This window comes from Pistacia vera, unplaced genomic scaffold (genome assembly GCF_008641045.1).
Source record: "Pistacia vera cultivar Batoury unplaced genomic scaffold, PisVer_v2 Contig104, whole genome shotgun sequence".
Lineage (NCBI taxonomy): Eukaryota > Viridiplantae > Streptophyta > Magnoliopsida > Sapindales > Anacardiaceae > Pistacia > Pistacia vera.
The window spans coordinates 487,554-609,757 of record NW_022195071.1 but is presented as its reverse complement, the minus strand read 5'-3'; the positions used below and the strand labels follow the sequence as shown (position 1 = coordinate 609,757).

The 122,204-nt window shown below is 36.1% G+C and overlaps 10 protein-coding genes, 1 non-coding gene and 1 pseudogene across 15 annotated transcripts; 8 read left to right on the top strand and 4 right to left on the bottom strand.

Annotated features, from left to right (window-relative positions):
- The first annotated feature begins 14,029 nt into the window (after nt 1–14,029).
- Nucleotides 14,030–14,731, top strand: LOC116126363. The gene has a single exon (XM_031412065.1). The coding sequence runs from the start codon at nt 14,154–14,156 to the stop codon at nt 14,358–14,360; it is 207 nt and encodes a 68-aa protein (XP_031267925.1). The 5' UTR covers nt 14,030–14,153; the 3' UTR covers nt 14,361–14,731.
- A 2,174-nt stretch (nt 14,732–16,905) lies between these two features.
- Nucleotides 16,906–20,681, top strand: LOC116126228 (H/ACA ribonucleoprotein complex non-core subunit NAF1-like). Its single transcript, XM_031411938.1, has 3 exons — nt 16,906–17,906; nt 18,925–19,002; nt 19,227–20,681. Exons 1-3 carry the CDS (start codon nt 17,013–17,015, stop codon nt 20,334–20,336), a joined length of 2,082 nt encoding a protein of 693 aa, XP_031267798.1. The 5' UTR covers nt 16,906–17,012; the 3' UTR covers nt 20,337–20,681.
- A 36,710-nt stretch (nt 20,682–57,391) lies between these two features.
- LOC116124938 lies at nt 57,392–62,643 on the top strand (annotated as a pseudogene).
- Nucleotides 62,644–65,351: 2,708 nt separating this feature from the next.
- On the top strand, nt 65,352–68,182 carry LOC116126117 (protein SPIRAL1-like 1). Its single transcript, XM_031411825.1, has 3 exons — nt 65,352–65,508; nt 66,494–66,763; nt 67,895–68,182. Exons 2-3 carry the CDS (start codon nt 66,527–66,529, stop codon nt 67,985–67,987), a joined length of 330 nt encoding a protein of 109 aa, XP_031267685.1. The 5' UTR covers nt 65,352–65,508; nt 66,494–66,526; the 3' UTR covers nt 67,988–68,182.
- A 1,281-nt stretch (nt 68,183–69,463) lies between these two features.
- On the bottom strand, nt 69,464–71,730 carry LOC116125853 (ubiquinone biosynthesis protein COQ4 homolog, mitochondrial). Of its 2 annotated transcripts, none has more exons than XM_031411577.1 (3): nt 71,513–71,730; nt 71,221–71,440; nt 69,464–70,282 (listed from the first exon to the last, which is right to left on the bottom strand). In XM_031411577.1, the coding sequence occupies exons 2-3, from the start codon at nt 71,401–71,403 to the stop codon at nt 69,776–69,778; spliced, it is 690 nt and encodes a 229-aa protein (XP_031267437.1). In that variant the 5' UTR covers nt 71,404–71,440; nt 71,513–71,730; the 3' UTR covers nt 69,464–69,775. The 2 variants fall into 2 exon arrangements, with proteins under 2 accessions (XP_031267437.1, XP_031267430.1); XM_031411570.1 differs by having other exon boundaries at nt 69,467–70,282; nt 71,221–71,431.
- Nucleotides 71,731–79,323: 7,593 nt separating this feature from the next.
- LOC116125646 (cytochrome P450 78A5-like) lies at nt 79,324–81,425 on the top strand. Its single transcript, XM_031411368.1, has 2 exons — nt 79,324–80,303; nt 80,389–81,425. Exons 1-2 carry the CDS (start codon nt 79,353–79,355, stop codon nt 80,986–80,988), a joined length of 1,551 nt encoding a protein of 516 aa, XP_031267228.1. The 5' UTR covers nt 79,324–79,352; the 3' UTR covers nt 80,989–81,425.
- Nucleotides 81,426–87,703: 6,278 nt separating this feature from the next.
- On the top strand, nt 87,704–97,245 carry LOC116125612 (serine/threonine-protein kinase 3). Of its 3 annotated transcripts, XM_031411307.1 has the most exons (19): nt 87,704–88,342; nt 88,699–88,787; nt 88,884–88,991; nt 89,144–89,251; nt 89,424–89,514; nt 89,770–89,822; nt 90,693–90,755; nt 91,270–91,314; nt 91,677–91,712; nt 92,272–92,327; nt 93,314–93,395; nt 94,060–94,188; nt 94,338–94,476; nt 95,347–95,500; nt 95,740–95,965; nt 96,065–96,115; nt 96,467–96,667; nt 96,751–96,836; nt 96,946–97,245. In XM_031411307.1, exons 1-19 carry the CDS (start codon nt 87,766–87,768, stop codon nt 97,043–97,045), a joined length of 2,394 nt encoding a protein of 797 aa, XP_031267167.1. In that variant the 5' UTR covers nt 87,704–87,765; the 3' UTR covers nt 97,046–97,245. The 3 variants fall into 3 exon arrangements, with proteins under 3 accessions (XP_031267167.1, XP_031267169.1, XP_031267176.1); XM_031411309.1 differs by lacking the exon at nt 96,065–96,115 and having other exon boundaries at nt 87,705–88,342; XM_031411316.1 differs by lacking the exons at nt 87,704–88,342; nt 88,699–88,787 and having other exon boundaries at nt 89,148–89,251.
- A 5,797-nt stretch (nt 97,246–103,042) lies between these two features.
- TRNAA-UGC lies at nt 103,043–103,115 on the top strand. Its single transcript has one exon. It is a non-coding gene; the product is annotated as a tRNA-Ala (tRNA).
- A 115-nt stretch (nt 103,116–103,230) lies between these two features.
- LOC116126081 lies at nt 103,231–105,721 on the top strand. Its single transcript, XM_031411792.1, has 5 exons — nt 103,231–103,494; nt 104,053–104,120; nt 104,209–104,384; nt 104,894–105,002; nt 105,131–105,721. The coding sequence occupies exons 1-5, from the start codon at nt 103,248–103,250 to the stop codon at nt 105,428–105,430; spliced, it is 900 nt and encodes a 299-aa protein (XP_031267652.1). The 5' UTR covers nt 103,231–103,247; the 3' UTR covers nt 105,431–105,721.
- A 1,290-nt stretch (nt 105,722–107,011) lies between these two features.
- Nucleotides 107,012–112,632, bottom strand: LOC116125572 (probable methyltransferase PMT5). The gene is made up of 9 exons (XM_031411279.1): nt 112,328–112,632; nt 111,103–112,075; nt 110,773–110,908; nt 110,313–110,553; nt 109,479–109,704; nt 109,118–109,275; nt 108,727–109,030; nt 108,036–108,180; nt 107,012–107,677 (listed from the first exon to the last, which is right to left on the bottom strand). Exons 2-9 carry the CDS (start codon nt 111,612–111,614, stop codon nt 107,528–107,530), a joined length of 1,872 nt encoding a protein of 623 aa, XP_031267139.1. The 5' UTR covers nt 111,615–112,075; nt 112,328–112,632; the 3' UTR covers nt 107,012–107,527.
- A 978-nt stretch (nt 112,633–113,610) lies between these two features.
- LOC116126323 (protein KTI12 homolog) lies at nt 113,611–116,198 on the bottom strand. Of its 2 annotated transcripts, XM_031412021.1 has the most exons (3): nt 116,017–116,198; nt 115,726–115,760; nt 113,611–114,993 (listed from the first exon to the last, which is right to left on the bottom strand). In XM_031412021.1, exon 3 carries the CDS (start codon nt 114,974–114,976, stop codon nt 114,065–114,067), a length of 912 nt encoding a protein of 303 aa, XP_031267881.1. In that variant the 5' UTR covers nt 114,977–114,993; nt 115,726–115,760; nt 116,017–116,198; the 3' UTR covers nt 113,611–114,064. The 2 variants fall into 2 exon arrangements, with proteins under 2 accessions (XP_031267881.1, XP_031267877.1); XM_031412017.1 differs by lacking the exon at nt 116,017–116,198 and having other exon boundaries at nt 115,726–115,987.
- Nucleotides 116,199–116,804: 606 nt separating this feature from the next.
- On the bottom strand, nt 116,805–120,774 carry LOC116126006 (COBW domain-containing protein 1-like). Its single transcript, XM_031411706.1, has 9 exons — nt 120,610–120,774; nt 119,880–120,097; nt 119,644–119,758; nt 119,064–119,153; nt 118,735–118,908; nt 118,509–118,628; nt 118,023–118,133; nt 117,043–117,124; nt 116,805–116,927 (listed from the first exon to the last, which is right to left on the bottom strand). Exons 1-9 carry the CDS (start codon nt 120,754–120,756, stop codon nt 116,863–116,865), a joined length of 1,122 nt encoding a protein of 373 aa, XP_031267566.1. The 5' UTR covers nt 120,757–120,774; the 3' UTR covers nt 116,805–116,862.
- Nucleotides 120,775–122,204: the final 1,430 nt, after the last annotated feature.

The window sequence follows — 122,204 nt, the reverse complement described above, 5'->3', positions numbered from 1 at the left end:
AAATTGGATGAGGTCGACCTGAAGCCCGCCTCGATCCCCTTATATGATTTTACAAGGGATCATTTGATCCCTAAAGGAACGATCTCGCTTTCAGTCATGCTGGGTGACTTTGACGAGGTGACCAAAATAACTGAATTCTTAGTAGTGGATTGCCCATCCGCTTTCAATGGCATTCTAGGGTGACCTTTACTGAGGAACTTCAAAGCAGTCACTTCGATCTACCATCTCAAGATGAAGTTCTCCTACCGGACGGGGATAAGGGAAGTAAGCAAATCTCAGCACGCATCTCGCGACTGCTATGTGAAGGCAGTGCAGATGGTGTGCAAGGGGAAAAACATCTCGTGTGGCATTCCCAAACAGGCAATGGCAATCAGTCGAATCGAACTACAACCTGGCCCAACCGAGGATAATATGGATCCTTGTATCCAGGAATGCCCTTCCAGTGGGCCAGTTGAGGATCTAATGGAAGTGTCAGTTGACCAGAGCGAGCCGAGCAGAGTGTTGAGGATTGGAAGCTATCTCAACCCCTAGCCCGCTAATGACCTGATCAGCTTCCTCAGAGAAAGTATTGATGTGTTTGCATGGACGCATGCCGATATGGTCGGGATCAACTCGCACGTCATACACCATGCCTTGAACATCGATAGTGAAGCCAAATTGGTTTACCAAAAAAGAAGGACGATGGATCCGGAGCGGTATGCTGCCTTGAAAATCGAGGTAGATAACCTCCTTCAGAATGGGTCCATCCGAGAAGTGTTCTACCCGAGCTGGGTTGCCAACCTAGTTTTAGTAAAGAAATCCAATGGCAAGTAGCGGACCTGTGTGGACTTCACCGACCTCAACAAAGTCTGTCCCAAGGACAGTTCTCCCCTACCAAGGATCGACCAGCTCGTGGATGCCACCTCCGGGCACAAGCTACTAAGTTTTATGGACGCATACTCGGGATACAATCAAATTCTGATGTACGCATCGGACGAAGAGCATACCTCATTTGTAATAGATCGGGGGCTGTATTGCTACAGAGTTATGCCCTTCGGCCTAAAGAATGTTGGTGCAACTTACCAACGGTTGGTTAACAGAATGTTTTCCGAGCAAATCGAGAAGTCGATGGAAGTCTATGTCGATAACATGCTAGTTAAGTCGCATGTGGCTTCATATCACATAGCACATCTCGCTGAGATGTTTGACATCCTCCAGAAATACAGAATGAAGCTCAATCCTTTTAAATGTTCATTCGGGGTATCCTCAGGAAAATTCCTAGGATACATGGTTAACCAGCGGGGAATAGAGATCAACCCCGAGAAAATCCTAGCTTTCCTCGATATGAAGAGCCCAACTAACCGAAAATAGGTTCAAAGCCTCAATGGGCGAATAGCGGCGCTCAGTCGCTTCATATCGAGGGTAAAAGATCGATGCCATTCTTCAACATTCTCAAGGCCGATAAGAAGTTTGAGTGGACTCCCGAGTGCGAACAGACATTTCAGAGTATTAAAGAGCACCTCGAAAAACCACCTCTTCTATCCAAGCCTCTCCCGCAAGAGATTCTGCCTGTATTTGTCCGTCTCTCAGTACATGGTCAGTGCAGCATTAGTTTGGGAGGAGAGCAAGGTTCAATGGCCTGTGTATTACGCGAGCAAGCGTCTGTTGGATACCAAGATGCAGTATCCGAAAATGGAGCGATTAGCTTATGCCCCGCTTATCACTTCCCGAAAATTGTGACCTTACTTCCACTCCCATACAATCCATGTAATGACAAGTTACCCACTCAGGTAGGTCCTCTAGAAACCAGAGGCATCGGGTAAATTGCTCAAATGGGCCATGGAACTAAGTCAGTTCGATCTGCAATATAGACCGAAAGCAACCATCAAAGGGTAGGCCGTTGCTGATTTCATTTCGAAATTCTCATATCATCTGACCAAGGAACTCGAGCAACAGGCCGGCGAAGTCAGCCAGGAAACTATTCAAAATCTGTCAACCTAGAGCCTGTACGTCCATGATCATCGAATAGGAAGGAACCCGAGCAACAGGCCGGCGAAGTCAACCAGGAAACTATTCAGAATCTGTCGACCAGGAGCCTGTACGTCAACGGATCATCGAACAGGAAGAGGGCGAGGGCAAGTCTTCTCCTCTTAAGTCCTGAAGGGACTCGTATTCATGGCATCCTCTGGTTTGGGTTCAAAGCGACTAATAATGAGGCTGAGTATGAAGCTCTGCTCATTGGGTTGCGGTTGGCCAAAGAAATGGGATCAACCGCGATCAGCATCCACATCGACTCCATGCTGATTGTCAACCAGATTTCGGGGGAATACCAGGCCAAGGAAGAAAATATGATCAACTATCTGAAGAAAACTAAGGCCGCACTTGGGCCATTCAAGCACTTCACGATCACACAGATTCCTAGAGATAGCAATTCTGTGGCAGATGTCTTGGCAAAGATAGCCTCATCGCTAGACTCAGACGCACTGAAAAGTATTCTTGTTTGGTTTATAGAGGCTCCTAGTATCAGTTCGACTGAACAGGCCATGAATACGGTAGAGTCAGTTTCCTGGATGACCCCTATCATTCAGTATCTTCGAGATGAGATCTTGCCCAACGATAAGGTCGAAGCATGGACCTTGTGAACAAGAGCTGCTCGTTACACGCTAATAGGAGACCAGTTGTACAGGCGAGGGTTTAGCGCCCCCCTTTTCCGAGGTGTAACCAGCGAAAAAGCAGACTACATCATGCGAGAGCCTAGTTAGTAAAAACGCGTATTATATGCGAATTATATGGACAGCCGTATAAAACGCGCGTATACAACGCGCGTATACGTATTTTATAAAATATGCCGTATAATTCGCGTATAATTCGTAAATTTTTGAAAAAAAAAAAAAAAAATCTCACACCCCCAAAACGACGTCGTTTTGGTGGGTTTATACAAAAAATAAAAATATATCTGGTTCAGTCCTCCTTCTTCAGTTCTTCGACAGTCAACAATACGCCCCAAACAACCATCAAATTCACTTTGAAAATGAACAAATCCATGAAAACATTAAACTAATAGTGAGAGAGGGAAAACAAGAATGAAGAGAAAGAAGAAAAGAAATTAGAGGAGGTGGCCCTGCTAGAGTTCGTAGTGGTTTCGAAAGATGATGAAGGTGGGGCGCAAGGGTTGTTAGATTTTGGGGATGAGGGAAGGTGCGTAACCCCTTTAGTTTAGACTAAAATCTTTGTCTTTTTGAGCGGCAAAGTGAAGAGCAAGCAAGGGAACAAATAGTACTGGTAAGTTTGAAAGCCTAAAAGAATATTGGGGGTGGAGGATTTTGTGGCGGTGGGGTGTGGGAGAAGGATAAAAGGGGCTGGGGCAAATATTGGGGGTGGAGGATTTTGACTTTGTGGCGGTAGGGTGTGGGAGAAGGATAAAAAGGCTGGGGCAATTTTATTTTATTTTTATATTTTTTTTAAATTTGATTTTTTTTCTTAATTATTAAAAATGGTTATTTATTAATTTATACATTTTATTTTATTTTATTTTTATAAAACTTAACTTTTCTTTTATTTAATAACCTGATTTTTAATAAAAATATAATTTTTAATAGAAATTGAAGATAGGAGTTTAAGTGACTAATTTCCAAGTTAATGAAGGTAATTACCATCTATTTGTATTTTAGGGCGGTAAGTAATATTAACTTTATAATAAAATTTGTGCAGACTAGACTGACAAGAATGTCTTTTAACCATTAAAACTAACTTTAGAATTTTAATAATGGGTGGAAAAATGTAGATTCGCCAAACTTTGGGTTGAGAAAATGTCATTCAGCCTATTAAAATATGTGACTCTCTATTAAAATATGTGACTCTCTATTATTTAATTGTAAAATAAAAATTATTTCTTATATTCAAATAAATAAATATACTATATAATCCAATTATAACCAATAAATAAATATACTTCAAAATAGTTTAATTATAGTACTAGATTAATTTTAACCCTCTTATCCCAAGGCCTGAAAAACAGAAGAGGGCTCATCACTCATCAGTAGCGTTAAAATTATCACATCTCATAACCCAATTCTGTTATGACTTATGTGTTTAATTTGATACTATAGTTGAATCTTGGCTAAATATTGTGTTTGAGTCTGGAGACTATAATTTGAATATCAGTTATATATTGTGTATTTGTGTTATTGGTTAATTGAATACTTTGCATTTGAAATGTTATGTTGATTTTAACCAGGTAATCCATAAAAGTGTTAAAACTAAGATTGATATTGCCGTATTTTTCAAAACGTATTATTGACAATACACCGTATTAAACCCGTATATACCCGTACCATATTTTTTCCGTATCCGAATTTTATGACCGAATTTTTATAAACGTATTTTTTATCGTTTACCGTTTATACCCGTACCGTTTTTTTGCCGTACCCGTATTTACTAACTAGGTGCGAGAGATACATGAAGGGATCTGCGGTAATCACACGATCTCTCACCAAGAAAGTTGTTCGTCAAGGGTATTACTGGCCCCTGATCCAGGAAGACACCTACAACTTTGTTAAAAAGTGTGACAAGTGCCAACGGTTTGCGAACATACCGTGAGCTCCTTCCCACCAGCTGATAACCATGACCAATCCCTGGTCATTCTCCATGTAGGGAATCGACCTCATTGGTCCCATGCCAGTTGGTAAAGGGGGAGTCGAGTATGCGATGGTCGTAGTAGACTACTTTACCAAGTAGGTCGAAGCAGAGCCATTAGTCGCAATCACCACCAAAAGGCTCAAGGATTTTGTCTTCAAAAATATTGTGTGCCGCTATGGGATTCCTCATACCCTCATATCTGACAATGGGAAGCAATTCGATAACGAGGAATTCAAGCAGTTTTGCGACGAGCTGGGTATCCACAAAAAATTTACCTCAGTCACAAGACCGTAAGCAAATGGTCAAGTTGAAGCTATCAACAAAACCATCAAGCATACTCTGAAGGCCAAACTTGGCGCAGCCAAGGGAAATTGGGTCGACGACTTTCCTAAAGTCTTGTGGGCATACAGGACAACTCCTAGAACCTCTACCTCCTAAACCCTTTTTTTGCTAGCATATGGATGCGAAGCGATGATCCCTGTGGAGGTAGGGATCCATTCACTTCGGAGGGACCTGTTCGACGAAACCGACAATGAAGCGCTCATGCGCGCAAGTCTAGATCTAGTTGAAGAGCATTGCAGACGGGCTCAGCTAAGAATAGCAGCCTATCAGCAACGCGCGAAAACGTTTTTCGACTCTAAGGTCAGAAGAAGAGACTTCCAGGTTGGCGACCTCGTTTTAATGGAAGTCTTTCTCGGTACTAGAGAGCCAAGCGCGGGAGTTTTGGGACCGAACTGGGAGGGCCTATACCACATCGCCAATGTAATAAGACTGGAGATTTATCATCTTAAAAGGCTGAATGGTTCTGAAGTGCCGCGAGCTTGGAATGTTGAACATCTTCTACCATATTATCAGTAATTCCGAACTCAATTGTTTCCTTGTAAAGATTTTGCTTTTCTTAATCTTTGTAAATAGCAAGTGTATAATTCTGCTCTTTTGTAATCGTTTTTACATATGTAAAATTCTGTTCGCATAAACTTGTGCCAATGTTATTGTAAACAGTTAGAATGCGATCTCATATGTAAGAATGCGAAAATTGTAAGTACTCATGAAAGATTGTAAAAAGTGATGTCTTTATTTATAAAAAGGGAAAGTACATAGGCAAAAAGAGAGAAAACAAGAGAAACGGATCACTGATCCTTGTCGGCTGCCTGTTCGAGTGCGGGCTCCTTTCAAACGAACTCAGGATGTTCCACTTCCAAGTCAAGTCCCCGAGTCGCTTCCTCAGCTTCAGCCTGCGCCATGGAAGCAAGTTTGCTCCGGTACTCGTCAGGGAGGTCGGACAGATCCATCTCAGGGTTCTTCGACTGAAGGGCAAAGATGGACTGAATCGTCCATTCTGCAGCCCTACTTTCGATCTTCACCTCTTGCTGCTGCATCTCTGCAGTTAACGAAGTGACGCGACCTCAAGTAAAGTGGAGCTCGGCCTCGAGCGTTGATCGCTGTTTCTCAGTATTCTCCCACAACTCGCCTCTTTCCCTTTCTGCTCGCAAGGCCCGCTCAAAGGTTGTTTGCAACGCTTGGTCTTTCTCGCCAGCCTCCCTGGTAAGTCTGGCCACGGTCCTCTAGAGCTCCTTCACCTCTTCGCTGCGTTTCTCCAGCTCGGACTTCTGAAAGTCCACCGCGTGAAGTGCGACATCCCTTTCAGACAAATGCTGCTCCGCTTGAACGATGGACGAGTCTCTGTCTACTTGCGCAGCCTCTAGTTCAAGCTTGAGCTACGCATTCTCTGCCCTTATCTCGACTAGTCCCTCAGCAGCCCCTAGCCGGACCTTCTACAGGGACAAGTGCATAGAAAGTAGGGCATACATAACGAAGAGAATAAAGTTAAGTCCTTTATATTACAAAAGCAAATGTCCTCGCCGAGGGCAGCTTGTTTACCTGGCTCAGGTGCTGGAAGGACGTGGTCATCAGGTCCATGGTACCGGAGGCCACGAACTGCTCAAAGGCCTCCGCAAGCCTGCATTCAAGCAAAGCAAAGATTACCGGTTGTAGATGGTCCAGTAGCTGACCTATTGACTCCAGCACGGGGGTGTCTGTGCCCGTAGCAGGTAGAGTTCCCTCTACCAACTCTTTTCCCAACCTCCTCCCGGGGACTACGGTTGCCTATTGTCTTGCTTGCTGACCCTCAGGAGCGATGGAGATGCCGGTCATGCCCCTAGCTAGCCCTCCTGAGCAGAATGCTTGGTAAGGCTGCGACCTCTCGGGCTGGACGCCCAAGCCCTCTGGTTCAGACTTCGACTCCTCAGTTCGAATTTGCCACCTCTTTTTAGGCCTCTGGGCCATGGGTTTTCTGCTTCGGGCGAGCAGTTGAAGGCTGAGAAGCACCCACAGGTCAGGTGGGTCAGCTACCAATGTCCCTCCGACAGGGGGACCGCTGGGAGCCGCTCCAGCTGGTCTGGTGGCACCCCTTCGAGGGAAGGCGAATTGCCATGGTCGTGGTGACTTGCGCACCTTGGGAGGCATGGTCACTGCACGTGAACATCGTTAGTAAAACAGTTCACTGCATGTGAAGTCAAAAAGGCTAAGGTCAAGAGGCTTACTCGGTGTGGTCTCTAGGGTCGCTTTTGGGTTGAAGAAATTGTACTTTCGCAAATTTGCGATTGTCATGAGCAATCTTGCGTCGCGACTCTCTTCTGGCAGAAAGCCGAAGGTAACGATCCTGTCCAGATCCTCAAGGAGCCTTAACCTGGTCGTTTTGTTAACTGCGAAAAAACAAAGAGTTTGTTAGCAAAGAACGAAAGAAAATTCGCAAACTCAAAAGAAAATGGGGACCTACTTGGCTCCTGAAAATGGAAAATGCCATTATGACGAAAGAAAAAGAATTTTGTCTCGTATTTTCCTACGTTGCTCAGGTAACTGTGTATTCCCGCTTCAATGGTAGGTCGCTTGAAAAGATAGTAAGAATCTTTGTCCTTACTCTTTTTTAGAAGGTATGAGCAACCGAGCTCTAGCGCTGTTAGCTCGCCCAATTCATTTTTGCAGCACGCAATGTACATAGCCACGGCTATCATGTACGCATTCGACGAGAGCTGCAAATTTGCGATCCCGAAATGATCGAGGACTGACTTGACAAAAGGGTAGAAGGGGATCAGCCCCCCAGTCTTGAAGATATTCTCAGAGATCACAACCATCCCTCGTGGCGGACTTTGAGCTGTGTGTACCCTATCTCGGAAGACCTCTACGTCAAGAGCGTATTGGTTGTAACACCCCACTTGAGGTACGTAGTAAATTATGTTGTCTGATTGAATGTTTATTGCTTTGTTCTTATTTGAGCTTGTATGTCATTATTTTCAGTTGGTTGGCCCTTAGTTGGTTTGATTGAGTGTTTGCCCTGATTTTAGTTGGGTTTTGGCGAAGTGTGGAATTTCGTTCTTCGCCGTGGCAACGTAAGCTCTGTGTTGCGATGTCGGTTATGTAATTTTTCACCAGGACGACTGAACTTTCTTCACCACGGCGACGGGACGGCAGAAAAGTGTATTGAGGTTTCTAGAGAATTCTCCATATGGGTAAAATGACCATTCTACCCCTAATTAGCAGGAAAAATGGGGAGTAAATTGTAAGAAAATTTTACGGAGAATATGTTATAATGGGGGTGTGTTTGTAATGAATTAAAGGACAAGGATGGAATTTCCAAGGAAAAGCAAGGGCAATATGGGAATGAATGAAGAAAGTTGAGCTAAAAAGGGGATAAGCTTCATAAACCCTTCATTCATTCTTCTTCCACCGCCTCTTTCATTCTCCATTTCCTCTCAACTTTTCCTTCAAGCTTTCAAGGATTTTTTAGGGTTTTTAGTTGGATCTTGGTAGAGAATTAATCTAAGGCATCCTAAGGTAAGGATTCTTGCTTTAGATGTGAAGTTTTTCATATATTTGTGTATGAAAATCTTATGGTGCTATGGTTTTATTGTGTAAAGTTGTAGAGAAGGGACAAGCATTTTAAAGGAAAGCAAAGTGCTTTACAAGGTAAGTAAATCAAACCCAAGTTGAAATTTGAGAAATCTTTTGAGTAGGGACTAAGTAGAGATTTATATATGTATGTTATGCTATTGAGAAATTGGGTTGAGATGAGTATTTGTTTTATGGTTGTTGATTACACTTCATTGATGAGAAGTGTTAATATGTGATGAATATGTAGTGATGAGAGGATGTAGTTTGAAATGAAGTTGGAGGAGATTGAGTATTTTCTTTGGGAGTGTTCTTTTATGACTAGATGTGAGAGAGTTTCCTCCCATTTTGGATGGTTCAAGAGAGGGATGGAACCATAGATAAAGTAGAGTTTATGTATGCACACTAGTTGTTTGATGAAATGCCTAAGAGAATCATGAGTAGTAACTTTAATTCTTTCAACATTGCATGTTGGCATTTCATGAGTGCATTAATGGAGAAGATTAATTGTGCATTGACAATTGGCTTGAGAAAGAGTAGAGAACTATGTGTATGAACTACTCTAAGAGTATAGAGAATGAGAAAAATACTAAAAACGGGTTGGTGTTTTGTGATCTCCACCCGATAGATAGTCAAAACGGGTAGGTGCTTTGTGATCTCCACCCGAAAGTTACGAAAAGCGGGTTGGTGCTTTGTGATTTCCACCCGAAAGTCACGAAGAGTGGGTTGGTGCTGTGTGAACTTCACTCGGCCGTGTCTCCGGTAAGATGAGGCCGTGACAATTGGCGAAGTTAAGTAGGAGAGCTGTGTGAAAGAGAAAATAAATGAGATGAGAAAAAGTGTAAGGAAAGAATTAAGAGAAAGAATTACGGGGACAGTCGAGTAGAGGATTTACTTACTGAGCATTGTTTGTGCTCACCCCGTTATTTTCTTTGTGGTTGCAGGATCTAGGTGAGAACGTGGTCGGATGGGCGTCGGCACGCGAGGAGAAATGGTTACACTGTCCATCATGTTTTTGATAACTTCTGTACATAATCCAAACTTTGTATAATGAATGTATATGTTTCATAAAAGAAAATTTGGGCCCAACTCTTTTACTATCTTATATGTAATTTCATTATGTATGTTTTATTGGTACTTGATTAGGAAGCAGATATTACATTGGTCTACCACCTTCTGGAGCTCATCGGCAGTAATTATCGACAGGATCTCTTGAGGGGGATCCTCCTCAGTCCTAGTCGTTGGGGAGTCCATTCTTCTACGGTCTGAAAAGAAAAGCGACATGCAGGGAATCACTCAGTCTTCGTACACTGTTTCGTACGATGACATGGAGGAAAAAGAAAATACTTCCTCCCTTTAACCCTAGAAAAACCCTAACATGATATCTTTAGCACCACCATCAATGGCTCAATCCCAAAGAGAATATTTCATCTCCGATCAACTTCTGACAGACTGTCATCGCTTGGCAAATATTAAAAACAAGAAAAAATAGTAAAAGTGGCAGAAGGATCATCCTTACCTCTTGAAATGAGAAGATTAGTCCTCCTGCTCTGGATATCAAGCGTGCACCAATCTAATAGACAAAGAACCAAGGCTCAAGAAAATCTCTTGCTCTTTCTGAGAAGATGAATATTGTGACATTGCCTGAAGTGAACTTAGGGTTTTATAGTGAAGGAAATGGTGTTTCGGTTTCTCGAAGTCAAACGACATTTGGGCGAAAAATACATTTGACCATTGATCGTGACCATGTGTCATGAATCAACGGGGAAGAGTGACCATCATGCTTCGAGAAACCAGATCGTCGTCCTCTTCCGTTGAAACACTCAAGCGACGGCACGTTTTCCCTCCTTCACATTAAATGCACTCACATCAGCATTTAATGCGCTGATAGGGAACCTAGTTTCAGCATGACTCGCACTTATTGCACACATGACATGTTTGTCAGAGCAAAAGGTATTTCATTAAATGTATCTGCTGCAAATGTGCAACGGATAACACCTGAAGAGGTCGTTATGTACAACACTCTTCGGCTCATGTCTCATTGCGAAGCGACGTGACTCTTCGACTTGGGTATATATTGGTCACAAAGCAACACGGTCTCTTGCCTTAAAGCAAAAAATACCAAGTACAATCAGGTCGTGAACCTCGGATGAAGATCAAGGTCGTTGTTGTGGCACAGGGTGTGGTCTAAATACAAGTCGCTGACTCTTAAAGTGAAGACCACTCCAGGTCGCCTGCATGAAAATGTTTCTTCAAACTCTTTGCATCCGGGTCGGATCAACCAATATTGTCGAACGTATCAAATCGAGGCATAATATGTAGTTTCCAAGGTTCGATTCTCAAATCTTAAAAACTAGGGGACTTCTGTTATGCCTGAAAAAGTAGGGCTGTCGCAGACCCCTGTCAGCGCAAGTGGTCAGAGCTTAGGTAAGTCCAGGTGCCATTTAGGTGCAGCCACGTCACGTGCTGACGCAAGAGGCGTGCTCCTGCCAGTGCAGTAGGTGCTCGTTAGGCTGGTGAAAGGCTGGAGATGATCCACGTGTCCAAATATCTGCGCGAGTCGAGTAAATCACTCGAGTAGGTGAATAACGGGGCACAAGGAAGGATTTGCATAGCAATCTGACCCATTCATAGATTTAGTAATCATTACGTGATTTCATCCCACTATAAATAGAGAGCTCCTCTCCCGTTTGTGGGATTAGCTAATATCTCTCTGTAATAGCACACTTATTCTCTCTTTGTAATCGCTTGTAAGTCAGCTCGCTGAATGCGACCTAACCTCACTACATTAATATAATATCAGTGGACGTAGGAGTCGCTTATTGAAGCATCCGAACCACTTTAAACATCGTTCCCTATCTTTTATCCATTATCGTACACCCATTCGCGTGTGTCTTCCGAGTTAGCTCAGCATTTCACACGTGTGTTTAATTGGTGTCAAAATCACGCATCAACATTAGGAATGTTATATTAATGGAAAGTCAGATTACCTTGAAGATTACTAAGAATCTTTAAAAAAATGTGCTTGGTTAGTTGGAATAAATTGGTGGGTATGTTATATTAATATGTTTGGTTAGAAGGAATAAATTGGTGGGTATGTTATATTAATGTGTTTGGTTAGTTGGAATAAATTGGTGGGTATGTTATATTAATATGTTTGGTTAGAAGGAATAAATTGATGGGTATGTTATATAAATTACTAAATTGCCCTCTCTTTAAATATTAATACAATATTATTTTTATTATTAATTTTTGGATAATTTTTTTAACCCCCAACATTTCAGATTTAGCTAAAGCACCCCAGCTTATATAAAACTTTAATTTATAACGAAATCAACCCCACCCCCACCCCCACCACCCCAAGCCACTGCCGACCACCGCCATCTGTTAACAAAAGTCGTTGGAAATCGTCGGGAGTCGCCAAGAGTTGTCGGAAGGCTTCGATATGGTCGTTTCTGGAAAACGACCAAAATGGAGTGGAGCTGGCCGAAAATGGCTAGATCTATTCTCGCCATTTCCAGTTAGATCGATGGATCTGTCCGGATCTATTCTAGCCATTTCCAGCTAGATCGATGGATCTGGCAGTTAGTTTGGCCCTTTTAGTCATCGATATGGCCAGAAACGGCCATATAAGAGCCTCCCAATGACTCTTGACGACTTCAGGCAACTTCCGGCGACGACCGACGGTGGTTGGCCAACTGCCAACGGTGGTCGCTAGGTGGCGGTACTGGTCTGCAATTTGCTTTAAATATAATGGCATTATTGTCTAAAAACTTAATTAAACAAGGGTAAAATTGCAATGGTGGATTAATGTAAATTTATTTTTAAACAAGGGCATTATTGTCCAAAAAAATTATTAATAAGGAATAAAGTTGTAACAAAAATGAAATAACCAAGTAATCTTATAATACCTAAGAAAATTGAGGTTATGAGATTACCTCCAATATTACTAATAGTAACTACTATTGGTATTGGAAGATTACCGAAATCTTATATTACTTGACAACCAAACGTGATAATCAAGTAATATAAGATGATATAACCTTGTAATCTTATATAACCTCCAACCAAACGCCCCTATATAGTATTTGATGTTCCTTGGTGATCGGTTTCTTTAAGAACCTAGGCAAATGCGATCGATGCTGTTGCGTACGTGTACACCATCTTTGCTGTGCCGAATTTAACTGCTCTCCCTTGTAAGTTGTAATTTTAAAGATGAATTAAAATAAGTTTAAAATAGGGTTGTCAAATCGTGTATGAAAAACTTAATTTTTTGAATCGTGTATCACGTATTGTATCGTATTGTAAAATACACATTTTTCAAAAAAAAAATAAAAAAAATAAAAATAAAAATTTTCTAAAAATTAATATCATCCCATGATTAATTAACAAATTATGTGGTATTATTGGCTTTAATTATGATATTACATAATTAAAATTAATCACAAAATTAAGAATTTATATCATTTCCTCTTAACCGTTCATATAATTTCCAAGATCAATATCAATATCTATAACTTCACTTGTGTTATTATTATCATGCAAAATGGGCAACACATCTTCATTTTCACTTTCTCCACGCAAAATGGGTAAATTTGGGCAGGTTTTAGTGAATCGGGTTGGGTAACCTGGATTCAACCTAAAATTTTTTTTTGGACCTTTGGCCTAAATTAATAAAGTCGTATCAATTTGTATTGATATTTTTAATGATACAAACAGATACTTATTATATTATAAGATACATATCAACGTATCGAAATGTTTAGGATACACTCTCTGATACGTATTATTGGCGTCTCGTATCGAATCATATCATAGAATATGTATCACGTATCGTAGGATACTAACAAGTATGGTTTAAAATGTTAAACTATTCCTTTTAAGAAATCTGATGAATTTATTGTTCTCATTATGGCCTTTGGAAATAATCAATTCTGGTCGTTGATTGATCAAGTGGTGGAACGAGTACATGGTTTGGTTAAATGAATTTCATAGCTTCAATAAATGAAGTGGGTAATAAGATGAACAAATACAAGTTACACACTAGCTGCCACCAAAATTAGACTTTTCCGCCAAAGTTAGACATCCCTCCTTTTCTTTCATTAAATATTTCAACAACCCAACGATATTACATTTCAACTTCTTTTTTTATTTATAAGGTAACAAGTTTTTTTCATAATTCCAATTATTAATTAAACCTAGCAGTTTACTTAATGTCAAACCAACTTAAATTCAACACGTACGCTACTGTCACCCAACAACTGCCATCCACATTCCCTACTTCACACAAAAATCAGCTCTGTTTTTAATGGACCACATTATCACCACATACAAACTCATTTCCACGTGTACAGCCCACATTCAACCTCATTTACCATCACTCTCTAGTCTCTTCTATACTTGCACATCCAACTGCTACCCATATGGTGACTATATGTCATCAATCCAACGGTCAAACTCAAAATACTTAACCAAAGCTGCTCGATCTTTACCTCACTCAGCCATACATAAAGGACGCTGCTCCTTCTCTTCAACTAACCAACACTCTCCTTCTTAACTGAAAAACTACAACTACAAAATAGCTTAAACAACCGAAATTTCGGAGAAGAGAAGAAAACCGAAACATTCAAATTACAAGCCGAGCCAATATGGTGTGCTTTTGTTTTCTGGTGGATCAGACACGTAAAGTGCGTAGAAGCAAGCCGGCAGCTGGGATTTGCTCGAGGTGTGGCGGTGGAGCGAGCGTAGCTGACATGAAAACAGCCACCAGGTTCTGCCACGTTCCATTTTATTGGAAATCTTGGAGAGCGATTATCTGTACTTTCTGCGGCGCCATTCTTCGATCTTATCGATAGTTTTGGACGGTGCATATGTGAGCTTGAAAGACCAGAGATCATATATGTTGAAGGGCTTCAAAATTAAAATCTTAAACCCCCGAGTCGCAGCCGAGACTTTCCATCTTTACGGGGGTTTCTGAATCCGGCCGCTAGAGTTATTATGACATATAAATGCTGATTATAACTCGAATTTATTATGAAAAGTTCGAACTTCTTCTAGTTATAATACTAATTTTCCTCAGAGGATTAAGATTTCTTGGTTTTACATGTATGTAAAGTTTTGTTTGCATGTTGCTTCTTGTTTTTGAAAGGTAAAGATTACAACTATGAACATGGAGAATTGGAATCCCATTGTATTATTTCTCTCCCTCTCTCTGTTTCTCTTTTATTAATTTGTACAACTATATTTATGTTGTTTGTGGGCGGTTTATTCGATCTAATTCAGGAGAGATTAAACACCCGCCGATTAAGTTAACTGACATTTCAATTTTCAAATATCATTTTATATAAACGATCAAAACAATCGATCAATCGAGATTAGTTTTGCCCATTCCACGAAGCAAAATTAAGAGATAAAAACGTAGAGAAGCATGTCTTGTGCATGTAATGGATATCAGAACTTTCAGAAATGGAATGAATGACAATGCGGTCTAGCTGCATTTGGAAGGATTAGTGACTATTATGGGTGGACATTCAGGGGCGGATTTAATGAATGACGAGTGGGGACCACGGCCCCCACTCAATTTTTTTAAAATTTCAGATTTTCTATTTCTGTTTCTATTTATTTAAATTTTATCCTTATAAACCTTAGAGATTTTGAGAACGGAATAGCTGGCTCCCACGGTAAGTTTGGATTTTATTTTTGTAAAACTCCCGTTTTTAATTCTAATATATTTATTACATATTCTTTGTAATTTTTATTTTTATGTAAGGGGATCTATTAGTTTTTAAAAATTTTATTGGGAGTGAAAATGAAAAGAATAAGAGCTGTTGGGTTTGCACGTAATGGTTTAAATCCTGAACAAATGAGTGAAGCATATAATCTATTTAGGGGTGAAAATCATGTCGAGCCACTCAAACTATACTTGATGTTGGCTTGAACTTGACTTCGCATTAGTCAAGTCGAGTTCGAGTAGTTAATCGAGTAAAACTCGACTCAATATATTCGCCAGTATTTTCAAACTCGATGGTTAAGTTGACAGTTTTTAAAGTAATAGGGGTCATATGTAATTTAAAAGTTATAAAATTTACAAATCCACCCCTGTTAGATGAGCTTGAAATCGAGTTCGAACTTGAACTCGATTAAAACTCGAAAAAAGCTCGATATTATACGAACTTGAATTCGAACTCGATTTGTAATTTCAAGTACCAAGTTCGAGTTTGAACTTGATTTCTTAGGTTTGATCAAGCTTGAACTCGAACTCGAACTTGAACTCGGCACTATAGAGATCGAGTTGAGTTTGATTTACCAAATACTCGACTTGATTTGATTTCACCCCTAAATCTATTATATGTAATCTATTCCTTTGATTTTGCATTTAGCTTCCATATGATGAAAAGTATATTGGCAATTACTAATGAGTTGTCACAAGCATTGCAGAGAAAATATCAAGACATTGTAAATGCTATGACCCTAGTCAAAGTCTCCAAAACAACGGTTACAATTGTTGAGAGATGAAGGATGGAAATCCTTGTTGAGTGAAATTTCTTCATTTTGCTAAAAACATGATATTGCCATTTTGAATATGGATGATATGTTTGCAATTCGAAGGCAGCCACGACGAAGAGTTGAGCACATGAAAAATTTGCATCATTATCGAGTTGAATTGTTTTATACAGTGATAGATATGCAACTTTAAGAACTTAACACTCGTTTCACTAAAGTTAGTATTGAGCTGCTTCTTTGTATGACATGTTTAGATCCAAGTATTTCATTCTCTGCTTTTGACAAGTATAAGTTGATCCGTTTTGCCCAGTTTTATCCAACTGATTTTTCTGCACTTGAGTTGATGGTACTTGAGAACCATACTAGGACTTATGTTATTGACAGGCGTTTTTGTGATGAATTTTGTTGAGTTAGAAGGAATTGGTGATTTGGCTAAGATTTTAGTTGAGTTTAAAAAAGACATTTTGTATCTGTTGGTGTATAAGATTGTGAANAAAAAAAAAAAAAAAAAAATACATTAAAAAATAAGGGATAGTGACCAATTTGATGGAGCTAAAAATCGCCCCCACTCAATTAATCAGGATGATTATTAACTTCAAATACTAAGAAAATGTTGTGTTTACTTTTGTCATATGTAACCTGTTAGCAGGCTTTCTGTTGAAACATCAGTTTAAAACCATTTAGGCCCGGCCCGGCCCATCAGCTGAACTTCGTCGCAAATAATGCTCTAAAATGGCGTCGTTTCCTTCTTTAGTTAACCAAAGTGATGTACTTGTTTCTACATTAATTCCAGTATTCCACCGAAAACCCTAGACGGTACTCAATTCTCCAACACTAGGGTTTAAGAGCCATAGCATCCCCAAACAGAACCCTATTTAACCTATAATTGTTTAAAACCCGCAAAGCTGCCTCCTTTTTTTTCGCAACTATGAAACTTCAATCCACTCTTTACTACGAACCGTATTTAAACGTTAATCAAAACCCTACTCTTTTTGTTTTAAGCGATGGAAGGGTTTATCACTAAGCCTAACATTGAAGAAAAAAATATCAGTCCAGCTTCAAAGCTCAAAAATTTCAAGGACCCACTTGACAGTTTTGACCCCAAAATCAGCGACTTGTCTTTTGCCGACTCATTTCTCGATTTTGATTCCATAAAGGAGTTTTTTGAAGATAACCAACAAAATCCAGGTAGGATTGCCTTAGAGAATATGGAATTTGAGGATCTTGAGAAGAGTGTAAAGATGGGTGAAGAAGAAAAAACCAATTTTGAGGACCGGATTGTCCACGGGTCTGACCCAATTTTGGATGGGTCTGATTGTGTGCCGAAGGTTGAGGCATTGGAAGATGAGAAGGAGAAGGATTTGAGTTGTTGTATAGAGGAAGTGATGAATAAAGTTAGTTTGGTTGGTGAGAAAAGTGTAACTGTGCGTGATGTAGATATAAGTGGGAAAGTTGGATTGGCCGTTGGGTCGGATTCAGATGCTGTTGATGGGAGTGGTGCGAAGACTGAAATAGCAAGTGATGAGAATGGTAGTGAAAGTGATTCAGAGTCTGAGGATGAAAGCTCAACTTCATCATCATCGTCTTCTAGTAGTAGTAGTAGTAGTAGTAGTGATGATGAAGAGGAAGAGGAAGAGGAAGAAGATGAAGATGAAGAGGAGAAAGAGGAAATGAAGATTCCGATAAAAAGAGATATGGTTGTGGCGGGTGATCTTGAAGAAGGCGAGATAGAAGTTGTTAATGGAGAGGAGATGGTTGCTAGAAATGATGATGATAGTGATGAGGAGGAAAATGAAAAGGATGTGATTGGTGGGGGTGACATTGAATTTGATGATGTTGATGTAGATGAAATTGGAGGTACTATGGGAGGACCTATTAAGTCGAAGAATGAGCTGCAGGTAGGTAATTCTGTCTTTGATGGTATTCTGTGTCAAAATTACCTTTTCTCTTCTGTTGCCCATTGTTTGAGATGTGAGGACTGTTAAGTTGGTAATGTTTGCATCTTAGAACCTACTAGCAATCTTGTGCATATTTTACAGATTCTAGGGTGGATGGTTTTGAAACTAGATATCAGTTTTTCAAGGATTACTTAATATCAAGTGGATATCCTTTTCTATCTCTAACATCTGAAACCTGAACTATGGCCTTGGAGAAGAATGTTATTGTTCTGAACTGGATTTTTGGCATGCTAAACTGATAAACCCAAAGTAAAATAAATTTCTGGATTACTTACCTTAGCAGACTCTCATTAGTTGTGGAAAATTTATCAATGAAGAATTAAAATTGATAATGTGTGAGAAATTTGAAGTGGAAAGGTTATGAGTTGTAATCTTTGACATTGAACATTGCTAGGCGTCAAGTCTGATTTTAATACTTCTGAAGGCTATATTTAAGTGTTAGAAAATTCTTCTCCATTACAATCTCTGAAGGTTGATGCCATTTTCTATTTTTTGTGTCATTGAGCTTTATGACAAAAAATTAAAGCATTGATGAGATAGTCCAAGAAACTAGGGTGATTTGCTATTCTGAATATTTTGTGTTGTAATGTGCAACTGTTAAGATCATATTATGTCAAAACTATTAGCAAGCTGCTACATATATAACTTGTCAATCAAAATTCAAATCATCTCTACCCTGTCTGTCTACTCCAAAGAAATTTTTTTTGTATGCACAATCTGACTGGAAGCATGGGTCCATTGAAATAGGTTCAGCATCGATTGATATGTGGAAACTAATTAACATGTCATGTGTCGGATTTCCTCATTCTGAAGCTATGATTTTCTCTTATCTTCTCTGGGACCTCTAGGTATAACCCTCATATACATGTTTGCTTTATTCATTTTATCCACGTGGTTAATCTTTTGAGGCTCTCATTAGTTTATGAGGCTGGTGAATAATGTTTACGAAATATTGTAGGTTCTCCCTCCAGTTCCTCAAGTGAATGTTACCTTGCAACCACATCATCAGATGCAGCCTGTTGGAGTTGTTCTGTCGGTAAGCTCATAAAGACACAAGACAGAGCCTTAATTATCTTTGGAGTTAGTTAGCTGATTCATAGGCCTGTTCCATTATATATATATATGTATGTATGTATATAACTATATGTATGTATATCTAACATATGTATATATATGTATAATTAATATATATATTGTTAGACTTTGATTTAATTTTTTAGCAATATAAATAGTTTTATGATTTTTCATGCAATATTACAGGTTATAGGTGTCCAAGTCATTGTAGAAGGGGTGGAGAAGCATAACCCTCTAAATGAGGGTTCTATCCTCTGGATAACTGAAAGCAGATCCCCTTTGGGGCTGATTGATGAAATCTTTGGACCTGTAAAAAACCCTTACTATGTGATACGATACAATTCAGAAAGTGTAATTCCTGCTGGTGTCTGTGTAGGTTCTCTAATCTCTTTCGTTCAAGAGTTTGCCAATCATGTGCTTAATGACAAGAATCTATATCAGAAAGGGTATGATGCATCTGGTGACAATGATGAAGAGTTATCAGATGAAGCGGAGTTTTCAGATGATGAGAAAGAAGCCGAGTACAAGAGAAAGCTAAAGATGGAAAAGAGGGGCATGAATGACCAGAAACCTGGTAACGGGAAAAACAATCGAAAGAAGGGTAAAAATACATGGAAAAATGATAGGCATTCAGTACCACAGGCTGGAGTTGGCCAGCCAATACCTAATCAAAACCAGCATCAGATTTCTGTTCCAGCATCCCTGGGTCATGGTATTCCTTCTTCCACGATTTTACAAGGCTTTGGAATCAGTTCAGTTCCACAATTTCCGACTGCTGGTTTCACATCTTCAAATGGAGTTTGGACCAATGAGATGCAATCTCAGCAATCGCAGAATGCTTTTTTCCCTAGTGGATTTCCAACCAATAGCATGCCATGGCCTTCCCAGAATTATCAGCAGCATCCATTTCAACCTATGATGAACTATACTGCCCTTCTGCAGCAGTATAATCCTAGTCAGCCATTACCTGGTGGGCAGCCTAATGTGTTTGCAGGGCCGGGCTACGGACCTTGGCCTGGGTTTATGGGGCAAAATGTTATAAACCAAATGGCTGGGATGGGTTTACCGGGCCAGCCAGCTCCCCCATCTGCAAGTGCCGGAGGAGTGGTGATTCCTCCCAATGGACCACATGGAGAACAGAACAATTTCCAAGCAGGTGGTTGTCCTACAGTCGGCATTGAAGCTCCCAAACAGTTTAATACGGGTGCAGGTGCATCTTTGAATAGTGGAAGGAAACCGTATCATAGAGGTGGTGGACGTTTTGCTGGTGGGAGAGGTCGCCGGCAAGCCAGATGAAATCATGTATTGTGTTCGTTTTTGAACTCTAGCAAAATGAATTAGCTTATGCTAGGTTGTGTCCCTTAGACTTAGATTGAGAGTTGTAGGAGCCATATGGGGGCTTCGATTTACTTTAGTGATTGTGGTGGGCACTCATCCCGCATTTGCTTTCTCCAACATTAATGCAGAAGAGGTTTCTTTCTTTTTTTTTTTTTTTTTTCACTTTGTTTTTGTGTGTCTTTTTCTCGTAGATTTCAGAAACAGTTGTGCTGTGGATAGAGAATTTATTTATAGTTGTAGATGGTCTTACCTCAGTACAAGTATTTTGACTGCAACATATAATAGACAAAGTTGATAATTGTAGTTGGCTATCTTTCCGGCGCCAGTAATATATTCAATTACTAATGATTTTTATCATTACAAATATAGGAATCGAAATTTTTATTTTAAGTGGTTGAGATAAACTGTGTAATTGACTGAATTGGTTGTGATGTTGAAATGTTGTACCAAATAAATTTAAGAAAAATAAAATGCTTCTGTTTGAGCCGAGTCACTGATTATCTCGGTTTACACAAAAAATTTCCTTCAATGTGCTTTTTGAATTTATTTTCATTTAATTATTGCTCTGATTTCTATAATTATGCATTGGAGTAAACGACATTTTCCCACTCAAGGTTTGGTGAACCTGCAGTTTCCACACTTGAATTAACCACGTTACTTTTCTCTCAAAATAACTCCTACATCTCAAATTTCTCTCAAATAACTTTTAGAGGATTCCAACCAATCTAAGAATCTGGCCTGATTCTGACACCGTTGGACCTCCTCGACCCCCATCAGCATCCTCTTATCCTCCTCACCAAAACCCCTAACTTTTCCATCCAATTACACCTCAGCGAGGTGCCGGAATTTGGTTGGAAAGGGACGAAAAACGCGAAAACCTAAGGGAGAGGCGGCGATGATCAACAGGCAATTGCAGTCGACAATGTTAAGGGTTTTGGTGGGGGGAAGCCAGTGATGCTATTGGTGGTCTTGGAGGTGGTTTTCGATGTCGGGACTTGCCAGAATTTGGATAAAACATCGATTGACACTAAAAGCGATGACCGATGATTAAGAGGTTCAATCAGGCGGAGAGGTTAGAGGTTTTGATGTGAGAATTGAGGGGATTGTAATGGTAGTGTTAAGAGGGATCGATTGTGCCGAAAACAGGTCAGAATGACCTAAAATCGCCGATAGGATGAATTTGAGAAGTGAAAGATTATTTTGAAATTTTTATTTTTAAAATAACTATTTTACCTTTTTAACTGTTCAATTAAACAATTATTTATTAATGTAAAGATAAGAATCTGTAATTTATGAAACCAGGGGTGAGAACATAGATTCGCCAAACCTTGGGTGGAAAAATGTCGTTTACTCTTATGCGATCTCATTCCCCTCCAATCAACACGAACACTCCATATTCATTGCAAATTTACAAGTCATATTTTCTACAGCCAAGCAGAAACGAAACGAAGACGCGGTGGGTTTGTTTTATATGTATTTCCTTGCATTGTTTTGACACCATCTTCTAAGGAATAATTAAAAGATGGTATCCGTAAATTTACGTTTTCATCAACAATCTTGCTTGCAGGTCAATTTAGCTTTCCCTTTAACCTCTAAACACAGTTTATCAACCAAGGCTAAGACATAACACAAACAAATAAAAAAGGAACAATAGGAACACATGCAAAACATAAATGAAGATAATAAATTACTTGATGAAAGTTCTTGAACCAGTCAGTGAGAACAATGAATACTGAACCCAGAGACTGGAAAATTAAAGTCAAACATAAGGAAGGGAACAACCGAAGGCTTCTTTTAAATGTGGGGATGGGGCTTTCATGAAACAATAATTGGTCATAAATAACCCACCCAAAAAAGGAGGAATACCAGCCCTAAAAGGGGATTTGCTCAAGTTTTAGCATTCCTTGTAAAGTCGATGCAAGTCTGGCAGCTGCAGTCAGAGAAACGACATATGTCACAACCAAAGCAAACACAGGAAGTGCAACCCTTGCACGTTGGCGAACGAGTACATCCCCTGTACACTCTGCGACTTGCTCGTTCTTCTTCATCTTCACAAGTTATCCTGTAGAAACCAATCATCCAAAATTTTCATTTCTTAAAGTTTCAAACAAAAGCACCAAGTCAAAAACCACTCTATATTAGTATCAGGTAACCACGATTGTATCTGCACATATACAGACTCTGCATGCAAAATCACACATTCCCACTTACATTCCAATATGCGCTAACAAAATCAAACTTTGTAGATCAATCAAGAGATCAAGTCATGATGATTTAAAACTAACAAGAAATTTTCATTGTTCAGAGATGCCTCATTAAAACATCATTTCAAGGCAAAAAATAAAAATCAAATAAATTAACTTTTACAGGTAACTCCTTAAAGTAATGGGTGCACTTGCTTCTTAGGACTATAGCAAATAATTTCGGCAGCCAGAATAAATCATTTTAAAATCCTAGCTTAAAGTATGCAAATTTTACGATTTCACAAAACCTACAATGATCAAACTTTAAGCATGGAATTCCTGGTCAACTAGTTACCACGAGAAAAATATATTTGGAACCATTACTATGCGGTTTCGGTTCAGGTTCCTATAGTTAAGAACCGGAACCAGAACCAGGAACTAGGAACCGAGACTAATATAAAATAAAATTAAAGATTATGGGGGTTAATAAAAACTTTTGTAGAAAAAGTAATGTGAATACATTTATATTTATATTTCATAACATTTAAAGTAAGTTGATTTGACCTTTGAGAATCTACTTTTACAAAGAAATGAAGTTTGTAATTTTGAATTTATAATTCGTAATTTTATTTTTGTTAACAAGTGCCAGGTGGGGGGGTATTTGTAAGTTTTTAAGATTTTTTGCCATTTTAAAAACTTTTTGAGGGTCATGAATTTTACAGGGTACTCAGAATCGAAACCGGAACCATTGTTACAGGTTCTAGTTCTGGGTACCTAAGAACCGGTTCCAAATTTTAAAGAATCGTCGGTTTCGATTCTTTAAAAAAATGCAGGGTACCCGGAACCGATCACCCCTATCGACAAGTGTCGTTTGAAGATTCCGTTGCTTAGTAAGGATTTAAATATGATTCCAATTTTTTTGAATTAGATTTATAATCTAAGCACTGTTTTAAAAGCCGGACCGGCCAGTCCAACCGGTTGGACTGTGAACCGGTCACGTGTCCGGTTCGAGTCAGTATAAAACCCGCTATTGTGTAATAAACCGCTTTAACCTGTCATTGGACCGTGTAAACAGTGCTGGACCGCCGGTCCAACCGGACCGTAAGAAAAACCGGCCCAATCTAAAAAATGAAAAAACCCTAAATTTCTCACTTTCTCCCTTTGCGCTGCGCATTTCTTCTTCCTTAGTTCCTCTACGCGCAAAATCTCTGAATTTTTTTGAATGAAATCGCGAAAATCTGAAAAATATCACAAATCAAAACTCAATCTTGCTGAAATCGCAACCATCCCTTGTTGAAATCACAACCATTCGTTGCTGAAATCGATCCCAACTCCTGTCTCTGAAATCGCGTCAACGCGTTCCTCCCTCGCCGGAAATCGCGATGATGCATTCCTCCCACTGTTTTAAAAATCGGACTGGACCGGCCGGTCCAACTGTTTGGACCGTGAACCGGTCACGTGTCCGGTTCGGTTCACTCTCAAAACCATTATAAGCATTAAACCGGTTAAAAACCGGATAATATCACTAAACCGCCGGTCCAATCGGACCGGCAGAAAAACCGGTCCATATTAACAACCTAAATCCTAAACGCGATGCAGTCATTCTCACGCCCCTTTCTCATCTTCTTCAATCTTCAATCTTCAGTTCTTCTCTTTCTCCGTTTTTCTCACGAAAATTTCTAAGCAAACTCTCTGTTCTTTGCGAAAATTGTCACGGTTTCGGCTTTGTCTTCTGTTCTCTCTGAAATCCCACCCAAATCGCATTTGAACTCTCTGAAATCGACGACGTCTTCCTCCCTTGCCGGAAATCGACGACAACAGCTCTGTTCCTCGTTGGAAATCGACGGCGATAGCTTCATTCGTTGACGATAGCTCCATTCCTCGATCCAAGTACACCATTCCTCGCTCCCTTACATTTAAGTTAACACCCTTTAACTTTTTCAATCTAAAGGCAAACCATAGCTAGAAGGTGTACAGCTATCGGGTTTTTTAGTCTGAAATTGTTAGGGTTCTTTTGTGTTGAATGAGCAATTGATTTGGGGCTTTTTGCTGGGGTCTTTCTCNTTTTCATAGCAGCCAACTTGTATCTTACCTTGTAAAACATTAGCTCAAAGCAAGACATAAGGATGTGAGTAGTTTAATTTCAGCTTTGTGAACTACAAGTATTTTTGTCATTTTGATGTCTTTTAAGTAAAGTTTTCCTGACTGATAAAAAAAAATTCAGTGAAATTATGTTGTGGTGGAGAAGTGGAGAAGTTAGCCGGATAAAGTTTTATTAAAGACATTGGCAGTTGATACTTAAATGCTCATTCTAATGACTAGAACCTGGCTAGCCGGCGAGTATTTATTGACCGGTATTGGTATACATCAAATTAGAATAAAACCATGGTTTTAAAACCGGACCGGACCGGTTGGTCCAATCGGTTGGATTGGGACCTGGTCACATGTCCGGTTCGAGTCAATATAAAACCCAGTATTACTCAATATCCCGCTATGAACCGCCAATGAATTGCACGAACAGTGTGAACCGTCGGTCCAACCGAACTGCTTGATAAACCGTCCCTAATTTCTCACTTTCTCTAATTTCTCAGTTTCTCCTTTCTCTATGCAAAATCCTTTGAAAATTTTTTAAAACCATGCTGAAAATCTGAAATCCCACACAAATTGCCACTCAATCTCAATGAACTCCACTCTCTGAAGTCTGAAATCGCAACCATTCCTTGCTAAAATGGATCGCAACTCAACTCTCTGAAATCGACGACGACGTCTTCCTCCCTCGCTGGAAATTGACAACAACAGCTCCATTCCTTGCTGGAAATCGACGACAGCTCCATTCCTGGATGACGATGACAGCTCCATTCCTCCTCTCGTCAACGATCCAGGTAAAAAACATACCATTCACGGGTTCAATAATAATTTCGTTTTTCATATGCAGGTTTCAACTTGTTTTATTAATGCATTTATCATAATATATTGAAGTAGACTTGTGCGTTGAATCTTTTCAGTCTTTGTTGGTTCATCCTCACAAACAAGAAGAGCAAACTCTCTGGGTCTTTGAACAGCTAGCTTTGTGAGATATACTGATCAAGGTGTACTTGATCATTTTTCGTTGTTAAATTCAACATTGCAGTTTCATTCTTATTTATTTTTCTTGCCTCTTTTACTGTTTTCAACATTGTTGTTTCATTCTAAAACTTCCAGCGTTAGTATCAACTTTTAAAAATATTTTTTGATATTGTTTTTCATATTTCTAGCAATGATTTGATGAATTGTTAAGTTTTTCAGAACATACTGTCTAGTTTGTCATCTGTGTTTTTATTTTTACTTATCCTCTTAACCATCGTTTGTCAGTTGGCTCTACTTTGTTAAAAAAAACAAAAAATGAATATCTAAAAAGAAATATGCAATGGTTGTAGAAATAGTAGGAGGCGGTGTTGTATCTGGCATTGCATCAAAAGTTACAGAGTTCGTGTATGATTTCATTAGACGGCATATATCTTATGTGTTCAAGTACCAGAGCCACATCTGCGACTCCATTTTCCACAAGATGTCTTGAAACTTGGTTGTACGAAGCGCCTTCTGATTGCACATTCATCTTGTTACTTTACTGTTTGGATGTGTTTTATGCATTTTTATTTCTCAATATATTTGGATTAGTCAGTGACAATTCAGTTCTTACATTCCTTAAATCACAAAACAAATTGTATAAAAAGTAAAAACTGAACTTCAGCTATAAACAAACTCAGCCACACTTTTCAGAACTGTCTTCGGTAAATTGTTCTGTTTTCTCTGTTTTTCTCATTGTATCATAGCTTTTGAAATCAGCCATGTCATTGTCATCATCCAGCAAATGTTCAAGTTCATCTCTCACCTACAAGTTACCAAGTGTAATAATATTAGATATATATTAATAGGCTTAAGAAAGGCATACTAAATTGTAGTTATTTCTTTTGTGACAGGTAGATAAAGATTAAAAATAGACAATGTCAACATCTGGCTCGGGTCTTCTTCACAATCTAGTAGAGGTAGGACTGATATAGCATTGACACATGTTATTGAGGGTGTAGATCCAAATGGAAGGAAGACATTAAAATGTCTTCACTGTGGGAAAGTAACTAGAGGAGGAAGTATTTTTAGAATGAAACAACATCTAGCTGGAACAAAGGGGGATGTTGGTGTTTGTTTAAAAGTTCCTTTTGATGTTCAATACTTGATGAGAGAATCACTAAAAGACATTGGTATAAAGAATAAAGAGAAGGCTGATTCTAGTAAGTATAATACCCCCTACGGTGCTCCAGTACATGGATTTGAGGGAGATATGTTAAATGAAGATAGTGAAGAGTTTCGTCCATCAGAAATTCACATAAATGAAGGTAGGTTTGGCAGTAAAAAACACTTGCACCAAATGTTTTGTTATTAATTATTATGTATTTTGTCATTTAATATATAATGGATGAACACAACATCATGTTTGGATTTGGACTTTGGATTGTTGTTAAATACTTAAATTATGTTGGGATTGTTATTGAATTTGAATTTTGAATCATGTTGGACAGTAATTAAGTTGTTATTGTCTTATTAAAAAATATAAATCTTAAAATAAAAAAAATAAAAATAAAAACAGGTTTTTTTTTATGTGCTGACATCATCATGCTGATGTGATGACATCATCGATCCAACCGGTTGGATTGGTTGACCTGTGAGCCGGGCAGCAGAGCGAGTTACCCTCCGGTCCGAGTTTTAAAATAGTGAATAAAACTGTTTCATATATAATAAAATCTTTTTTAATTTGTCTTTATAGATTTTTTGTTTCGTCCTTATCTTTTGTTCTGAAGTTGTAATTCAGAAAATAAATTGTATGTTTAAAAGGCAAGTATCAAATATCATTATTTTAAAATGCGGTTCGGCCCGGGTGATTGAATTGGTTCAACTGGGACTCGAGGCCTTCATCGGCCCGATTACCAATTTTGACTATTCATGGCAAACCCTGGAGATTAGGAAAACGATCGATGAACAATTAGTGGTTGGGATGTTAGGGGTTCTAAAAAGGAAGGCCCAGTGAGTCGAAAGGTGGCGATAGAGGTGATTTCTGGCGAGTGAAACGATCAAAAATCGCAAAAATCAATTGGTGGTAACAGCGGGCTATTGTCGACGTTTGGCCAGGCGAACAAGGGTGGGGTGAGATGAGTTTTGGTTAGCGGGCTTAGGGGAGAGTTTTTGTGGTGATGAGGTGTGTTGTTGACACCAAAAACAAACCCTATTTGGCTTGGGTTGTCGACACTAACGATGGAATTTACTAATTTGGGATGTTTTGTAGTATTTCAAACCTGTAGGAACTTAAGCATAATTTTTCAGGGTATTTTTGCTGGATATCAAACTTTTGGACATGCTGACATCACCGGTTTGACTTGCTGGTCAAATCGGTTCAATCGGTCAACCCGGCCACTTTGCTGGGTTTCACCCCAGACCGGGTTTTAAAACCTTAGGTGATGCCTATTAATGAGTTCTTGTCTCTCTTTATGCCTTGAATTTCAAATCCTGTTTCGTTTAATATTCTTGTGCATTCTTTGTATTCTATATTCTTGTGCATTCAGGTTTGGAACTTACATACTAACCTAGTAATTGTCAATAAAAATTCCTCTCAATTATGTCCATCTCTCTTGTGTCATTTTCATGTTTCAACATTATTGTTGTCCCTCTGTCTTGTTTATTTGTGCTTATCCAATTTGCCAACCCTTCTTAATTGAAGACTACCACCACTTCGATCTCTATTCTCTTCTTTATCTTATTTTATTTAATTTCTTTGGTTTTGAATGATCTTGAGCTTGTACCACATTAATTACACAATTGAATGATCTTTTTTTTTTTTTTTAAGAATTAATTTTCTCTCTAAATTCCAGTGAAAAATTAGAGAAAATGAAGCACAATGTTACGAATCTCTTTTCTCCTATTTCATTTCGCTTATTTTTACACTCAAAACACATCGACACTATCTATTGATTGAGTTAGACAGCAGGACAGGATAAGAAAATTTTAGAAAATTAAGAAAACATAAGATGATAACACTTTTCAAGTTACAAATGAGATGGCTTGTATTATTATTTTGTCATTTTTTTTCTTCCAAAAAAGGAATAATATTGCCATGGAGGGCTAAGTGTACATGAATAATCCATGCAGAATCCGGCAGTTTAATTGTCCCATTTTTGGGTTGTCTTGTAGTCTTCGCCCTTCCCTCCATGCAACAACACAAGCGTTTCAACATTAAACTTCATCAACATACTTTCACTTGTACGTTTGTCTCTTTTATACTACAACCACCTGCATACAGCATATATACGTTAATGTCATTTGATTGATTCTCTTTATAATACTTCAACTTGTGTGAACTTTCTCATGCAAATCAAATGGGAAACGCAATAGGCTATGTAACTCCTGATGAAGAAGATAATGGGGTTCCTAAGAAAGCCTCCAAGAAGTATGCATTTTGTCCTTAGCATTCTTAACTTCTTTCAATACAAAACCTTCTTTGCCATCTTCTGTTCCTTCTTAGATAAAGAAGAACAACAACAACAACAAGAGAAGAGGGAAGCCTGAAGTTGTCGATCAAGATTGTTCGATAGCTAAACAAGCTCTAGCCACAGCTCTTTTGTTTGGCAGTCACCAGATAAATGGTCGTCCTATCTCCATAACCAAATCACATTCCAATATATATGCACATTTGGGTTCAAAGAAGCAACGTTTTAAAAGGAGTTCCAGTTCTAGTCAACTGTCCATAAAAGATCTTTTTCTAACACCTCAACAGCTTGTTAGCCAGGTTTGATTTCACTAGGACATTAATTTTTCTTGTTGTAAGACAATTAATATACCAGAAAACTTGAATCACAATTGGCATGCCTTTGTATTTTCCAAAAAAGGTAAGGGGAATGATAAGTAGAAGAAAGAGTCCCTTTCTACAGTTCCAGTGATATATATATATATTTGCCTCTTTAAGACTTACCAATTACTTATTTTCCTTAGGAACTGAAGATGGAGTCATTGGAAACCCACCATTTCGTCCTTGTTCATGGAGGTGGTTTTGGTGTCTGGTGTTGGTACAAGACAATGACACTTTTAGAAGAAACTGGATTTAAAGTGGATGTGATTGACTTAGCAGGTTCTAGAGCAAACTCATGTGATATAAACACCATTACAAATCTAGAACAAAACGTCAAACCTCTTATTGAGTTCTGCAACAAGCTGGGAAATGAAGAAAAGGTTTGATCCCATCTTTCTATGTTGTAAAGACAAAAACTTAAACTTATGTTCAATAGAAACAGACATAATCTATAATATTAATCAATGTTCTAAAAACCGGATCGGGAGTCGACCTGGTAAAATGGCCGGTTCCCGATTCGAACGGTTGGACCGGTGACGTCAGCATGCTGATGTCAGCAAAAACGAAAAAAAAAAAAAAATCCAGATTCTGCATCTAACTAAAGTTTAGAAACCATCAAACCAACCCTATAATGATAATAAAACCATCAAAGTTTGGTAGTTAAAGTTTACAAATTCAATCCTCAAGTCTAAACTCTAAAGTCTAAAGTAAACTCTAAAGTTTCAAACAACATTAAAGGCATTACAAAGTAATATCAATTATTAAATATGAATCTACCAACGGCCAACTATCAAAATTACAAAATATCAAAATACCAATCCACCAACCAACATATAAAATTACACAATATCAATCAATTCCACCAACCCAACCACAAACAAATTCAGTAGCAGTTCACGATAAGTGAAGGGAAAAAGGAGAAACCAAATAGATTCTTCAACGGTTCAGCCCATCCTAAATTGATTATCCATATCATCATCCGATTCATCATCATTATCATCACCATCAACTACAAATTTAGCAAAAATTAAAAACATAAGTTAAAATTTATAATGTACATTGTTTTTTGATATTATAAATTAAAATAGTTACCAAGTTGGTTAAAAGTTGGAAAACAACCTTGTGAACCACATGCAGAATCATAATGCTTTCATAAACGATAGGATCACAACTGTTTTTTTTGTAACACATCCTGAAAGACATGCCAAATAAAAATATCAATAAAAATACGAGATAATAAAAATATTAAAATTGCCAATGCTTTATACCTATTTTTCAAACGCAAGTTATAATGGATAAAAACCAAATCATTCAACCGTTGATGCTCCAATCTATTCCTTCTTTTTGTATGGATGCGTTCGAAAACACTCCAATTTCGCTCACATCCCGAAGAGGTTGAAGTTTGGCTCAGAATCTTAATTGCAAACTCTTGTAACTGTAGAGTACTATACCCATATGTCCTCCACCATTCATCTAATTGAAAGTTAGAGTGTTAACCATATGAAATATGAAATAATTAAATAAACAAATTCATAACTTAGAAATTGGACTTAAAATTGAGAAATTTAATAAGTATCACATACCAGGTCGTGTGGTTTTGCAAGTTTGAAGGGCAAGCTCACGAGAAAAGCTTTCCTCGCGATCTCGATATATTCTACTTTCGTCCACTAACTTTGTCTTATTCAACTTGAATGCACTTGCTTTATTGTCGACAACATCAAGCAAACCACACATAACCTCTGGTTTCCTGCAGAAAGTTGCACGGTCATATTGAAAAGCTAGATTCAAATAATAAGCAGCAGCATGAATGTCGCGGCGCAAAAGCATATCCCATCGCTACTTAATAATTTCGGTATAAGGCTTGTACAGTGCCTTTTTCTTTTTAAAGATCTTCTTGATCACTTTTTTTGGCTCTATACATGCCATCATACACATATTCTATTGCAGGTCTCTCATCTGAGTCTACAATTCGCAACAAACGCATCAAAGGAGCCACAATTTTGGAAACGTAACCCATGTCATCCCAAAATTCATTATCTAGAATTATGGGAATAACATTCTTGCCTTTACTACTTCTGGCATATCGAGAGTCCACAAAAAACCTATCTGTCACCATAGCTTGCAAGTTATGTTTGTGCTCATGTAGACTTCTTAATGCAATGAAAGTAGTAGCAAATCAAGTTGCACCCGGTCGTATGATTTCTTTCCAACCCTGTTCAAGTGATACATACAATACATAATAGATGTTAGTAAATTATTACAAAATGTTTATTATGTAATAAATTGACAAAAACATGAGTTAAAAGTTTATAAGCTATTACCTCTCTTTTCCTCAACCAAGCTATCAAAATTGTGTGATTATACACAAACTTGGTTACTTCAGAAGCACGTTTTGCAAGATGCACTATGTGGTCCAACTCAGATATATCTTTCAAAATTAAATTTAAGCAATGTGCTGCATAGGGTGACCAAGTAATATTCTCATACTTCTCAGACAACATTCTTCCAGCAACTTTAAAATTTGCTCCATTATCCGTGACAACATGGACAATATTGTTTGGTCCAACCCATAAAGCCATTTCCTCAAACAACTTGAACAATGTAAATGCATCCTTTACAACATCTGAAGCATCCACTGATTTTATAAAGCAAACACCTTTAGGACAATATACAAGAAAATTAATCAATGATCTATGGCAAGTATCAGTCCAACCATCAGCCATTAATGTACATCCAACCTCTTGCCACATCCTCTTATAATTGTCAACAATTAACTGGACTTCCTTCTTAGAATCTCTCAACAAATTCACACGCATAGCATCGTAAGTAGGTTGTTTATACCCAGGACCAATTGCAGCTACAACATCCAACATAGGCTGAAAATAAATTGAATTTAAAGCATTCATCGGGATGCAAGCATCATAAAAGAATATGCAACAGACATGTCTGCTCTCCACTTTGCATCTTTTCCAGCCAAAACATTCCTAATTGAAGGCTGAGACCCAGAAGTAGTTCGTGGAGCAAAATAATTACTAACCCCCGTAGTTTTCTTTCTCTTACTGCTAGTAAATTGTTTTTTACCGCCACTACTACCACCTTCATTCATGGTCATTTGTGATGGGAAAACCTCTTCATTTTCTTCATCTAACTTATCACCCTCAAATTCATGTACTGTAGCACCAAAAGGAGTTGCATGCTTCCGGAAATCTTCTTTTTCCTTATTCTTTACTCCTATTTCTTTTAGTGATTCATTCATATTGAATTTAACATCAAATGGAACCTTCGGACACTTTCCAATATCCCTTTTTACTCCTGCTAGGTGTTGCTTCATTATGAAAATACCACCACATCTAGTAACCTTGCCACAATGAAGACAAGATAATATTTTCTTTCCATCTTTGTCAACACTCTCAAGAACATGTCCCCATGCTATATCGGCCTTTCCTCGAAAAGATTACAAGGAAATGGACGTGGCTGATGAGTTATGTGCAGACAAAGATGATAACATTCTCTCCCCTGACAAGTGGCTACCAACAATCAATTTGTTATAATTTATAAGATATAACTTTAAATCAATTTGTTTTTCAGTCAAAAGAATTTCATGCTACTAAATGGAAGAACCAAGCAAATTGATAAGTCAAAACCAAAAACCTGTGTTATTATCACAATTCACAACATGAATAAACTCCCCCGTTCAATCACTCTTTACTGTAATAAACTAATAATAAAGCTTCATGGTGCAAGCAATTTTCATAGTTTCACCATCAATTTCTAATTTTCCAAGAGAAATTGACAGATTCACTGATTCACATTTCACAATTTCACATCACATCACAATAAGTCAACAATACAATATCATGAATCAATTCAAAACCAAAAACAGGGGGCGAATTTACACAATCTACAAGTGTAAATTGTAAAACACGTAGGTTGGCCACATGAACAAACAAAAAAACAGAACCAACTCTCTAAAAAGTCTAAGAAAAATTACTAGGCACCAGTATTATAAAACAAGCAGGCCACCTGTACAGAAAACAAGAAGATAATAAAATCTACAGATTCTACACATCATAAATCCAAAAGCTTACCACTAACATGGTTCATAAATATGTACATAAAGCCATCAATACAATATTATGAATCATGATATGAAATAGAAGACAGAGAAAGATAGGAATCTGTAGATTGTTACTTGGTCGATGCCAAACGGCAGCTCGCAGACGGCGGCAGACGGCGATAGATGTGAAGGCTGAAATCTGAACTGAAGTGACTAATCCGGCAGACCAGCAACGGCAAGCAAGAAGCAGGCTTTTAGATGGTGATGGTGATGATTGAAGAGTTCACGTTGAAGACTTGAAGTTGAAGAATTAAGACTTGCAAGCAGCAGACCAGCCACGACAAGGAAGAAGCACTGAAGCAGAGTAGCAGACCGAAGACTTGAAGACTAAAGAGTGAAGACTTGAAGGCTGAATCGCTGAAGCTGAAGCTTGAAGGAGATCTGACTTCTGAGATTGCGAATGGAGGATATGAGGAGGAGGACTGGACTGGAGAGTGGAGATCGCGAAGACTTGCAGATAGCAGACCAGCCACGGTAAGGAAGAAGCACTAAAGCAGAGTAGCAGACCGAAGACTTGAAGACTGAAGACTGAAGAGTGAAGAGTGAAGAGTGAAGACTTGAAGCTTAAAGGAGATCTGACTTCTAAGATTGCGAATGGAGGACAAGAGGAGGAGGACTGGAGTCAGTAGCTCACAGCTCAAAAGCAAATTGAAAATGAATTAAAAAATTTGACACTTTGACTTTGTGTTTCAGTGTTTGTGCGACTGTGGTTTTTAATTTTTAATTTTATTTCATATGATTAAACCGGATTGGGTGTGGATCGGAATTCTTTTTAATACCGATTGGACCGTCAATTTGCTACAGTGCGACGGTCCAACTGCGGTTTGAAACGGTTTGACTTAAAATCCTAGTTTTTTGCTCTTTTCAAACCGGAAATATAAACAAAACCAGGTCGGACCGGTTCGACTGCCCAGTCCGGTCCGGGTTTCAGAACATTGATACTAATTAATGACTGAAATGAGGTGATTCTGGTGGGACATGATTTTGGAGGTGCTTTTATCTCATTTGTGATGGAGTTGTTCCCAACTAAAATTGCAAATGTTTTTATTTCTACAGCCATGTTGAGTAATGGCCAGAGTGCTCTTGATATGTTCTCCCAACAGGTTACATATCTAATCTATTACTCTTCAAATCAATGGAATAAGAGGACTCGACATTTTACTTGTTAAAGTAGCATATTTTAGTCCACTTGTAATTGAAAGAAATGGATTGAATTTCTAGATTGTTAGACAGGTTCAAATATTCTGATGCAACAAGCTAAACTATTTGTGTATGCCAATGGGAAAGATAACCCTCCAACTTCTATTGATCTTGACAAAACATTGTCGAGAGACTACTTATTCAATCAAAGTTCAGCTAAGGTATGTTTCCAGTAGTTCAAAGTAGGCCAACAGATTTTATTTCTACTTCAAAATATATACTTATTTGCTTGGTATATTAATTTCTAGGATGTTGCATTAGCATCAGTTGAAAGACTAAATTTACAGATCATCATCATCATTATTCTGTAAAATGCAGAATAATTATTTACATACCTCCGTTGAGGCCTGGTGTAATTCCTGTCATTCTTGTTCACTTCCACAAAGGACTCAATTCACTTTAGGATTTCTGGGTGTTTTTCTCAAACTCACAATTAGGGAAACTAATCCCTACTTATATAATCATCACCCAAGACACCAAGTGGTTACTAAGGTGATTATCTCAAGTTACATCCACTTCCTAATGGAAGTGGATTGTAACTGCCCATTATTAAGTGACAGTTAATGGGCCACGTACATTCTCCCACTTGACCCATTATTTGCCACGTGATATAAAAGGGTGAATTGACTTTGATGTATGGCCATACATAGAACTTTAGTTCACTCTTAATGGGCTCATCACATCCATGATAAAAGTACGAGTCATGAATCATGGCGGTATATGCCTTATTACCTGAACACTCCCTTCCATGCATTACATGAATTGTTCGTTTTATGATGAGGGACAACCAAACTTTATAGAATAAAATTCAATAATTTATTCTTGGGTCAACTTTATTGCCTTAAATACAATAAACATCTGTCATTATCAAAAATATATGTATACACAAAATTAATAACATAAAACTTCAATTAAAATTGTCAAGTTTACATTTAAAAAGTCTTAGAAAGAATTATTAACACAATGATTTATATAAACCCATATGGCTTACATGAGACACAGACACCTTAGGTGGAAGACCTTTGGTGAAGGGATCAGCGATCATATCATTTGTGCCAATATGTTCAATCGATACATGACGATCTCGAACATCTTCTTTAACAACAAAATACTTTATTTCGATGTGACGACACCAACTTACTGAACATGTGTTGTTAGAGAAGCACACAGCTGCTGTATTATCACAAAATATTTTTATTGTTCTTTCTATTGATGAGACCACCTTTAAATATGTGATAAACTGTATCAACCACGACACCTAAGAAACTACTTCATAACATGCTACTACTTCAACTTCCATTGTGGAAGAGGCTGTCTTCGGCTGTTTTACACTACGCCAAGAAACTCCTCCTCTAGCAAGGAGAAATATGAAGCCTAAGGTAGACTTTCTTGTCTCTTGACATCCAGCATAATCTGAATCTGAATATCCAATTAACTCCAAGTCATCAACATGCTTATAGACAAGCATATGATCTTTTGTCCCTTAAAGATATCTCAATACCTTTTTGACTGCTGTCTAGTGGGCTGGACCAGGATTTTGTTGGAACCTACCCAAAACTCCCACTACATATGAAATGTCGGGTCTTATGCAGACTTGAGCATAATTTAGACTTCTTATTGCAGAAGCATAGGGAATATTTTTCATGGATTGACGCTCTAAATCAGTCTTAGAACATTGTTCAAGACTAAGTTTGTCTCCTTTAACAATAGGTGCTACACTTGATGAACAATGTTCCATATTGAAAAGGTTTGAAACGCTCCAAAACCTTTTCAATATAGCCCCTTTGAGACAATCCTAAGGTCTTTAATGACCTGTCTCGGTGAATCTCTATGCCTAAGACATAGAAAGCTTCACCCATATCCTTCATATTGAAGTTTTGAGCTAGAAATTGTTTTGCTTCATGTAGCAATCCAATATCATTGCTAGCTAAGAGAATGTCATCCACATATAGTAAAAGTATGATAAAACTATCTCATTTTATCTTGATGTAAATACACTAATCAACTCGATTTTCTATAAAGCCAAATGTCGAAATAGTTTTATCAAACTTTAAATACCATTGCCTAGAAGCTTGCTTCAGGCCATATATAGATCTCTTGAGTTTACAAACTAAATGATCTCTTTTGTCCGAAGTGAATCCTTCAGGTTGATCCAAGTATACCTCCTCTTTTAAATCGCCATTTAGAAATGCAGTTTTGATATCCATTTGATGTAACTCAAGATCATAATGAGCTACTAATGCCAAAATTATTCGCAAAGAGTCTTTTCTAGATACCGGAAAGAAGGTTTTGTGATGATTGATTCCAGCTCTCTGGTTATAACCTTCCACTATAAGTTGGGCCTTGTATCTATCAATTCTACCTTGCGAGTCCCGTTTTGATTTATAGACCCACTTACACCCCACAATGGAAGCATTTTTAAGTAGATCAACAAGATCCCAAACCTAATTTTTTGCCATAGATTCCATTTCATCTTTCATGGCATTATACCATGAAATTGAATCTTTACATTCCATTACTTTTGAAAAAGATGCCGGATCTTCATTAATACCCACATCTATTTTTTATTCTTGGAGATATACTTGGTAATCTAAAAAGATTACTGACTTTCTAGTTCTTGAGGATCTCTTTAGACCTTGTTCCAAATTTTCATTTCTTGAATTTGAACGACTGGTTCGACAACAACTTGTTCTTGATGTGGTACTATATCGTAATTTGTTTTCCACAAGTCACAGTTAAAAGAATTGATCCTTCACCTCTAGTTGTAGGAGAAATTTCAATTGCCTCTAAACCATTGAGATCAATGTTTCGAGATTGAACACTCCCATTGTTATTGTTATTTTCTAGAAACTTAGCAACTTTTGATTCCATAATTGTTAGGGAATTTCAGGGACAATAGAACTTGTAACCCTTCGACTTTTTAGAATAACCAATGAAGTATCCACTGACTGTCTTTGAGTCTAATTTTCGAAGATGTGGATTATATATTCTTATTTCAGTTGGACAACCCCACACTCGAGTGTGTCTCAAACTATGTTTCCATTATTTCCATAACTCAAAAGGATTTTTAGGAACTGCTTTAGACGGTACCCTATTCAAAATGTATACAACCGTTTTAAGAGTTTCACTCTATAGGTTTGAAGATAAATTAGAGTTACATATCATAATTCTGACCATGTTCGTTAGAGTATGATTCTTTCTTTCAGCAACGCCATTTTGATCTGGCAATCCAGGCATAATATATTATGCTTGAATATCTTGCTCTTGAAGATACCGTGCAAACGAACCAGGTGATTGACCGTATTCTATGGTTCTACCCTAATATTCTCCACCTCTATCTAATCTTACTATTTTGATCATTTTTCTCGTTTGTTTCTCTACTTCTATCTTGTATATCTTAAAAGCATTTAATGCTTCGTCTTTATGATGTAAAAGGTAGAGATACATATATCTTGAATAGTCATCAATGAAAGAGATAAAATATCTTTGACCATTTAGACAAGGTGTGAATGGTCCACAAATATCAGTATGTATGATTTCTAAGATTTCATTTGATCTTCTGGCACCCCTTTTTGTTTGTTTGGTCATTTTTCCCTTTATACAGTTGATACAAGGATTAAAATCAGTGTAATCAAGAGTCTCAAGTACCCCATCATTTTTCAACTGTTTAATTCTTTCAAGTGATAGATGTGCCAAACGTCAGTGTCATAAATTTCCAGATTTCTCATTCAAATATAATCTTTTAGTGCCAATATGACTTTCAAATGTTCAATCTAAATTTAAGACAAACAAATAATTTAATAAAGAACCATGACCTATAATTAGATCATTTTTGCAAATACGAAAATTAGAGTAACTAAAAATAACTTCATAACATTCATAAGTTAATTTAGATACATAAATTAAGTTCTTTGCAAAAGTAGGAACATAAAAAGTGTTCTTTAAATCCAACACATGTCAAGAATCAAGCACTAATCTATAAACTCCTACAGCTTCAACTTGAGAAATAGTCTTGTTTCCAACATAAATGTATTTCTCATTTTGCCTGTGAGTTCTTGTCTATATGAAACCCTGCAAAATGGTGGCAACATGAATAGCAAAACTAGAATCAATCCACCAGTTATTAGAATGAGTATCTAATAAATTAGATTCATAACATACCATAGACAGAAGATTACCTGTATCTTTCTTGTCAATCCCTTTCTTCACCAGCCACTGATTTAACTTTGAGCAATCCTTTTTCATTTGTCTTTTCTTCTTGCAAAAAAAACATTTAGGAGAAACTTTAATGCCTGATGACTTCATTGGCATCTTCCCCTTATAATTTTTAAAAGACTTGACCTTAGAGTTGCTGGTTGTGAGGTGCGAACTTTCTATACCCTCACCTTTCAGCCTTTCCTTGTCATGCCCCCTCTCGAGTATTCCCTATCCCGTCGGATGTGGGTGCTCCGAGGGACTCAGGATCCCGAGAGGATGGTAAATTTTTTGAAAACAGTTTATAAAAATCCATTCATAAAACTTTAATGACTGTAATGCAACTTAAAATATAATTATGAAAGTGCAAACATCAAAAATCAATTTACATAATAACAGTGTATCAGAGTGTTCTAATATGTATAAACATCATGTTGATGAACATGCGTCTGTGGCCAACCAAAAGAGTATAGGATGCGCCTCACGTACTCTGCACCAAAACCAATTCCTTAGGGACATTGTTCACCAATATAGGGTATTACATTATTGAACTGCAGATAAGGGAAGACAAGCGAGGCACTGTCGGAGGATTTCGATCCCTTTAGTGGGTCGAAGGTCCGAGCGAGGCAGATATCGCTACACAAGATTTGATATTGTCAGCCCAAGTGGGTCGAAGGCCTGAGCGAGGCAGATATCGCTAGACAAGATATGATTATGCCGGGTCGAGTGATGCTTGATCTCGTTAGGTCAAAGGCTTGAGCGGTGACCGATTCCGCCTAGCAGGATGGATTTAGTGGTTCAACTCGCGCGATATTAGATCTTGCCGGGTTGGACGGATTTACCCTTTAGGTACTAGTTGGGTGAGAGTTTTCACGTGTGATTGAGAGATGGTTTGGATATATATATGTATATCATTTATTTGAAATGGGAATTTATAAATGCAAATGTTATCTGTATATGAAATGTTTTTAAAAATGATATTTTTAGAGAAGCATGAGTATATTTTTGTTTACCATAAAAGTTTTCAGAAAAAAGTTTTGCAATGACAGATTCAGCATTGGTTATCAAAGATGGTTTATATTATAAAATGTGTTTATGGAAAAAAGATTCTACAAGGATGAATGTTTTATTGTATATTGAAATGTTTTATTGCATACTAACTCATTCTCCACTCATTGAGAATTTCTAGCTCACCCATCGTTTTCAAATGTTTTTCTTTCTGCCGCCCACCCACCCCCAGGTCAAAGAGGAGATCGTGTAGAGGAGTGAATCCCACTCAAGGTTGGGCCACACGACTTTATTTCATCATATGTTCTATAGTTGTGTTTCATTTCTGTTGCAAAGTTTATGTTTCATCATCATGTATTTATTTCATGTTCTGGATTGTTAAAGATATGGAAAAAAAAATCTAATACCATACATTTTATTTTGTAAAAATTTCAATTACATTTGTTTATTTGCAAATAATGTTATATTTATTTGTGAGAAACCAAAATTTTTTAAAAAAAAAGAGAGAAAAAGAAAAAGTGCTTATATATGTTTTACTTGGAAGAGTTTTATGACGTTTTAAGTTATAAACAGGTTTCCTAGTTTTCCCACATGGCACGTCTCGGTCGCCCAGGTCTCATGGGTGCGCCCGGAGCCTATGAGATAGGGAGGGTCAGGACGGGTCATGTCATTCCTCCTTTTGAACACACATGGTCAACAATTCATTTGCTGACCATTTAAACTGTTGTGTATTGTAAGTTACCTTAAAGGTATTATACTCATTAGGGAGAAAGTTAAGAATGAAAGTCACAAGAAATGATTCAGATATGTCAATTTCTAACTCCTTTAATTGTGCTGTTAAATCCTTCATACCCATGATATGAACACGCACTCCCTTTAATCCATGATGTTTCATGGAACTTAGCTTTTCCATAAGGGTGCTCGCCATTTGCTTTCTAGATTTTATGAATTGGGCATCCACTGCTGTCAAATAATCAGTGGTCTTAGTGCATCCAGGGATAGAACCTCTAATACTCTTACAAATGTTTACTTTAATGAGCATTAGACTCAAACGGTTCGAGCGTTCCCAATTCTCAAAATGGACTTTTTTAGTTGGCGTACTTAATTCTGTAATGGCATCTGGTTCGCAAACGCGAAACGCCAAATCCAAATCCAAATCCATACACCTCAAAGTCAGAAAGATTTTTTTTCTTTCCATTCAGTATAGTTATCCTCATTCAGTAAAGGGAGACGAAATTGGTTATCTAACATAACTACAAAATTGAATAATAAATATCAAGATACATTAACGTAAAGTTACTTTATACTGATATAAACTCATGCTAATAATCAGTTACAAACTAAAATAAATTACAATTTACCTGTAGGCAAAAATCATAACCATTCTAGTCTGCTAAACAGAACACTAAACATTTGACTAGGTATACTTTATAGTCCAAGTTTAGTGAATCTTGATTAATTATACTTTATAGATTACTTGTAGGTAAAATCTATAATGCATAATAATCATCATACTTAACTATAAGACTAAAATATTACACAATAAAATAATGAAAAACAAAATTTCTTGCCTGTGGGCTGAAGAAAAAATCCAACATCATACATAAAAAAATAAACAATCCATGTAGGGACATTATTTATATAAATGCACTAGTTGCAAATTATAATAATGTCATACATATATCATTGTATCAATTTATAATTTACAAATAATAAATTTAATTAATTCATGTGGCTGAAATTCAGTAAAATAATTTTGGGCCTTAAAACTGAAAAAAACCCAATTTAATTTTTCTATAGGAGAAGAAAACTTGGCTTGAAATCTGAAAAACCCATTTTCAGTGGGCTGGGCAGAAATGGAAAACTAAGCCCAAAACTGCTTCCTAAAGCTCATTTTAGTGGGCTGGCAGAAATATAAGCTAGACCCCATTTCTACTTCTTAAGCCCATTTTAGTGGGCTGGGCAGAAATGTAAAATGGGCCCAAAACATAATCCATGAACTCCTATTGTAGCAGTGGCATAACTGTAAATTTTTTAAATATATATTATGCATTTCTCAATTCAGAAAATAACATAATATATTATAATGCACCACATAAAGTATATTAATGTCAGCCAAATGACATGTATAACATTACAATAAATTCCAGAATACCAAAATAACATGTTCAATCATTTTCATAATTATTTAGACATTTTTTAAACACCCAAAAATAATTATAAAAACCCACACATTCTGGAAAATTACAAATCATATACCAATAATTGGATCCATCAACCAGCATTCCAGAAATGTAAATAACATCATTAAATCATGTTTACAAATCAAGTACTCTTGAGAGTATGAAATTCCAGAATATTTCAAAAATATATAATAAATACTTAACATGTTCATAAAATTCCAGAAAAAATACGGCAACACATAACATGCAATCTTAAGTATTATAGTGAAAACGGCGTCAAATTCCGACATTTCTATGTTAGGGGATGAAATGTACTCTCCTGGAGTGAGAGTGGGAATGAACAGTAACAAATGTTCATCCCTAGCCTTTAAAACAAGCATTTTCAGGATATTTTAATCTGTCCCAAAACTTTAAAACGTCATAACTTTGCAATCCAAACTCCGATTTTGACAAATGAATATCATTAGAAACCTCTTGAAACAAGGATTCAATGATATCAAAATCGAAAATTAATTTGCTTTATACTGAAGGTTATGCAGAATTTAAAGTTACGGGTTTTATAAATATTATTTTGATTTTCATGCAATATCCTCTAAACTATCCTTTCAAAATCTCCAGGATGTATCATAGGTCAACAACAAGCCATAGCATACTAAGAAATCATGGCAATCGATATTTAAAACATAAACTACCATTAACAACAACAAAAAAAGTTATTTTCATTCAATTCCCAAACAAAACATCTTAACAATCAATTATCACATTATTGAACATGAAACATGTGATAATTAGGCATGTAAATACTCAAAACCTGCTCTGATACCAAATGAAAGACTAAATTTACAGATCATCATCATCACTATTCTGTAAAATGCGGAATAATTATTTACATACCTCCGTTGGGGCCTGGTGTAATTATTGTCATTCTTGTTTACTTCCACAAAGGACTTAATTGACTCAATTAACTTTAGGATTTCTAGGTGTTTTTCTTAGACTCGCAATTAGAGAAACTAATCTCTAATTATATAATCATCACCCAGGACCCCAAGTGGTTACTGAGGTGGTTACCTCAAGTTACATATATTTCCTAATGGAAGTGGATTGTAACTATCCATAACTAAGTGGCAGTCAATGGGCCACTTACATTAGTATCAGTGAGAGCAATCCCATTTGCACTAGTTGTAGAGAAACTATCTCTTACTGATAACAACTATGGCTCCATCCAGCGGTTTTATGTAAAAACACTAGAGGATTTTGCGATTCTAGTGTGTTTACAGGATACAATGATAAACTCAAATTCTCCATAAAAGGTTTTCCAGCTTAAAGGCTCTGATCATGCACCATTTTTCTCAAGGCCATAGGCACTTCACAGGATATTACTAGAGATATCAAATACTCCACTCCCCTAAAGCCAGGGTTTAGAGGTCCAAGCTACGTATACCTAATTGTTGATCCAAGATTTTTGTGTCGAGTAGAGGACTTCTTCCTACCCAAATAATGACTTAATGACACTTTTCTATCAACAAACTTTTAAAGTACCACTTTATTATCCAAATTTATATTATGTTTCAGATTCGAGCATCGTTGCAACCCCATACCATCACCATTCTCTTCCTCGATCAATACTCACCAAAACCTCTTAACCCATACTCTCACCAATTCCACCAATCACCGGCAATTGAGCGATTAGGGTTTGCGCAACCACTCCTCCTAAGTCAAATTTTGATTTGTTTCAACCACCAAAATCCAATCTTTCACAAACAAGAGAGTCATCGGCTTCCCTTCTTCAAAAGCCTCAACAGTCTAGATCGGTTTGTTCTCTGTTTGTTGTCAAAATATAAATTTGGATAATAAAATAGTATTTTAAATGTCTGTGAATTAAAAGTTCGTAGGTGAAAAAGTATCATTAAACTATTATTTAGGTGGCCAAAAGTGGATAACTCTTTTTGTGTCCCGTGTCAAAGTAAATATAATACGTATTTTATTTTTTTAAATATGAAAATATATCATTAAAAGAGTTAATACTATCATCTTAAACATATAATTGAGGGAGAATAACAAAACGTGATAAATGATACTCCCTCCGTTTTCAAATAAATGACGTTTTAGCCTATTACACACTTTTTAGTTTTTAATATACTAATTTTTTTAATGTAAACAAATTTTCTCTCCCCTACTTCATGTCTTATTAGTTCCTCCCTCTCAAAGCGTGGCGGGAAAATTTAAGCAATAGAGATGAGACCCACTACCCGAGAAAGAGAGAGAGGGTTGCTTGATCAAACGATATTTAATTTGGAAAAAAGTAGTAAGTTTAAAACGTCGTTTATTTGGAACGGAGGGAGTATTTGTTTATAAATTTATGTAGCTAAAATTGATACTCTATCCGTATATAAATGTATACATTCAAACTAGAAAAAGCTTCAAAAAGACTTTGCCATGGTTTTTTATTGCCAAAAATTATTTAATTAAAATGTATACATATATGTCAATTCTAGATTTTCTTTTTACTCATTTGAAACCCTGACATGCTACCTATTTAATTAAAAACATTTTATTATTTATTAGAATGTACACAAAATACAAACACTTTTTTATACACTATATGATAGAGTCTGTCAACCTAACGGCTAAATAATTCTTCCAATGTGAGGCGAACATAATTTTTCATACTTTGAGATGTGAGTGACTTAAACTGGAGCCTCATCCCAATATGTCATTAATGTCATGGGTGTTTTTAATACTTTCAAAATAAAATAGATGAATTAAATATTAATTGATCTCAAAGGGTGGCAAAAAATACATTATATGATAGAATATGTCAAAATGGGAGGTATTGGATAATTATTCAAATGTTGGGGTGTGAGTGACTTAGGGCATCTCCAACTCAAGTCATTTTGGTGTAAAAAAACACCACAATGGCGTGAAATGCTACTCCAATGCAACGCCATTTGCTGCACCAATTTGGTGTAGATGAACAGAGCCACGCCAAGTTCATCCACACCAAATTGGCGTGGCACTGTTCATCTACACCAAATTGGCGTGGTACTGTTCATTCAGCCAAATTTTTTTTTTTTTTTTGTTATAATAATAAATTCATAATAATGATATAATTCAAAAAATGATGAAAAATTAAAAACAAAACTTTATTCAATACAAATATTAAACTACAATAACTCAAAATAAAAATTAACACTAATTTAAAAACACTAAATCGAAAAAGCTTGAATGCATAAAAATGTATTACATGATATAATGACTGCGTGTATTATTATGTACAACATGATAATCGAGGATGATTGTAATATTGATGTATCGATTGAGAATCAGATAGAAGCGCCAACACTTGAGTTGAAATTGTCGTAAATGAAAATGTCCGATTTCAAAATTTTCTTGCTTGACATAGACAAATCAAGGATAAAGAGGCTCACCAAGCTCTTCGAAATGCATTAATTGATCATTTGTGAGAAGAACATACTAATTCGGAAAATTAAATTACTATCAATATGGAATTTTACTTTTGTGTTGTTTTTTTTTTTTTTTTTTATTGGTATCATTTTATATTAGATGTGATGTTTTTCTATATTAAATGTAATATTTATTTGATTAAATAAATGTTTAATTTGATTAAATTAGTATAATTTTCAAAGTAATTATTATTTAATAAAAATATCATTCATAATATTTAATTAATATATACAAAAATAATGAGTGAAATAGATTAATTATTGATTATTACAATAAAAGAAAAAGAAAGAGAATATTCTAAGAAATATTCTTTTTGGTGTAATATTTGGTACAGTGGGTTAGAGATGCAATAGTGTTTTACACCAAAAATCACACCAATTTGGTGCAAAACTTGCACTAATTTGGTGCAATAGGTTGGAGATGGTCTTAAAGTGGAACCTCGACCTGAGGGGTAATATTGCAATATAATAAAAATTGTGGAACATAATCTAGAATAATAAAAAGACCTTATGAGACAATATAATTAGTGGTGTTCAAAAGAATCGATCGAAATCGGAACTGGCAGATACCCGGGGTTTGGTTCTGAATCCTATCCGAAATTAGCCGTTAACAGGTAGGTTTCAATTCCAAATACCAATCCTACCCCTCAATTATCTCCAATTTATTTTATTGACATAGACACCTCAAATTATATATATTATTTGTAATGATTTTGTTTGTCTTATACCATCCAAAGATTCCCGATCTATATTTCTATTCCTTGTTATTTAATTAGGTTATATGCAACATATGCTTAGGGGTGAGTACAGGTAGTGGATAGAACCAGAACCGACACTGTACGGGTAGGTTATGGTTCTATTTTATTGGAATCAACACTATGCAGTTCCGGTTCCGGTTCTTACAGGTTCTGGAATTGAAACCGGAACCTGAGAAAAGAACCTGAAGCAGATACCTAGCTTGGAACTTGCTTGGAACCTGTTTGTGTTTTGGTTTTGATTAAGAAATTTTGTGTGAATTGTGGTGAATTGATTGAATTCAAGTGTTGCCTAGAGATTAGAGGATTTATGAGTCACATTGGATACAAATGAATGAGTAATTAAAAATTGAAAACTACTAAATGTAGGTTTTCTTAATTTCTCAGGGGTGTATTTGTAAACTTTTAAGGTATTTTTGTAATTTTTAAACTAATAGGGGGTAATTGATTTTTTATAGGATACTCGGGTAAAGAATGGAATTTGCATTTCAGGTTCCGATTCTTTGAATTTAAAAACCAAAACCGATAGGTTCCAGTTCCGGTTCTTTTTTTTAAGAACCTGTACTATGCGGTTCTGATTCCAGTTCCCTTAAAAAATGAAAAGTATCTGAAACCACTCACCCCTACATATGCTCATTATCAATCATTTTTTATTTTATGTTTCAAACATTATTATGTAATTTGAATTTTGTTGAGATGTATTTTTATGTGATCATGGGGTTGTATTTGATTTAAAATATATTTAGCTGAAAATATTTTGATTTTATTGTTTTTAAAATAATATTAATATAATTGAGAGATATTTTAGTCAAATCCTAATCCCCAAGTAATTATTAAAGTCTAATAATTTTGAAAAAGGTAAGAAGATGGACGGTCAAATCGAGTCATCTAATCATATCTACAACCATCAAAACACTATCCACAAACCGCAACCACACAGAATTAGCAACTTTGGAATAAAGATTTTGTTTTAATTTTCCTAATTAAAATTGGAAAAATAATAACAATAACTAGTTAAGAAGGGAAAAAAAAAAAAAAAAGGAATGTAATATAACAACTAATAGCATTGATACACGTGAAAGGCCAGCTGAGCAGATCCATCCACCGCTACTTCCTGCTTAAAACGGAAGCTACATTTTCCACTCCACTTTTTATTCCTTCCACTAAAATTCACCTCCCCCACCAAATACCAACGTCGTATTTTCGTTAACGACTTTGTTCGGGGTTGTCTTCTTTCGAAGACCTTTGTTTGAAGTTGGAAAATTAATTAAGATAAGCTTAAATTAGCATTGTTTTAAAACCCGGACCGGAGGGCAAACCGTTTTGCTGTCCGGGTCACGGTTCAATCGGTCCAACCGGTTGGACCGTTCGGTTGGACCGGTGACATCAGCAATATTTTATTTTTAAAAAATTACATATTAACCCTTTAAATCTTAATATATTACAAAAATTCCCCTAAAAAAGTTTAAATTGGTCCCTAAAATTTTTATTTATTCCAAAAATACCCCAATAAAATTACCAATTAATCCCTAAACTTTTGATATATCTTCAAAATACCCCTATAAAATTACAAAGTAACCCTCATAATTTTAAAATATTTTAAAAACCCCCCTGAGACCTAAACCGGACCGGAGAAGCTACAGGTTCCCGGTCAACCGGTCGAACGGCCGGTCCGGTCGGTTTTTAAAACAGAGTAAATTAGTTTAAAAACTCTAGTAACAAAAAATATATTATATATATATATATTATATTATATATATAAATATATATATATATTATATATATATATAATATATATATTATATATATATATATATATAAAATATTTAAACTTTATTATCAATTATTCTCTCTGTTTTTTAATAAATGACGTTTTGAGAGTTTGAATTTTCTTCAAATTGTCGTGTTTGTCTACAAGATTATGACATCTCCTCTCTCTCTCTCTCTCTCTTCAAACACTATTTAACACACACTTTTCTATCATTATTTTTCTTCGTTGTATTTCTCACCGCACTTTCAGGGAAGGAGCGAATAAGAGATAGAATAGGAGAGAGAAAAAAATTACAGTTAAAAAATTAGTCTGAAAACTCTTGTAACAAATATATATAAACTTCGCTATCAATTATCACTAATTAATCACATAATCCAAAAACGGAAACTATTTGGTGAATGTCTAATAATAATTTATGATTTTCCTCAAATGAAAATATAATTTTATGGGTCGGGTATGTCATTGCAGCCGATAACTTTTAATAAATGTATTGAGGCTATTATCCCTAGAGGCCCCCAAAAGTATAAAAAGATTCCTCACACTTCAAAACCTGTACCAAACCTTCCCTCCAGGGCATTTGTGAACAGAAATTATTAATAGACTAGACAACTGCCCTTGAATATACACACTACTTAATTCATAGCAACAAAGTGATTGCAATCGTCACAAGAGGGAAATGACAAGATATTAAAGAAGAAAAAGGGTAAGAGGACAAAGAAACCAGCATAAAACAGAGAAGAGGGAAATATTCAGTTGTTTGAAATGGATAGTGGTAATGAATAAAAGTGTGAAAATACTATCTAAGTGCTTTACAGAGATATACAAATAATAGTTTTTTATGCGACAACAAGCTAATAGCATAATATTCTCACGCATTTAATCTATATCCACCTTTTCTTGCTCATCACAAAATTTGGAACACAATAGACCAAGGGCAAACACCACAGAGCAAAGAGAAATTTTGACAGGACTATTACCATGTTTAAGATAAAACGTGTAACTGATTACCCCTGAAATCGACTGAAGGGCGGCACAAGCGAACCCAAAAATATCCTTGAATGTACCAAAACACTTGTGACTTGGGGGTGGATGATAAAACCAATATATTTTGCCCCTTATTCTCCAAGTAACCTTTTGTTGTCGACACTTATAAACAATCTCAATCACACAAATAATTGTTGCAGCCAAAGACATCGTCATACCGATTAGCGCATAATGAGATTGGTATGGGGAGGAAAGCTGCTCAAACAGGGCTGTTAAAATCTCGCAGACGAAGTTGCTGATAACAAAGATCCATTTCAAAGTAACCTACAAAAAAAATGCTTAGTTAATTACAACTTAAACATAAATAGTTTGAAGGAATAACGACGAATTTCTTAGTTCCATTATTGCTTTCACCCTTTTATAATAGTCATTTGTTCTTTGATGCGCCTCATTAACTCCATTGTTGTTATTGTCTAGTTCAGCTATGCAGCTGTAGTACTCAGTTCCAGTGGTAGAACCAATTGATGACTCCGCGTCTTCCTCCCCCGTATTACTATTCTGCATTCCATAAGCATAGTAATGAAAATATTGCAAGGTAAGTATTTTTATTAAATATAGTTCAGAACATTACTTATAATGTCTAGAACAATTACCATGCATCAACCTGAATTAAGAAACTAGGCCCTATTTGTTTCACACTTTCAAATCATTTTTTTGTTATTCAATTTGGATTGAATAACATAATATGTGTTTGTTTAGTTATTAAGTCAATTCATTTAGAAAATTAATACAACTCAAATAGGATTCAAACACGATTTTTTGTCTAAAGATGAAAAGTGGGTAGGACTTGTTTTCTATTATCTAATTTTATTCAACTCAAAACAATTACCTTTCACTCTTTCCAATCTGAAAATTAATCCGCTCAAGACCACCACCACCTGCCAGCAACCATTGTCAGCCACCGATTGTCGGCACCAGAACAACACACGACTAGTCAGACTTGGCCGATTGTGTGCTGATCTGGCCGTTGATGATAACCAAATTCTGGTTGTAGATCTGACTATTTTCGACCAGATCCATCGTTGATCTAGTTGAAAAATGCCAGATCGGCACACGACCAGCCAGATCCAACCAGTCGTGTGTCATTCTAGAAACTACAGGTTGTTGTCCGGTGGTGGTGGCCGACAGTGGCTTAAGTGAGTGGGGGTGTTTTTGTTAATTTGTAAACTTTTATTATATGGGGTGTTTAGCTAAATTAACAAATGTAGGAGCTTAAAAATAATCTAAATATTTTCAAAAAATGTACCAAAAACTATTCAGCATTTTATCAAACTCTGATATAATTTTTAGATATTATACCAAACACATTCTCAGAATCCTATCTTATTTGATTTAATCCAACTCAACTCAACTTAAAATAGTTTTTCCGTTTTTTCAATTAAACTACCAAACAAGCCATAGGATATAATACATCATTAGGCTTGTATGCTAATCTTTTGAATTTAATTTTGAGCTTTTGCTTCGTGTCATCTCTGATGTGATTGCATTCAGTTGGAGGCAGAAGAGACATAGCGGTAGCATCAAAAGTATCCTGAAATAGGTAAACAAATTTAAAATAATGCATCATTAGGCTTGTATGCTAAAGGAATTTATATGGTAAAAGCCACTGCCAGATAATTAAGGTTTAAACAGACACAAGAAAAATAAACAGAGTTAAATCATTATCCAGGTAAATTGAAAATTACGGTAAATTAAAGTTTTCAGAAGAAAATAGGATACTAACTTCATCTTCTACAATATCGAACAGGTTGGAACGTTTTTCTTTCCTAGTCTCTCTAGTGAAATATGATCCTCGACCATAACCGGCTAATTCAATAGGCATATTTCTTGACAAAGGAAACTTCTTCAAGATTGCACGGCGATCGCCTGCAACAAAAGGGCATACAGCGTTCAAAATTGTGAAGAGAATAGTGGACCAGAACTGTCCAGAAACATCTACACATTTGACTAAAAAAAAACTATTTCATTTCCATTAAAGAGGCTTTAAGCATAGCGTTTGTAGACTCTTTAATCTCTTACTCTATTTTATAAATATTGTTAAGCACACATCGGGTATAGCTCACCGTCAAAAACCAGCTTGTAAAAGCGGAGGACGCTCAAATGCTTATCAACCCAATTACAAGGCTAAGCGATGCCTCACTCAATTGGATCGTTACGAACATAAACAAAACTCTCAAACCTTTGGGGTGGAATTTTGATCATAAAACCTCTGATAAACCAGTGAAAACAGTTAATATCCATATGCAGGCACGTAGCCACACTCACATATGTGGGTTCAATTGAACCCACTCAAATTTTGAAAAAAATAAAAAAAAAGCCTTTATATTTTATAGAATTTATTTGACCCCTCAAAATTTTGTATTAATTAACACTTTTTATCATTGCTCTCTTCTTAATTCCCTCTCATTTTCTCTCATATTTTTTTTTTTCCTTTGGTTGGATTACTTAAAAAATGCTACACCTTTGAATTACAAAGTAAGATGATGTTCATTTTTTTTTTTTTTTTTACTTAAAATTCTTTTATTTTAGTTTTGTTATTTGATAAAAGACCATGAGTTATGAATATTTGTTGAGTTTAATAAATGGGTTTGGAATTAGAAGATTAAATTCTTAGATTTTGATGTGAGTTTTGATTTAATCTTGTTTATGTTGAGGTAGAGCTGGGCAAGGGACCGGTCCCTTGCGGGCCCAGGCCTGGGCCCTTTTGGGACTGGTCCCTTAGGACTGGTCCCAAATGGGACCAGTCACTCATGGGCCTAGGACCGGTCCTAGGCCCATGAGAAAAATCAGGACCCGGACCAGGCCTTAGGCCTGGTCGGGACCGGTCCCATGGGCCCAGGACCGGTGCTAGGACCAGTCCCATGGGCCTTGGATAATTTCATTTCCCCCCCTCAATTTTTTTATATTTTGGGGGTAAAATGAAATTTTATAGGGGGTTTTTAGTATTTTTTAGGGGTAAAATATATAAATTTTATAAATTTTTTAGACCTGGAAGATTTTTTTTTTAATAAATTTTGTAAAATTTCATTTTAACCCTCGTAATTTATATCTATTTAATTAACAGGGGGTTTTATGTAATTTGACAAGGGACTACATTAAAAATATACAAAAAATTTTGGGCCCAGGCCTGGGACCGGTCCTAGGCCCGGGCCTTGGAGGAGGGCCCAGTGGAGGGCCCGGGCCCTCCTCCTAAGGCCTGGTCCCGTTTTGGGACCAGGCCTCCTAGGACCGGTCCTCCCAAGGACCGGTCCTAGGACCGGTTTTTGGAGCTGGGCTTTTGGGCCCGGTCCCAAATGCCCAGCTCTATGTTGAGGTATGGGTTAATGAATTGTTGTTTTAAGTTGGGTTTGATAAATTTTGATTAATTATTGAGTTAATTTTGATTTGTTTAAAGAATTGATAAAACCTTAAGTGGTAAGGATTTGGTTTAATTTTGATATATTAATTAATTGTTTGATATTTATAGTTGAATTTGATGAATTTTCATGAGTTTATGAGTTAAATTTTATTGGGCTAGTAGAAATTGTTAGAAAAATCTAAGTTATAAGATTTTGGACTCTGGTTTATAGTTGATAATTTTGACTTCAGTGATTAAAAATCTTGATTGCGTCCTTGACTCCTTGTCCATATGCAGTTCTTTCTTACTCTATCATTTACAAATTACATGTAAAGAACAGAACATTGACCTTATTTGTTTATAATCTAAATATTTCAATTTATTTTAATTTTGGACATGGTTATTGGATTGGGTAATTTATGAAACATATAACTACTAAGAGTGAAACTGTTAATTTACAAAACTTATGGCCTTTTTTAAAATTTCGGGGACCCATCCTGGGCCAATGCTCGCTCCGCTACTTCTAGCGCCCCTCTAATCTCAAATAGTACAAAATATGGTGTGACATGGAATTTACAAGGATAATGCCCACATTCCCGTTCTTAAGGAAGTGGGTTGCAACTTGCCCTTTTTATGGGTGTTGGGCTATCAGGCCTGCTCATTGAGTTGGGTTGAGGCCTTATACTTTTGGGCTTTGCCATTATTCCTAGTTGGTTGGATCTGGGCCCTTTTTATTTTCAGTCCAACAATGGTAATTATCAAACGAATACTACAAAAGTATAATCGTTTTATAGGGCAATCAAAAAACATCCCTACTTATCATCATAATTTCTATAATTGTTTTAGAAAATAAAATTTTCATATTTTTTTTTTACAAATTCTTAAACAGTTAAAAATAATAACTTGTAAACACACACAAATTTTTGTTTCTAAGCGTTTTCCTTTTCAATCAAGTAAATTAATTTAATTTTTTTTTTTTGAGGGGGGGGGGGCGGGGGGGGGGGGGGGGGGGGGGTTCAGGCCAGCTAATATCCGAGACTCTAAAGTTACGAGATATATCCTCTAATGACCATCAGTGAATACTTTTATTAGTAATCGAGGTGACTCAAACTTCAGAATTTTTGAATAATACACTCAAGAATCATTGTCCCACCACTCAGACATCCAAAGGTAGTCAACTAATTTAAATTCACTTCTCACACATAAAGTATCTTATTGTTAAAATTCATGAATTCTTTAATAATAGGAGAGATGAGATATTTTGAAATACAAAGCCTATTAATTTTATGGCAAACTTGGGACATAAAAGAAGTTTACAAAGAACAAGATATTATTCTTTCTTCATTGACCCACAAGGACAAGCTAAGTTAATTTATTTAATATTTCATAAGTTAATTAAACTAAACAATACAAATAAATAATATTTTTAAAGAGTTTTTAACATTAAAATACTCTTTTAATTACCTTAAAAATAACTTCAACTAAACATACACATTACATTAAAAACAAAATAAACTTACGAACCTTCTCTCGGTCGGCGGCCACATTCAAGATCTTCGGAGAGATACCCGTCTCCATAATCCGACTTCTCGGGCGATAAACGTAGATTGTGGTGGCTGAGATGACCCGTGCTGAGACTCCTCCGGAGCAAACCAACCCGAATCCCTGAGAGCTTAAAGTCGTTGTTAGGGCAAGTCTGCGAACTGTGACCATCCTGGCCGCAATTCCAGCACCCTCGGGACATAGGGTGGGACTGGATTTTGGTTTGGATTTCGAAATAAAAAGAACCAAGCATGTTTTAAGCTAGCGTCTGCATATATATATGATCCGTGTTTTTCTTGCCAAAGTTTCCTGGAAGTATGTATTTATATTTTATATAGAATTAGATCATCTCCTATGTAAGTTTCTTGGAAGAATGTACTTATATTTCTTTTTCTTTTCTTGATACAGTAGTTTCCTGCAATTTCTTGGACGGGACTTGGCTTAAGATATACGCTGATGAACCCCCCTTGTTACGCACACCCTGTTTATATTTTAAAATCTATTTTTAAACCCCAGTTAATACCAAAATTACCCTTTAGACTTAAATATGTTTTTCTTTACCTCTATTTTCTTAATTTTTTGAAATTTAGAATTAGATCATCTCCTATTTTATTTCATCTATGTTTGTGAAGAATCATTGACAATTATAAAATGGTAAATATTTAAGATGCATTTGGTTTATTATTTTGTAAATAATATTGGATAGTTGAATAGGGTTATAATTACGAAAATAAGATTTGAAGAATATATTTTTGGTAGAATATTTTGACATTGATATTTGTGTTGAATATTTGATTGATATATTAATATAATATTTTGGTGCATTTTTTTTAAAATAATGTATTATTATATATATAACTTATCAATTTACATTTTAATAATATTAAACATTTTATTGGTAATATTGTCACCAATAAATATTTAAAAACAAAAACTCATATTAATTTCAAGTACTAATCAAACTGTTTAAAAACATCACATTAATACATATATGACAAAAATACTAATTATTAACCCTTACAATCATTCTTACACGTATACTTCATTAACAACTATGACATGGTCCACTGTGCTGTCCACAGTGCATTCGTTACGTTATCTCGTACAGTCGTTATGCTGTCTATAATACGATGTTGCGGTTGACTCGGTCCTTCTCCATTTCGGCCATATTCTGCCCCGTTTTGACGATCACAATATACTTGCTCATTACCCGTATTATTATTCATTTGTTCGAAGATACGGTCGTCCATATTGTACATTCTGATAAAATTATGAAGTACACAACATGTTATAACAATCTTCCCTTGTTTGTCCAACGGGTAATTGTTCATTCCATTCAGAATATGGAACCGTCTTTTCAAAACACCAAAGGTTCTCTCGACAACATTGTGGAGTGAAGCATGTCTGTAGTTAAACAACTCTTATGACCCCCTTTGGTTACGACAGTGATCAGAAATATGGTAAGCCACTCGCCTATGAGGGGCGAGGAACCCATCTCTATTTGGATAACCCGCATCAACCAAATAGTATTTTCCTGCAATAATATCAAAAATTTCATTTGAATTACAGGGCCTCAACAGTGGAGCAAATACGTTATAATATGTCAAGAAAATACTTATACCTGGTGGAGGATGTGGGAATCCAGAATTAGGATCATCAAGAATTAAATTTAAAACTCTTGAATCGTGCGCAGATCCTTCCTGTCCAGTAACAACATAAGTGAACATCATCTTAAAGTCGCATACAGCCATTACATTTTGTGACAACGTTCCTTTGCGATTCCAGTACCTATCGGCAAATTCATGTGGAACCAAAGCGTATACATGTGTGCCATCCATGGCTCTAATACAGTCCTATCATGAAAATTGAATTTTACTCATATTAACCGACTATCAAAATTTATAACACAATGAACTTAACTATCCACTAATAAAAAACATAATGAACCAGTACCTTAAAAAAATGGTAATATTTTCTGTTGGCTGATATTTCTCATGGAACATCATTGAAGTCAGGTGGTCTGATAAACTCTGTCTTCAACTCACATATACGTCGCAAACTGTGCCAACATGTCTAAAGATCGTCTCACCCGAATGTTAGAAATCCTCCATCATCGTTCTGATTGTCTTGTTTTTTCCAACGATTGTTAAAAATATCATAACTTGTCGCAAACTGGGCCCTTTTTATTTTCAGTCCAACAATGGTAATTATCAAACGAATACTACAAAAGTATAATCGTGTCATAGGGCAATCAAAAAACATCCCTACTTATCATCATAATTTCTATAATTGTTTTAGAAAATAAAATTTTCTATAATCGTGTCACGGAAGTATGATTTATAATTCTTTTTCTTTTCTTGATACAGTAGTTTCCTGGAATTTCTTGGACGAGACTTGGCCGTAAGATATACGGTGATGAACCCCCATTGTTAAGCACACCCTATTTATATTTTAAAATCTCTTCTTAAACCCCAATTAATACCAAAATTACCCTTTAGACTTAAATATGTTTTTTCTTTACCTCTATTTTCTTAATTTTTTGAAATTTAGAATTAGATCATCTCCTATTTTATTTCATCTATGATTGTGAAGAATCATTGACAATTATAAAATGGTAAATATTTATATATTCAATTTTTTTTTTTCTTTTATGTTTCGTAAACTCAAGATTTTAATTACTGAATATATATTTTATATTTTTTATACTCTTCCATCAACCAACAATTACTGTTAAGTACAAAATTGGTATGAAAAATCATATTTGGATTTAACGAAAAGTTTAAATTCAATGGAGGGGTGAAAAGTAACCGTTGATTTTTTTTAAGCAATTTAAAGGGATGAACTATGAGTTTTAAATGTTATAAAAAAAAAATAAAAAAATGAAAGGTATTTGTTTGAACCTCACGTGCTCTTCAATTTTTGACCCTTTGGATCTATAATTATGAATTTATTAAATCCAATAAATTCATGTTCACGGTGCTAATGGATCATTGTAGATGGTAAAATTTGCAGTTAATTCGAAAAGGATAGATTTTGTAAGAAGTGAGTCACTAACAATCTGATAAACCTACACAAAGAGGGAAATGGAACATGAAGGCTTGGGTGACACCAATGTGGTGTCTGTCGTAGGCACTCCGACGCTCAAATTAGCAAGATTAAAGGTATTTAGTGAAGGCTGAGAGCGGGAAGGGTTTACCATAACAATGCGGCTAAGGCTAGACTAACATAAAGTGGCTGAAGCACAGCTTTGCGGTGGCTAAAGGTGGTAAAGTTAGTCGGAACTAAACTTTACGAAGGGGAAAACCGTTATTCTTGGGAGCAAGAATTTAGGAACTAAAGCTATGGGTGATTTCAGAATGAATAATGAGAGGCTTTTGCCCATGTTTATATAGTGAACCAAGGAGGTTAGAGTCCTAGTAGGACCCTAAGTCTTATTTGGTAGTTAGAAAGGAAGCCTTGAGAATTTCCTTTATTAGATTAGGGTTACCACTTCAAATAAGATTTTGGATCTTGATTGACGTGAAAGTAAATGAGATTCTAATTCCTATTTTGGGAGAGCTAGTGGGCTGGAACCCGATTTAGCTTAACTTGTAGGATAGTCCAACTCATAGAGTAATCAATTCACAAGGTGGATTTAAGCGTAAACCCAATCGAAATTCGGCTAAGGCGCTAGGTCATAATATGTTTATACTACAACCACCCACATACGGCATATATACATTAATGTCATTTGATTGATTTCTCTTTGTAATACTTCAACTTGTGTGAACTTTCTCATGCAGATTAAATGGGAAACGCAACAAGCTATGTAACTCTGATGAAGAAGATGATGAGGTTCCTACGAAAGCCTCCAAGAAGTATGCATTCTGCCCTTTGCATTTCTTAACTTCTTTCAATACAAGACCTACTTTGCCATCTTCTGTTCCAACGACAACAAGAGAAGAGGGAAGCCTAAAGTTGTCGATCAAGATTGTTCGATAGCTGAACAAGCTCTTGCCGCAGCTCTTTTGTTTGGTGGTCACCACATAAATGGTCGTTCTATCTCAATCAGCAAATTACATTCCAATATATATGTGCATTCTGGTTCAAATAAGCAATGTTTTAAAAGGAGTTCCAGTTCCAGTCAACTGTCCAATAACGATCCTTTTCTAACTCCTAAACAGCTTTTTAGCCAGGTTTGATTTCACTGGGACATAATTTTTTCTTGAAGTTGTTACTAGTTTCTCATTGTAAGACATAATTAATATAGCAGAAAACTTGAATCACAATTGACATGCCTTTGTATTTTCCAAAAAGGTAAGGGGAATGATAAGTCAAAGAAAGAGTCCCCTTCCACAGTTGCTCTGATATATATATTTGCCTCTTTGAGACTTGACCAGTTACTTATTTTCATTAGGAACTGAAGATGGAGTCATTGGAAACCAACCATTTCATCCTTGTTCATGAAGGTGGCTTTGGTGCCTAGTGTTGGTACAAGACAATGACACTTTTAGAAGAAACTGGATTTAAAGTGGATGTGATTGACTTAGCAGGTTCTGGAGCAAACTCATGTGATATAAACACCATTACAAGTATAGAACAATACGTCAAACCTCTTATTGAGTTCTGCAACAAGCTAGGAAACAAAGAAAAGGTTCGTTCTATCTTTCTATGTTGTAAAGATAAAAACTTTAACTTATGTTTAACAACAACATACACCATCTAGCTATTCCTAGAGTCTGTTTTTAGCCACATAATCTATAATACTAATTAATGACTGAAATGCGGGTGATTTTGGTGGGACATGATTTTAGAGGTGCTTGTATCTCATTTGTGATGGAGTTGTTTCCAGCTAAAATTGCAAAAGCTATTTTCATTTCTGCAGCCATGTTGAGTAATGGTCAGAGTGCTCTTGATATGTTCTCCTAAAAGGTTACCCATCTAATCTATTACTCTTCAAATCAACGGAATAAGAGGACTCCAAATTTTACTTGTTAAATTAGCATCTTTTATTCCACTTCCAATTTAAAGAAATGGATCTTATTTCTGGACTGTCAGACAGTGTAATATACTGTATAGCTAGTAATTCTTTGAGAAAATATATGATAAAATCCAGTAAATAACTTTTATAAACATCTATACATAATGTAAGACCCAAAAATTCTGATTTTAATTCATATAAATATATACACAAAATACTGATATACTTTAGTAAGCACAAAGTAATCTTGAACAGTACTGCCAAACTCCTCCACTTCCTGACGTCCCACCCAGTCGTAAATCATCTAGTATCTGCAAAATAGTAAAATAATGAAGTGAGCACTAATTGCTCAGTAAGTAAACCAAACTGCACTACTGTTCTTCCTCCATTACTCATGTTTTGATTTTTCTTTTCTCACTTTATTCTTTGATAATATTCTGCATTCTTTTCTGATACTCTGATTTGCTACTTATGAACGTGCAAAGAAAATGAATAAAATTGTACATCGTCGAGCACATAAGAAATACTGAATCACGTAAGTAACATAATACATATGCAGAATAATAAACTTTCCAAAGAAAAGAACTTTCTTTTCTTTTATGTTTTCTGTCTCTTATGCTGTATCTCTTTCTTTTCTTTCTTCTATTCTGGTTTGCCGATCGGACTAAGTTGATGCATGGATTTGAAACCCTGGCCATGTGAGTGGGTACAATCCTCATCTACATGCACTGCTGACGGACTGTACAAGTATTGTATCTCTCTGTTGTGGCCGCTCGGTCATGGCAGCATGCATGTAGGTATGCTTTACTGGGTACAATCCTCATCCATATACACTACTGACGGACTATACAAATACTGTATCTCTCTGCTAATGTCGCTCGCTCATGGCGGCGTGTATGTGGGCATCTCTGTCACTCACGAGTTCCTCATCGCAAAAACCTTATAACATAGCATGCTATAGAAAGAGAATAGAAAGAGATACTATGCATATTTCAACATGAATTTCCAAGCTATGGAAATTCTACACTTGCATTCTTTAGTAAATGAGAAAATATACATACTTGCATGTTAGCTTAAAAGAAAATTATTAGTCATTTTCTTTTCTTTCTTTCTCATTCTTTGCTAACATATTCTTTCATATTCTCATTTACTAAATCAAGGTTGTACATATATATCATGTGCACAATTTATGCATGATCAAGCCCATTCTTTAATATGCTTTCCAAATTCACATATACAAACTTGCAAATTCATTATGGCATAATGTTATGTCATGACTTATTCTACCATTCTTTACTATCATAATTGCCATATCAAAATAACACTTTAACTTGCAACTTCTTCTCTAATACTTTCATGTGCTATTCAAAAAGTAGTAAAGGTTCAAGTAGCTAGAACCAAGCACTAAGGGTCATTTCTCTCATGGAACAACATGACCAAGTGATATATTAAATTTTGGCATAACAACATGCACTCTTGAATATTAACATTTACACTTGGTTAAGCCCAAACATAATCTTCCTACTTCAATTCTTGCCTTTCTCTAACCCTTTCTTCATTAGTGTTTAGCCAACTCATGCATGCATTTTCTCTTTGGACTTTCATCAAACACTTCATATGCACATGCAACTACCATGTTGGCTACACTTCCACAACTCTCTAATCCCACCAAATTGTGAGCGAAAAACTCACTAACTTTAGTATCAAACCTGGCCAAGTTCAACAATCTCTACACTTCCAAAATTTCATCACTAATTCTTCCATAATTCCACCAATTCAACACATAACCATACACTACTTCTCATGGCTGGAAATTATGCATCATTAAACATAAAAAAACAGCCAATAATTCTCTCATACCATCATATACAAACATGCAAAAATTCATTCAATACAAGTCTTGCTCAAATCAATGCTAAAATTAGGGTTTACTTACCTTGAATAAGTGAGATCACTTCCTTTTGCTAAAAACTCTCTTCCTCTTGGACCTAGATCATGTAAAAACCATAAGAATTTAAAACTTTAAAGTTTAATCACACTCAGTTTGCTAGAATCTTATCTTAGGATGCTTTAGGATTGAAAATCTCCAAAAATCCAAGCCAAATCCTATGATTTCCCTTTGAAATTTAATGAAGAAAATTGAGAGAAAATGGGGTAAAGGTGGCGTGAACAAGGGCTGAAGGTATGTTAGGGTTTCTTCAAGTTATATCAAATAATATAATCATGTATTCTCATTTTGCCCTTGCACTTTCTATGAAATTTCATCTATATCCTCAAGTCAATTATCAAAATACCCTCACCTTTATTATCTTCTTCACATTATTTTGCTTCCTTTCACTTCCCACTTTTTCATCTAATTATGAGTGAAAAGACCATTTTACCCCTAATGAAGTTTTAAGGAATTTCCTTCACATTTGTCTAAGGTAACTTCAAAGAAATCCAACTAAGGGTATTAGGGCATAAATAAAATTACGTACCTTGATGTGGGTGTTACAGACAGGTTCAAATATTTTGATGCAACAAGCTAAACTATTTGTGTGTGCCAATGGGAAGGATAAACCTCCAACTTCTATTGATCTTGACAAAACATTGTTGAGAGACTACTTGTTCAATCAAAGTTCAGCTAAGGTATGTTTCTAGTAGTTCAAAGTAGGCCAACGTTTGGTTCAGTATTCTATTAATTGTTTTGGTCATATTTTTAAAATACGCGTTTGACACATTATTCAGGGAATCAAATTTTAAAAATTTGATTCCTGACTAATCTGATTTAGGCGGCGTTGCAGTTTACTTTTTTTTTTCCTTCTTTCTTATTTTCTCTCCTTCAATTTATCTACGGCTTCCATCTTCTTCTTCAAAGATCAGAACCAGCGACCGCCACCTTCTTCTACATTTCTTCTTCAAAAATTACAACAGAAACCGCCACCTCTTCCACGTTACAACCACCATAACACCCTCTTCCACTTGCATTCAAAAACACCACCCAAAAACACGTTATTCTGTCGCTTAAGACTCAAGAAACACCACCATCTTTCGGTTTTCTCCGACAAACCAAGGCTAGCAGGTATGGCCACGATCACCCTCTCTCCCCCCACAAAAATTGTATCAATAAATCCTTTATAAAAAAAATATACTAAATAATTTTTCTACAATTTATTCAACTCTAATATACTATCCTAAATACTTTACCAAACATCAAATCATATTCTCGTAATAATAACCCAACTAAATACTCTACAAAACACATTTTTTTCAAATCTTATTCTCGAAATAATAACCCAACTCAACTTTACAATAATATTTCAAAAATACTACTCAAAATAACTAAACAAACGCACTTGGTATGTTAATTTCCAGGATGTTGCATTAGCATCAATATCAGTGAGAGTAATCCCATTTGCACTAGTTGTAGAGAACCTGTCTCTTACTGATAACAACTATGGCTTCATCTAGCGGTTTTATGTAAAAACACTGGAGGATTTTGCGATTCCAGTGTGTTTGTAGGATACAATGATAAACTCAAATCCTCCAGAAAATGTTTTCCAGCTTAAAGGCTCTGATCGTGCACCATTTTTCTCAAGGCCATAGGCACTTCACAGGATATTACTAGAGATATCAAATATTCCACTCCCCTGAAGCCAGGGTTTAGAGGTCCAAGCTACATATACCTAATTGTTGATCCAGGATTGCTAACTACAATCGCGGGCAGTCTTAATGTGTCACGTATATATACAGACACACACACACACACACACACACACACACACACACACACACACACACATATATATATATATATATATACATATCCTGAAAAGAGTTAATGACTGTCATTAACAATCCTCTTAAACATATAATTAAGGAGAATTACAAAACTTGATAAATGACATTTGTTTATAAAGTTAAGTAGCTGATAATGATATTCTATCTCTCTACAAATGTATACATTCTAACTAGAAAAAGTAGTAAAACGACTTTGCCATGGTTTTTAATTACCAAAAAATATTTAATTAAAAGAATAAACGACTTTTACCACCCAAATAATCGCTTAATGAAATTTTCCCACTATCAAACTTTTAAAATACCATTTTATTATCTAAATTTATATTTCATTTCTGATTCTAGCATCGTTGCAACCCATACCACCACCATTCTCTTCTCCGATCATCACTCACCAAAACCCCTCAAACCCTACTGTCATCGACCCTGTCAATCTCTAACAATCGAGTGATTAGGGTTTGCGCAGCCACCCCTCCCAAGTCAAATTCTGATTAATCATAACCACTAAAATCCAACCTTCCACCACCAAAAGACTCATCGATCTCCACTCTTCAAAAGCCCTAACAGCCTGAACCGAATTTGTTGTCTGTTCGCCACCGAAATATAAATTTGGGTAGTAACATGATATTTTAAAAGTCTGTGAGTAAGAAAGTGTCATTATTTGGATGGGAAAAAGTCATTAACTCTAATTAAAATGTATACATATATGTCAACTCTAGTTTTTTTTTTTCATTTTAACCCATTTGAAACCTTGACACGCTACCTATTTAATTGAAAACATTTAATTATTTATTAGAATGTACACAAAATACGAACACTTTTATATACACTATATGTTAGAATATGTCAACTAATGGCTAAAATGGAAGGTATTGGATAATTCTTCAAAATGTGAGGCGAGGATAATTTTTCAAACATTTGAGATGTGAGTGACTTAAACATTAATGTCATGGGTGTTTTTAATACTTTCAAAATAATATAGATGAATTAAATATTAATTGATCTCAGAGGGTGGTAAAAAATACATTATATGATAGTATCTGTCAACTAACGGCTAAAATGGGAGGTATTGGATAATTATTCAAATGTTGGGGTTTGAATAATACGTAATGTGGAACATAATCAAGAATAAAAAACAGACCTTTCGAGACAATATAAATAAGAAGTGAAGGTGGAGGAAGATTGAGAAAGACTTGGTACCTAAATTGGCCGACTAATTTTAGTACAGTAATAATCATATTGTACCAAATACCAATCCTATCCCTCAATTATCTCCAATTTATTTTATTAATATAGACACCTCAAATTATATATTATCTGTAATGATTTTGTTTGTCTTATACCATCCAAAGATTCTCAATCTAGATACCTATTCCTTGTTATTTAATGAGCTTATATGTAACATATGCTCATTATTAATCATATTTTGTTTTACGTTTCAAACATTATTATTTAATTTTAATTTTGTTGAGATGTATTTTAATGTGATTTATAGGGTTCTATTTTATTTAAAATATATTTAGCTGAAAATATTTTGATATTATTGTTTTTAAATATAATATTAACATAATTGAGAGGTATTTTAGTCAAATCCTAATCCCCAAGTAATTATTAAAATCTAATAATTTCGAAAAAGATGAGATGATGGACAGTCAAATCGATATCTTCAACCATCAAAAGTTCAAAACCCTATCCAGAATTAGCAACTCTGGAATTGTTCTAATTTTCTTAATTAAAATTAGAAAAATAATAATTAGTTAAGAAGGAAAAATAAGTGATGGCATTGATACACCATACACGTGAAATGCCATCTGAGCAGATCCATCCACCGCTACTTCCTGCTTAAAACGTAAGCTACATTTTCCACTCCACTTTTTATTCCTTCCACTACCCTTCACCTCTCCCACCAAATACCTACGTCGTTGTATTTTCATTAACGGCTTTTTTCCACTTAAATAATAGTTTAATGACATTTTTTCACTCATAAATTTTTAAAATATCACTTCATCATATGAATTTATATTTTGATTACGATCAAAGAGTAAACTCGGTCTAAACTATTACGGTTTTTAAAGAGTGAAGGTCGATGAGTCTTTGGTGGTGAAAGGTTGGATTTTAGTGGTTTGAATTTATCAAATTTTGACTTGGGAGGGATAACTATACAAACCTTAATCGCTCGATTGACAGGGTCAACAAGAGTATGGTTTGAGGGGTTTTAGTGAGTGATGATAAAAAATGGTGGTAGTAACAATGCTGAATTCGGAAATAAAATATAAATTTGAATAATAAAATAATATTTTAGAAGTCTATGGATAAGAAAGGTGACGAAGACATTATTTGAGTTAAGAAAAAGTTTTTTACTGTTTTAATATACCCTAAGCTTTCATAAGATATTTATAACACCCCTAACTATTAATAAATCAATTCAATGGTATATAATAAGATGACAACCGCATTTGAACGGAAATCCAAATTTGGTACATAAGGTAAGATTGTTTAAAATTAGTTTTAACCTAAAAATAGGAACTTTGGGAAAAAGCAAAATCAGTTGTGGATATATCACTATCCTTTAAAATAAAAAATCTTTACACTGTACGCTGTCACCATCTTGTGCTTTCTCCATCTATAAAATGCACCGAGCAGACATCGCTTTCGCTCACTGGCTCTGTGGCACTCTTTCTCTTCAGATCTGATCCAATCAGCCAGCAAGCAGCAACCACGGTGATCTCTTCTTCTTCTTCTTTAATTTCTCGTTTTAACGACTTCATTTCTCTTCTTTTACTCTACTATTTAATATTCTGTAAAGAAGTGATTTCCCTTCTTTTTTTTCTTTTTTTATTTATTTAAGATCTGTTTGTGACTTCCTTCACTGTGAATGAAGGTTTGCTTTGGTTTTAATGTTGTGTATCTCTTGTTTTATTCATTTTTTCCTTTTATAAATTTGTATCTTAAAGTTGGAGTAACCATGAGACTTGTTCGTGTTCTTAGTTTCTTTATGCTGATTAATTGATGTACTTATGTTAATTCTTATCCCATTAGATCTCGTTTATATTTGGTAGATATATAATTTGGTGAGTGTGCAGGCAGTGATTGAAGTTTATGTACACGTTTTACTGCTTGTTTGCTTAATCCTCTGAAGCTTCAATAATCAGTTAGTTACAAGTGTAATAGTGCTCATGAAGAAAAGAATAAGCTTCTTCTTATCGAAATAATAGTAAGCTTCAATTTCTAGGTTCGAATTTTAGTTTAGAAAGAACTAAGAGCATGAAAGGTGTAAAGAAAAACTAGTTTTTCTTATATATCCAAGAATCCAATAGTTGGAAACATCATTCGTACTTATATAAAGTGTGTGCCTCATGGATGCTTTTTGAGGCAATTTATTTGGAATGAAATTGAGGCAGACATTGAAACACTTTAGATACAGCTGATTTTGGTCAGAATGTGTTTCTATGATATCTTAAATTGTAGACTTGGATTGGCTTGTGGAGTCTTAGGGATAAAGTTGTTTGTGCACAGCCTTCAAGGCTTTTTTCATTTAGTCATCATTTAATGTTGAATGGTACAATAACAGGAAAGGGACTGATTTCTGCAACGAAGTGTAGTTGCTCTCTTAGTGGCTAGAGATTTTGTGATCTTTTACGTTCTTGCTTTTTCTATGAAGATTTAATTGGATTCTTTTGTTTTTATGTAATATGCCTGGAAGCAGGGTTGGGAGTATTTGCCTTTGAATTAAGAGAGCATGGGTCGTGGAGTTAGCGCTGGTGGGGGGCAGAGTTCATTGGGATATCTGTTTGGTACGGGAGAGGCTCCAAAACCTGCTGCAAATGAAGGGCAGTCTGTAGATAATGGGCCTTCCAAGCCTGCTGCTGCTCCTCAACCTGTAGATATTACCAAACAGGTTCCAGCTGGTATCAATAGTTACTCAACAAACAACTATATGCGGGCTGATGGTCAGAACACTGGCAACTTCATCACGGTAAAGATATTTGTCAATTTTGACTTCATGTCTTCCCTTTGCAAATTGAGTGATGTTTGCACCATTCGTCTGCAGTGTTTCAGGGTGGAATAGTTTGCATAGATTTATCAAATCTTGTTCTTATTTTTTATGAAGAGTAGACTGCTGTGCCAATGAGTGAGAGTTGAAGTTAATTGGACTTGTTTGTTGTCTCGGTCATAATAAAAGTAGGGTTTTGAACCTTGGCAAGTGGATACTAATTGTTGTTAGGAATCATTTATACCTTCAGAGAGAATAGAATCCTTCATTCAAGGAATGATGAATATCATTTGTCTGGTGGACTATGATGCTCGGATCATTTTTAGCTGAAACAGACTTTGTTGTTACAAAGCTCTGAATTTTGTGCAGTTTGAGCTTGTGATCTTTTGAATAGGCTACAAACATGTTTTAGATTCATTAATTGCTGAAGTTAAGACCTTTTCTTTAAACATATTGGTTATATATAAGTGAGACTAAATAAGAACTGTTATTCTCTTTTGCAAATTGCATGTTTACCTATAATGGTCTAGGAAGTTTAATTGGCCCAATTTGAGCTGCAATGTCTATCTAGGCTGAAAAAGAATGGAACATTGCATGTACTTTTATAACCTGAGCTAGTGAGTTAGGAGAGAAAATTGATTAAGACAAGAACTAGACGTCTTTGGGTACCAGCTGAGGGAGCAAATGTGTCCTTAAATTGGGAATGAGTTGAAACTCATTCTAAATGATGTACATAGATATATCATTTGCTCAGTAATGCCTAATAAAAAAAAATGTCTTGCCCTTGGCATTGTGAAAGTGGAAGAAGTTTCTCAAAAGAATGTTGTTGAATAGTTTGTTAATCAATTTTATTTAGTTTACTTGTTTATTGTGGGACTTCAGTGTTAAGTGAATCGTAGCTTGAGAGCTTTACTTCTGTGATTAATAAAAGTAGCTACTTTTATTATGACCCGAGACAACAAACAAGTTGAGGAATGTAGCCACTTGTCTTCATCACTTGAAGTTAATTGCAAGTGATGAAGACAAGAATGTAGCTACTTGTCTTCATCACTTGCACCTGCAGCTTGGCTGAATATGTTTATTATGATAAATGAACTTTTTGTCTGTTTGCAGGACCGACCATCAACCAAGGTCCATGCTGCCCCTGGTGGTGGGTCTTCTCTGGGTTACCTCTTCGGTGGTGGGCCTGCAGGTGGCAGTAAATGATACATGTCTTGACGTCTCCATAAGAAGTATTGTTTGTTGATTCTTGTTGAACTTAGTTTGAATGAGGCATGCTCTCATATTTACGTAAAACAGTTTGAAGTATTGGATATTGTGATGTAATATATAGGTGTTGTGGTTGTTTGCATATTCAATCGAAGTGTACTCTCAATTTTCTGATGTGTCATTTACCCTGTATCACTGGTGTAGTCTTTGGACATTTTGTCTGTTCCTTACAAGCTTTTAGTTACAAAATTCGGTTGTAAATAGTCATCCCAGACATAGTTTCTAAAGAACATTCAAATTATGCTCTGTATCTCAAGAACTTGAGCAAAATCTAGCCTACTTTTAAGGAGGAAAAAGATTACCTCTATGGACGCCTGACCATTTAGATACCATTACAATTAAAACCTTCAAATTCAAATTGTAATTTCTTTACTCAAAACGAACACCTTAACTCACGACTATGAACTTCAATCTACCATTGGCAATTTACTTGTTATGTGATAGGAACCCACTCCAACCACTCAAAACAAACGAGAAGATAACAACAAAACGCAACCAAGTAGTAAACCCAGAAAACAGCAACGAACAAAGCAAATACACAGAAAGACATTAAATTTATATTGATATTGAGCAAACACTACATCAAAGTATGAACAGCCTAGGCCAAACCAACACAACCAAATGAAAAATAAAAGATAACAGAAACAAAAATCACGTATGCCTGCTGGACTTCGAGGGCCAGCACCTCCCCTAATCTCCCTTTTCACTTTTCTGAATATCCCCTCAATTTCCCTGTCTCTCTCCAAAACAGAATCCCTCGTTTATCCATTCCCCTATTGCCATCTGTCCCTCTTCCAAAACAAACCTTAACACCTCACACTCAAAAGAACTTTCCTGCCAGCCACCCCACAATCCTCTACTTCACTCCCTTCTGTCTCCTACTATACACTAGCATATTTGAGGTCTCATCACTATGAAATCGACATGATGGTTATAAACTTGACCATTGAAGACTCAAAAAGTAAGAAAAAGATGCCAGATGCTACATGGTGTAGTCATAACAATTTAGAAATGAATAGCAGTGTTAATAGACAGCTTGTATTATCCTTGGGAAGATGATAAAAAGGGAACGGAAAAACCTCAATCAAAGCATCTTGGTAAAGGATTTTGACCATATTTCCACCTTATGAATTACAAATATTCCATCATCTTTGCTCTCTTCTCCCCAGTTCATTCCTTGGCACTGCTACACAGCTTTAAAAACCTCAGTGTTGACTTCCTTCTAGTTATATGCTGTTTCACTGCAAATGCCAAATGGGTGGCTGGGCAGGAACTGTTTAAAGTAATTTCTTTTCTTTATCAGATATTCGTTTGGCCACATGAATTCTCACTGTTTTCCAGATGGTTGGCCTGCTCATCCTTAATGGAAACATTATATTACTGTCCTAGGGTCTAATTGGAATGAATTTTAAGCACCAAACTGCAGGGATTTACATATGTTCCAGGGACTGGAATCAATTCTGGCTTGGGACTACAAGGCTACAGCTCTAGTGTGCGACTGTTTTGAAGAGAGTTTTATGACGGTGGACGGTGGTAGTGAACTGAGATAATATCAATTGTCAAAACGAACTATTAATAGATATTCAGAGCTTTATTTGTTCAAAAGTATACAATTTATTCTACTAGTTTATAGACTCAAAATTGCATTTTCCTGGAGAAACAAAAGTATTTTGACAATCAAACAGCAAGGCTAAGATGTTACAAGGTATCCATTTACCTAACTAGTCATGCACCATTCTTTCTCGGAGCAGCTGGAGCAGGGGTTATCCCCCACGTCCTTCGAACATCCTCCAAATCCTCGTGAAAATGCTGCTCATAATATATACACATGAGATCCGTGCACTGCATACCAGCTCGGATGGCCCATGGGAAGTAGTGTTGGAAGAATAGTGTCCTTTGCTTCTCGTTAAATCTTGCAGTGCCTCCGATAACTGAAAGCATACACATGGGAAGGTACATTTGCTCGAACTCTATCACTTTGAGGGCAGACTCACCAATCAAGTTAGTTGGAAGGTCAAAAAGGGTGTGCCAGAAATCATGCACCTCACGAGCACGCATAGCCACATAAGCTAGTTCATCTGTGTCCATGAACCGCACAGGTGGTCGATCATCTGGAGAAAAGTTCCTGGATCCCATGAATCTAGCATATGCAGCACCAAATGTGTTTGGTGGTAGATCCCATGCATGCCCAACTTTTGTAGATATAACTCGTGGCCGCTCCAAGAGTATCGCCTACCAAAAAGAAGAAACGCATTGGTCACTTACAAGAAAAGCAATCTAGTCAATTTCAATTGTTATTCATAAGACACTTGCACCTAAGAAGAGGGATAAAAATTGGCCAACAAGATAGTATCAGAAATAACCCCAGTTATAGTATTTTCAATGGATGATATTCAGTATTATTCACACACACATGTTACTGTGAGTAGATATGCTTTTGGCTCCAATTTCACCCGAATTTTACAGTAATGAAAAATTAGATTCTCACAGTCACTCTTCTGTGGGGTGATTAAAGTACATGTAACGTGAGGATCATAAGAACAATGCCAGCAAGCAACATGTTTGAGATACATCTTTGGGTTAAAATGAAGCCATATATTGTCCCAATGACATATCATGGATAAATACATAAATACCAACTCCAGACAGACTGTTAAAGAATTTGTTTTCATTTGATGAGATCAACTAAGCATCCTCTCATAACTGATCAAAGATGATAGCTTAGCCATGAATGGATCAAAAGAGTCCATTTATATATGGTTGCACCATCTCATTTATTTCACAGCAGGCATTAGATGTCCTCTACACATTCCAATTTCTTCAAATTGCCCACTGCTCAACCAGGCCCTTTAACTCAAACAATCCAGAAGATTCAATGTTATTTCAGATAAAAGAGAAAGAGAAACAAATTATTTCTCTGGCAAGACTAATTATTCAATTATCTCCCAATTCTCGAGGGGAATAAGCGGTTATTGAAAAGAAGCAACGAAGCACAAAAACAAACTTTAAAATAATCTACAAAAAATTCGCATTTTTAGATTAATTACTCCAACAACATCAAAACAAGTAATTTAACATACAAAACTCATATGTATGAAAATTCTTACATCGCCATTTGTTTAGAAAGCTAATGCTGGATAATCTGAAATGCATAAATGAGATGAACTTACCCTTCCTTCTGGGCTAGTCTTCATTCTTTGAAGAACCCTCTCAAAAGCGGGTTTCCCAGTGGTCTCACCAAGGGCTGCTATTAGATCCGCCCTTCGTGGGTCTAACAACGCACCAACCGCTGAACCAACCGCAACTGCCGCCTGTTGCCACCGGTTCAGCCGAACTCGCCCACCTTCTATCATACTATTGTTGACTACCTTCAACTCAAATCTAACCAAACTAAATTAAACAAAGAAGAAAAAAGGTTTAAATTTTTTGAAAGAATGTAACGAGATTATTCAATTTACCAACCTTTGTCAAAGGGTGGAACGAACTCAAGCCTTGTGAAGCATTTTTACAAACACCTTAAGACCTTCTACGCAAGAAATAAATATGTTGATGCCGGAGTGACTGGCCGTGAGAGTCGTGAGACAGTTGCCGTTAGAAAATATTAGACGGTGTAATGGCATAATTGTCTTTTAATTTTTTACTTTTGTGTTTTCATAAAATATAAATTATCAAATAAAATAGAAAACTAAAATAAAAGTTGAAAAACAAAATAAAAAAACCCACCCCACCCCACGCCCTTGGCACATCACTTCAATAATACACACATCAAGAACTGCCACATTCGGAGATGGAGTGTGATGGTACATGGGTGACTCCTCTTGAGGCGGCTGATTCCAAACAATCGAAGCGGGTGCTGTGGGTTGGGTTGGGAAGGGGGAAAGTGGCGAACTGCAACTGAGTACCGGAGGAGGATTAGGGAAGGGGGAAGCCGCAGGTTTAAGAAGATGGGTAATTTTAGGTAGGGAAGGGATTAGAAGAATAACATTTATTAAAGTTTAAGTCATTTTTTAAATTTCTTTTAAAACTATAATTGTGGTGATATGACCATTCAACCCTCTAACTGTTAATATTCAAGTAACGTCTGTCAAATTTTGGTCACTTCCATAGAGTGTTTTGGTTCATTCAACACTAGCATGGCAATGGGGCGGGGCGGGGCGGGGATCTCATTCACCGTACCCGTCCCTACCCTCAAAATCATTCCCCATCCCCATTACGAGGATGACAGGAATTCCCCTTCCCCGCCCCAAAGGGGAATGTTGAAGGCTCGTCCCTGCCCCATTAATTTTACATAAACATAAATTAATTTGAGTATTACCAAACACAATAGTTAATTCTCGTCCATATGACAAACACTTAAATTAATCGTTTAAACATAATTAATTATACATAAATATGGGTCAGGGTTTGTTCTTGTTCAATTGTTTAGGGTGAGAGAAATTAGGATAATATGGGTTTATATCGGTAGGATAATTATGTAATTAGATAAAATATAGGGATATTAGTGAAAAGTAAATATATATATATATACATTTTTTTAATTGTATACATTATATATGGGGCGGGCCGGGGGAAAGGCATCACCCAACCCCGCCCCATCCCCGAGGACGGGGATTAAAACACCCCCCACCCCCGCCCCTATCCCCGAAAAAACCGAGGCTTCCCCTCCCCATATGGGGCGGGACGGGTCCCCGAAATCTTGGAGAACATTGCCATGCCTATTCAACACCACGTTAATTAATTTCTGTGTGATATTTTTACTTCATTGCTATAACTGTAAGTCTGTAACTAACCGAATTATCCAAGACCAATTAGAGCAACTCCTACATCTACAAAAAAAACTGCTAATCTTCACGGGAGAGGCAGTGGTTTTACTATTTCTCTATGAAATTAAATAATATTCTATATAAATAATGGTATTAAGGTTGGGCTTGTTTACTCTCTGGGCACAAACATGTTGTGTCTTTTTATGAAAGTCCACCACCCCCTATTCATGTCCCAAGTTCGTGCATGGTGGTTTTATTTATACAAGGCCAAGAAAGATTAGGGTCATGTTTTATTGATCATCTTAGCCTTAGCCTGTGTGATTACTCTACCATCTTAATTAATTTCCCTCTGTTCCTGCATGTAACAGTCAACTGTACTGGTAGATGCTTTAACTGAATACTTACAATTAAATTAATACAAATCATATATGTAACAATCTAAATGAATTTCAATCAGTTAAGAGAAGTTTTCACAAATCAAACCATGGCCCTTAGTCCCCATTCTCATTTGAGAGTGTTGATACAAAAATATGCACAAACTAGAGAATTCTGATTGACCCTATCAGAATCAGAATGGATGTACACGTGATTACGAATAACCAGCAGTGGATGAATAATAAATGCAATAAAGTAAATGGCAAAGAGATTTTTAAAGTGGTTCGGCAAGTTAGAACTTGAGCCTACGTCCACTGTTATCTTATTGTTTTTGAGAGCTTACAAAGAACAATATAATTCATAGGAAAATTTGCTTTGAACAATTACCCAGTTCCCTTGAAAACAAGTTTTGATGGTGGAATCAATAATAATGCAAATGAATAGTAGATAAAATTAATTTTCAATGTCATTTGGATGTAAAACATAAATCCTACATCTATTGTTATCTTATTGGTTTTTTTGTGTGTGTTTTGTGAATGTGCAAAGGCTACTTGCTCTCAATTGAGGCAATTGCTTTTAGCTATTAGAGAAATGAAATTTCGAATCTCTTCTTTGGGTGAGAGACCCCTTTATATAGTGTTGTATAGGCGAACTTACTCATGAAACAACCCTTTCATATCATGACATGTGACTTAATAAACTGCCCTTCTGGAGACTTAAATGGTGAAGTCTTATTCACGAAGCAACATATGATAACTTTACAAATAGGGAGTGATTTTGTTAGAAATAAAACTTTTACGTGATTTGGGTGTTTTAACAAAAATCTCTGGGTGTTTTAAGAAAAATCTCAAATGTCAGGGGTTAAATAAATGATTTAAAAAATAATAATGAAAATAATATTATATTAATATTTAAAAAATGAGGATAATTTAGTAATCTATATAACATACTCACTAATTTATTCATCTCAACCAAACATAATATAACATACCTACCAATTTATTTAAACTAACAAAACATATTTTTTTAAACATTTCTAATAATCTTCAAAATAATTTATTTTTCGATTAATATAACATTTTCTAAACTAAACTCACTCATAAAGTAATTATTTTATAATATAACACGTAAGCTAAACAGTTGCAAAGTCATGAAACACGTGACGAGAATCCACGTTCTAGTTGTATAGTTATGAGACACAGGGCGTGAATTAATACTTCATCAATTCACCGCATAACAAATAATCTAAAATTGGTATTTAGAACACAATTCATGATCAAGAAGCAGACGTCCAACGGTCCGAGAATGAATTTTTCACATAGATCAGAAGTAGAGAATGGTGCTCCAAACTAAACATTAAACGGGGTTGCTCTAAAGCCGGAGCTGAGTCGATATTTAGAATATAAATGTGTTAGTGCGATGTGTTTATGATGTAGACTGGAGAATATCTTCTCTTAGCTTGAGCACACAGGTTCTTAAAATACAGGCCACTTAAAACATAATTAGTATATCACATCAGAATTAAACCAAAAAAGAGAGACCACTTCCATTTGTAGTTTCTTTAGAAAACATAAAACTATTTCCAAATATTGGCATCTCTCACCATCATATCCTGTTATCCACACAAGTGGTCACATCCCCAGCTGGAAACATTATTTCTTATCTATACTTGAGTCCCTCATAAGTTTGTTTCACAATTTTAATTTAAAGAAATATGACGGCTATAGGGCGCCCAATTACAGTTCCGATTGAGACTTCGTAAAATTCCCGATCTTCTCAACTTTGCATATTAAATTGAGAACGACATATTCTTCCCCTCGATGAAGAACAAAACCCAGTAGTCTATCACTTGGGCAACATATTATATGTCAGAATCAAATGATAAATAAGAGAGAGGTATTATTTTGCTGTGATATATTTACAAATAAAACACTATGATTAAAAACAATATAATGATATTCCAACTGAGAACATTACTAATTAATTCCATCGAGATTATTAATCTAATAAAAAGTAATATTTAATTAAAAAATTTAGAAGATGTTAAAGTATATGATAAGCTTTTGGATCTTGATCCGATGGTTACCGGTCCTTGGGAGAGATAAATTCAGCCCCCTCGTTTCATTTAGTAGTTTGCAATGCATTGGTATTGGGTATGGAAAGCGAAAGTGTGACTGTGAGCACGCATACCATACCATACCATACCAGAATCCAAAAAAAGTCAACTTTATTAATGAATTGTTGGTTCTGTCTTTTCTTTCCCCTTGATGAAGATGGAGGAGGAGTACCAAAAGCAATTAATGTACGGAAGCGGTTTCAAGTTAGAGAGTGGTTTCGAATACCCAGCTCCCCACGTGGCGATAAATGAGGCCGAGACAAGATTGGGCGGCAATGAATCTCCCAGCTGGAAAGAGGAAGCAGCGGGGTCCATCGTCAACAGCTGTTTTCTGTACAGGGCAGATGGAAAGACAAGAAGCATGCAATTCCAGGGTACGAAAATGAAACCCAAAGCTGTAATTAATAGAGCAATAAATAAGGCATAATAAATTACAAAGATAAAAAGAGATTATAGGGGTTGTGTAGAGTAGTTAATGAATTTTCCTGACATGTAGGGCGGCGATGTAATGATTGCGATACAAAGTTGATGCCAACATCGAAAAAACACACCTCACCAAAGGCTGACGTTCGTATGGTAATTGCCTTGGGGCTGGGTTCGGGTTGGGTGGCTAATAGTAATACCACGTCGTTGTCAGTCTGCAGCAACACACCGGGTATAGCTTCCAGCCATTGGGTATTTGGGTTAATGCTGCTGGCCCGTATACTCGTATCTTGCATGCAGCCTTTGCACGCGGATTTGATGATGAAATATCACCACATTTTACGCAACGAATATTTTCACTTTTACCGCTTTGCCATCACCTTTTTTATTTATCTTCACTTATGCCCTCTCATGTTTCTTATACATGCTCAATTGCTCAAACCATCTATTACCAACTAAATCTTCGACTTATAAAACTATTCTAATATCACGTCATTTTCCTGTCATCCATAAATTAAAAATTTATTATGAAGGCGAAAACAAAGAAGTTATTGCCTACGACAAAAAATTTTGTTTTACGCCAGGCTAATTTTAGATATGGGTTCAAGACCATTACCATGAAAAATACAAAAATATAAAATAAACGTACGGACCAATTGTAAATATTATTTATGTATATATCTCAATTACAGTTGGGTAACCTTATTTGGCAAGTCAAATTATTATATTCTTCTTCCTTTTTTTTAATAACCATAAACTAAAGCGTGTGTTTGGATAAGAGACATATAAGATAATGAGGGATAATCTTCGTTTATTTTACAAGATTCAAGTGTTTGGTTTACAAGTAATAAAATATTATAAGAATCTTTTATTACAAATAATGTTTACTGTTGGTAATATTGGGGGTAATGCGATATACTTTCCCAACCCTAAGATTAAAAGATTACCAAATAATATGATATTTATACCTATAATTCCCTAAATAAATACTATTTCAAAAGCAATTGCCTTCAAATGTCTACCAAATAACAATTAACTCAATCTTTCTACATTTGAGAGATTAGCTAAAACACCTCAGCTACAAAAAGTTTAAAAGTTAACAAAAAACCTTCAGTCACCCAGGACCACCATCGATCGTTACTCACCACCGCTGGCTGTCGACATCAATCGCCATAATGATGCACGACCGGCATGATCTGGTCGGTCGTGTGCCATTAAAGCCTTTCCTAGCCATGCAAAAAACGACCACATCTTATGCTGTGAAAATGGCCATAGATCTGGCTGTGAAACGGCCATGGATTTGTAATCCATGGGCGAAAATGGTTTTGCCGGCGCACGGTCGGCCATATACAGCCAATTGTGTGTCATTCCGTCAACTGCCGACGGTCGTGGCTAGCTATTGGTAATGGCTTGGGGTGGATGGGGCTGATTTTGCTACAAATTAAAGTTTATATGGCTGGGATGTTTTAGTAAAATTTCAAATGTAGCGGGTTAAAAGAATGATTCAAAAAATAATATTATATTCATATTTAAAAATGAGGGCAATTTAGTAATCTATATAATATACCCACATATTTATCCTCCCAACCAAACATATTATTTACCAATTTATTCAAATCAATCAAACACATTTTCTAAATTCTCAGTAATCTTCAAGGTAATCTATTTTTCCATTAATATAACATCCTTTTATAATAAAACATTATATGATCCAACGCCCCTAAAAGATTTTGTTTTGTTATCAAGAGTTAAATTTCATATTACTATACAGACTACGTATACTAAACCATATTTGTCTAATGATAAATTATAATACAATATTGATATACAGCTTAATGAAACTTTCTTTGACCATAACTAGGCGTGGCAATGGGCCCCGAAATTCGAGGGCCCTATCCTAACCCTCCCCGTATGGGGTGGGGATTCCTTTTTTTTGCGAGGATAGGGGCGGGGACATGGAGTGCCCTTCCTCCTCCCCGCCCGATATATAAAGAGTTTGTATTTTGGACAAGTGCAATACCTTAACTTAAGTGTTTCTCATGTGGACGATTCTCCACATTAAAAGAGAATTAATTATTGTGTTTGGTAATTGTCAAATAGTTTTTGTCATGTATTTATTCTCGTAATTAATTCCAATGTAAAAATTAATAAGACGGGGATGGGCTTTGAAAATTCCATGGGGTGGGGATGGGGAATCCCCACCATCCTTGTAAAGGGCACGGGCCGGGGGCAGGGATTGACTACCAACAGCTGGCCACGGCCGTCAACCGCCAGAATGGCGCATGACTAGTTGGATCTGGCCTGTTGTGCGTTAATTCGACGATGGTGGTGACTACTGGCAGGTGATAGTGGGTGAATGTGTTTTTGTTAATTTATAAACTTTAATTGTTAAAGGTAATTTACTAAATATTATGAGTTAATATAATAGTCAATATTAAAACAAACACGTTTTTTATTGGTTTCGTATAATAGGATAGAGTACGAAAAGTGTACTAAACGCAGCCTAATTTATTTATAAAAAATTATCAAGTTAATTGGATTGGAGCAGGTCATATAGTTGAAGTATATCCCAAACCATTTAAAAACTAATTATTAATAAAGCAAAACAAAAATATATAATTCTTTTGTTATCTTGAAGAATCCTGGGTCCAAAGGTTTCCATCCAATAATCTTTGGAATCAAATCCTTAGAGTATCACAACAAAGTATTCACGTGAACTTATCTAATCCATTCATCCCGCCATCATCATACATTATGCATAACATCACACGGCTAACATTAATTTAAATCAAATCCTTAATCTAATTGAGTGGGTTCCCTAGTAATATCAACGAAGTTCCCATTTGCCCACCACGTAGACGTAGTACCAAAAACTGTCTCACGAACTCTGCGTTTTTCCAACACACTGTGCCCGAATCAAAACCAGAAAGCAAAGGACTGCTACGATACCGAAAACGATTCTCCCATTCATAAAGCTAGTCTTGTTCTTTTCACCTCCAGTACGAAAAAAACTATTTTTTTGATCAAATTTAAAATTAAAATTTATATATGTACTTTATAAATTTAAACCAAGGTTAATTTTTTACTGTGGTTAAGCTTTTCTTAAACGGGATTTACACTTTAGTCTTTAAGGTTTAAAGAATATTTTACTTACCTCAGATACTATAGCATATGAACATTTTAGTCCAGTAACAAAAAGTCTATAATACCCTTATTATCTTATTTACAAATTATTAGAAATAAATAAAAATGTGAATAATATAATTATTTATCAAAGTAAAAACAATATAAATAATTAAAAATCCAAATTTTTAAATTTTTAATTATATTTTCATCATTTTTTTAAAATATGTGAGTAAGACAGCAATTTTTTTTTTCATGGAAATAAATTGTTTATATCTTATATTATAGTTCACTAGTACTGGTGCTAAGTTAGTATATTCCAAACCTTAAGGACGAAAATGTAAATAACCCTTCTTCAAACCGCCTTCCACCTTCTATATAACTACTCCTCTCACTCTCTTTGGTTCTTGCGATATCCCAGCCACTCCATCCTTTCCTTGTTCTTTTCCATCAAAAATAGCAACATACTGCTTTCGCATAACTTGAAAGCGGCGTCTGCAGGATGAAAATGTTGCCGGAATACTTGTTTTTCCATTTTCCTCTTGTCAACTTTGAAACTTTTCTTTCGGTTTTATTTTTCATGGCTGTTTTTACTGTTTGGTTGGCTCCAGGTGGTCTCGCATGGGCTCGTTCAAGGACCAGGACGCCGAAATCTCTTCCTGGTCCATCGGGGTACCCACTCATTGGTTTACTCACCGTCTTCACTGGGTCCACACCTCACCGCGTCCTTGCAAAGCTTGCTACAGCTTTCAAAGCTGTGCCACTGATGGCTTTTTCAGTGGGGTTGACTCGGTTTGTTATTTCAAGTGAACCAGAGACTGCTAAAGAGATTCTCAATAGTTCTGCTTTTGCTGATAGACCGGTTAAGGAGTCGGCATATGAACTGTTGTTTCACAGAGCAATGGGTTTTGCTCCTTACGGTGTGTACTGGAGAAATCTTCGGAGAATCTCAGCCACCCACCTGTTTAGTCCCAAAAGAATCGCTGGCTTTGAAAGTTTTAGACTTGAAATTGGTCTTGAAATGGTGGAGCAAGTCAAAACTTTTATGTTTGAGAATGGTGAAGTAAAGATTAAAAATTTGCTTCATTTTGGGTCTCTTAACAATGTGATGATGACTGTATTTGGTAAAAGGTATGATTTTGAGCGTTCTGATGAAGGGTTTATGCTTGAGGAGTTGGTGAGTGAAGGGTATGAGTTGCTTGGAATATTCAACTGGAGTGACCATCTCCCTCTTTTGAGGTGGCTGGACTTGCAAGGTGTGAGGGGGAGGTGCAGAAGTTTGGTCTTGAAAGTGAATGCATTTGTTGGAAAGATAATAGAGGAGCATAGATTCAGAAGGCTTCATGGTGTTTCGCATGACAAAAGTTCTAGTGTTCGTGATTTTGTTGATGTCTTGCTTGATTTGGAGAAAGATGACAAGCTAAGTGATTCTGATATGATTGCTGTTCTTTGGGTACGTTTATAATCTGTACTTTATGCTTATCTTCTTTATATTTGTGTCTGCCTGTTCGGTATTTAATTTTTTTGGAACTTTGCAGGAAATGATATTTAGAGGAACTGATACTGTGGCCATTATGCTTGAGTGGGTTCTTGCAAGAATGGTGTTGCATCCTGAAATTCAATCTAGAGCTCAGGCTGAGATTGACGCTGTTGTTGGGAAATCAAGGCCTGTGTTTGATTCCGATATTCCAAATTTGCCGTACCTTCAAGCCATTGTGAAGGAGACTCTGAGGGTGCATCCTCCAGGCCCTTTACTCTCATGGGCTCGCCTTGCCATTCATGATGTTCATGTGGGGGATAGCTTTGTCCCAGCAGGAACAACGGCTATGGTCAACATGTGGGCCATCACTCATGATGAGAAGGTTTGGTCACAGGCAGAAAAGTTCAAGCCAGAGAGGTTTATTAACGAGGATGTAAGCATCATGGGGTCTGATTTGAGGCTGGCTCCTTTCGGGTCTGGCAGGAGGGTTTGCCCTGGAAAAGCAATGGGTTTGACTACTGTTCACCTCTGGTTGGCTCAGTTTCTCCAGAGTTTCAAATGGGTTGCTGCCTCTGAAGTAGACTTGACCGAGTGTTTGAAACTTTCCATGGAGATGAAGAAGCCTTTGGTTTGCAAAGCCATTTCTAGGTTGGCCTGAAGAATGAAGATATGCATAACAGGATATATAGTTAGGGTTTGCTGTTCGGGGTGTGTTAAGAGGTTAGAATACGTTTTATTTTGAAAAAATGGTGATAGGATTTTGGGGTCTTAATATGCAGAAAAATGTCCTAAGCTTAATTTGTAGTAGTTTTTAACTTTCTCTGGTAAGATTAAAATAGGGTCTAATCTTAAATTTCTGTTAACTTCTTGTGCATTGTACACAGCTTTTGTGTTATTAATCTTGGAAAGTTAGAATGAAAGTAAGTTTTATGTAGTTATCATGTTTTAATTTTGTTAAATTTAACGAGGAAAATAAAATAGAAAAAGTGACAATTGACAAAGCATCAGGACAGTTGGAGTTTTGAGGAAAGAGAGTTGTGGTGGATATGAATATTGAATAGTGGATGAGAATCGAAAGACATATCCATCTATATGGAAAAGACTGGTGGTTACCCTGACTTCCTCCCTTTGTGCCGTCGGATTAGCTTATTTTACAAGCCATGCAGGCAAATAATAACTCTTTTCAAATGCTTCTTTAATGGCTATATTAAATTAATTAATTTAATGCGTATAAGCTGAGTTGGTTGTTTTGTTCATTTGATGTTGAAAGGACTGTTAGCCACGTCGCTCTCACTTGGATTTCTCATTTGAGATATTTTACTCCATACCATTACCAACCTTTCTTTTGTTTTTTTAGTTGGTTAGGATAATTACATCTAAATATTATGTTTAATTAAATTAGTTACATTCAACTTATTACCGAAATTCCTACTTCTTTTTTATTTTTTTTAAATCACTAGGAAGTTTTCGTGTATATTTCAAATAATTTTTTTTATTTTTTCTAAAAACTGTCAATCAATTAAGAGTTTAATAGGTAATCTTATTAATGGTTGAGGGGATTTTGAAAAATATAAGAAATTACAAGTTTTAATGGTTATCTTTATTAATGATATTAAGAGTTTTAATAGCTATCTTTATTAATAGAGGAGAGCCTCAGAGTTGGAAGACTGGAATTGAGAAGCTCGTAAACTTGCTCTTAAGGCTACCTATAGTGATTTACTTCTACTTCTTTTCCCCTCTTCCCTTGGATTTAGCTACCTATAAAATGTGGAGCTTAATTACTATATTTATTACGTAATTTAGACAAACATATGCATAATGGAATCCATTGATCAAACTTGTAAACTTATGACGTGAAACTTGTAAACTAAAATATAAATATGTAATACACACATTTACGTAGCTATAATATTATAGATATAGACAAAGTCTATTTTGTCTTTTTCTTTTTTGGATATTATTCTGTAAAATATAAATATGTAATGTACACATTTACGTGACTATAATATTATAGATATAGACGAAGTCTATTTTGTCTTTCTTCTTTTTTGGGTATTATTCTCTTGTACATACTTTTATAAATCATTTTCATAATACACACCAAAAAAAAAAAAAAACAATTTAGACTTCTACTAATTCATAAATATCCTCCTTTGTCAACCCTAATGGGATAGTGTGACAGTAAAAAGGATTTACTCATTTCCTTGAGTTCTTAGGTTTAAATCTTAAGATCACATATTACAATAACATTGTGCCTTATTTGGTCTTTTGGACTTTCCAGTGTTCTAATTATATTGTAAAATTAATTTACTAGGATTCCTTGTTTAATTTGAGGGAAAGCAAAAGAAAAGGAAACAAATTTTACATGATTCCATGCATGGTAGTGGATGTAACTTCAATATTATCTTAGTACTGGCCTTATGTAGAACTTTATTATTCTAAATTTGCATATCTTTTTTTAGTACAAAACTTTCAAATGATTGAAGAATCAGAACTTCATGCAAAGCCTAAAAATTGATAGATATGGTCTCAAATCTCACTTCCCTTTGAAGGATTCATATTCTTTATAGAAAAGGAATATAATAATATATGTTTGCTACTTGCTAGATTGTTCTTGTAAACAAGCTTTCTACCTTTTTTTTTTTTCCTCTGGTAGTAAAGGAGATGCATTTGGGATTTGGATATCCATAACAAACCCTTCATTCTCATGCCAAAGAAGTGCCAGTTAACTTCAAGAGATTGGTTTGACGGTCAAGAAGGTTTATTCTCTTTCTTGAGTTCCTATATTCAAACCTTAGGACTACCTACCACCAGTAGCGGATCCATGAATATTTTTTTAGGGTGGGCCAAAATAAAAACTAATTACATATGAATATTTTTGTTAGGGTGGGCCAAAATCAAAAAATTATATATAGTAGTATTTAAAAAAAAAAATTGAGGGTGGGCGGGCTGGATCCGCCCTTATCTACCACAATAACATTGTGACTTACTTGATCCTTTGGGCTGGTAGGGTGTTTAATGGATATCAGAGATTAGTTGAGATACGTACAAGCCAGCTCACACCCCACCTACCAAGAAAAAAAAAAGAAAAAAAAAGAAGAAGTGCCAGTTGCTTTCTCCAATATTTTCTTTTGTTGATTCTCAATCTCTAGTATATATTCCATTCCCTCAACAGTTATATATGAAAGTGATTAATGGGAATAAGATGAATTAATGAAGCAATTAATTGAGTCGATAGCAGTATCTGCAATTTACTTTTGGTTTTGGCCATGGCATGGACCGCTTTTGTGCTGAAAGTTCACTTACAAGTTACAAAGATAGTCATTACTAGGACATGCCAAGAAGGCATAACTTAAGTAATTAAATACCTATATAATTGTAAAGATATGTTACTTTTTCAGATTATAGAGATCTTGCAATTAGGCTTTTCCGTAGTTAGGCAATAGTAATACAAGATTTGGGGCATATTTAGTATTCTTTGAGGATGCTTTTAGAATAAATTAAGCTGTGGGCTGTAGCTAACTAGGGAATGTGGGCTAGATTTTATTCAGGTGCCTAATTCCAAAGACATTAATTTAAAATATATGTTTTGTTATATTATTATAATAAGAGTAAACGACATATTCCCACCCAAGGTTTGATGAAATNTTTTTTTTTTTCCCTCTGGTAGTAAAGGAGATGCATTTGGGATTTGGATATCCATAACAAACCCTTCATTCTCATGCCAAAGAAGCGTCAGTTAACTCTAAGGGATTGATTTGACGGTCAAGGAGTTCTTGAGTTCTTATATTCAAACCTTAGGACCACTTACCACAATAATATTGTAACTTACTTGGTCCTTTGGGCTGGTAGGATGCTTAATGGATCTCAGGGATTAGTTAAGATACGTATAAACTGACTCACACCGGAGTTACCAAAAAAAAAGTGCCAGTTGCTTTCTCCAATATTTTCTTTTGTTGATTCTCAATCTCTTAGTATATATTCCATTCCCTCAACAGTTATATATGAAAGTAATTAATCGGAATAAGATGAATTAATGAATCAATTAATTGAGTAGATAGCAGTGTAATTTACTTTTGAGTAGTACTACATGTACAAAGATTTTGTGTTCACTCTTCCATTAATTTCTTGTCACATTGCTTTGTACAAAACTTTTTGTAAGATTTCTTTGTACATCTAGCATTATTGTTTTCTTTTGGTTTTGGTCATGGCATGGATCGCTTTTGTGTTGAAAGTTCACTTACAAGTTACAAAGATAGTCATTACTAGGACATGCCAAGAAGGCATAATTTAATCCCAATTTAGTAATTAAATACCTATATAATTGTAAAGATATGTTACTTTTTCAGATTATAGAGATCTTGTAATTAGGCTTTTCCGTAGTTAGGCAATAGTAATACAAGATTTGGGGCATATTTAGTATTCTTTGTCTTTGAGGATGCTTTTAGAATAAATCAAGCTGTAGGCTGTAGCTAACTAGGGAATGTGGGCTGGATTTTATTCAGGTGCCTAATTCCAAAGACATTAATTTAAAATATATGTTTTGTTATACATTATTACTATTATAATAATTATGTCTATTATATATCCAACATGCATATCATTATATGCTTTAAGTCAATGGATGCGTATCATTTCCTAATCTTAACAAACCGATCAACCTTGACATCATTTTTATATAAAAGGCCGTCTGGATCAAGCTAAAATAAGGTAACAGGTAATGTTAGCTTATATGGTAAGATTCATGTGTTTGATTTATAAGTAATAAAATATTATGATAATCTTTTATTATAAATAGTATTTACTGTTGGTAATGTGGGGGGGTAATCTTATTATCTTGCTAGGGGGTGTTATTAAAACATTATTAAGATAATCTGATTTTTCTACCCATTTTATCCTTAATTAAAAACCATTTCGGATATAATTACCCTCAAATATCTACCAAATAACAATTATTCCAGCCCCCTTACATTTGAGAAATTAGCTAAGACACCTCAGCCACAAAAAGTTTAAAAGTTAACAAAATATCCCTAGCCACTCAAGACTATCGTTGACTGTGACTTACCACCGTCGGCCATCGGTGTCAGTCGTTGTAATAGTGCACGACCAGCGGGATCTGACCGGTCGTGCAACTGTAAGGCCTTTTTTGGCCATAGACCACAGATCCATGGTCGGAAACTGCTAGATCTGGTGTTTCTATGGCCGTTTTATGGCTAAAGATGTAGCCGTGAAATAACCATAGATTTGATCATTTTTTGGCCATGGGTTTGTGATCCATGACCATTTTCAGCTTTGTCGGCTAGTCGTACACTATTCCATCGATTGCTCGTGGCGGCCAGTCGTGGTGGTTTGTTGCCGGTGGTGGCTTGGGGGTGGATGGGGGTGATTTTGCTATAAATTAAAGTTTTATATGGTTTGGGTGTTTTAGCAAAATTTCAAATATAGGGGGTTAAAAGAATGATTAAAAAAATAATAATAAAAAATACTATTATATTAATATTTAAAAAGAATGACAATTTATTAATCTATATAACATACTCACCTATTTATTCTCTCAACAAAACATATTATTCACTAATTTATTCGAATCAACGAAACATATTCTATAAACATTCTCAATAATTTTCAAGATGATATTTCTTTCCATTAATATAATATACCTCTATAATAAAATATTATATGATTTAAATACCCAAAAAAAGTTAATTATTTTCCACCTTTGAGGTTTGGTGTCAAATGTTCTGCCCGCGCCCGCCCGGCTGCCACGCCGCAGGAAAGGAAAGCTGAAGACAGCACAGAATAGAGATTTTCAGGAACAAAAGATGGTTTTTCACCGGAACTTCTCCACTCAATTATCGTTATCGCCCACTTTTGAGAAACTAACGTTGACACCCTCAAATATATTTTATGTACTTATGTTAAATGAAACGGTACAAATAATAGAAAAAAAACCATTTTAAATAAATGATTGGAGGTTTTGATTAAACTGACTAACCAGTTTTTTATTCAATTCAAGAATTGTAATAATAACAACCTGACCGCTCGTGGTTGCTTGTTTACATAATTGTAACTAATAAAGAAATTGGTGTGCGGGGAATCTTAAGAGGATAAAATCCCCTTTAGCATACAGATATCTCGCAATATGAATCCTACAGTTAAGGCCAATGATCACGCAACTTCTCATTTATCTGAATTTGAGTTTATCTCTCATTCAATCGTGTAACTAACAATAGGTAAACCTAATTGTAACCTGTTTTTAGGGAAGAAAAACTGGCAGCAAAAAAGCATATTTTTTGTAACTTGAATTATTGTTTCCATGTATTCAATAACATAAAAGTGGATGTATTCCTTGCATTAGGTGCAATAAAACTACTTAAAAAGATTCACTTTTTGTTCTTTGTGTTTTAGATTAGTCCCAACATATAATATTGTTTCTTTTTGTTCTAGATTAATCCTAGCATATCCATCGTAATATTATTTCATTGTTGATCCATTGGGATCACTCACACATCCTACGTGATTCTAACATTGTCAATCACATATTTCTGGTTGGTGTAAATCTCTGCATCATCAGAAATGGTCATGATCTTTAGCTCCTACCTATTTTATTAGTTGATCTCATCATCAATTTAAACGAGGATAAAAGTTTAACTTTATATTTATTTCTTTCTAATTCAATAAAACTTTTACTTTTTTAAAATAAAAATTTGTGAATTTTTATCCATTTAATTTTTTAGAATAAGCATATTTCTTCCAATAAATAATCAAGATTTCTTTTCATTCTGTTCTTGTTTCATTCATCCAGGGCCATAATGTAGATGATCAGACTATGACATTTGGTAGTAAAAGCTAAGTAACAAACTAATAAACCTCGAGGGATTGGTCTACCGATCAAGGAGGTTTGTTCCATTTATTGAGTTATTGAATTCAAACCTTTTGGCTTGTAGGGTGTTCAATGGACCTTGAAGATTAGTTGAGACACGCGCAAACTGCCTCGAACACTAATCTTAAGAACAAAGAGCTCTATCCACCCCTAACGCACCCCAAACCACAACCGCTTGTAAAAGAATTTGTTCAAGTTTGAATATCAAGATTTGTGAATCAATCATGAGACAGAAATTTTAGTAAAATTATTATTGTTTGTGTAATTGAAAGTTTGCTTAATTGTTGTTTTAAAATAAAAACGCTCTCATTTTTATTACTATTTTGTCCTTTATTAAAATAACAGACCGGTGCTACTAGTAAAAATGGTGGGCTTAAAGGAACATTTTATCACCGCTCTAAAAGGAAAATCACTTACCATTATGGTGAAGGCTGGCCCAAGATTAGGAATGCTTGAGCCCATTAACAACTAACCCGTAGTTTCGGCATTACACTTCCCACCACGACAAACAAAACTGAAGCGCTTTCTGCCTGTTCTCTGTGGGTCAAAAAAATGGATCATCCACTCACGTCTCGCCGGCCCCGCAAAGCTCCGACAAAACCGGATCTCTACTCCACCGTCGTAATCCATGACGACGATGACGACGACGAATACAACTCAACAAATTTTCCTCAAAACGACGCGGCTATGGAAGACGACGAATCACTCCCTCCTCTTCTCAAACGCCTCCCTAAAGACTTCGGCGCCACTCCACTTGATGACGAAGACGACGACGAAGGAGATTTCGGTACAATGATCGTCAAGACCAAGACGAAAACCAAAACCAAAACCAGTCGCACCATAGTAAATAAACCGTTTCGGGATTTCAAAAAACCGGATGGCGACGATGAGTACGGTACGTTTGTAGTTAGATCGAGCGATAAAAATTCATCGGATACCGTGAGGAGGAGTGGAAGATATGATGATTCGACGATGGGGAGAGCCGTTGCGAGTATGCGAAGGTTTGGGAGTAGCTCTTCGTTGCACGGGGAAGAGGCCAGACAGCAGAGTAAGGTTTCGTCGAGTTCGATTCCGGACAGTGTTACTAGAGAAGATCCTTCCACTAAGTATGAATTGCTCAACGAGCTTGGTGCGTTTCGTTTTCTGTTATACAGTTTATGTTCACATTGTATATTGGTGGGCTCGGTGCCCGTAATTTTGATTTTTGTCAATGTATATTCCGTTAGAATTTTAAGTTAATTAAATTCTGGAGTGTTCAGTCGGCTATTTTGATGCAAAATGAGTGATGGTTCAAGCTTATTAAGTTTTTCAATGGAGTGTAATTCTGCTTGTTAAGTTCACACTGGGTCGATTTTAAGGCTCTTAGGTTTTAATTTTTTATTCTCTCCATGTGCTTAGTTAATTTTGCAGTATTTTTTTTTTTTTTTTTTTTTTATAATTATTTGATTCTCTCTTTGTTTTCTTTTTGGTCCCCTTGGGAGGCAGGGAAGGGGTCTTATGGGGCTGTATACAAGGCTAGAGATATCAAAACATCAGAGCTTGTTGCCATCAAAGTTATATCATTAAGTGAAGGAGTATGCATTCTTTATTGGTTTGCATGAAATTGATTTTTATGATTAGCTAAGTTGTGCCAGTTACTGGGGATAAGTTGTGATGTTGTTTATATACAGGAGGAGGGTTACGAAGAAATTCGTGGGGAAATTGAGATGTTACAGCAGTGTAGTCATCCTAATGTCGTGCGCTACCTTGGGAGTTACCAAGGCGAAGAGTATCTTTGGGTAGGAGCAAAAGCATTTGCTTACTGCTTTCTAAGCTCATTGAATCATAATGGAATTTTACGTTTTATTCTTTTCAAAGTATCACTTAATTGATAGATATTTTATCCTTGAGTGTTCTGAGTTTGGAATAAATGTTTTTACTATTTTGGCAGATAGTGATGGAGTACTGTGGGGGTGGAAGTGTTGCTGACTTGATGAATGTTGCTGAGGAGCCGTTGGAGGAGTATCAGATAGCATATATTTGTAGGGAAGCTTTAAAGGTATCCATAACATGGTTAGTTTGAAAATGAAGGTTTTTCCAAATGAAGCAATGTTGTATCACACATCTATCCAAAATCTTCTTCAAGCACATTGAAAGGAAATTTTCATATGACTTCCTTTTTCCACATTACATGGAGTAAACTTTGCCTTAGCAATTTTTATTTAATGTAGGGCCTTGCTTATCTGCACTCGATTTTCAAAGTTCATCGAGATATCAAGGGTGGCAATATCTTGTTAACTGAACAAGGAGAGGTCAAGTTGGGTGAGTTCCTACCAACTAATCATTTTTAATTTACTAGGAAATGAAAAAGAGGAAGCACATGTAGTAGGCTTTGCTTCTCATTTCCTGATTTTGACTCTGTTAATTGTTTCTTTGTTTGTATACTCATGAAAACTAATTATTCGCGTCTCTTTTCCAACCTTGCCTTTTTAGTTTGTGGTTTCCCACTGCAAAGTTAGAATGTTGCAAAACTAATTTAGAATTTGTTTTATTTTTTTTTTTTTATTGCATAAACAGGTGATTTTGGGGTTGCAGCCCAGCTTACAAGGACCATGTCAAAGCGCAACACGGTATATGATAGTTTAATTTTTCTTGTTCCGTTACATGTCTATGAAGCAGAAGTTGGTACTAGGATAATAAATTTTCTAGGTGATTTGGCTTCTATCAATTATAAGAGTTTTCCTGGGAAAGCTTCTATGATATAAAAAATTAATTATGTTTGGGGATTTCTGACAAAGTTATAAATTACAGTACATTCTTTATGAATTCTAGAAGTAAAAGGTTACCAAGATCGTATTTCAGGTCAGTAACCTTTTGAATCATTCAACTTTTTCTAAAAATGGGAAGATTGTACAATAAAACCTCTCTATAGTTATAATGATAAGATCAAACTAATTTTATTACTATAAGGAGGTTAAAACTTAATAGAGATGTAGTTATAAAAATTATTGTTTTGACTTAGTTATCCTTAGTGCAAGTGGTATAGAGGTAAAATATGTACTACACTAATAATTAATTAATGGAGCATGTCAAATACAAGGTATAGACATTGGTAAAAGAGATAGATATAGTTTCAAAAAACGAGTACATATATTTTTTGCAATATACAAATAATTATCACTATGTGGAGGTAAGTTCCTTAAGACGGGAACTAGAAAAATTATAGTTCATTACAATTTGGAGTTTATTCTTATTTATAATTGACCCAAGTTGAGACCAGAATTTTTTATGACTATATGTAGGTTATTCCTATATAGAGTATCATTATAGAGAGGTTTTACTGTATTATATATCATAGAAAACATAAACTAGAGATATTAAAAATGTACAATTTGTTGTGCTTAATACCCCTTAGATACCTCTCATTGTTGGCTGAACATTTAAGGTACAGAGCTGTTCTGGAAAATGATACGTCTGATGATTATTTATCTTGTTTTTAGTTCATTGGCACTCCACATTGGATGGCTCCAGAAGTTATTCAAGAAAGTCGCTATGATGGGAAGGTATCATCTCTATTTGTTTGAATTCTTTTAAGCCTCTCTTATTGTATATTGGACCAATTTTCTATCTCTTCTGTTAGGAGTGGAATTAGGAATTATATACATAATTTGCATGTGTTTGTTAATATACTTTCATGCACTAGTTATTTACTAATGTTATCTTGATGGTACATTAAAATGGGAATGCAGCTGCTTTTGACACACACACACACACACACACACACACATTGAAAATGAGGTAACCAATTGCTAGAAATGCATAAAAATCAATTGAATGTTATTAAGAAGTTTGGAATTATTTTAAATGCATTTAGTATTTGGGAGGAGGGAAGGTACTAAATGTATTATTATTATATATATATATTTTTTGATCTTTTTACTAATAGAATTGTTTTGGTAAAGGTTCGAGTAATATTTGATTGTTAAACTCATAGAAAATTTTAGTTATTTGCAACTTTATTGTTATGATCAACTCACCGGTTATTTTAACCTGTTGCATTTTTAATTTTTCTTCAAGGTGGATGTATGGGCTCTTGGTGTGTCTGCGATTGAAATGGCAGAGGTATGTAAATTCAGTTCATAAATGATGGTATGTTTCTCTATAGTTTGAAAAGTTGACCATCAAAGAACACTTTTGTTAACTAGCAATTTGTGTAGATTATATCTTTTCTTGCCTCCCTTGTCATTGTGAGCTTGAGTCGTGTCAGTTCCAGCCAAAGTTGTTTCAGTATAATAATAAGCACATGAATTTCTTGAAGTCTCATATCGTGTTGGGAGCTTGAAGTGTACTGTAAACCTGGGTTGATAAACCTTGACATTCCCATCTGTCAACCTGTCAAAGAATTTTTGCATTAGTGCTTGAGATTTTATCACTTTTTGTGAAATGATCCTTGACAAGTTATAATGTGAATTTACCATTTTCAGGGTCTTCCTCCAAGGTCAACTGTCCATCCAATGAGGGTTAGTGCCTTTAATACTTAATCTCTGGCCTCTCTTATGTGTTCTTGAATTGATGCACTTAAAAACTTTTATATTTTTATTTAAACTCTGGTTCATGTTTTAAGCATAGGGCATATATGATGTTTAAACTCTGATTCATGTTTTAAACATAGGGGATATATGATATACTCTGAAGATTGGGCTCCATTTGGTGTTGTAGGCAAACCAGAATATAGAAGTATCCCTTGGCCATTTTTTTTTTTTTTATAGAACAAAATTCAATGCATTATCTTCATTTAGTTATTTTCTAAATGTTTTAATTATGGCTTACCGTTTTATTGTTAACAAGGATATGTAACATTACTAAAGATTGGGCTCCATTTGGTATTGTAGGCAAACCAGATTATAGAAGTATCCCTTGCTCTTCTTTTTTTTTTTTTTTTTTTTTTTTTTTTTTTTTTTTTTTATAGTACAAAAGTCAATGCATTATCTTCATTTATTTATTTTCTAAATGTTTTAATTATGGCTTACCGTTTTATTATTAACAAGGATATGTAACTCTACTAAATGTGTATGATAGGTTTTGTTCATGATATCCATTGAGCCAGCTCCGATGCTTGAGGATAAAGAAAAATGGTTTGTCTTTTGTTCTTTTATATCAACAATCTCTTAATAGAAGTATGTAGAACATTGGCTCGCAACTGGCATAGAAGTTTGGATTTTCGATGTTAAAACTTAACAAATTATTCTTTTGGCTTTATGGAGTTTTCAACCTGTATTTGTGGCCATCATTCTCCATACAATGTACTACCTTGAATCATAGACCATCATAACTTTCTACAACCCTGGTACTTTGGGGCCATTTTGCTCTTCAAAGTGCTTCTCCCTGAATCATGTCACTTGTTGCAGGTGTAGTCATCAGATTCATGACACATGATGAGAACATTTTAAGAGCTTCTTTGTCATATTTCCTTTTCTGTTCCACTTTTAGCTTTTGATAAATGCATTCTATAGTTTCATTCTTTTGTTGTCTGTTGCTTTATATTCCAATATCTGGTAATTATAATTTCTCAATTTGTGGCTTTCTTGAACTGTTGTTGCTTGTAATATTGCTTGTCAATTTCCAAACTCCCTTAAACTCAGGGCCCACTTGAGATTGATTTTGAGAAGCTACAGTTCTTATTTTATAATTTTTTACAAATCTATGTTTGGTAAATATTTCCGAAAGTGATTATCTTATAATTTCCCTCATTTGGCTGACGTTTTCATAAATTCACGTTGTGTTTTTTGTATACCAATTGTCCTTTTCTTTTTTAATTAAAGTAAACTAGTATCAAGAAATATGATATCACTTGGGCTAAGTGGTTCATGATTGTGCTATCTAATATTAATTTGTTTCTTTTTACCTACTTCCATCCACTAATATGAGGTTGTGGATTCATCTGGTGCTGCATTTTGATTCCTAGATTTCCTCATCTTGACACATTAATGACTGACTCAAAATGCGAGGACAAATGAGCATTACTTGTCCACATATTTTACGCAATGTTATTTGACTATTGCTTACAGATGATGAACATCATATGTCTGTAGTGTTTAAACTAGGATGATTCTTATTGCAGGTCTCTTGTGTTTCATGATTTTGTTGCAAAGTGTCTTACAAAAGAACCACGTCTACGTCCCACTGCAGCAGAAATGCTGAAGGTACAGTAACTATGTCTTTTCGAATGATTTTATTCCTGAATTGAGTTTTTATGAAGTTTGGTGAAATGACATTGTATGCATTTTGCTCCAAGACTGGCTACAATGTTGAATAAAGTTTAAAATTTTTTGTTGCTAATTTGGTATATTTTACCATGCTCCCAAATTGTCTAATCTTCGTGTTTGATTCTTTGTTTTCTTAAAGTTATTTGATTTGTAGCTTGGAATATAGATTTAAAGGCACTTCAAGTGTTTGAGGGATTTTTCCAAGTTTGACCACAACATGGTTTCCTATGGGGCATATAGTAGTTTGACCTCTTAATGACTACAAGACAAATGAATTTCATCAATCATTACTTGGAGAACCGTGTGATTTTTAAATTCATATTAGCTATAAAATTTTGATAGTTGAAAATATAAAGATGTTTGAGGAGAATGATAATAGAAACCATCCTTGGCTTGGAGTTTCTTGTTCTCTTTTAGGGGGTATGAATTACTTTGGAGGCATTTATATGTAAATGCATGTCTTTTAACAGGCAACCACATTGTGAGTTTATATGTGTCTGTTTCTAGTTTTGGATAACTGCTTTTTTGTTTACCGTGTACACTTTTATTCTAATTTTTTGTTCTTACTTGGAGGTTTTTTTCTCTGTTTTTTGAAAATTAGCACAAATTCGTTGAAAGATGCAAATGTGGAGCTTCTGCCATGTTTCCAAAGATTGAAAAGGCTAGGCGAATTAGGGCCTCAATGGCTCAGCAAGAACAGAATCTTGCTCCGGAAATATCAGGAACAACTGTATGCTAGATTCTTTATCTATCTAATCATTTTACGTGCTCTAAAGAACATGCATGCACACACACACACACACACATATAGGTTAAACGTATGCAAAATTTAAATATGATATATCATCCATTTTGTTAACTGTTTATGGTCTGAAACAGGCACCAGTAGGTCCGAAATTAAACGAAGATTATGGAGACACTGTTCCATCAAGGCCTCACAATGTTGGACTTATGGCAAATGAAGTACTTGCAACTAGTGCTTCGAGGAACCAACACATATTGGATGATACGGAAGAAGGTATGTCTATATTGCTTGCATCGTGTATCTTATACTTGATAATCCAATTTAGATGCAAAATGATGGATTCCGTCTTTGGTAAATCAATCTCCACTATAATGCTCTTTGATAAGTTAACTTTAAAGACTGAAAGAGATGCTAAAGCATTCAATAACTTTGAGCATATATCAGCCATAGGCTATTTTTCATACATCCCCTGTAGAAAATAGTAGTGTGTCATCAAGAAGTTTGAGGTGAGTCGCTTCAATTTCGTTTTTGCCAAATAAAATGCCATTAACCATTCTGGCTTCAACTCCTCGGTCCATCATTCTACTTAATGTAGCACCAAATTGAAGAGAAATGGTGTGCGAGAGTCTCCTTGTCTCAACTCGCTTGAAGATCTAAGAGAGCCTGTCGGATGCCCATTATGAAAACAGAGTTCTTATGATGCTACATAGCTATAAAAGAATTCAAACCCAGCAATTCTCCATTCTTGAACCTTGGACCACTCGCCCAAGTATGATGCTACTAGTGCTAGAGACCCTGCAAGTGTAGAGCTCATTTGGTGATCAGGTAGCAACCTATATCGTAGGGATCTTATACAGAAATGGATTTGTTCAATTAACTTGATAAAGTGAGTAATTTTTTCAAGGAGAGCTTTATGATTTGGTGGAAAATGTTGGTTTGTTTTGTTTTTAGTCCTCAACAAAAGCTAGATTGTTGTAGCATGACGGTGTTTCTTTTTTTACACTATTGTTAACATGTCAAGGCGACTTAGCTTATACTAATTTTAATTGTTCCTGTGGAAAATAGGATTGGACATTAAATAAAGAATTTATTTATTTGTTTTTGCGTTCTCTTTCTGGTTTATGTGCAATCTATGTTGAACAGGTGACTTTGGCACTTTTGTAATTCATGGTGGTGATGAGACTGAGAAAACAATTAGTGGGAATCAACTTTCCATTACCAAAGAATCTTCATCCCATCTTGGACATGCTGATGCCCTTTCAATCAGTGACAATGGGGACAAATCAGCTGAAACTAGGTAGTACTACAGTATGTACTTCATGTATTCATTTAATTACCTTTACATTTCCTATCTTTTTTTTTTTCTCATTTTCGTTCTTTTTTTTTTTTATTTTTGTTTTTTGTGGTATTATATAAATATTACCTATCAGTTTTGTAAATTCAACTGTAACTTCTCAGTATTAAATCTTGTCATATGTCTGCTTGAAACTGGATACTTTTTACCCACTCAAGTGCTTCATTTGGTATTTTTATCAGGGTGGACGGTGGTGGAAATGTTGTGGTGAGCAATAATTTGATTTCAGAATCACATGCTGCTGCACAGACCATAAAGGCTTCTTCTCCTTCAATATCTGTTTCTCCTGATGAGAACCTCAGGATAAACAACATTTCTCAAGGACAGGTTGGGGGTGGCATCAATAGGATTAGTGGAACAACGAAGAATGAAAGTGCTTCCAGGAAAGCTTTTGCATTGCAAGACAAGGTTATATTTTTTTTCTGAAATCAAATATACTAAATGATAGGTGAATGGAAATCATATTCTCCAAATTTATATATAAATTGATCTAAGTTGAAACCTCAGCTCCTATGCCAATCTGCTGTTGGAATGGTTTCTTGCAAGTTCTTCATGAAAGTACATAATATTTCGAGTTGTTGGACATGTAAATAGTTAGCTTTTATTCAAATTTTCTTTATCATGAATGTGTGACTTAATTCTGGACATGCAGTCATTTAATTCATGATAAGCTCAGGGATTCTTGTATTGAAATTAAGAATGACATGTTCTTGCTTTTGTTTATTAGTTTCTTTTTCCTGATTTGCCTGTCAAATTGTTTACCTGTCTTTATGCTTGAGTTAGGATCTTTTTATTTTTTTATATTTGTTTTTTCTTGAATAATGTATTGGGGGGTACTGCAGGGGATTTTTGTTTCTTTTCCCTATTACTGCAGCTTGGACACTGATTTGGTACTTTCTATCATTGCAGCTTTGGTCCATATATGCTGCTGGTAATACAGTGCCAATTCCGTTTCTGAGGGCCACTGATATTTCCCCAATATCTCTCTTGTCAGACAATGTAGTGGGAGCCATGCGGCGGGATAACAGTGAAACTGTAGCAGTGGAAGCACTGCAGGAGCTTTTCACTGGTGATGGACAGTCAAAAAAGGGTCGTAGAGGACAAAATGAGGTTACACTTAACTCTTTGTTTGTGTTTGTGTTTGTGTGTGTGCCCAGTTTTTTTGGATTTCATAACTATATTTTGCACGGCAGATGCCCCTTCCTTCAAATGTCTACCAAAGGCTTACTTCAAGTTCCACACTATTGAATCTAGCGCAAGCTTTAGCTTACCACAAAATGTAAGGTTTCTCTTTTTACCCAATTATACTTTTTGCTCTGTAAGTTAAAATTTGAGAAACTTATATATGAAAAGAGTTATTGCATAATTTTGTATAAAATTTGTTGTAGGTGCTATGAAGAGATGCCACTTCAAGAGTTGCAAGCAAATCAAGAGCAACAAACCATTCAAAATCTATGTGATACACTTAGAACTATACTTAGGTTGTAGATAATTATTTGTTGGAAAAAGAAAAAGAAAAATGATTATTTTTCTGTAGCAGTCGGTGTGCAAAGATTGAGGAGGTGAGTGAGGAAGGGGCAGTTTTTGTGCAATAACTCCATTACTCAATCTTATGTTCTTTGCTGTTTTTTCTGTGTGTTATTATGTATTGTCACATTTTGAGAAGAAATAATGTATTTATGACTACATAGAGGTTATTCTTATATAGGGAAAAAGGTTTTACTTGTATTTTAAAAAATTTTTTTTTACTATAAAACCTAATCCTCTTCCGTAAGATCTATCTTGATTTAAAATAAATTTAATAATTTCTTTTAAGGATATATACAATAAACAAATTTATTTAAAAAAAGTTGTAAAATACTATAATTGTGACCATGGTTGTTAGTATCCTACGATACTCGATACGTATCATACGATACGATTCGATACAGGTCGTCAACGATACGATTCGATACAGGTCGTCAACGATACGTATCAGAGAGTGTATTTAAACCTTTCGATATGTTGATATGTATCTTACGATACGATACGATACGTATCCGTTCGTATCCTTAAAAATATTGACATAAATCGATACGATTTTATTAATTTGAGCCAAAGGTCCAAAAAAAATTTCGCTTCTAAACTGGGTTACCCAACTTGAGTCACTAAAATTTGTCAAAATTTATCCATTTTGTATAGAGAAAGTGAAGAGGAATATGTATTACCCATTTTACATGATAATAATAATATAAATGGAGATATAGATATTGACATTGATCTTGGAAATGATATGAATGGTTAAGAGAAAATAATATAGATTCTTAATTTTGATTATGTAATACCGTAATTTAAATCCAATAATACCACAAAATTCTTTAATTAATATTGGGGATGATATTAATTTTTAGAAAATTTTGATTATTTTATTAATTTTTTTTGAAAAAAACATATCTTAGGATACGATATAATACGCGATATACGATTAAAAAAATTAAGTTTTTGATACACGATACGATACGCGATTTTTGCGATTTGTGACAAGAAAAATTTATACTTAAAGGATGGCAAATCCCCTGGGACCCCGGCGCGGGCCTTGGGATTTGAAGGCCAAGGTCGGAGCTATGTTTCCTCGGGTTACAAACTTGGTTTATTAAAAGAAAATGGTTCAAATTTTAAATTTAGATTTGATGGTGTTGATGCTCAGTTTACGCACCAACGAATTCTCACGTGACTAACGCTGATTGGCTGTTAAATACACGTGAAAATGGAGTATAGAAAGCGAAATAAATGCAAAGGGAGTTTTTTAAGTGGTTCGGATGCTAAGGTAGCATGTCCTACGTCCACTGATTTGTATTGATATGAGTGTGGGTCAGGTCGCAACTGCGGGCTGACTTACATAAGTTGAAATAATAAAAATGTTTTCAGGAGAGAGAGATTTCTTTGTATGAAAAATGACCGAATCCCCTTAATGAAGGGGTCTTCTTCATTTTATATATCAAACTGAAGCGTGTAATCATCATTAAATCCATGGTTTGGTGTGATTGTCAGGACATAATCCGGCTTTATGTCCCATTTTCCCTTTCCCAAGCTGACTTCGCACGACTTATTGCAGGGAAATGGACGCGTGTGGGCTCCATACCATTTGGCAGGTCTGACGTGTGAGTGTTGCTCTGACGGGAGCAGGTCACCCCCCACGTGACTTTCCCATGTCAACCTTTCATTTTCCCGGGCATAACAGAAGCCCCCTAGTTTTTAAGGTTCGAGGATCGGACCTTGGAAACTAAGTCACATCGGAGTTTTTGGTCGCTCCGACCTGAACGGGATGAGCTCGGTACAGGACACTTGGCGACCACGATCTCGCGCAATTCCTTGCCAGAGCGACCTGACAATCTTCATCTTAGCGACCTGGATCTGAGGGACGCTCCTCTGTACCTTTGAGATTCGATGAACCTGGTTTTACGCTGTCAGGAGCTCTGCACGCGTTAAAGCGTGTCAGGCACATTAAATGCATCGTGTGCTGAGCTGACGCCGTTTGACAGCATTAGTTGCGCAGCGCGTTCGAAACGACGACCATTATCGCGTCATTTAATGCGACGTGGGGCGTATCTAATGCGGGGAGAGAGAGAGTGGGTTGTCGTTTCAGTTCCAAGGGGTGGTAACCGTCGATTCGCAATCCATATATAAAGACTTGCATTTTTCTGATGAAGTCACCGAAATTTCTTTCGCTTCGAGTGTCAAACCTTTACACACCAGGAACAATTTTCTTCCGATCGGCGCTTTTCAGGCAACTGGGACGAGTTTCGGCCTCAGCTTCGCATCCCAGAGAGTAAGGTTTTTCTTTTCCCCTTTTTTTTTTTGCACTGGTTTGGTTGGATAATGGCGTTGGGTCTCCCGGCGTTTCGCCGGAGACGCGACGCCGCCATTGGATTCGAGCCGTGGATGGCGGCTCGAGTCACTTGTAGATTTTAAGATGTCCCCTGCCACTACGCGGGACGAACACGAAGGCCCTAATGACCGTGTCTGTCGATGTTGCAGACTGGAATGGAACCGTCAACATCCAGACCCGAGGAAGGAGCCAGCTCGTCCTCGCGGGAAGTCCCCGAGGACGCAGCCCTCGATGTCTACTCGGTTCTCACCTCCGAGGAATATAATAGAATAAAGATGCAGTTTGATATTCGCGCGGAGGTGTTCCTCGACCACACCAGATCGTCACGGCGCCCTGCCAATGGCCTTGCCGCGATCTCTGAAGAGATCTTCAAGGGTGGAGGGAGGATTCCCTTCCATCCTTTCATCAGGTCGGTCCTGGATCATTTCGGGATCGCACCAATGCAGTTGACGCCAAACGCGTATGTCATCGCTGTCGCGATGTACATCGCGTGCTGCGAGAGCGGCTTGGGAGAGCCAACGGCGGTGGAGCTCGGCGTCGCCTACTACCTTAAGAAGAGTAGGGACAAGGACTCGTACTATTTACTCGGCGACCTACCATTGCCGCGGGGATACACAGCTATCCTAGCAATGCGGGGGCCTACGAGACAAAGTTCTTCTTTTTCTTTTACTACGGCTACTGCCGTTTTCAAAATCCAAGTAGGTTTTCTCTCGCTGGGTTCATTATTTGCTCGCCTGATCCATAATAACGACCTGCTTTGTTTTGCAGTTAATAGAACGACCGAGCAGGCACTACTCGCTGACCCAGACAGGCTTGTATCCTTCGGAGTACTGGACGAGGATAGTCGCGACGCGAGGAAGCTTGTGACAACCGCGAACTTGCGGAAGTACGGTTTTTTCAGCGACAAGGCGTCGTTAGAACCCCCAGAAGGTAAGTTATATCGGTCCCTTTCTGGTCGTAGAATAAGTTTGCTTACTAACGAACTTAAATGCAGAAACGATGCCCCCAAAGGAGTCCGGACAGCCACGCCGAGCACCATTCGTCTTCCCTCGATCGAGGAGTGAGAGGACGGCTGAAGCTGCTCGTCCTGTCCCGGCACAGCCGGTGCAAACAGTCCCGGCTTCCCAGCCCCGTCCTGTGCAAGGAGCGACCAGGACGGAACAGGCCGCTCAGGCGCCCACTGCCCGCTTAAAGCGGAAGGCTCCGGCCCAGAGGTCGAAGAAGAGGAAGCAGATTCAACCCGAGGAGTCGGAGACTGAATCTGAGGGAGAGCCTCTGAGGTCGCGCCAGGGATCCCGGAGGTCGGGCAAGGAGCCCGCGAGCGAGGCGGTTACCGGTGATAGGGCGAAGGACGCGCCTGTTCTAGACTCATTGGGGAGTCTGCCCGAGTACCTGCAGCCGATTGTCTATGGCCTGCTCGAGAGCGAGCTATCGGAGTCTTACGACGAGTTCGCCGACACGGGCGACGACCTGATGACCAGGTCGTTCCAGCATCTGAGCAAGGTAAATGAGCTGTATTTAAAACTTCATTCTGATTTATTTCTAACTCATCGTGCTCGCAGGGGTTGCTTGCGATGAGGATGGCCATGGAAAACACGCGGTTGGGGGAAGCAAAGGGGAGAAGCGACCTGGAGGAGGAGGTCGCGAAGCTAAAACAGAGCTTGGAGTCCGTTGAAGCTGAGCGAACACAAGCGTTCGAAGCGGCAAACAGGTATCTGAACCAAAAAGATGCTGCTTTACGATCGGTGGATTTCCAAAAGGCGGAACTCGACCGACGTGCGGAGGAGATTAAAGAACTCCAAAGGACAACCGCCCGGCTCTCCAAGGAGGTCGGAGAAAAGGACCAGGAGATGCGGGCGACCTTCGAACGGGCTCAGCGGGCTGAACAAGACAATCAGGCCTCCGAACAAGAAAGGCTAGCTCTTGAGGCCGAGCTCCAGGAGAGTCGGGAGAGAATCGCTTCTCTGACTGTAGAAATGCAAAATCAGTCTGAGGAGATGGAGGAGAAGGCCGCGGACTGGGCAGTCGGGTCCATCTACACCCTGCGAGCGAGGAACCCGAATTTGGACACGTCCGACCTCCCGGAGGTTTGGCAGGCGACCTTGCGGATCATGGCCGAGGAGGACGACCAGGCCGCCGCGGCCGCCCAAGGACCCGATCAGGCAGGTGGTTCCGGCTCGAAGGATGCCCCCGACCAGCCTTAGTGTAATGAATTGCCCCCATTGTAATCGAGTCGACTTTTTGTACATAAATGAAGACATATTTTCTTTACAATTGCATTTCGTTTTCTCATAAATATGCACTATTTACAATTGTGACTTACATAAGCGATTACATATATTCTTACACGCGAATAGAACACATGCGAACTGTTTTTAAGCGAACAGAGTAATATTTTAAAAAGGGAATTAACAAACTGAGAGCTGAGTTCGGGATTACTGATAGTATGGTCGGAGGTGCTCGACATTCCAAGCTCGGGGTACCTTGGAGCCGTTCAATCTTTTGAGATGGTAGGTCCCCGGTCTGATCACTTTGTCGACNACGAGGAAAAAAACTGCTATTGAACTCGATGTGAGACGAACAAAATGTGAAAAATAACTATATTTTGGTGGTCATGTGATTCGATAAGAACCCTTAAGTGTATTACTCAAGAAGTTCTGACTTTAAATTTTTTTTCGGTTGCTAATAGAAGTAGTAATTAGAACTCTTATCCAGTTAGTAGTTTTAGACAATGTTTTAAAACCCAACCCGAGATGAAACCTGGCAAAGTTTCCAGGTCCCGATTGACAAAAAATTTTAAAACTCAATAAATACACCCCTGAATATTACCTGCAAGTCCCTATATGTTTAAACTTTATCAAACACACCCCAAATGAAAACCAACCGACAACTGATCGGCAACGGCGACACCCCAGATGCAACCCCAATCGTCTCCTGAGCCCATTTTCATTAAAATCTACCCAAGATCTAGCCGTAATAGGTTTGATTTCGGCTAGATCTCACCGACACCGACATAGGTATTCTAGGCCAGATCTCATCCACGCCGACGCCGACAAACCTCCCCATCACCCAGGAATTACTCATCTGTTCCTCCTGACCAAAACCCACCTTACCCCACCCCCGTTAGCCTCACCAATCACAGGAAAAATCTCATTGTTGCCGCTGCCACGTTTGTTTGATTTCCGATCGATTTATTCATCGGAAATCAACGCCGTCACCACTATTGCATTCATTGAAACTTAGTCTTCAAAAGCCCTAACCTTCTGGCCATCGATTGTTCGCTGATCATCCTCCCAAATTTTAGGGTTTTGGGGTAAATCAGAAAAGTTAAACCTGACCTGTTGAAGCTGTTGGGTCCTGGTTAAACCGGTTCAACTGGCCGGGCCGGGCTGGGTTTTAAAACAATGGTTTTAGAGTCCTGGGAGATTATGTGAGGTATGTGTAAGCTGGCTCGGATACCCTCGGTCATAAAAAAGAAATTTGAAAAAAAAAGTAATAAATATTTAATTAACTATTTTATAAGAAGCAATTAATTATTTACTAAAATAAACAAAAATATTTACTGAAACAGCGCCACTAGTTCTTGTTTAAAATAACTATTAAGAGGATAACACATCGGGGATGTAGCTCAAATGGTAGAGCGCTCGCTTTGCATGCGAGAGGTACAGGGTTCGATCCCCTGCATCTCCATCAATTTATATTCATTGAATCATTTTTGAATTTTGATCAATTTCGAACCAACTAGGAGCATCGACCTTAAAACATAACTCTGCATTAAAACCGAACCGAGCGCTCTGAGTGAGGTTGAGCAGAAAGGGAGGCATGGTTCTTGCTCAGAATATCCTGCGTACTGCTTGCAGCCGCAGATCATATGTGTTCCCAAAACGCCTCTCTTATTGTTATTGTTATTTGAAGCATCCTCCTAATCCTATTACTATACAAAACCTCCAAATCCCTTCCTCTTTTTCTTCTCTTAAACCCACTCCTACCTCCTTTATTCCTATTCGCTTCCTTATCACCACCGCTTCTACTTTAAGTCAAGACCACCACGACCAACACCCAGTTCACTGTAAATCTTTTTTTTTTCTTTTTTCTATTATTTCATTTATTTATTTGTTTAATGTTTGCTCATTGTGGATTCTTATTCACCTTAATGCATGCTTCTGTAAACATGTTTTCCAGATGTTTGATTAATGTCCTATTCCATGGCCTTGCTTTCATTAAGTACTAATGAAAATCTCTTTCCCTAAAACTATTCTTCTTTCTTAATTCTCTGCTTTTACCATCTTCCTTCCGACCTTTTGTTGCAGCTATTTGTTTATCTCATGTTTAGCAAAATGCTACTACTTATTGTTTCTTTCTTTCTTTCTTTCTTTTTTTTTTTCATTTGAAATATCAAATATGAAATATAGAAAGAAGAACCTGGCCCTTTGAAAATTGTCCTATTCCTTATTATCAAGTTACTCATTCACATTTTTATTTAAGAGTCTGGATTTTAGGATTACTGGTTGTTTCTAAATGTTGCTTTTTCTACCCTCTTTATTTGAGGGGAAACTAGTAGTTTTTTGTTACGGTGTCGGTCGAAAACTATGTTGCTGTCGTTTCTGATGTATGCAATGCTTTGCAGATGAAGAAGAAACTGAAGAGGGAGAAACCACAGATGGGTGGGAAGAGGAGGATGAGGCCGAGCCTGAGGTGCTATGTTTTGGCTTGGACATTCTTGTTATTTGGATTTTGCTTAAGCTATAAGATTTCAATTGTAATTTTGTTTTCAATAATGCAGCTTGGTGATGGAGGGGATGGGGGTGGAGTGGTGTTGCAAGGTGTCTCTTGGGGTGAACGGGCTCTATCTATTGCCCATGAGGTCTTGTTGCTGTTTGGCAATGACATTAAACTCTATGCTTTCAAGACTACTCCTCGTGGATATGTCTATGTGAGACTCGACAAACTGTCACACAAGTAAGGCTCTCCATAGTTATAACCTATCAAACTTGTTAATGGTGAAGAAACCCGAAGATTTCTGAAGTTGAGTACTAGGTGCCAATTCAATAACGACTCCTGCTGGAGTATAGACCATAGTCAAACTCAGAACCTTAATCAAACAATTTAGTTTTAGAAATTTTGAAGTTCAATATTAAGCACACTCTAAATTGGATTCAGCAGCAAATAAATAGTGACATAGTTAAAATTATTAGGTAGAATATACTCTTGTACACTTTCAAACTTTCGTACCTCATTATGAGCAAAATGTGGTCCATTTTGGTCCAGATAAAACCCTGAGATCAAACACAATGTTTGTTCTATTTCTTGACCAAATTTCTAATTCTGTGTCAAATTATGTTGTTTTATGGCTTTAATAATGTTGACTTGTACTTGTGTGTAGAGTACTTATACTCATTTCATGATGCATATATTTTCGTTCGTATGTATATATTGATCAGTTGTTTCACTGACATGGCTTTGATTAGATATGGGTGTCCTAGCATTGAGGAGCTTCAAAACTATAGTCAAGAATACAAGAAAAAACTAGATGAGGTTGGAGCTCAAGGAGAAATACCTGATGATTTGGCCCTTGAGGTAACAAAATGAATGGTACCTTTGCTTCTTTATGGTTGCTCAATTTTAGCTCAGTGAGAATGCAGTAATACATTCTGTAATGCCTCGAAGATATATCTCTAAAAAAAAAAGGTTTTGTTTTTTCTAAGGTATCAACTCCAAGTGCAGAGCGGATTCTTAAAGTACCTGATGATTTGAGTCGTTTTAAGGACTTACCAGTGACAGTGTGCTATGAAGATGCGGAGTCTGATTGCACAGAAAAGGATGGAGTCTTCCTGTTGGAGAACATAGAAATGGATTCAGAGAGTTGTGTTTGGAAGTTGGCTGATGTAAAGGAAAACAGGGATCCTCAAAGTAAAGGTAGACCGCTAAGCTGTAAACGGAAGGATTGGAGATTGAAGTTGCCTTTTAAGGAGCATAAAAAGGTGACTCTGTACCTTGAATGCTGAAGAATCATCAATGAGTTTGTATCATAGGAACTATGCTCTTTTTACTTGAAAAGGTTGAGTATGAATGTAAGTCTTTAGTGGCATTAACGGTGTGCATACCGTTCAAATATTAACAGTCAGAATAACATGAGATCTTAACTTGTTTTTGGTATGGTTTCAGAAGAATTGACAATGAAATGTTTTGTGTTGAGAGAATGAAGTCTCTCTTTTCATGTCGTTATACAGGTGTAGAACATCTGGGTTTGCTCAGCACAAGTGCATAGCTGCACAAGTGAATATTAGAACAATAGATTCAAAGAATGCTTGTTAGATCTTTTTGTGAGGCTTGTTTTCTGATTTTATGGTGTCCATTATTTCTGCTACCCAAATTAGTTTTGATACGTGAAAATACGATAATTCTATAACCAAACTCTCATATAATTGTAACACGAATTTTTAACTTTTGAATCAATCTTATGTAATAAACTTAGGAGGAAAGTTAGAGTTGTTTTTTTAATTTATTTTTTATGTAAATTAAATAATCTTTAAGTCGTTAGATTATAATGAATCAAATGATCAAGAATTTGTCAAAATTTTGTATTACAATAACTTTTATTCTCTAGTATGCAAAATTTCCCTCATTGTAACGTAATATAATGATGAAATTTGTGTGTTTTATTGATGTGGGTCCTGTGGGATATTTTTTTAATAGTTATTGGAATTAAAATATAAAATATATGCATTCTGTAGGATTTTAAAGTACATAAAATTATAATAAATACATTCCATTTATATTTTTAATTATAATTTTGAATAATATTAAATGTATGAAGTTAGGTAGACAGACACCAAGCAAGAAATATTCCAGAATCTGTTTATATAAATGAAAAAGTAGAAGTAGAAAAAGCTATTTTCTTATGTTTTATGATGGTAATGGTACGTAACGTATCCACTCTTCTATTGTAACGTTAACGTGTATGGATATTAAACGGATGGAATTGGTCATCATCAAAAAAATTTTATTGATTGAAAGAGTTATCTTATCGTTATATAAAATACTCCCTTGGCTTTGAATAATCACTTCATGGTAAGTGCTACGTTCTGCGGTAACCTCTCCCTCTTTGGAATTCGTTTATCTAACATTATGTTTTATTATTTTGTCTTTTAATGTCTGCCATTATGAATATTAGAATTTCATTTGTTTATTTTCCGCGTCCTTGTATGATACTAGTTTTTAGATGTATGAATAAGATTACTCAAATTTTGTTTGTAGCTCTTCTTCACTTTCACTAAAAAAATGCTTCTTCTGTATCTTGCTTTGTTTTAATTATTTGTGTATAGAAATCCAAGCTTTTTATCTTGTAAAAGTAATATTGCATAGATGAACTTTACATTTAAACTAAACTATTTTTTTTTTAAATTGATGGGAATGGGATAAACATACATGTTTAGCATATTATCTTTTTTAATTTAAAATCATCGAGTCATAATAAAACACATTAGTATGTGCCTTCATCCCTTCTCTAGTCATATTCATCATCTTTTTGGGTAATTTAACCAACCATAACACACTGCTTCAGTAGTTTTAAGTTTTAACTGCCAAAACACATTGCATTTAGTAAATGTAAATGTCTCTTTTTGAGTAATTCAATTCAGATACAACTATACTTTGAGAGAAGGAGAGTTACAATAAATGTAGCTATGACATTTCGTGATTGTTCAATACAGATTCTTCTGTCCAACTTCCAAAAAATAAAGAAATAGAGAAACCAAAAGAGACGCCAAAAAATTGGATGAATGAATTGCTACAAACGCGTTGACAAATAAATAAAATAAAATGAATTGCGGCAGCTTTAGCTTTAGCTTTGTGTTGTGCAGCAAACCTCCTTTCTAATCTACAGCTTCAGTTGTTGAAATGATCTCTGCCAAGACCCTGGGGCCCCGGCATGTGCTCACACACATGGTGATGGTGAAGCAGTCAAGAGACTCCTGCTCTGGCAATAATAACCAGCAAATAACGCCATTATTGCCTACAGTTAATACTCCATACTTTCTGGACGATTACCAGAGCCAAAAAAGTATACATGTTGTATGGTGAGATCTCCTGCTGCCAATCAATCATTTTTTCACAAAAGGTTTTTGACAAACAAGTAGTCGCTGGTCACTGCCATTCTGCAGGTCGATCACCCTTGCTTCCCAGCGTATCTGTGTAGCAAGTGAGCGTGCCATTTCTATAGCTCCCAACTTATCAGAAATAACTACCCATCCCTACAAACCGAAATTTCACACGTGGCATAAAATCAGAGAATGACAGTGTGGGGATGATCTAATGAGATACTAAAGGATGCAGCACAAAACTTTCTACGTAAAACAGGATATTTTGAGACTTCTCTTTAGAAAAGATAAAACAGAAAAAGAAGGGGAAGGGCATTGTTGCTTAGATTTTTAAACAAGACCAAAAGTCAGGAACAAGGGGCAACAAGGACGCTACTTCTTGAAGAAAGTAAAATAACTATTGGGGTAGAAAACAAAGAAAGGTATTAGATGCAGTTTTCCTTACAAAATTTGTGAGTAAACAACTTTTAGGACACGGCACAAATTTTCATTCATAAGCAAAAAAGATTACCTCAGGGCGTAGTATCCGATCCATCTCCAAAAGCAAGTCCATCGTATCACATCTTTCTGAAGAAACTTTTTCAGAGAGGTGGGAGAGGAGCCCATTTGCATGAATCATGTCATATGTTCGGGGGTATGTTGGGAAGGGTTCACACCTGTCCACCAACAGATGATTAAATCAGTTGATCTTTTTGCTGAATCAAACAGAGCCAATCTATGATATCCTAGCTCAAAGTGAAATAAGCTTTCTCGTAACCTGAATTCTTGAATTTTGACTCAAACTATGCCTATACACTTTATTAGGGTCCTTGGAAATTGCATCCCACCCACTGACTTGAGACCAGTACATCAAAGAAAGTATCAAAAATTATTTTCATCAGCCATATACCAGTCAGATTGTGTTTATTTCTTCAAGTCCCTTTTCTACGAGGATTTTTTTCCTAAAAAATCAGTTTTTTCCTCTATTCTTATCAGTTGAAAGAATAAATTAAAAGATGAAGTCACCATTAAAAAAAAAAAAAAAAAACTGTAGGCAATATATTCTGAGCATTATTCAAAATTAAAATATTATTTTCAAACAGAGCATACCATTTAATTTAAAACATAAATAAAAAAACAAAAAACTGACTCATGAAGAACCTGAAAAATCATTTGAATTAAAAGCAAGATTATAAACATCGAAAGTTACAAACTGAACTTACCAATCGTGCAAAACACCAGCAAAACCTCTATCAAGTATGAGAGAAAGTGTATCTCGAGCTGTGACAGGCACAACATTCATCACCCACACAGATTTTTTCTCCTCCTGAAATGCAGCATTTAAACCTCCATATTGAGCATTCATGTCCATTACATTGCGGATCATGTTAAATGGAGGTAATGGATCTTCATCACCAGGCCTCTTAGGATGGTCAGAGAAAATCAAGGGAGTAAGCAAAGACCAATAATTTTTCAGAGCCATCCTCCAGACCTGTAAGTCTTCACTGAAATCTTCAGGCTTAACTCCTGCAAGGATGAAAGATGTAAACTAAGAATTAATGTACAAGCTGCAACAAAATTTAGGTGGAAAAATCATCCTGAAACAATACTTTCCATGAACTTCAAGCTCAGCTGAGCTCAACTGGGAACCAGCAGATCTCTTCTGAATGGAAATCCAGCGCTTGCTGGTTGTCCCACTAATACATGGCACGAGGGGCTGATAGTATTTTACAGCATCAGGTCCTTCTTGGCAAAGTGGTATAGCCTGCTTTCTAAATCCAATAACAAATAGAAAACAATTACTATAATTCTCCCCATAAAGCCGTAAGTTTAGAGGAAAGAAATGTGCAAAGCTCTCTACATACAGCCAGTTCAAGATAACAAGGTATATGGAAAGTTACTCAAGAACCTATCCAACAGTGAAACTAAAACTGAGATAATAATGGAAAAGTCCTAATTATTTTTGCTATCTCACCTAGATAAATGGCAATGAGAATCCACAGTCTTCTGCCAAATGAATGTCTCATCTTGCTGGGCCATCAGAGTCCAGCAGATTTTTTCGGCGAATTCTTGCATCGGTTTTAGCATGCCCCTCTTCTTCATACTCAGTGAACTTCCACGTGGCTTGGTTGCAGGCGAGGTTAAAACGAAGTAACCTCCAGGCTTAAGTAATCGATCCACTTCTATAAGGAACATTCCATCTGTTTTGAGCAGAAGAGTTAAAAGCAGAACAATGAGATTCAATAGAAGCAAAAAGTATTAACCCTCCACACCCATACAACATAAAAAATTATAAAAGAAGAAAAACCCACGACTAAGTTTATTAAATACATAGACATTATAACAAGAAGTTAAGCTCTGAAATTCCATCCATGCATTCAGTAGACTTTCCGGTAAATCTCCTAGATTATTTGGATATTCTTGTGAAGTAAACAAATTCAGTAATTCATAGAGGTCAGACATAAGTTCTAACATTCAAAATATTATGCCACACATGATGGGCCAATATATATCCGTCTGATGACCTATGATAAGTAAACAGTAAGTTACCAGGCTGCAATCTGCATGTCCAGCATCAATTGCATTACTGGAACATTTTCATGAAGGTAAAACCTTTTTGTACAATGGTCCAATAGCACCAATAGTGGAGCTAAACCAGAACGCACATAATAAATTATTATCAAGAACGGAAAAGGGAAACAATCAAGTCATTGATTTCCTACAATTAAACTCTGCTATTGGATCACCCAAAAGGAAGCACGTCAACAAATAGTAGAAAACATGAGTCATCGAAAAGCTCAAGATTTACCTTTTTGGTCCCAATTGATACCGCACTGAGCACAATGAACCATGTCAAATGACAATGATGGATATGGAAGTTGTCTTGAGATGAAATTCCCAATCATAGCTGGAAGACCTCTCTCAAGGGCCAATTGGACTTGACTGCCAGTGGCTTCATATGCCGCAACACAAATAGCCATTAGCTTCAGTGACACTAAATGAGCTGCAAAGCTTCCAAATCCACAACCAATATCGAGTATGGTGTGAACCTGCAGTTGACATATAAGGCTTAAAGCTAAGATGCAACAGATAATTCTATTCGCCTTTCAAAACAGAAAAAGAGGCAAACCATACTCCAACTTTGTTATGGTTAGACTTAAAAAAACAACAAAGTATCTATTCAAAAAATTCAAACTCTTTCAAATTTAATTTTGTCCAATATAGAAAGAATTATTCCATAATAACCATGATGTACAAAGAAAACTTACACCAGCTTGACCAAATTCGGAGTCACTTCCCAACCCTATCATCTCAGCGACTTGGCGAGAGTAATCTTTGACACCATCAAAAATCAATCCATCCTCGGAATGAAATGCGATTTGATTCTCTTCCAGTAACATCAATCTGGAAAGATTATCAAAATTTATAAATGCAATCATCATAACTTAAAAAACCAAGAAATAGAAAAATTAATAACATAATGATAAAAGCAAATAGCAATGGTTTGTGGACAGTTTGAGCAAATCATGGAGCTAAAGGAGGTAGATTTAATGCTTATGACCACCACAGAATCACGTCTAGCATTAATTAAATAGTACCTTTTCGTCATACTTCCAGACGAAAGAAATTGGTCTTTTGTAATTTTCACATTTCCGCTCCATATCACATCCCTGCCAGCGGGCCACCTTAAGGGGATCTTATAATCCTTTGGAGGGCGTACCAAGCACCGCTCTCCTAGTCTAGAAATTTCACAATGCCGATCAAACTCCTCCCCATCTAGAAATCCAGCCAACAAATTTGCTGACACATTGTAACATGGTACAAAATTTTCTCTCTCTTTGCCACAAAGGTCATACTCCTTTGGCCGACTCACACCCAAAGAGAGAGTTCTCAGCTCCAAGTAATCAACTGCAGCTTGCTCCTTTAGCCTTCGATAGTTTGTATAAATATCAGGTTTTTGGATTGAAGTTAAAGAGTCAAAGGTATTTGAAGATGATGATCCTAAGACGGCAACAAGTGCAACAATACTAATAAGGCATAATAACAACCAACTGACCGGCGGTCTAGGCCCAAAAATGACAGAAAGTTTATTGAACCAGGAGCTTCTCATGTCCAAATTTTGCTACACTCTTTAACAATTTGAGTTTCAAAGTGCACTAAAATAATCAATCCCTTTCACATAAATCTCCAAGAACAACCAATACCACAACATGTCATAAAATATAAGCTTCTAGATACGTTTCCATTAGTCCGTACAACACCTATTTTCTCCACAACACTTTTCTTCCAATAACAAAAACAGATGTTTCTCACGTGATTGTAGCATCACACTCACATTACTAAAAACCGAGAAAATTAGATCACGACAACCAAGTTTCAATCCGAATTATGGATCAACAATTCACACAACTACACAATGTAGAAGAACTAAAAGTCCAAATCAAACCCAAAAAAGAAATGTTGAATTCTCCCGAAACGTAACGCTTGATTGTTAAAAAAAAAATAGTATTGCCAATTGTAGAAAAATAACTAGTCTCCAGCAGCACGTAGCCAACAAACCACCAGATCAACCTGCAATAACAAAAAAAGTCAAAGATCCACCGAATCAATATCACATATCACGATTTAATTAGATTCCACGAGACTCAATGTGATTCCTACAAAATTCCATTTCCTTTTCGCAACAAAAAGGACGAAAATGCAAAACTTTCCATTTTTAATCAACTAAAACAAACCCAGATCTCAAAAAGGAAACCCAGATACAAATGTCAGATCAAATGCACATGCAAAAATGGAAACAAGATTAGGGTTTGGAGGACATACCAATTAAAGGGTGCTGAAGAATGGAGATTCAAAGCAAAACCAACATAACACAGAGGTATTATTGTTTTAAGAGTCCAGTTTTTATCGGATTCTAGTTTTGGGGTTTGTGTAATTGTTTTGGTTTCAGAGGTCTACACTATTAAAATTGATAGATCTAATCTATAAATAAACAAAAGCTCTAACTTTTAGACAGAACAAACAGGCAAATCATTTTTGCTCTACAACATAACAGGGGGAATAATTGTAATTAATCAACTGGATGTTGTGTAAACTTTTTCCTTTTAGCGGCACAGTATTAAATTTGTTAGTTCTAGCAAATCCGCTACGCAATCCTAAAATTATTCTAAGTCCACGTGGGATGTGCTACGATGACATGTGGTTCAAATCTAGTGGGTAACAGCTCGGTTAAGCCTTGGATTTAGTGTAGATGTTGGAATGGGTGGTTTAGATTTAGCCCTTTGTTTTGGAGGAGTATATGAAGCCCACTATTAGTTGTATTTAACCAGCAGAAACAAGATCCAAATGGAGGCCATTGTTGATTTATGATGAGGCTATCAGAACTGGAGGGGAGCCAACTCTCTCACTCACTTATTGTTGTTTTTTGTTTAAGCAGGTAGAGAATGTCGCATCATGTTAGAGTGGAACATAAGTTTCCTTTTTTTTTTATTATTTTTGGTTATTTAAAGCAGGGGATTTTGTGGGTGATGACTTAACCATCAATTTAATTATTGTTCAGTGGGGTTGGTTTGGTTTGATTGGCTAACTCTAAGCCAATCCGTACAATATAAGGTTTTATTTGGTTCATTATTTAATAATTTTTAGAATAATATTTAAAAAAAAAAAGTAAAATTAGATTATCTTTACAATAAATATAATTATTAATATTTTACAAGATGAATAAAATAAATAAGATTTTAAGAATATTAAAAATAATATATTTTTTGATAAATTTTCTATTTAACTTTATTGAGAAAATCAAAATAGTATTTTAAAGAACCCTAAGAGAATGGCAGCATTCAACAAGTTTTTGGGCAATAACAGGATTTGATTCCATGGCTTTTGCCAGCTTATGGCTCCAGTTCCATAGTAGCGATAATAGTTTTTCAAGTGTCGGTTATCTAGGAGTTAGAGCTAACCCACAAGCTGGTGCTTATATACCTGAAAAGGCCATCCATGATTGGATTTTATCTCTTAACTGTGGACTGATAATTGACAAACACAGGCTTCTCAGAAATTGCTTTATTCACTAATTTTTTAATCCAACTGAATCTACAGAGAGAAGATTTTGAAACGTCAAATCACCAAAAACATGTATTGACAATTTGAAACAATCCAAATAAATTACCATTGAACAAATGTTACAGTGATTCCTTTAGCAAACCACACTGCTTTTCTTTGATACAATAGATACTAAAAACAAAGTAACCTATTTTTAGAACAATAAAAGATTGGCTCACACCTAATTTTTCAAACTTTCTTTTACAGCCTGACATGATAGTTTACAATTGGTCAGTTCGTAATTGAACAAACGAGACCTATGCAAGCTATCACGTTGAAGTTGTGAAAGAAAGTTTGTAAGATTGAATTGTAAGTGTAGTACTACCTTTTTAGAAGGCAAACCTCCACTTTCATTATTTGTTGGTACAACACCATTCGATATTGGACAAAACCTAGAATGGCCCTCACATTTGACTAATCCCAAAGATATTTCAATAGAACAATGATATTTATGCTCATTCAAGCAGTGGTTTCTAGTTCCCTGTTCAAGTAGTCCACAAACATCCTCTTTGCACTGTCAGAATCAGACGGTGGTGGTGGTCCACTCAAACTGGTTTGCCCTGTCAATTTAATGAATGTTCTTCGTAGTCTACGTAGCTCAGGCAGCCCAACTGACCTTGAAATATTGATAGTAGGCAAACTCTGGCCAAGAGATATCCCGTTAAGAGGCCCTCCAAGTGCCTTCGATTGTGCTTCTACAATAGCATTAGTCACTTCTTGTGTTGCTTTATCCAATTCATACAGAGAATTTGCCTCTGAAAATCGTGTATTTTGTGTTGCAATGGTTGGCTGTAAAATCTTAACATGCCGCGTTTTTGAATCCACCTTTTTTGTCAAATAGGAAACAGCATCCAAAATGGCAGCAGAAGATTTCTCAATTCCATCTCTCTGTGGCCATAATTCAAACAAAGGTGAATCCCATCGATTTCTTCTATCAGGTTTCTCAAACCTTCTTACAAGATCTTCAAGTATATTATCATCATATGTGGGTTCTCCTTTCTCCCGTCGTTCCTCATTCCATTTTCTACAATCATTTTCTTCCACATCACAGTAAAGCACACAGTATCTTATTCCAGCACCACGAGCCAAACACCATAGTTCATATCTGTAACCCTTGATACTGTTCAAAGAATCTACAATGATTATATTATCTTTCGACACAGATCTATCAACTTCAGACCGGAGCACTCCGCGTAAATTCTTCTCTGCAGTCATATTGGCATAGCTCTGATTGCGATCAAGATGAAAGGAAGTTTCATCAATTATCCTGACTGTCTCTTTTAACTCTGATCCTTTTAGAGCTTCGGCAAGGCACATTGCAGCCATTGACTTCCCACTACTTGGTTGCCCACAAACTACAACCAATGCCATTCTTGCAAAAATTGACCCTGAGATTCAAGGGAAACACATTGTCAACAATTGTTAGCCTCTGATCAGTTAAATATGTAAACAGTAAAACATAGTTATTTTCAAATCATAAATACAAAATCATAAGAGAAACATAAAGATTTGAAATCGGGAATATTGTATATAACTCTAGCAATGATACCATTTTATAAAGGGTATACAAGACCAGAGTTATAACTCAAGCTTATCAAATCAACTTTCGCTCGGGGCATCTCATTATCTATTTTACAATTTACACTTGCAAATAAAATGACAGTAAGAGAAAAGAAAACACGCAAATAACATGATGTAAAGTTGTAGAAATCATTCATTGCATCCAACAAGCCGCGGAGAAATGGTTCGCAAATTTGATAGGCCATTAACAACGGTAGAATAAAACCTAAAAAATGCCTTCTATGGCATACATCCCCAAATCTTGCTGCCCAGTGGAAAAAAAGGGTAGCCATTCGATATTTCACGCTCTTTGAACAGAGTTAGTTAACATAAGCATCTTATACATTCTTGATCATGCAACAAAAGTACTGAATTAACTCAGAAAATAAGGTTCCCACCCATGACCACATCATGATAAGTTTTATTAAAGAGTTCGATTTGTACAAGAACAATAAGAGCAATCGAATTTGGCAGAAACAAAGAATAAAAATGATATTACAAAAACAACTCAAAACAATCAATAATAATCAAAATCGTATAATATTAGCATGCCAGTGTACCTGAACTTTGCTCTCCAACTGCTCCAACTGCTAATCTGAAAAGTAAAAGTGAGTGAGTAGAGAGATTATGGATCATATACCAACCTCAGTGAGCAATGCGTATTGACAAATTTTTACAATTACTAATTACTCCGGGTTTACGAAGACTTAGGTCTAACATTATCAGTGAAAGTCCCGGGTTCAGTCCCCAGTTCAGAGATTTCACAAACAAACAAAAATCCTATCAAAAGAATATTAAATGAATAGATATTTTAATTTAAAAATAAAAATTGAAAAACCAAAAAGAAAAACCTGTTGAAGCTTGAATCGGCGGTTGCTGGAGCAGCTAGACGGCGAATCCGCCGGAAATCTCGGTGGAGGAACGTCAGAGGTTGGAGACGTCTCGGTGGCGTCCTTTGTCGACAAGGGCTTGGCGGTGAGCTGCGGGGTTAATTTTTGTGTTGCTAGAGTTTTTAGAGTCGGGTTCTTTTGTGGAGTTTTATTAGAGTAGGTCACTTTTAATTTTTAACATTTTACAATATTCTCGGCGGCGTCCTTTGTCGACGAGGGCGTGGCGGTGAGCTGCGGCTTTAATTGTTTGTGTTGCTAATTTGCTATAGTTTTTAGACACGTGTCCTTGTGTGGAGTTTTTATCAGGGTAGGTTATTTTTAATTTTAATTTTTAACATTTTACAATATTTTAAGTTAAAAGTTGTATATTGGTAAATATTATATATAGATTCTAATTGTTTTATATATATATCCTTCTTTTTTAATGAAGAATATTCAATCAACTTATATATATCTTAATTAATCTTACCAACTGTTGACTAGATAAAAACCTCGATAGCTTAGAAAGACTCAAAGTAAAAAACGCTCTTTTATTATTAGGTAACCCAGTGATGGATTACATATTATATATTTGGGTTGGCTTACAATCTAATGACAAATGATAAATGCACTTGTGAAATTTAAGTGTAAAATTACTAGCATGATTAAAATACAGGACATCCATATTCAAAACTTATCTGTATTTATAAGATTTAAAAACAAAAAATACAACTAAACAAATTTATAATAATAATAATGAAACAAACCTACAAGGCGGCAATTCACACCTCATCTGAACTTAATCACAAGTTAACCAAAATTACAACTTTAAGTAGTTGATAATACGCAAGTTCTGAAGGAATCAGTAAGAACATCCTTATTCAAATGATGCCCTGCAACATTGAAAACCAACCAATTTCAGTAGAACAAAAACAAAGCATAAGGAGCTCCAACTGGTTTTTAGAAAAGGTATAGCTGAAAATAGCGCAAAAGTGTTAAGAACATTACCTATGAACACTATCTTATTCATCTGATTCTCTTCTGTTCTCCATTTTCGAGCTGGAACAATCTCGTAAATCTCCCTTACAGCCTGCCAAATGTTCAAGAACAAACAACTTGGTGATGAGACCACATGCAATTAACCAGTTGCTGAGAACAAAGTAGCTTTAACAACAGATAAAAAGCAAAACAGACAAACAAAACGAAGTTGCATACAATGGGAAAAGAAGTATTAATAAAAAGCTGCAATAGACAATTAGAAAATAGAAATTTTATTAAATGCCAGACCCATTCTTTAAAATTTGAGATCTGTACGAAAACTTGTATAAGGGAACTGTCTATCTCAACCTCTCACTTAATGAGTTCACCACCCTTATTTGAGATATGTGATTAACGTTTGGGAGAACAATTGCAATGAAAACACCACAGTGAGTTAGTGACCTACAAATTCATTTCCTCCCCTGTTCTGGAAAACATCAGATAGACAATGAGTCTCAACATTACCTACTCTTTAGTTGGCCCAAGCATCATTTTACAAGATAGAGTAGGATAGAAATGGTTTGAACTCTTGAAAATTTTAAGTTCACAGAAGATGGAAATACTTTCTGTTGTAATTTAAAAATTTTGATTTGAAATATAATAAAAAAATTTAATGGTCTCTCAGCTGAGTTGATAATGGCACAGAGCTAGCATTTGTACATAATTCATGTGCTTGCTATCCCATGTGCGCTGCTACCTCAGGTTTTTAACATTCTCTGAAAAAATTCACTTGAGGGGCAGTTAAGTTACGGAGTATTATGATTATCAGGTTGCAAAAGTAGCTACCCATCCAGGAGAAAACACAAATATCCAAGAAACAGAGGAAAAGAGGGAAGCTAGGGAAGGAGTCAGTAAATGGGGACATAAATGTCAGAGAGAAAAAAAAGAACAGTCTACTCTAAATCCAAAGCTGCATCATAAGTAAACAAAGCAAAAATTGCAAATATTACCTGCAAAGTATGTAGTTGATCGGAGTTTTGAAGATTTAAAACACCTTTGCAACGGTACACATCCATGCCATATTTCTTATCCCAAAGAATCTCCTCAAGCCACAAGCGAACCTATGAATACACAGAATACCAGACATTATCAAAATAAATATGGATTTTACATACAAAATAATACACTATAATAAGGTAGGAATTTTCAATATATTGGAAAAAGAAAAATGAAAAAAGAGAGAATACATATACAATAATGAACAACAAGGTTATACAAGCAACAAGGATGTGATTGTTTGATTCAGATGGAATACATATATTCCAACAATTATTAAGTATACACTCGAGGAAACTGTAATTATTTTTCCAGAGCAGTGAATATAAGAGTACCTACTGAATACTCTTTCCAAACTAGTGAATATAAGAGCAACTAATAACAAATTACAATACTTGGTAGAGCAAGACCAAATTTTCCATAGCTATTTTGGAGATTACCTTATCAAGATCAACAGCCCCTGGTTCACAAATGCACAAAGTTCGCACGTCACTGTCATGAAGATCTGAAGAAGGCACAGATTGGTGCTCTTCCAACAGTGCCTGTAGATGAGTGATGTGCTGAGAGAAAAGACAAATTGCTTTGAGTGACAACAGTTAAAACAAAAGTCGGCACAAGCTGACAAGATGTACCTATAAAATAAAAATAAAAAGTTGTATTACTAACCGTAGCATCATATGCTCGGCAGTTCAATATCTTAGACAAGTCAACTTGACACCGGGCAGAGCGAATAATTTGAGCAAGAGAGTTAATTTCATGTATCTCCTTCTCCAATTTGTCAAGAGCATCTTCGGAAGCCTCTCGAGAAACTAAATCAATCTTGTTAAGAATTATAACATCCTACAAGAAAAATGAATCTTATAAGCCTCTGATATGCTCAACTGACCAATATTAAATTATATCCAATGAAAATAACAAAGTGAAAAACGATCTTCCAGAAAACGAAAGGCTATTTTGCAACTAAATCAGTCATTAAGTAATAATATGAGACTTACTGCAAATGCTATTTGATGAATTGCTTCAGGAAATGAAGATACATCACGATATTTGTTTATCTGGAAAAGCAGGTTTTTGGCATCCACAACCTATTAAGCAAAAACTTATTAATAGAAAGAACTGAGATGAAAACCTGAGGTAACTGAGGGAAGAACATATGTTAAAAAAGAAAAAACAAAACATCAAAAGCTCAATTTTTATGAATCATAAATTACTATGATCCACTCATATACCAAGAAGATAAACAGAAAGTAACATAAAACATGATATGATTGTCTCATACTACAAGAAGGAAGTAGAACAGTAAAGAAATATGCATCATATTAATCAACTCCCAACCCTAAATGGAAGAAAAGCTATTACAGCGATGGAAGTAGATAATTTGATGAAACTTTGGGAAAAACATAGGAAAAGCTCATAAGCTATATCCTTAGTCTCCATCATATGAAATGAGAAACTGGAATGCAGGCAAACATAATATAACAGCTTAACGATTGAATGGTTAAAATAAGTACAATTCAAATGCTAAATCATACAGACAATTTATTAAAATTAGTCAAAGATCGTAATCTTACTTACAGTGATAATAGAATCAAGCCTGACAGCTGATTCCAGTTGATCATCTAACCATAGAATAGATGCCAGAGGAGCAGGGTTCGCTAACCCAGTGGTTTCGAGCAATATATGATCAAGTCTACACACAACAAAAGAACCATTCTTAGATCATTAATTTCCACTAACATATAATTTCTCCATGTGAAATATCAAACTTCCCATAAGCTGATTCCCAAAAAGACTTCAAAAAACAATGTTACCTTTCTTTCATCTGTACAAGTTGCTCCAGTGCTTGAACTAAACTATGCTTAACAGTGCAACAAATGCACCCATTTGCCAATTCAACCCATTCCTCAACAAGTACCCCACCTTCTCCATCATTAATCATCGCCCTTTCCACTCCAATCTCTTCACCAAACTCATTTAATATGACAGCAATTCGTTTTCCATGTTGTGCATTCAAGATATAGTTAACAAGCTGAAATTCATAGCCCCAATTGTCAGTTGAGAAATTTCTTGCAAACTAAAATAAGTTTCTGACCCAATAATAAATTTACATTAAAACCATAGTTCTTTGCATTCGAAAGTTAATCATTGTTCCAATATGCATACGTATCTGCCTCTTCTGTACATTCAACCAATAACTTTCAGTGTTCCCATACATTATGAGTGATCTAATCTTAATCTCTTTAAAATCTTCATCAAGCTTGAAGAGTTTAAACTGTCCTTGTACATGAACTTTGTGGCACATCCCATTTCATCTGACACTACAAATTATATTATTTTAGGGGATATTGAATAATTTCACTAAAGAACAACTTCATAATCTGTAATAATCATTAAACTTCAGCATCTTTTCGTCCCATATTGACACTAACTATAATCCAATATCTGTACCAAAAAAAAAAAAGCACTAGACAGGTATTTGACATAAAGTAGAAATAAAATCAAATTAAGAAAAAAAAATAGAAAAATAAGGGTTTAAGTTACAGTGGATTTTCCAGCTCCAAGAAAGCCAGTGATGACGGTAACGCCCACTGAAACGTCAGCGTTGTTGGAAGAGTAAGAGGGTTCTTCTGCAATTTCGTCAATTTGAACGGCTAGAGGTGGACCTTCTTCTTCGTCCTCCATTTTCATTCCAAAGCCAACTTCTTTCTGTCTTTCTTTTTTACTTTTTTGAAGTCTTAATTATTTCTGAATTTACATGATTGTCCCTGGGTAAGATATCGCTCCACGTCTCTTTCGCCGAGCTCGTGTTCTTCACATAATACAAGATGCGGCGTTTAGTTAAGAAAATGTTAGATCACTGATAATGATGGATTATTAAGAAAATATTAGATTACTGAGAATGATGGATTATTAAAAAGATAGGTTATTTTAAAGATTATTGGGAATCTTTAGGAAAATATATTTGGTTAGTTGGTGCGTATGTTATATTAATATGTTTGGTTATGAAGAATAAATTGGTGGGTATATTATTTAAATTACTAAATTATCTTTTTTTAAATATTAATATAATATTATTTTTATTATTAATTTTTTAATGATTTCTTTTAACCCCCAATATTTCAAATTTAGCTAAAACACCCCGCTTATATAAAATTTTAATTTATGACGAAATCACCCCCACCTCCTGCCCCCACCGCAAACCACCGTCGGAAGTCTCTGAAAGTCCCCGTAAGTAGCTCATCGTGACCAAGAGGCTCCGATATGGCCCTTTTTTGCCATATTGATGGTCAGAAACTGCCAAATCAGGCCAGATCTGGCTGTTAACGGTCAGATCCCTAGCCATTATCGGTCAAATCTAGGCGAGATCTGACCGTTGGCAGCCATATCTATTTCGGCCAAAATAGATCTGACCGTTAACGGCCAATTCCATCGATCTGGCCATAAATGGCCAGAAAAGACCTGGCCTGATATGACAGTTTTCGACTATCAATATGGCTAGAGACGGCCATATTGAAGCCTCCCGGAGCCTCCCACCGAATCTCCTTTTTTTTTAGGGACTTCGACAACTTTCCGGCTGCTGTCCGTGATGGTTGGCCCGCTATCGGCGGTGGTGGCTGGGTGGTAGTGGTGGTCTGTAAATTGTTTTAAATATAAGGGTATTATTGTCTAAAATTTTAATTAAACAAGGGTAAAATTAAAATATGATATTAATGTAAATTTCTTTTAAAATATGGGCATTATTATCCAAAATTTTTATTAATAAGGGATAAAATTGTAACAAAAAAAGATAACCTTAGTAATCTTATAATACCTAAAAAAATAGAGGCAATCAGATTACCTTCAATATTACCAATAGTAACTATTATTGGTATTTGAAGATTACCGGTATCTTATATTACTTGATTACCATGTTTGATATCTTATATTACTTGACAACCAAACATGGTAATTAAGTAATATAAGATCACTTAACCCTAGTAATGTTAAATACCCCCTAACCAAACGCCCCCGAAGTACATAAACGAGTAAATAAGTTATTTTATTAATGAGTAATACTACACCAACAATAATTTCTTACAAACCTTTTCTCACAATTATGACATGTCAACTCATAATTGGTCAGCTTACAATTAAAG

What these genes read in the sequence shown, in the direction of transcription:
- LOC116126117 (XM_031411825.1), top strand. Translation starts at nt 66,527, where the DNA reads ATGGGTCGTGGAGTTAGCGCTGGTGGGGGGCAGAGTTCATTGGGATAT. An exon ending in ACACTGGCAACTTCATCACG is followed by an intron (nt 66,764 to 67,894) that starts GTAAAGATATTT and finishes GTCTGTTTGCAG; the next exon opens with GACCGACCATCAACCAAGGT.
- LOC116125853 (XM_031411577.1), bottom strand. Translation starts at nt 71,403, where the DNA reads ATGATAGAAGGTGGGCGAGTTCGGCTGAACCGGTGGCAACAGGCGGCA. An exon ending in AGACTAGCCCAGAAGGAAGG is followed by an intron (nt 70,283 to 71,220) that starts GTAAGTTCATCT and finishes TCTTTTTGGTAG; the next exon opens with GCGATACTCTTGGAGCGGCC.
- LOC116126228 (XM_031411938.1), top strand. Translation starts at nt 17,013, where the DNA reads ATGGAAGGGTTTATCACTAAGCCTAACATTGAAGAAAAAAATATCAGT. An exon ending in AGTCGAAGAATGAGCTGCAG is followed by an intron (nt 17,907 to 18,924) that starts GTAGGTAATTCT and finishes GAAATATTGTAG; the next exon opens with GTTCTCCCTCCAGTTCCTCA. An exon ending in CTGTTGGAGTTGTTCTGTCG is followed by an intron (nt 19,003 to 19,226) that starts GTAAGCTCATAA and finishes GCAATATTACAG; the next exon opens with GTTATAGGTGTCCAAGTCAT.
- LOC116126006 (XM_031411706.1), bottom strand. Translation starts at nt 120,756, where the DNA reads ATGAAAATGGAGGACGAAGAAGAAGGTCCACCTCTAGCCGTTCAAATT. An exon ending in TTGGAGCTGGAAAATCCACT is followed by an intron (nt 120,098 to 120,609) that starts GTAACTTAAACC and finishes TATGAATTTCAG; the next exon opens with CTTGTTAACTATATCTTGAA. An exon ending in GGGCTGTTGATCTTGATAAG is followed by an intron (nt 118,134 to 118,508) that starts GTAATCTCCAAA and finishes GTGTATTCATAG; the next exon opens with GTTCGCTTGTGGCTTGAGGA.
- LOC116125612 (XM_031411307.1), top strand. Translation starts at nt 87,766, where the DNA reads ATGGATCATCCACTCACGTCTCGCCGGCCCCGCAAAGCTCCGACAAAA. An exon ending in TTATATCATTAAGTGAAGGA is followed by an intron (nt 88,788 to 88,883) that starts GTATGCATTCTT and finishes GTTTATATACAG; the next exon opens with GAGGAGGGTTACGAAGAAAT. An exon ending in CTGCGATTGAAATGGCAGAG is followed by an intron (nt 91,315 to 91,676) that starts GTATGTAAATTC and finishes TACCATTTTCAG; the next exon opens with GGTCTTCCTCCAAGGTCAAC.
- LOC116125572 (XM_031411279.1), bottom strand. Translation starts at nt 111,614, where the DNA reads ATGAGAAGCTCCTGGTTCAATAAACTTTCTGTCATTTTTGGGCCTAGA. An exon ending in AGCTGAGCTTGAAGTTCATG is followed by an intron (nt 109,031 to 109,117) that starts GAAAGTATTGTT and finishes TCATCCTTGCAG; the next exon opens with GAGTTAAGCCTGAAGATTTC. An exon ending in GCTGGTGTTTTGCACGATTG is followed by an intron (nt 108,181 to 108,726) that starts GTAAGTTCAGTT and finishes GTTGGTGGACAG; the next exon opens with GTGTGAACCCTTCCCAACAT.
- LOC116125646 (XM_031411368.1), top strand. Translation starts at nt 79,353, where the DNA reads ATGAAAATGTTGCCGGAATACTTGTTTTTCCATTTTCCTCTTGTCAAC. An exon ending in ATATGATTGCTGTTCTTTGG is followed by an intron (nt 80,304 to 80,388) that starts GTACGTTTATAA and finishes GGAACTTTGCAG; the next exon opens with GAAATGATATTTAGAGGAAC.
- LOC116126081 (XM_031411792.1), top strand. Translation starts at nt 103,248, where the DNA reads ATGGTTCTTGCTCAGAATATCCTGCGTACTGCTTGCAGCCGCAGATCA. An exon ending in CGACCAACACCCAGTTCACT is followed by an intron (nt 103,495 to 104,052) that starts GTAAATCTTTTT and finishes AATGCTTTGCAG; the next exon opens with ATGAAGAAGAAACTGAAGAG. An exon ending in CTGATGATTTGGCCCTTGAG is followed by an intron (nt 105,003 to 105,130) that starts GTAACAAAATGA and finishes GTTTTTTCTAAG; the next exon opens with GTATCAACTCCAAGTGCAGA.
- LOC116126323 (XM_031412017.1), bottom strand. Translation starts at nt 115,801, where the DNA reads ATGATCCATAATCTCTCTACTCACTCACTTTTACTTTTCAGATTAGCA. An exon ending in AGTTGGAGAGCAAAGTTCAG is followed by an intron (nt 114,994 to 115,725) that starts GTACACTGGCAT and finishes CTTGAATCTCAG; the next exon opens with GGTCAATTTTTGCAAGAATG.
- LOC116126363 (XM_031412065.1), top strand. Translation starts at nt 14,154, where the DNA reads ATGGTGTGCTTTTGTTTTCTGGTGGATCAGACACGTAAAGTGCGTAGA.